Source organism: Schistocerca cancellata, chromosome 5, assembly GCF_023864275.1.
Source record: "Schistocerca cancellata isolate TAMUIC-IGC-003103 chromosome 5, iqSchCanc2.1, whole genome shotgun sequence".
In the NCBI taxonomy this organism is placed as follows: Eukaryota; Metazoa; Arthropoda; class Insecta; order Orthoptera; family Acrididae; genus Schistocerca; species Schistocerca cancellata.
This window is the reverse complement of record NC_064630.1, coordinates 269956048-270100226: the sequence shown is the minus strand read 5'-3', so window position 1 is coordinate 270100226 and position 144179 is coordinate 269956048. Positions and strand designations below refer to the sequence as shown.

At 38.0% G+C, this 144179-nt stretch overlaps 1 protein-coding gene across 2 annotated transcripts; it reads left to right on the top strand.

Annotated features, from left to right (window-relative positions):
* The first annotated feature begins 37289 nt into the window (after positions 1–37289).
* Positions 37290–136386, top strand: LOC126187462 (WW domain-containing adapter protein with coiled-coil homolog). 2 transcript variants are annotated; one of them, XM_049928556.1, is made up of 10 exons: positions 37290–37497; positions 37652–37685; positions 38114–38324; positions 40238–40323; positions 58481–58570; positions 76828–77026; positions 91915–92874; positions 128340–128518; positions 134067–134194; positions 134270–136386. In XM_049928556.1, exons 1-10 carry the CDS (start codon positions 37457–37459, stop codon positions 134346–134348), a joined length of 2007 nt encoding a protein of 668 aa, XP_049784513.1. In that variant the 5' UTR covers positions 37290–37456; the 3' UTR covers positions 134349–136386. The 2 variants fall into 2 exon arrangements, with proteins under 2 accessions (XP_049784513.1, XP_049784514.1); XM_049928557.1 differs by lacking the exon at positions 58481–58570 and having other exon boundaries at positions 37292–37497.
* The last annotated feature ends 7793 nt before the right edge of the window (positions 136387–144179 follow it).

Below are 144179 nucleotides of genomic sequence, written 5' to 3'. Positions count from 1 at the left end.
GATGGTTGAAAGAAGCATCATATTACGTTCATTTGCAGTGAAATCCAAAAAACATAGTCAATAGAGAGTTAATTTTGTCAATGCATCTAAAATATATTCTGCTTTGCCAGAGATATCTGTTTCTGTAGATTTCTGTTTATGGAGACTTTGTAGTTGTGGAATGAAACGTGTAATACATAGTTGCTTGAATGATCTCACTAAAATGCGCGTCATTTATGTTGGCGGCTGAGTTTAGAGGTTCGTTCTGCGCATCTGACGTTACAAAACACAGTCAGCAAATGAACAGAGAACGACGTTGCCAGATCTCGACTGCAGTGCAGAGCACGGACGAGTGTCTCCAGTTTTACTAACGTTCAGTCATAAATAAAGTAATAGAACAAAAGCAATGTCTTGATAGCAGACTTTCTTTTATAGAAAGTTTGGAAAAAATTTCTTTATACCAATTGCTTCATATTCTATTAATTAATTAAACTAAACAAGCAATAAGACTCCTAATTCAGGCGATAGCAAGGAAAGGTGTTTGTATCAGTCTCACGGACCGCTTTTTTGCAATAGAGAACAGCGGTAATTGTTTATTTCCTATTGTACTTCGACGAAACATGAGTAATTCGTAGTCATACCAATAGTGTTTGTCAGTATTTTGCGTGAAATGTTATAGCCCTCATGGACTTCTATTAGCGGACGAGCTTCGTTAGTGTAACGGTTAAGGTGTTGAGCTACTAAACAAAAGATTATGAGTTCAAACCTTGTGCCGTGCATATTAATTTCTTTATTTAAAAACGATATCGAAGTGTCTTACTTCACGAATTTTATTCGTTTGAATGCAGTTTTTTGAAATTTCTAGTGCTTTGTCTCTTCATTAATCCTTTCGCTGCTGCAGACACGTGCTCCCCGCATTCCGCACTGTGCGCGATTTTGTCATCACTGCGCTGCTCGCCTGTGCAGACACATGGTGTTCCCACTGCCTTGACACACTTATCATTCGATTTCACAAAAACTATTTGGCCCAAAAATTTTATTTTTACACATCTTCTTGACTGATACCTTCCCCCCATAAATGACTAAATTTTGTTTCGATGTTCAATGCAGTTACTGTGCAGCATTAAATCTATTAAACCATTGCACGAAATTTTGAAGAGTTTGCAGAGGTAAAAGTCCATAGCGTATACTTTCTGTATGGTCGATTTTAGTTGCCACAATGTTGGGAATGAAATTTCATATAAAATTTACTGTATAACAATATCTCATTTAATTTAAGTACCACATAGGTGTCATACGTAATATTAAGAAATATTCAGTCTATCGCGACTGTAATAAAAGTTTTATTTACACCGGACGCTTTTGGCTTTATTTTAAAGCACTCCAATCAATGAAAGGTATGGCACATACACAATGGTACTCATGTTCTCTTTCTTGTTTTTGTACCACAGTCGCAGTTCTACCAATGGCATTGAAATATTTTCCTCTTCTGCAACTGTAATAAGCGACTTATTTAGACCAGACGCGTTTCTCTCTTTTGAAGCATCTTCAGTGGACAGTCACCCTTCGTAGTTTTGTGCTGCAGTAACACAATATTCAATGTTTGTGTAGGCTGATCAGTGTTTTAGCAAATAAATGCTCTTTGTGTGTGCCACACACAAAAATTATATTTGACATAGCTCAGAGCACTTCACTGATAGACGGTATATTCAAGTCCTAATGTTTTTGTAAGTCCACAGTTCTGTTAAATTATTTTGTCTACTTCCTTTTGATTGATTGAAGTGCCCAGTGTAAATAAAACTTTAATTACAGTCGTGAAAGATGGAATATTTCGTAATATTACACACAACACCTACGTGGTACTTAAATTAAATGAGATATTGTTATACAGTAAATTTTATATGAAATTTAGGTATCTTGTCCACATTTCCTTCTCAACATTGTGGCAACTAAAATCGACCATATGGAAAGTATACTCTATGGACTTTTACCTCTGCAAACTCATCAAAATTTCGTGCAATGGTTTACTATATTTAATGCTGCATAATAACTGCATTGAACATCGAAACAAAATTAAGTCATTTACGGGGGGAAGGGATCAATCAAGAAGATGTGTAAAAATCAAATATTTGGGCCAAATAGTTTTTGTGGAGTCGAATGATAAGAGCGTCAAAGCAGTCAGAACACCATGTGTCTGCACAGGCGAGCAGTGCAGTGACAAAATCGCGCACAGTGCGGAATGCAGGGAGCACGTCTTTGTAGCAGCGAAAGGGTTAATGCGGCCGTGGTGGCTTTACTTCATGATCTGCGCGCTCCCTCCTAAACGTAAGCTTTTGAACTATGCTATACTATGGCGCTGCTTCTCTTGACGCATGCGTCGTGTGTAACTGGCAACGCAGCAATCTCCCGCGTCTGGGCGGGCATGCGCGAGCCGCCAAGATAAAAGAATTGAACTATAATACGCACACTAATTTATGTTTATGATGGACACACACTTAAAGTAAATTTCATCAGTATAAAATAACAAAGTGACTGTTTCAGCAGAAGATGTTAAGGGACGATATTATGGATTTTGGTCCAAAAAATCGATTTTTCAAAAATATTTTTTTCTTGATCTACACAGTTTAATCTATGCTGTGTGTGAATTTTATCGCGATAGCAGCTTTATAAATGCCTTTAAATTGTTAAACTGATTAACTCTGCACTGGCCACTCCCACCTGAAGACCAGTATGGTGTTAGATATACTAAATACCTTGGTGATGGGGACTCCTATTCGTTCAAAGCTGTAACGGATAAAAATTCGTACAATACAACAATAGAAAAGCTGGAATGTGTTGGCCACATCCAAAAGAGGCTTGGTGGTAGGCTTTGCCGCTTGCTGAAGGAGAAGGAAGGTGAAGTACTTGAGGATGGAAAACCACTAGGAGGAAAAGGCAGGCTTACTCTGGAAGGAATTGAATCTCTTCAGTTATTTTTTATGGGAGAGCTATCAGGAAAAACAGACATAATTTAGAGGCAATGAGGCGGACTCTATGGGCAATTTTTTCCATAAACTATCCACTGACTAAACACCAATACACAATTTGTGTCCGAAAGACGATTGGTGTAAATTCAGCAACAGAAATGAGACATATTGAAATAAACACTCATAACCAGAACTTGTTATGAATGCAATTAAGCCCACATTCAGGTTTCTTGCAAACCCTGTGTTATTGAGGAAGTGTCTACGTGGAAAGACACAAAATGCAAATGAAAGCCTCATTATTTTAATATGAATTAGATGCTGTAGACTTGAAGTACTCAAAATGGGCGTCTATGATGCTGTATTATGTTTCAGTAACGGAAATACTGGCAGAATTGAAATGCTGAAGAGAGTTGGTATAGATCTTGGTGTGTTTACAACAAAAGCATTTTACAACATCGACGAGAGCAGGGTCAAGAAAGCTAACAGATCAGTGTCTTAGCTGCAAATACAGGCCAGGCGGATTCGAAGAGGAAAGAAGAGAAACCTGGAGGATGAGGAGTATCAGTACGGAGGATTTTAAAATTAAAGTAAGTTTATTACATGTAGAAGTATGACAAGAAAATCTTTGAACTTCGTTTTCTCTGTTTTACATTTTTCATGTCATTAGAAGCCTTTTCTCAAAAAGTATATGCGCTAATGCTAAGAAATTTTCAGGAACTGTTTGCAATGTGTTGCTGTCTCCCTGGAACTAAAAAATACGATATCCTGCAATTATATTCTGATTTTTAGATGGTTGTATGTAGAAAAAAAGTTAATTTTGGTTGTGAAAACTTAAAAACTCAGTTAACGACTCAATATGAAGTTAATAACTGTAGTTCAGTGGTCTTATAACCTTCTCAGGACACTACAATAAAATGTTCAGATTAATTGTATAATTAGAATTTAAGTTATGGCTTTTTATAAAAAGATAATAAAAAATTAAAAATTCAGATTTCTGGAAAATATTAATCCTGCATATTTTGTTATATTTTTCCGTTAAAACACACCTCTTTTGCTTTACACATGCAAAATTTTAGATTTGTACATTAATAGATATGGCTGTAATGACTTTTTAAACAAATGTTTGCATTTTCCGTTACGTCCCCCCTTAAAGAACCAAAAATACACGAGTTTTGTGACTATTGAACTAACATCGATGTTTATGTGCACATTCTTCGTATTTTTGTTAACCATATGCTTGTTTTTTTAGCCAGAAAGATATTTATTTCAAGCTGCTAAATTGGAAGCATTGCTCCAGGCAGATGTCTCCTAACTTTGTTAGTTTTATTGTAGAGTTGTCACGAAAAGTGGTAAAGAGGAACCTAAATTCTTCCAAGACGCTTGGTGAGTAAATTAATTATGTTCTAGAAGTAATATGGGATTCTGAAGAAAGGAGAGGTACAAAGATAGGATGCTGTTGTATACAAACATTTAAATATGGATTTACACTTGATGAAACGTCACCATACGCCCATCACGTCAAAAGATTCTCCTCGATAGTTCAAATGGTGGGATTGACACACGCCGCCAGTGTAACGTAATCGACATGTTATGTCACGTCAGCATCACGTCAATATTTCTCAGGAAGAATGTTTCGATGGGCCATTGACGGAGTGACATGACATTTTGTTTAACTCAGCATAACGGCCCATGTAGACATACCTTAGGCAAACCATCAGCTTCTGCTGTAGTGATACCAGACACCTAAATCTTGATTTTCTCTTTGTAATTGTTATTTGTATCTTGCTTAACAGGTAAAAAACGGTTGTCTCGACAGTATGAAATATTCATAGTTCCTCTAATATGTTTATTATGAACCAGCTATAACGGAACAACGTTCTTTCGGCGTTGATGTGCCATGTAGTATGGATGCTCAGGAATTCCTCTGATCGTCGATACTCAAAAACGTGACGGTTACGTCATGGTGACGTTCTGACAAGTGTTAATCCACTTTAAATTGGGATAAAATGGGACACCAGAAGAAATTGTGTAAATAATTGTACTCCGTGGAATAATACAATTCCACAAAACTGTAACAACAGTTGAAATTTGTTTCCTTTTTTGTTGTCTCCTAGAAGTAAGCTGACATAATTCTCATTTCTTTTCTCCATTACGAGTCATGAGAACTGTTGTGACTGTATGTTTGTGGGAGAGTGTGAACCACAATGGAGCATCTGCAGGTCATAAAGGAATTCATAAAGTGAAGCAGTGAGTGTGAATTACAACTATTCCTGGGATGCATAGATTTAGTGGATCGTTTTGACGCAATTCCAATGAAGTCTATGCTAACAGGTTTTGAGGTACAAGGTTTTGACGCTTCCTAAGTGAACATAGTGAAGGACATTACATTACATCAGTACAGCAGCTTCTATCAGGGTTTCTTGGATTGGGAAGGGGGGCAATTAAGAATAAGAAAAAAAGGAGAACTATGGCAAGGAGATTCCATATCAGCAAAACTATTCTTAGCATTCTTACACAAAGTCTTACCAAGTGAGGTGGTCAGTTGTATGACACTGGTCTTACATTCAGGAACACAGTGATTGAAATTCCAGCCTGGCATTATCATTTTGGTTTTACATGATTTTCCGAAACAGCAGAAGGAAAATGGTGGAATGTATCCTTTGAAAAGTCAAGGACAGTTTCCTTCCTTACATTTCCCAAATATGAACTTGTCATACATCTCTAATGATTTTGTCATCAATGGAACACTAAACCATAATCTTCCTTTCTTTTCAGATGAAGTCTCCATATGCTCAGTGTGGGAAATAGAGGAATGAATGTGTTTTAATAGAACATTGCAATACAAAGTGAAACTGGGTGCCTATATCTTGTAAATTAAATTAATTATCCAGTAGCTGTAAATGTGTATGACATATCCAGTATTGGCCTAAACATCGATCAAAGGATGAATGAATGATGAATAGATAAATAAAATGTACTTAAACTATTTACATTTCACAGATAACAACAAAATTTGTTCTTTCTAGTGAAAACAAATTTCTACGAGTAAAGAATAATCTTAACAGAGAAAGCTGAAAGCAATGAACACAGTGAGAACTAAATAGTACAAATTAACAATGCAGACATAGAACCAGTACACTAACAAGCTCCTCTTGTAACTGAAATAGAAATTTTACACTTGTGTATATTATTGTATTAAAAAATGGTTCAAATGGCTCTGAGCACTATGGGACTTAACTTCTAAGGTCATCAGTCCCTTAGAACTTACTACTACTTAAACCTAACTAACCTAAGGACATCACACACATCCATGCCTGAGGCAAGATTCGAACCTGTGACCGTAGCGGTCGCTCGGTTCCAGAGTGTAGCGCCTAGAACAGCTCGGACACCCTGGTCAGCTATTGTATTCACTTACAGCTGTAGAATATAGGCTTTAAATTCGATAACAATTCAAAAATAGACTGTAGCTCACCAAGAAATGGAGAGAAGTATTATAGTAACAACAAAAGTGACAGAAAAATGAACAACAGAACAGAAAACAAACTGGAATGGAAGACCTAACTTTCATGAAAATTAAATGTAGATAAAAAATAAATATGTAGCCAGGCAAATGGATGATAAAGAAAGATGAATGGATGATAAATAAAGAAATTCCTCGAGGTAAGGAAAGCCTGGTGCAGTGATTTAATGGAACATGGGTAGGTGGCATTAGAAAACATGTAGGAGCAACATGGGTGCATGAGAATGAAGATTATATCTCATGGAAAAGTCTAGAGAAGCCTTTTTCAAAAAGTCGAAATTAAATGGTAGCAACTGTTTCTGATGATGTGACACCATGCTTCCATATGGAAGGTATCCTTTTAATAACGATACACAGTATTTTCAGGACATAACTATTAGTTGTGTGATTTTATGCTCATTTAATATAAAATAGCTCTATTTAAGGACACAAGTTTAACAGGAAAAGTTTGAGTGTGTAAGCATAAGAAAAGTTTGATCTTTTTCTTGTTAAATTTATTTAGTCACTGTACTAGACGAAGATATCCATACATCACAATCTATATGGCGCCACATTTAAAATGTCACATATAGAATTATGGCTGCAGTTTGTGGGAAGAGTAATTATTGCAGTGAAGTGGTGGTGATGATATTTTTGCATTAGCTTCAAGTCACATTGGAAAATTGGCTTAAGCAATCCATTTGATAAGGTTTTACGTCATATACTCGTCCATCTACATCTACATCATACTCCGTAAACCATCTAATGGTGTGTGTCGGAGGGTACTTTCGGTACCACTATCTGATCCCTCCAATTCTGTACCACTCGCGAATAGTGCTTGGGAAGAATGATTGTCGGTAACTGTCTGTATTGGTTCTAATTTCTCGAATTTTCTTCTCGTGATCAATACGCGAGATGTTTGTGGGGGGAAGTAATATGTTGTCTGACTCCTCCTGAAAGGTGTTGTCTCGAAATTTCATTAGTAGATCTCTCCATGATACACAACGCCTCTCTTGTAACGTCTGCCAGTGGAGTTTGTTTAGCATCTGTGTAACGCTCTCTCGCCAGCTAAACGATCCCATGACGAAACGCGCCGCTCTTCGTTGGATTTCTCTATCTCCTCTATCAGTCCTACCTGATAGGGATCCCAGATAGATGAACAATACTCAAGAATCGGGTGAACAAGCGCCTTATAAGCCACTTCTTCCATGGATGAGGTACATTTCCTTAAGATTCTTCCGATGAATTTCAGTCTTGTGTCTGCTTTTCCCTCTATTTGTTTTATACGGTCATTCCACTTAAGGTCACTCTTGATAGTTACGCCTAGATATTTTACGCCAGTCGCTGTCTCCAGCTGTGTCTCATCAATAGTGTAGCTGTACAGTGGTGGATTTCTTTTCCTATGTATACGCAATATGTCACATATATTTACGTTCAGGGTCAACTGCCAGAGCCAGCACCATTTATCAATTCTCTGCAGGTCGTTCTGCAAATTCTTACTATCTTCTGACGTTGCTGCTTTGGTATAAACAACTGCTTCATCTGAAAATAGCCTTAAAGAGCATCAGACGCTTTCTACTAATCATTTATATATATTGCGAACAGCAACGGTCTTATCACACTTCCCTGTGGTACTTCGGATATTACCTTTACCTCTGTCGATTTAGTTCCGTTAAGAGCGACGTGTTGAGTTCTATCTGCAAGCAAGTCTTGAACTAATCGCAGGTCTGCTCCGATACTCCGTAAGCTCGTATTTTTTCATTAAACGGCAATGCGGGACGATGTCAAATGCCTTTCTGAAGTCAAGGAACACGGCATGTGCGCCGTTGTCCACTGCGCTGTGGATCTCATACAGGAACATAGCGAGTTTAGTTTCGCAGAATCTCTGTTCACGGAATTCATGTTAATTTTTGTAGAGGAGTTGTTTATTTTCCAAAAACGTCATAATTCTTTAGCATAAAACATGTTCCATAATTCTACAACAGATTGACGTCGACGATATAGGTCTATAGTTGTGTGGATCTTTTTTACGGCCTTTCTTAAAAACGGGAAAGACCTTAGCTTTTTCCAGTCGTTAGGTACCTTTCGTTGCTCAAGCGATCTACGATAAAATACTGCTAGAAAGGGAGGAAGTTCTTTGCATAATCTTTATAGAATCTTATAGGTATCTCATTCGGTCCTGAGACCTTTCCACTACTAAGCGATTGTAGCTGCTTTTCAATTCCGCGATCGGTTATCTCAATATCTGCCATTTCGATGTTTGCACGACGATTGAAAGGAGGGATAATTCCGCGGTTAAACAACTTCGGAAGACTGAATTCAGTATTTCGGCTTTCTCTCTGTTATGTTCTGTTTCGGTGCCGGTGCGGTCGCTGAGAGAATGAATAGATGATTTTGACCCACTTACTGATTTTACATACGACCAAAATCTCTTAGGATTTTTACACAGGTCGGTTGACAACGTCTTACTTTCGAAATCATTGAACGCTTCTCACATTGCTCTCCATACGCTCATTTCCGCTTCGTTCAGCTTTTATTTATCGGCTAGGTTTTTACTTCTCTTGAATCTGAGATGAAGTGCTCTTTGTTTACGTACCGCTTTTCTAACACGGCTACTAAACCATGGTGGCTCTTTCCCATCCCATGAAACTTTACTCGGAACATATTTGTCTAGGGCATGTTGAACGACGCCTTTGAATTTTTTCCACTTGTTCTCCACATCTTCGTCCTCATCACCGAATATTTGATGCTGTCTGCTAAGATATTCTGAAATTCGCCCTGTCACCCTTGCTGAGCAAATACGAGTATATCTTACTATCTTTCTTAACATTCCTTGTAGGACCCGTCGTCATAGATGCTATCACAGCCTTAAGATCGCTGATACCTTCCTCTACGTTAACTGATTCGAGAAGTTCAGGTCTGTTTGTTGCCAGGAGGTCTAAGACGTTACCCTCACGCGTTGGTTCTCTAACCATCTGCTCAAGGTAATTTTCCGACAAGACATCCAGAACAATGCCACATGATTCCCTGTCTCTGGCACCAAGTTTGATGGCATAACACCCCCAATCTACAGACCTGGCAAGTTGAAGTCACCCCCTGTTACAATGGAATGATGAAAATTACTAATGATATTCTGCAAGCTCTGTCTGAAGCCCTCTACAACTACAGATCCTGATCCAGGTGGTCTATGAAAGCATTCGATCACCATTTTTGATCGTTCTTTGATACTCAGCTTCACCCAGATTAATTCACATTCAGAATCCGTGATAACCTTGTTAGATTTTATCGAGTTCTTTACTGCAATAAACACGCCGCCACCATTGGCGACTAACCTATCCTTACGATAAACATTTCAGTCGGAACTTAGGATTTCATTGTAATTGACGTCTGGCTTCAACCAGCTTTTTGTTCCCAATACTATCTGTGCATTATAAGCTTCAATAAGCGATACTAATTCTGGGACCTTTCCTGCAGTTTACTAAAATCATCTTTTCTATCTCTGACATGCGGGGAACAAGATTCTCTGGGTCTCTGTGGCTGATTTAACAGGCAAATAGTGTTTACTCCCAAGGGAGGGGTCCTCTAACCTAAAAAAGCCCCGTGTGCACGCCACACGTACTCTGATACCCTAATAGCCACTTCCTGCGTGTAGTGCTCGCCTGACCTGTTAAGGGGAACCCTACAATTCAGCGCCCGATAGCAGAGGTCGAGAAATTCGCATCCGATATCGTCGCAGAGCCGTCTGACGCTCTGGTTTGGACCTTCCTCTCTGCTCCAAACCAGAGGACCGTGATCAACCCTGGGTACGATGCTACAGATAGACAGCTTAGCCTGCACCCCACGTGCTTTGCTGGTTGCCTTCACCAAATCAGCCAGCCGCCGAAAGGAGCCAAGGATGGTCTCAGAACCCAAGCGGCAGGCGTCATTCGTGCCGACACATGCCGCTACATGCAGCCGGTTGCACCCAGTGCACTCGATAGCTGCTGGCAGGGCCTCCTCCGCATCCCAGATGACACCTCTCGGCAAATATACCGAATACACACTGGAATTCTTTCTCGCCTTGCCTGCTATCTCCTGAGCAGCTCCATCATTGGAGCTCCTCATGACTAGCATACCCACCCTCTGTACTTGTCCGGAATGGGCTGGAAAATAGATCGCTGGTCCAACAGGAGAGGCATCCCGTGCAGGCTCAGAGCTATCATCAACATTGGGAAGCACCTCGTACCTGTTCCTAAGACATAGGGAGCCGGCCACACGGCCTGCTCCCTCTTTCGCTGTCTTCCACCCACTCTGGAGTGAGGACGGACCAGTCAGATGTTACGTATCGGAATCCGCAGTGACGTGTGGGTCCCCAGGGGATTCCAGTGACACCTTTGATGTCACAGGTCTCGTCATTGCCCCTGATGTCATCGCAACTTCGAGCATTAGCTAGAATCTTGTCAATGGAAGCCAACGCAGCTTCCAGCTGTTTACAGACAGTACCCAACTCTACTTGTGTCTGCTCACTGCACGCACTGTCCCTAGCCATATCTTATTGTGTATAAAATAGATATAAGGTCTCAAATGGCGCTGCTTCATTGTAATGTTATGATACAAATATCAGTGAACTGTCAACAATTATAGAACTCAGGTGCTCACTGATAGTTTCAAATTGAATGCACTATCATTCACAGAAGTATTCCTACAATCTTCCATTTTATGATTATTATCCTTTATGCTTTGTATGAAATGTTCACAGTTCTCTCATCTGTAAATGCACAGTAGGTGCAATTTTTATAACGTTTTCGGGAATCTGAGACCAAATTAGCAAAGAAAACGATATAGACAATGGTACAAGTTACCCCTTTGACTCTGCAATGTGAAACTCATATTAAACAGTTGCACAAATGCACCTTTTTTTTCTTCCTTATGAACCCCAATGAAAATGTTAGCAAATAAATTATGTTAGACTTCCGGAAATATGCTTTGATCTCAGTGTGGATTGTTTCCTCTGTGCCATGGACTGGGAATGATCCAATGATACGCAGACACACAGAACCTCAACATATAGCATTTATTTTATACATCACGATACAGGAATGTCTTACAATCGTCATCGCCTGGTGCAAACTAACTGTTTCAGAAGTAGACATTTCACTCTGCACTGCTATCACTGGATTGTGATAGTCTTTTGTGCACTGTTCCCACAGACAAGTAATAAAATTGGTGATTAATATTTTAACAACTGTTGCTTAATGACAAATAAAGGTATTAAATGTTTGCAATCTTTTCATCTGACTTCCAGAAAACAAAATGTGTAATTTTGTTTGTGGCATTTGTAGAAACTCAGTCTGTTTTGCAATTTCCCTAAACAGTTAACACTGTAGATCTTGTTACTTTAATAAATAAAAGCGTCCAGTAATTTTTATAAGTAATCCTGCAAAAAAAAAAGCTTAACATTATGCTTCTTCATTAAAACTGTAGAAGTCAGTAATGGAAACCAAAATAATCGAAATGTTAAAAATTTGCCAAGCATTCCATGAAGTTCCATTGCCAGGAGCTAGTCCATTTAATTATTTCGTTTCATTCGTCACATTCTTTTAATTGTATGTTTCAAATTTATAAAAACTGCAGTGTTTAGACTTTTACATTTCACTTGGTTTGGATTTTTATGCAGGACAGGAAAGGGGTGAAAGAGTCTTTCAACTAGAAGGTCTTTCAGGTGTTCAGTACAAATTTATAGTTAGAAAAATGAAATGAAAATTCTGTAATTTGAATGTCCATTTATTATTTTTGAAGTAGTTAAATGATTCAGAAATCTCCATAAATTTTTATTTTATTGTGGATAAGATTGTTCAACCAACGTTTTTGGGTTTTCTCAGTCCAACAGAGCAGTATCTCCATCAAAATTTATCCATATCTTAAGTCACAACAGAATAGTTCCCATTCTTCGAGAAGATGAAAACAATTTGATATAAGAAAATAGATCAAGGTGATGTTTTTGTGGAATGTACTTCATTTTTGTAACTTCTGCCAGTGTTAGACTATTTATTTCTAATCTTCATGTAAAGTGACTGTATTGGTGTTGTAAGACATTGTAGTTTTATTATCACCACCATTGCACACTAGCAGCTGATCATTAGAGCAAGACAAAGTGATGTAGTGCAGTGGTTAGCACACTGCACTCACTTTCATGAGGAAGACAATTCAAATCTATCTCTGGCCATCCAGAATTAGGTTTTTCGTGATTTCCGTAAATCACTCCAGAACACTGCTGGGAGGGTCGTTTGAAAGGGTGTGGCTGATCCCTTCCCCATCCTGGAAACAGTCTGAGCTTTTGTTACATCTTTAATGACCTCACTGTCGACAGGACATTAATTCCTAATATTTCTTTTTCCTTTCATATGTGCGAGCAAAGTATCTTACTGGATCTTTGTCTGCTCCACTAATTCAATTTTCAGGTACTACAGTGAAAAGCGTATTATTAGCATTTATGTTCACAAATATCTGCCAAAAGTGAGTTGAAACAATTATTATATGCATATCCGGTCTCGTTGGGATCATGATATTTGAGTGCATATGAAATACACCCCCCGCCCCCATGAACCATGGACCTTGCCATTGGTGGGGAGGCTTGCATGCCTCAGCGATACAGATGGCCGTACCGTAGGTGCAACCACAACGGAGGGGTGTCTGTTGAGAGGCCAGATAAACTTGTGGTTCCTGAAGAGGGGCAGCAGCCTTTTCAGTAGTTGCAGGGGCAACAGTCTGGATGATTGACTGGTCTGGCCTTGTAACACTAACCAAAACGGCCTTGCTGTGCTGGTACTGCGAACGGCTGACAGCAAGGGGAAACTACAGCCGTAATTTTTCCCGAGGGCATGCAGCTTTACTGTATGGTTAAATGATGATGGCGTCCTCTTGGGTAGAATATTCTGGAGGTAAAATAGTCCCCCATTCGGATCTCCGGGCGGGGACTACTCAAGAGGACATCGTTATCAGGAGAAAGAAAACTGCCGTTCTACGGATCGCAGTGTGAAATGTCAGATACCTTAATCGGGCAGGTAGGTTAGAAAATTTAAAAAGGGAAATGTATAGGTTAAAGTTAGATATAGTGGGAATTAGTGAAGTTCGGTGGAAGGAGGAACAAGACTTTTGGTCAGGTGAATACAGGGTTATAAATAGAAAATCAAATAGAGGTAATGCAGGAGTAGATTTAATAATGAGTAAAAAAATAGGAGTGCAGGTAAGCTACTACAAACAGCATAGTGCACGCATTATTGTGGCTAAGATAGATACGAAGCCCATGAATACTACAGTAGTACAAGTTTATATGCCAACTAGCTCCGTAGAGGATGAAGAAATTGATTAAATGTATGATGAGATAAAAGAAATTATTCACGTAGTGAAGGGAGACGAAAATTTAATAGTCATGGGTGACTGAAATTCGAGAGTAGGAAAAGGGAGAGAAGGAAACAGTAGGTGAATATGGATTGGGGTTAAGAAATGAAAGAGGAAGCCGCCTGGTAGAATTTTGCGCAGAGCATAACTTAATCATAGCTAACACTTGGTTCAAGAATCATAAAAGAAGGTTGTATACATGGAAGAATCCTGGAGATACTAGTAGGTGTCAGATAGATTATATAATGGTAAGGGAAAGATTTAGGAGCCAGATTTTAAATTGTAAGACATTTCCAGGGGCAGATGTGGACTCTGACCACAATCTATTGGTTATGAACTGTAGATTAAAACTGAAGAAACTGCAAAAAGGTGCGAATTTAAGGAGATGTGACCTGGATAAACTGACTAAACCCGAGGTTGTACAGAGTTTCAGGGAGAGCATAAGGGAACAATTGATAGGAATGGGGGAAAGAAATCCAGTAGAAGAAGAATGGGTAGCTCTGAGGGATGAAGTAGTGAAGGCAGCAGAGGATGAAGTAGGCAAAAAGACGAGGGCTAGTAGAAATCCTTGGGTAACAGAAGAAATATTGAATTTAATTGATGAAAGGAGAAAATATAAAAATGCATTAAATGAAACAGGCAAAAAGGAATACAAACGTCTCAAAAATGAGATCGACAGGAAGTGCAAAATGGCTAAGCAGGCATGGCTAGAGGACAAATGTAGGGATGTTTAGGCTTATCTCACTAGGGGCAAGATAGATACTGCCTACAGGAAAATTAAAGAGACCGTTGGAGAAAAGAGAGTCACTTGTATGAATATCAAGAGCTCAGATGGGAGCCCAGTTTTAAGCAAAGAAGCGAAAGCAGAAAGATGGAAGGAGTATATATAGAGTATATACATGGGCGATGTACTTGAGGACAATATTATAGAAATGGGAGAGGATGTAGATGAAGATGAAATGGGAGATATGATACTGCGTGAAGAATTTGACAGAGCACTGAAAAACCTGAGTCGAAACAAGGCCTCGGTAGTAGACAACATTCCATTAGAACTACTGACGGCCTTGGGAAAGCCAGTCCTGACAAAACTCTACTGTCTGGTGAGCAAGATGTATGAGACAGGCGAAATACCCTCAGACTTCAAGAAAAATACAATAATTCCAATCCCAAAGAAAGCAGGTGTTGACAGATGCGAAAATTACCGAACTATCAGTTTAATAAGTCACAGCTGCAAAATACTAACGCGAATTCTTTACAGACAAATGAAACAACTGGTAGAAGCCAGCCTCAGAGAAGATCAGTTTGGACTCCGTAGAAATGTTGGAACACTTGAGGCAATACTGACCTTATGACTTATCTTAGAAGAAGTATTACGCAAAGGCAAACCTACGTTTGTAGCATTTGTAGACTTAGAGAAAGCTTTTGACAATGTTGACTGGACTATTCACTTTCAAATTCTAACGGTGGCAGGGGTAAAATACAGGGAGCGAAAGGCTATTTACAATTTGTACAGAAACCAGATGGCAGTTATAAGAGTCGATGGGCACAAAAGGGAAGCAGTGGTTGGGAAGGGAGTGAGACAGGGTTGTAGCCCCTCCCTGATGTTATTTAATCTGTATATTGATCAAGCATTAAAGTAAACAAAAGTTCAGAGTAGGCATTAAAATCCATGGAGAAGAAATAAAAACTTTGAGGTTCGCCGATGACTTGTAATTCTGTCAGAGACAGCAAAGGACTTGGAAGAGCAGTTGAACGGAATGGACAGTGTCTCGAAAGGAGGATACAAGATGAACATCAACAAATGCAAAACGAGGATAATGGAATGTAGTCGAATTAAAATGGGTGATGCTGAAGGAATTACATTAGGAAATGAGACGCTTTAATTGTAATTGAGTTTTGCTATTTGAGGAGCAAAATCACTGATGATGGTTGAAGTAGAGAGAATATAAAATGTAGACTGGCAATGGCAAGAAATGCGTTTCTGAAGAAGAGAAATTTGTTAACATCGAGTATAGATTTAAGTGTCAGGAAGTCATTTCTGAAAGTATTAGTATGAAGTGTAGCCATGCATGGAAATAAAACATGGACAGTAAATAGTTTGGACAAGAAGAGAATAGAAGCTTTCGGAATGTGGTGCTACAGAAGAATGCTAAAGATTAGATGGGTAGATCACATAACTAATGAGGAGGTATTGAATAGAATTGGGGAGAAGAGGAGTTTGTGGCATAACTTGACTAGAAGAAGGGATCGGTTGGTAGGACATGTTCTGAGGCACCAAGGGATCACAAATTTAGCACTGGAGGGCAGTGTGGAGGGTAAAAATCTTAGAGGGAGACCAAGAGATGAATACACTAAGCAGATTCAGAAGGATGTAGGTTGCAGTAAGTTCTGGGAGATGAAGAAGCTGGCACAGGATAGAGTAGCATGGAGAGCTGAATCAAACCAATCTCAGGACTGAAGACCACAACAACAACAACATGAAATACATGTAGAGGAACAACAATATTCTAGGGAACTAAAAGCGACAATGACCCTTAAAATCGTGATATAAGCTAATACATTATTTCAGTATTTAACATAACAATTCTTTGTTTGAGGTATTTGTACCTACTATCTATGATGATGAGATAGTGAAGTCCAGTGGTAGAGATTACTGGTGACATCACCGTCTAAAATATGGACTGTGATTCTATAGTGCAGTGATCTCCATAGGGCAGTTGAAGAAGTTGTGTCAAATGTTGGAGGTAAGCAGAGAATAGTGCCCCCTCTCTGTTGAATTTTCTTTTAGTGGAACACAGCAAGACGAAAAAGCCCATAAGATAAGTAGTGTAAACGATACTATAGCTTCTTGCCAAATGTTCTCCCTGAAAGGAATAACAATTTCGAGATAAAAATTTACTTCCCAAACATTGAAGGAGTAAAAAATAAAGAATTTTTGGTGAACAATTTTGGACTAAAAAATTAATTTTATATTTTTGTTTGAGTGAACATGGGGACAGAGAGTGAACTTACAGTCGTCAACCTTAATGGTTATGATATAGCAAATGGTTACTGTAGAAAATTGCATATAAGAGGTGGTGTAGCAATCTGTATTAACCAGTCACTCAGTTGCTCCATTAATAGGATAGATCGAGAGTACTTGTGTAACAAACAGAATTTTGAAGTTACTGGTGTAGTTATTGACAGCTTTGAATTAGTTATAATATTCTTGTACAGGTCACCTTAAGATATCACCAGTGTATTTCTAGAAAAACTGCTCAAAATGTTACATGTATTTAGAGAGACAAAATCGCTGCACATGACACACAAATGTAGTGTCATTGAACTAAAAAATCTTGAAAGAGACCACAATTTGCACTTTATCAAAAGTAGACACTCAAGAGATGAAGCATGTCCTGACAACTTTTTGTCAATTTTAAAAGTACAGGAGAATCTGGTGATATGACAATATTTCCATTTTCAGATCATGATTCTGTATCTTTAAATTATATAATTAGATTCTCTGCTGATAACAGTAATACTGCAAGGCCTGTCCCAAAAGTTGTAGTCACAGGATCTGACACAAATGATAATATTATCTGGTTTAGTAATTCCCATGCTGACAGAGACTGGTTTGGCCAATGTTATGGTGACACACATTATAAGTCATGTAATAATTTGTCAGCGAAGCTAATATTTGAAAAAGCTTTAAAGAATTTTTGACACAATTTAATGAGAACTTTTCCATAAAGAAATGCGAAATAATTGACAAAGACTTCAAAAGTAAGGTTGCAAATATACAAAATCCATGGTATACCGAAAAAAAAGCTGAAAAACCGTGTTATGCTATTGTACAATGTTTGTAAAAGACTGAGGACTGACCTTGCCAGATTAGTCTACGTTAAATATTGGAACTAGTGTGAAAAAGCCATTGTGGATGCCAAAAATGCACACAATCTCAGCAGTATTGAGAATTCCACCAATAATTGCAAAGCCACATGGAAACTAATATATAGTAAAGGTAAAAATAAAGAAAGAAGAATTTAGTATACCTTTCCAAAAATTCTATGGTTTTTTATTAAACAAGCTGAAGAAGCAGAGAATGCTATTGTCAAACCTGATAATATAGTTCATCAGAGATTCTTCAAAAAATGTTTGTAAATCACCTGGTAACGTTAACATGTCTGGCTTCTCCGAGGTCTCGCCTAGTCTCGTCCTCAGAGTAGCAAAACACCTAAAACCATCAGACAGTTTAGATATATGTGACACATCTTGCAACATGTTAATGAAAGTAATACATTGTATTGTATATTCTTTAACATAAACAAGTGTATACCTGATGGATATTTTCCAGGTGAGCTAGAAGTGTGTAGGATAATTCCACTACATAAAAAAGGTAGAGGCCGATTTCTGCAGTCTAGGCTTTTCAAGTACTGGAACAGGTAATTTATTAACAGTTATCTGTCTACTTTGAAAATCTGGGAATAATTAGTGAATCACAGTATGGTTTTAAGTAAAAAGGCTTTGCTTAAGTCAGTTTTTGTGATCTGAGTAAAGCTTTTGACTGTGCAGAGCACACACCACTTCTGGAAAAAAGGAATTCTATGGCATTTAGGGTAACAGCCTTGAACTATTAAAACCATGTCTACAGAACAGTAGGAAATTTGTCTGTATTGGCAAGGAAATATTGAGTGTAGAACAAGGTAAGGCACATGTTTCACAAGGATCTGTACTGGGCCCTTCTAATCCTAATAACGATTAATGATCTGCCTGTAAAGACAATGGATCAAGCATGCAAACTTTTTAGAGCAAATTACATCTTACTGAATAATAAGGAAACACAGCACATGGTTTTTAAACTGAAAGGCAAATTCAAATCAAATGATCCTAGTTATTTTAAGTTTTTGGGGATATATGTAGATGATAAATTATCTTGGGATCATCATGTACAATACATTAGTGGTAAGCTGTAAAGAGTAACCTATATAAGAAGGTAACTTATGGATTGTGTACCCAAAAATATGTTAGAACATCCTATTTTTCTTTGTTCCAAAGCACAGTAACATATCGTATTATTTTATGGGAACAGCTAGTTGTGTGCAGAACATCTTAATACTGAAGAAGAAAGCTATTAGGGTGATTACTGGTTCTTCTTATAAGGCATACTGTAAACTATTGTTTTGTGAGCGAAAGATTATGACTGTAATAAATATATACATATACTATGTTTTAATTTACACAAAATAGACATTACTAGAAACAAAACGTGGAGAAAATGTACATTTTTACAATACAAGAGGGAAAAGTTGCATTTATACTCTATACTACAGACTGTGAAAATCACCAAACGGTTATGGACTCACGGGGCACAAATTATTAGAAGGATTCCACAACCTGTACAAGAATTACTTGAACAAGCCTCCAAATAAATACTGTATGACTGATTAGTTACCCACCCATTCTACGACATAAATGAATGTTTCAACTCTAATATAATATTATGACACTAACAATAAGCCTGTTATTTCTATTAAATTATCAGTTGTGTTGTATTATATGTGTCACTTCTATTGCTGTAATGGCCAAATGACAATAAAATTATTATTATCTGGACGTCGAAAACCAGCTGTCTGCAAGTGCCAGCCAAAGATGTTTGTATTTCGTTTCTTATATAATTACAATATGGCTGCCACAAACTGTCATGAGAGCACAAAATGAAAATACATTTCGAATCTGCTCCCAGATCAGTCTGATACATCACATTGTGATCTAAAGTTCAAAGCTAGAAATGGGTAAAGACTCTTCATCACATACAGACTGTTGGTAATTATTACCTAATGGCAACATGGCGGTCTATGGAGATGACAAGAATCTGCAGGAATGGAGAAGCTCCATCATCTGAGACCAGAAATCTACATCTAGGTAGGATAGAGGTCACTGAGGGCTGTTCGTAAAATCTCGGGATAAAAGGGGGGTAGCTAACTGAACGATAGGCTAACCATGAGTTAACTTGGATTGCATGTTGTACGACACCATTTTATACATTGGTTAGTTATTCATGAAATAGTGTTCATCTCCAGTTAAATTGGCAACAAATGAAGAGCACTCTGGGTGGTTTCACATACATCATTTCATATTTACTTTGTCGTCAGAAATAGCGCGTCAGGTATGAGTAGTAAGTGTTCTGTATTGCAAAACTATTCACTTGTGGGTACTTTGAGACTGGTAGATATTGCAAATACGTTCAGTAGCGTAGTATAAAACTAAAAAACTACTGTAGTCTCATTCAATGAAAATATTAGTGTAAAACATTTAACTAAATTGGTAGGGTACTTATACGAGGGTTGGAACTTTAATAGTGGCAACTATTTATTTACGGGTCGTGTTCAAAGTTTTACCAACCTTCAAAGTAGTCACCAGCATTATGTGTAACCCATTGCCATTGATGTGGAAGTCATAGGATATTCTTAGCAGTGCCAGTTAAGTGTTTCCTTCAGTTTAGAAATTGTGTTAACTCACGAGGGCTTAAGTCAGGGGAGTGCAGCAGGTGATATAGCACTTAGCAGCCCCAGCTGTCAAACAAATCAGTAACAGCTTGCACTGTACGTGCTTGAGCATTTTCCTACAAAATGATGGTCAGGTCCTGCAGAAAGTGTCATCACTTCTGTCTCTAAGCTGGTCATAGCTTGTGTTCCAAAAATGAGCAGCATAGAGACAGAAGTGATGACACTTTCTGCAGGACCTGACCATCATTTTGCAGGAAAATGCTTAAGCACGTACAGTGCAAGCTGTTACTGATTTGTCTGACTGATGGGGCTGCTAAGTGCTACACCACGTACTGTACTCCCATGACTTAAGCCCTCGTGAGCTCAACTCGATTTCTAAACTGAAGGAAACACTTCACGGCATTCACTTCAGAACTGCTACAAATTCGTCAGGCAATAGACATCGCCGCTCGAACTGTCAGTACAACTGGCACTGCTAAGAGTATCCTACGACTTCCACATTGCTAGCAACGGGTTATACACTATTCTGGTGATTACTTTGAAGGTCAGTAAAACTTTGAAACACGTATCTATTTGTCTGAGCTGTAAATAAATAGTTGCCACTATTAAAGTTCCAGACCTAGTATGTATCATTATATTATGATATATCTTGAAATTAGTTAAAGATTAAGTATTAATTGTTTGACCGGTAAGAGATCTTCCTAGGATTCTGAATAAACCATGGGAAAAATATGCAACATTTTCGTTCACAAGTAACTTCCCATAGATCGACAGAGCAGCTACTACAGATGCATGATTTTTTATTTTAATTTTTTTAAAGAAAGAAACACTTAAATATAATCTCCAGAAAAGGTAGCGGAGACTACAAACTGGTCACGCCCCTCACAGGGATTGTAAGTTCCAAATTGTGTACAATCAAATACACTATTTGATAAAGTTGTCAACAGAAGGATGCCACAGTTAGTTCGATTCCTGATGCAACATTTCAGCACATGTCAGTATTCCATTAGATGTAGCTATATGGTAGATGGTGAATTGTAGGTAGACATGTAATACAGAAGCAACTGTGAACTGTGATCCACTTTGTAAAATACTTTTCTTTGCAGTCCATCCAACAGACTGTGACAAACAGACATAATAGAGATTCATTTGACTGAAAATTTTGAGAGGTGTTACTGGCTAGTTTGTTGTTGTAGTTATGTCTTAGAATGATTAATTCATTACAGTGACAGTGGATGTTCTACAGAACATACTTTTGTTGAGTTATTGAACAATATTTGTGCATCCATTTTCCAGTTCTTGGGCATATATAAATTGTCACACAAGAACAGTACAAGAAATTTAAATTTAAATTATCAACAAGCTACAGTTGACATAAAGGACGACACGAAAATAACTTGATATTAAAGGATGTTAAAAACGGCATTCCAGGCACTCCTTCCACATGTTACAGCTACTGAAGATTTAGTAAGTCAACTCCTGTTCTGCTTTTATAATATGCATTTATAGCTATTATTTTATGATAAGTATGGGTGGGCTTGTGTGGAAAATACAGATAATTGAGAAACACAACAGCTACATTCTATAGCTGGGGAAGCAGCACAATTAAAAAAAAAGAAGGGTCACTTTCCTCTTAATCTTACAGTGTTGAACTTAGGCTGAGGAAGCACAAATAGTTCACAGGCTTCAGTGAATAATGAGAGGAGGGAGTATTAGTGTGCCTGTGATCCTAATATTTTTACTGTAAGGCGGAAATTGTTCTGACACGGCTGTGGTGTTCACAAAAAGCGGCAGTCCCAATAGAAAACAGAGTGAAAAATATTTTATGCTATTGACGTAATGTGGCTGAGTGAAACTGGGACACTACAGTTTTGTCAAAACTTTTGCAAGGCGAAAAACTGATGTTTTGTTTAAAACAGAAAATCTGTTAATACGAATAGTACACATAACTGATGTGTTTTTTCGATTTGGTTAAGTCTATAATGGCACTGTCTGCTAAATAAAACGAAGCAGTCCTTTCCACTACTGTAGCAATGGTGACACACTCTAGAGAAATGAGACTCTTGTTGCACGAATCGCTATTTTAAGGTGCCTAATTTACATAAATAACACGACACAATTTCCGAAGGACTGAAATCAAATGCATATTACCACAAATAAACAGTATTATTTAAGAAAACAGAGAATAGTCCAACCTAACCCTCATATGCTCCACTAACTCACATAAAGGATTGAAAAGACGAAGTACAGCTTCCTTTGATAAGCAAAAAGTTGATAATAAGATTACATCACTGCGCAAAGCCGACGATTCGTATCGAACATTCCTCTTGTCCTTGCACACTAACATGGCAATTAATACTCAGCTAATTTGTGAGAGGTGTAGTGTATTATGTGAGAATTTGCAACCTAGCGTTTTATTCTTAGATACAGTTAGACTATCAGAAAATGTGTTGGACTTCATTACTGAGAAAGGGCATAATGCATCCTTGTTGACAGAATGATGTTCATACAAATTTATTGTGTTTCACGTAAACTGCTAATAACTGTTACCTGTTACAATTACATGCATAGTGAGAGGGTATGAATTTACCATATTACTATCGATTTAAGTTGTGGATATTCAAGAGTCTACAACAGGCTTCATTTGCAAAAATCAATCAAAAACCATGTTTCTCTAGTTGGAGACAAATAGGCATGTATGTGCCTTATATAACTTCATAAAATATGAATTTGCTTTCATATTTGCCACCCATGAGTTGATACTAACACAATCTTCAGGGTGTAGCACACCATCATAATTTAAATTAAACAACTGAATGACACTGTGCAAATCCTTTTTTATCTTTAAGTTTTATGCTTTCGATATGGTCACCAGCTGTTGGCTGTGTGCTTGTGGAAAGGCCAGAAGAAGTGTACATGAATAGAGGAACTGTATAAGAGAGGACAACTTGTAATGAAAGTTTGTGGTGTGGTTTGAGGATGTGTGAGCCAAATGATTGTCAGAATTTTCTGAAATTCTTCATTTAATTTACATTTAAATGGTTCGGCAAACATTCCAAAGACAAAATTCGTGCAACACAGTGTCCTCCTGCAATTCGTGCTTAGTGAATTTAACTTGTTTACTAAAGGCCAATTATCACTTGCTGTCATGTCACGTCATGTCCCATCCCACCAAAGCATTCTGTAGTGCATTTCAAATGATGGCATCCACAGTGTCCATCCCGTCACGTCACATTGCGTCAGGGCAGCATCAAGGTTTCTGTGGAGGAAAGTTTTGACAAGCAACATTGTCCATCCATTGCTGATCATGTAACCCACAAGCTCATTTCCTCCAGATACACAGCCCTGAGCAGATCTCCATATTTCGTTTTGTTGTTCTTTTCGTAGTTGAAATCAGCTGTTTGTTGTTCGTTATTTGCTACAAATTGTTTCATTTCGTTATGCCTTTTGTTAAAATTTAAAATAAATACTGCAGATTAATTGCATTAGAGTGACAGCAGTCTGAATTTTATGATATGAGGGTACTAAATTACTTGGCATCTACTTCATTAATAAAGTGGATTTCTATACATACTGGTACCGTATTTACTATTTTATAGTGAAATGGATTGCATTCTGGCTGCTACTCCCAGTGAAAATAGTATTGTGGGTAGAATCAAATTGATTATTAGGCAGAATGTATCTTTATTTTGTTAGGTATTTGTAGTGTTTCATAAATAAATAAACTGAAATCATCTGACATTGCAATATTTTCGTTTAAATATGTGTTTGTGGCGGGGTTACTTACTATTAAGAAGCTCTTTGGAGTGTGTATAAAATAGTTTTGAAAGTATCAGTGCTCAATATATATTTGGCTTCACCAGCTAATCCCAGTACAAATTAGGCACTCGGACTATTAAAAGCCAAATACAAGATGTAAAAAAAACCTATAAATCTTAAAGGGAAAGGTATTGAGGGAGATATGACCATTGCACTAAAATTGGCACTGGACCAGCAACTAAACTTAACCTTACATAAACCAGTTTTTCACAGGATGTGATGGCAGCTTATAACACTGTGTTCCTTTCAGTAATTATGGTTGCCAGTTGATGTAAGAAATGAAAAACTGATGCTTTGACTTTCTAAAATATAAAATGCAGATTACCCTTCCTCGAGCTCATTGTATAGTGTGTGAAATTCCCCTTCTATACAAGATTCTGACATTTCTCAGGGCCAGACTCTTTATTGTGTTGACTTCCTTCTCTAATATACGAGCTATCCCTTTAGGCTGCAAATCATTTGAGTCCAATAAATGTTATTTTTCTACAAATGTAGCTTCCACACATATAAGCTACCACATTATGTATGTATACTTCGCCTGTAAAAATGGTTGGAAATCATCTTGAGAAGATCGCAAGTTCCTGAAAAGGGCAGTTGCAGACAGCAGTGCGAGTTGAGATCATATGACTTGATGTGTTGTAACGTGATGAACTTGTGAATACATCTTGATGTGATGACATCTGATGCGTTGGTGCCCTGACAGACAGTGTGAATTGACCTTAATTGACACTTACCTGCTTTTGGACAAATTTCTCTATATTTGAAAAAAAAAACTGTTTGTATTGCACAGTTTTCTTCTGGCTGTTACTGTTTTCATTAAATTTTACGCACTATGAAGCTGTTAAGTCCCTATAGATTTACAATAATTATAAATGAAGGTACATTCTTTTGAATTATATGCCAAATTCCACAGTTCAGTTTCTACAACACAAGAAATCGTTCAAAATAAGAAATTTGGCATATGGGACTGAGATGACAGAGATATAAAATGTTAACAAGAGCCTGTACAGTCTAGCCAACTTGTCCAATAAAAATCTAATTTCAGTAAATCTGTCGATATCTTATACAATATATTGCATACCCTTCAATCTAGATGATCAATAATATTGCACAATACAAAATATTGCACACTATAATTGACAATCTAGCACTACTTTAAACACGAATTTCCGCAAAATTATGAATACTATTAGTCGCTGTTATTTGCATCCAACATAACAACCTAGAACAGCATTATCTGATTTATAGGTAATATAAATGTGAAAATATAAATGATGATACTCAACTCCAATGGACATTAAAGGTTAATTTATATCAATAGAAATGAATATCAAGATTATAATATATTTATTATCACACATAAATGGCTAAATGGTGTACAACCAAAGTCAAATAAAAAATTTAAAAGAAACGCCATCTTTCCAAAAGCTTTACAACTTTTGTCATACAAAGCTGGACTTTCAGGCTAGCAAAGAAACTAAGAAGAACTGTTCCATCTATGGAATTGGGTTTTAAAAGGTGGCTGACTGGACGAGTCATTCTGTCCAGTCAAGAGAACATACTTGTAAAAATAATGAACATGAGATTTTTATACAAAAACATGAAGCATAAGAATTAAAATGGCCAGTTGTTTATTCAAATGACTCATGGATTCAAACACATTACACCCTGAATAAATATTGCAAAGTGACAGTATACCAAGACTATTGTCAAACAATACACTAGGTAATGTCTTATAGTTCTGAATTCAATGTTTCATTTGTTTTTCACTACAGCTCTGCGACTATAATAGGAGAAATTCAGACTACTATGCAAAAATGGATGGAAAAACTTAAAAATACATGGAGACAACTAATTCTGACCTTTTGGTATTAATTAAGGAGCACCAACCTTCTCTTCTCTATTCCACTGACTAAGTTTTTGAAGAAAACAGTTTCTTTTCTACTAGCACCATGTCGTCTAGACCTAAATCTTGCAGAATTGGTCTGTCACCTTGGAAAGAACAAGATGCATAGTCATAATACGTCAAGAAACTTGATTTCTGTCCCAAAAAATAATGGGTGACACTTTCGTTGCTAATAAATAAACAACATGTATCATCTAGCATTGTGCAAGCGATTCGACATTGTTACTTTGGCGACTTGTTCATCAATTTCGCTGATTTAATATTTAAGCATATTTTCAGTTGGTGTCACAATGCTGAGTGGATCTCCTTCGAAACCTCCTTACCACAGAAAAATATGAGGTACCCCTAGGAATAAAAGCTGAGACCTTGGTGACACTAGCAAAGAACGTTAGCATTAGACGATTTACTTTGCAGACAAAGTGAAGTAGTCACTTTTTTATTAATTAGACTGTATAGATAAGAAATTATTCATGAAATGCAGAACTTGTCATGTAATAAAATAAAATAAAAACCTAGTCAGTTTGCTCTTACTGCGGTGATATTGGTTTTTACTTTCATGTTATTAGATGACTAAAAAGACTAAATATCACAACAAAATAGTCTATTATGTCCAGTGGAGGAAAGATACTTTGATGAATGAAGAGTCTGGCGATATAATAAAATCAGTCAGTACAGATTTGAACAAGAAATCAGCATTATCATCTGCTGCTGAAAGAGCAGACAATGCATTAACAGAGGCAACTGTGGGATATAATCATGTAACTGAGAAAGGTAGTTTTATGGATGCTGCCTGCCAACTACTGTCAGCAGTGAAGGTGACTTCCACCACATATAATACTTCCATTCTTGTTCAAAATGGCCTCTTCCTTCATTGGCATGTAGTAACAGTGCTCCACTTGCAAGAGTACTGGAACTGGAGTATACACTGTCACTGTCTTCTCTCTCTGCTTTTACTGCATATACATGGTGCTGCTGACACTCTGGCCAAGAAACCAGTTCACTTCGCTGGGTAATAGTTTGTGTTTGTTTGCTAGTCTGTTGTGACCACAGAGGCAATAGGAATATTTAGTATATGAGCATTTTTTGAGATGATTGGTTAGCTTGTTTACAAATATATGTATACAAAAATATCATCATATACCATACATAAACCCTTTATCTGTAAAATATGGCATAATGTATGAATTAATTGAGTTTTCAATTATTTTTCTTTGTATTTATGTGACTTATCAAATATCACTGCATGGCATATCTATGGAAAAATAAACTAACTGAGGACAGAAACATTGGTTAGAATGTTCCTTTCAGCACTGTTGAACCTCATTCAGAGCAGTTATTGGACCCTTCGATAAACCCCCAGAATGGTGCTTCCTGGCTTTGTTGAAAAGATAGTTATTTTAGTATATGAAATCAAATCATTTTATCTATCTTTAAACATTTTACAGAAATACAGTAGATACAGTACATACAAACAAATACACAGGAAATATATGGAAATTTTATAAAAAGAATATCAGCTGCAGTGTGTTGGTTAAAATATTTGCAAACCAGCACTACAGGACTTAAACAATCTCACAGGTAAGAGAGTCAGTAAATAATATCATCTTTACATGATGTATAATACTCTTCTAGTGCATAAAGAGCTTTATTGTAATGTAAGCATAAATTTTACAGCTAACGAATATTGCTTGGTCACTGATAATTGAATAAGTGGAAAAAAGATAAATGATCTTCCTAACATTTAATAAAACATTTACATAACATGGAAAGCTTAGATGGAATATAATATCGGGTTAGCTTGGTGAGAAGTAATTTGATGACTGTCACTGATCGGAAGACTGGTAGATCTTAGAACATACATCACATCATTAAGGCTTCACATTTTTCTTGAGAATAGCAAGAATAAGTTGATGGTCTTCATTATCAGAAATGCCTCCAAAGATCAGAGTTTTCCCCATTTGTATCTGAAGTGCTATGGAAGATGACATGAACATTATTTCTTCTTGAAAATAATACTGCTATACGATTAGAAAAGACTGTTATTTGGTGCAAAAGGGAATGTGTTTGCTTCTCGTGGCTACAAAGGGCGAAACACGTCTGCAGAGAGATAAATTTGCATATTATGGGATTCTAATTATGTAGTAGCAAGTTGAAAGCATGGAAACTGAATCTACTGTAGACATACACATTTACAAGTGTTCATCACAGCTGGTGCTCTATGTGTTCATTGATCCTATGAATCATTTTATGAGTGATATAATCTGTGACAACATACACTACAGTATTAATTCTTTTGAAATGCTAAGTTATTATTTCCCACTATGCACTCCATATCAAGCAAGGTGGTGCAATAAATAGGGACTATTGCATAACAAGTAAAAATAAAGTGAAGGGCAAGAGATAGGGATATGCTGAATGAAACATGTTTAGATGTCAAGAGGGAAAGGCATTAAGCCTTCAGTGACTATCATAGTAAAACACTTTTGCAGGATCTCTCAAAAAACTCAAAGAAATGCTAGTCATATGTGAAGCCTGATAGGTGTACCCAAGAGCGGAAACTCATGGACGAGGCAGGAAAGGAAACTGACGGTACCAAAGCAAAAGCAGAAATGCTGAACTTGGTCTTCAAATGTTGTTTTATAAATGGAAATCTAATGCTCACACCACTGTGAAGATGAATGAGATAAATATTAATGTCAATAGAATTGAGGGACAGCTGAAATCGGTAAAACTGAACAAAGCTCCAGGGCTCAGTGTAATCACTATCAGATTCTATACAGAAGTGGTTGGTTAGTTAATTCAAGGGAGGTGACCAGATAGCGAGGCCATCGGTCCGATTGGATTAGGGAAGGATGGGGAAGGAAGTCAACTGTGCCATTTAAAAGGAACCATCCCAGCCTTTGCCTGAAACCATTTAAAGAAATCACAGAAAACCTAAATCATGATGCCTGGGTTTGGGTTTGAACCAGTATCCTTGTGGATGTGAGTCCATTGTGCTAACCACTGTGCCATCTTGTTCAGTATATAGAATTTGCAGCTGAGTTAACCCACCTACCGTGCACGGTAGTTAGATGAAAGCACTGGACACAGCTGTATATGAAGAGGGTAGAGGGAATGATCCACAAAACCACTGTCTGGTATCTTTGACATATATTTGTTGTAGAATCTATAATATATCCTTAGTTCAAGTGTGCTGAGGTATCTCAAACAGAATAGCCTCCTCCTTTCGAACTGCATGGATTCTAAATACACTCATGTGAAACTCGTTTTGCAGTTTTCTCACATGACATCCTGAAAGTCGTGGGAAAGGCGTTCAGGTAGCTGCAGTAGTTCTCGATTCCAGGCAGCATTTGATTGAATACTGGATCTACGCTTATTATCAAAAGAGTGAGTGTTTTGGGTATCACGCGAAATTTGTGACAGGATTTATGATTGTTTGGCAGAGAGGATGCAGAATGTTATTTTCGATGGAGAATTATCGACAGAATTAGAAGAAACTTCAGGTGCGCCCCAGAGAAGTGTGTTGGGGTCCTTGCTGTTCATATTCGATATTCATTAACAGACAGCGGTGCCTGCATCGGGTGGGGGTGGGGGGAGCAATAAGGGGAGTTGACCTTAGTGAGACTCTGTTTATTTTACGAATATGAGAAAAGACTTGTAACTGTGGGGCCCAGATTGCAATGACCTTGAAATACTTTGAAAATTGTAACTAAAATGCCCTTCAAATATCCATACAATGAGGTAAAAATGACATAAAATATATATAAAGTAAGTTATAAAATAAACTACAGTAATGGAAAACATTAGAGATTAGAACTGAAAATACAAAAAGGGTAATTATATTAACATCACCATGCTTTTACTTTCTTTGAAGATGTGCGAAATTTTATGTCTCCATCGTGGAGTTACACAGTGTATGACAGTGAGCAGACATTCTCGAAAGTGAGGGAACGTCAATTGCTGGACAACACAAGCTTGTATCCGAAAATCTTTCAACATTTGCTGAAACAACTGGAGAGAGCACTTTGATAATTTCCTTTAGTTTCCAAAAAGAATCTAAAAAACTGACACATGAATATCGAAGTTTCCTAAATATAGATTACATTTGATGCAATATCGATACAAAATATTGATAATTTTTTCATTACAGATATGTGGAACAAGTGATGTGACAATGACAATTAGCAGATAAACTATCATCTTGCAAGGGTGTGCAAAACTTACAGGACAAAAGTAAACTTCGCATGAAGCCACACTGCCCAGTAACATAGCTCGATGAAACTAGGACAATACTGTACATAGAAGGTTCAGCTACAGTTTAGTACAATGGGTAACTAGTAGAAATATGCAGGGAGACAAACAGATATAAAACGTATTGCTGATATTTGATTTATGGAATTTATGGGAATAAGGCTTGAAAAGAAAATCCAAAGGCTCAATCTAGATATAGTAGAGGTCAGGAAAGTGAAATGGAAAGAAGACAAGGATTTCTGGTCAGATGAGTACAGAGTAATATCAACAGTAGCAGAAAAGGATATAAAGGGAGTAGGATTCATTATCAGTATGAAGATTGAGCAGAGAGTGTGGTACTCTAAATAGTTCAGTGATAGGGTTGTTCTTATCAGAATCGACAGTGAACGAACACCAACAGGTATACATGGCGATGTCACAAGCTGAAGATGAAGATGTAGAGAAAGTATATGGGGATATTGAAAGGGTAATATAGTATGTAAAGGAAGAGGAAAATCTAATAGTCATGGAGGACCAGAATGCAGTTGTAGAGGAAGGAGTAGAAGAAAGGTTACAGGAAACAAGGATTGAGAGAGGAAAAAGAATAACTGAGTTCCATAATAAATATCAGCTAGTAATAGCCAATACTCTATCCAAGAATCAGAAGAGGAGGAGGTATACTTGGAAAAGGCAGGGTATTACAGAAAGATTTTAGTTAGATTACATCATTGTCAGATACAGATTCCAAACCTGATGTTGGATTGTAAGGCATACCCAGGAGCAGATATAGACTCAGATCACAATGTAATAGTGTTGAAGAGTAGGCTGAACTTTAAGAGATTAGTCAGGAAGAATCAGTACACAAAGCAGTGGGACGAGGAAATACTAAAGAATGCCATGATATGCTTGAAGTTCTCTAATGTTATAGATACAGAAATAAGGAATAGCTCAGTAGGCAGTACAGTTGAAGAGGAATGGACATCTCTAAAAATGACAACTACAGAAGTTGGAAAGAAAAACATAAGTACAAAGAAGGTAACTGCCACGAATCTGTGGATAACAGAAGAAATGCTCAGCTGATCAATGAAAGAAGAAAGTACAAGAATATTCAGGGAAATCCAGGAATGCAGAAATACAAGCCGCTGAGGAATGAAATAAATAAGAACTGCAGCGAAGCTAAGACGAAATGGCTGCATGAAAAATATGGAGAAATCGAAAAAGAAATGATTGTCAGGAGGACTGACCCAGCATATAGGAAAGTCAAAATAACCTTTGCTTAAATTAAAAGCAAAGGTGTTAACATGAGGACTGTAACGAGAATTCCACAGCAGAGAGAGCAGATAGGTGGAAAGAGTACCTTGAAGACCTCCATGAGGGCGAAGATTTGACTGATGTGATAGTAGAAGAAACAAGAGTCGAATTTGAAGAGATATGGGATCTAGTATTAGAATCAGAATTTAAGAGAGCTTTGGAGGACTTGAGGTCAATTAAGGCAGAAGGGATAGATAACATTCCATCAAAATTTCTAAAATCATTGGGAGAAGTGGCAACAAAAGGGCTATTCACATTGGTGTGTAGAATGTATGAGTCTGGCTACATACCATCTTACTTTAGGAAAAATATCGTCCACACAATTCTGAAGGCTGCAAGAGCTGACAAGTGCGAGACTTATCGCATAATTAGCTTAACAACTCATGCAATGAAGTTGCTGACAAGAATAATATACAGAAGGATGGAAAAGAAAATTGAGGATGTGTTAGGTGGTGGCCAGTTTGGCTTTAGGAAAGATAAAGGTATCAGAGAGGCAATTCTGACATTGCAGTTGATAATAGAAATAAGACTAAAGAAAAATCAAGACACATTCATAAGGTTTGTCGACCTGGAGAAAGCGCTCAACAGTGAAAAATGGTGGAAGGTATTCGAAATTCTGAGAAAAATAGGGGTAAGTTATAGAGAGGTGGGTTATAAACAACAAGTACAAGAGCCAAGGGGGAAAAATAAGAGTGGATTACCAAGAACAATATGCTCAGATAAAAAATTGGGTAAGTCAGGGATGTAGTCTTTCGCCCCTACTACTCTACTTGCACATAGAAGAAGAAATGATGAAAATAAAGTAAAGGTTCAGAAAAGGAATTAAAATTCAGAGTGAAAGGATATCAATGAGAACATGCACTGATGATATTGCTATCCTGAGCTAAAGTGAAGAAGAATTACATGATCTATTGAATGGAATGAATAGTCTATTGAGTAAAGAATATGGATTGAGAATAAATCGAAAAACGACAAAAGTAATAAAAAGTAGCAGAAATGAGAACAGCAAGAAACTTATCAGGCTTGATGATCACAAAGTAGGTGAACTTAAGCAATTCTACTACCCAGGCAACAAAATAACCACTGACAGACAAAGCAAGAAGGACATAAAATCTACTAGTGTCAAATATAGGCCTTAATTTGATGAGAATGTTCGTTTGGGGCACAGGAGTGTACTGTAGTGAAACATGGACTGTGGGAAAACAGGGACAGAAGAGAATCGAAACTTTTGAAATGTGGTGCTACAGACGAATGTTGAAAATTAGGTGGGCTAATAACATAAGGAACGAGGAGGTTCTGCACAGAACTGGAGAGGAAAGGAAAATGTGGAAAACACTAAAAAGGAGAAGGGACAGGATGACATGACATTTGTTAAGATATCAGGGAATGATTATACTACAGGGAGCTGTAGATGGCAAAAACTTTAAAGGAAGAGCGAGATTGGAATACAGCCAGCAAATAATTGAGAATGTAGGTTGCAAGTGCTACTCTGAAATGCAGAGGTTGGTACAGGAGAGGAATTCGTGGTGGGCCACATCAAACCAGTCAGAAGACTGATGACTCAAAAAGATAAAATAAAAATGCCGTGGTCTAAGGCATAATTTTCTCCCTGATGTATCGTCTTACACTGTGGAGATACCATCAGAGGTTTTAATGACCCAGAAGGCGGTTAAGGCCAATGCACACTGGCTGTCACATCACATTACATCCCATCAAAATAATCTGTAATGCATTTCAAATGGCGGAATCCACACCAGCCATCCTGTCCCATCGTGGCATATCTCAGCACCATCAAGGTTTCTTGGGAAAGAAGTTTAGCTGGCTTACATCAGTTGTGGATAATGTGACACCCGAGCACATTTCCTCCTGATACATGGCCATGTGCAAGTTGGTTGTTGGTTGTTTTTGTTATTTTTATAAATTGTTTTGTTTCGTCGTTTTTTCGTTAAAGTCTATGATTTTTTAATAAATGACGAAAGATTAATTCAAGTAGTGAAGCAGTGGTCTGAATTATACAACTTCAGTCTACAAAACTGCTTGCCATCTACTACCCTTTTAATATGGAGTTTTTTACAAACTGCACAATTTTTATCATTTTTCAATGAAATGAACTTCAAAATGGCTATGACTTGAAGTGAATAGAGTACTGTGGGTAGAATCAGATTGATTAGTAAGTGGAATTTATTTGTATGTTGTCAGGCATTTATTATTAAATGAAACCTTCAGGCACTGCAACACTAGGTAAATGTTTTTTGTGAAGTTTACATCAGGTAATGTGTTAGATGTGTTTGTTTGGATATGTGTTTGTGGCAAGTTTATTTATTGTTAAATAGGTCTCTGGATTGTGTGTGAAACAACTTGAAAAAACTCAGTGGTCAACATTTATGTGGTTTCACTACTGAACCTCAGTACGGGTGAGGCAGTGGAACTATTGAAATCCAAATACAAAACGTATAAATCCTGAAGTGAAAGGTACTGAGGCAGATACGACTGTTCCACAAAAATTTGCACTGGACTGGCAACTAAATTTAAGTTTAAGTTTAAACAAATCAGTTTTTCAAGGGATGTGATTGCAGCTTGTAGCATCATGTTCCTTTTAATAATTCTGGGTCCAATTTGACATAAGAAATGAAAAAAGAACTCATGCTTCGACTTTCTAAAACACTTATGAAATGAAGATTCGTCTTCCTCGAGCAGGTTGCATAGTGTGTGAAATTCCCCTTCTGTGCCACATGACGACGTTTTACAGACCCACACTTTTTTGCATGGTTTTGCACTTCTGTCTTCCTTCTCTAATATGCAAGCTATCCTTGCAAGCTGCGAACCGTTTGAGTGCAAAAAATGTTATTTTCGCACAAATTTGGACTCCATCTTCCATGTATATAAGCTACCTTGTTGGATATGTGACCTTCACGCACAGAAGAAATTGAAAATCATCTTTCGAGGATCGCAATTACTGCTTAAAAAAAAAAAAGTCGATGTCGGCCATGCGAGTTGAGATCATATGACTTAAATTGTCTTGACATGCAGTAATGTATCAAACAGTATGAATACACCTTGACGTGATGATGCCGTGGCATGATGGTGCCACGAAGGTCAGTGTGAAATGGCCTTTACACACTCAAACAAGCTCAGAAATCCCAACTGTTTATATGCATCTACGCAATGGTCGATTCGTAACGCTATCAGACCACTGCCTAAAATCGTGGAGATGTAGCGACATACGTTGTGGTGCTTGTAGTAGGGAACAGTTGGCGCTGTTTGTTTTATTTAGCGCTAAGGCCCACAAGTCGTCTAAATTCAGTGCTCCTTTTTGTTGAAATTTTTTGTGTTCATTTGAATCTCCTTGGCATAGCTGCATACCCTAACGTAGTAATTATTAGATCTTGCTGAAACCACAGTGTCAGAGAAACAAATGTGGTTGTTTCCAGGTTCTAGTGAATGATCTTCTACTGCTTATTTATCCGTTTTTCCCCCCTTAGTAGCCACAACGGCAGCCTGAGGTTCCAGGCATCGTTCTTGTCGTACGTCCTTGGGATCCAGATGTGATGGTTTCGATCCATACCACAGAAAAGACAAAAATTGTTTGCCAGCGTCTTGTATCACTGGAGGAATGCTTAATGAATGTTTCGCGGGCAACTCAGCGACCCTAATGAAGTGAGGGCGTGTAACGGTCGCCGCAAGGATGATTTCTGCAGCACTTGCAGCTTCTGTATCTTGTCTGAAGCAGTACAGGCCCATTCGAAACATGCATACCGTACGCCAAAATGGGGCGATATCATTTGAAACAATCATCTGCTGTTACTACACAACATACTTGTAGAACACTATTGTTAGGTGCATTCGACAGAGCTTCCACTGCAATGAAAGTAAACTTGACCAACTTTACTGAGTTGAATGTAATGTCCTGTTTCTTTTTTTTTTCTTTGCGAACCGATAATTTGATTCCAATTGCATTCATTGCATAAGCGACGTATATTATGCAAAATAAGCATAGTTTTTTTCATGTGCTCAAACAGTTTTCAGTGGCATGGTAACGATTTATTGATAAAATAGCACTTATGGGACCAGCACAAAATAATGTAAATGGCGGAATACTACTGACATGAACATCTTCGTGGGACCCTACAGACAGACAATACTAACAGTAATCCCCGAAGTTTCGCAGATGATGCAGTTTCTGTAATGAAGTACTCTCTGGAAATTGGTACACAAACATTCAGTCAGATCTAAAATGATTTGGAAATCGTGCAAAAACTGGCAACATGCTTTAAACGTTCAAAAATGTACAATTGTGCATTTGCAAAAAGTTACAACGTCGTATCCTGACTGCAATATCATCGAGTCGCAGTTGAAATCGGTCAACTCATCCAAATGTCTGGGTGTAACACTATCGGGATATGAATTGCGAGTAGAACCACCATTATGTTCAGTCCTAGGTAAAGCAGATGGCAGACTTCAATGTAGTGGTAGAATACAAGGGAAATACAATCTATGTAGAAAGGAGAGTGTTCTGCTTACAAATCATCCATCCTAGAGTACTGTTCGAGAGTGTGGGAGCCGTACCTAATTAGAGTAGTAGGGGATATTGAATGTAGGGCAGCACGATGGTCAAGGATTTGCTTGACCCGTGGGAGAGTCTCACAGAATTGCTGAAGAAACTGAACTGGCAGACACTTGAAGATAGACACAGACCACCCTTAGGAAGTCTTCTTTCAAAGTTTCATTAGCCGGCTCTATATGATGAGACTAGGAATGTTGCCCTACTACAACCCTCTACGTACAGCTCCCATAAGTGCTGTGAGAACAAGATTAGATTAACTATAGACGCAGAGAGGTATTGAAACATTCATCCCGCGCTCGATACGTGAACAGAAGGAGAATAACTCGCTCAATAGGAAGTAGCTTCTTTCGCGCAGTTCACAATGGATTGCCGATATGGCTTTAGTTGTAGATAAACAGAAGAAACATTGCACATTCTCAGATTACCAGCTCCACTGATATAGCAAAGCTTAGATAAAAAATAGCAAGGCTAAATGGGCATTTTACTAAAACTATGGACCCATATTTAAACATTAGCATAATTTGATCATACTGACAAAGGGCAATTAAAAAACGCTCCAGGGCCCCAGGCTGACGAGCAAGTTGGAATTTAGAAGTTGGTGTTCTTGACATTCAAAAATGTTTGTAGCAATAAGTTATCTTATACGAAATTTGTTCCCTCGAAACATGTTTGTGTAGGAGTTGAAGTTGTCAATGGCAACAGAAATTGAGTTTTTCAGAAACAAATAGATTACAGTATTTGTCTGTGAATAACAATATTGGGTTAAAAAACATCGAAAAATACTTGTGTATGTTTGTTACATATCTTCCTGTTACGAAGGTGTTGTTAAAAGAATAGTTCATTTTTATTACCTGTCAGTTACGACAATAGTGCGAAATCAAAAAAGAAAACAATCTTTGGTTTGTTTTTCCTACAGAACTGGAGAACGGCAACTGTCATGAGAGAGATAAACAGAATGACAAACAAGAAAAGCTCATGTAGAAGATGTTAAGGATATACATTCATGTTAGAAACATTTAATACGTGATGACAGAAAACATCTTATGACCTGCCCCGCAGTAGGTTAACTTTTTGAGTGGAAAACTGTCCACCATTTTGGCTCTTCGCTCTGGCGGTGCCTTCCTACACTACTCCGAACATTTCGTCCAATTAGGTTGCGAGCTCTCGACCTATCAGCCGGAGCTCACGTCTCCGAATGTGACATGGCGCCTGAGAAGGAAGTTTGTAGTTAAATAAATGTTGATGTTATTTTTATGACAGTAAATCAGCAACAGGGCTGCAATTGGAGCCACACATATTTCATAGATACTTGCATTGATGGTAATGCATGCAAGGAAACCTCAGAGGATTTCCGATGGGTACGCACCAACCTGTCAATATAAATCTGAATTCGTCTGACACAACCTCTCGCCATATTCAGTTAATTTGGATGTGCTAAGCAACAAAATTTCTCTTTGTTTAGTTTTAAATTTTGGTTTGTACGTACTGATATTATTCTTTGTTTCATTTTAGGTACTTTGAAAAACACCAAGCCCATCCCTATCAGGTAAACAAAGTACTAGTTACAAATTGAACGATCGGTTTTGGGTCCGCGACAGATGACAATCGGAGTCGTGTTGTATGATAAACTAATAAATATCATTATTTTTTGAGGTGTAAGGGTAAAAACAGTATAATGGTACGAGAATCCTGATCGATGAATTCACAGCAATTATATTCGTGGCAGTAACTATTTTTTTTCAACGAGACTCAGAAGGTCGCTTTGGTTATGCCGTAATCTTTCACAGGCAGCCAAAATAAATATTATATGTAATTACTGGTGCATATAAAGTGAAGACGTCGGCATGTATTGTTCCGATGTACTTCATAGTTTAGTCTGTTCCGTTACTTTTTATTGATAACATTATTGTATAAGTGCAGGTTGTGGTGAGTGGTGGAATGAGTTAGTGGTTTTCATAGAAATATGTTTTTCAGAATTCGAAGTACAGCAGCTCTAAAAGCTATGATGGACGATATAACCACGAGAGAGTGCGAGATTCACCCAACGGGAACTCATATCGTTCAGATAGCCCAGATTCACAAAGTCCAAGAGATAGGAATTACCAAGCAAAAAATTCATACTTACAGAAAATTCGTGAGAAGGAGAGAGAAAACAGAGACTACAAATCAAGAGACAAATATTCCGGTAAGTAACAGTGTCTTTGTTTCATTCTGTGTCAGTTGTTGGATATCCCTAATTTCAGAGCTCTAATGAAGGTTAATGGTCTATAAACACTTCGTGGTATCATACTTCTAGATTTATCTTACATACCAAACTTTTAGTGTGAGAAGTTTAGTGCCTGGACCTAATGTGTGAAATAATACAATATTAAGCGTTTTGTGATATTTTTGTAGATGAGATTTCATTAGCAGTTAAGTTTTTGTGGTTTGTATCGGGTAGTAAATTACAGTGTCCTTTCAAGCAGAGTCGACACATGGATAAGCAAAACAGTCATTGGTAGTGTGCACGGTCAGTGAAACAAACAATTCAGAGTGAATTCTATTACCTTAAGATATTTGAGGTGAATTTTATAGGTACTGCCTTTAGATATATGAAAGCTGTCCATCACGCCACAGTATTTTGCAGTGCACTGAGTAAGTGTTTGGTGTGAGTAGTTCCGTTGAATATGTGCATCAAGTTTACGTGGGTCTAACTGTTGGCTATCAACTTCAGCTTTGCAAAGGAAAATATTTGATGGACACCTTCTGTGTGAACTCTTAAACTACAAACTAGACATTATTTCACTCATTGCTATGGGTTAAGTTTGCATGATTGTAAAGTCCACTTTTTAGTTTGATATATACTGGTATAAATAAAGTAATTGTAATGTTAGATATATCTTAAGTTAACAATGTGGTATTGTTGTGTTTAGAAGTATTAACAGTAGCCTAATAATTATTGGTGTAGTTAGTTTCAATGATGTGTTGGTGAAGGAATCTATAAACTAGAAAATTGTGCTTATTAATTAAATAAGCATCATGTTACAGAGCATTTCGTGCTAAACAGTTTACCTTTCAATGGCTCCCGTCAACCATTTACAAAGTTTTAGGTTATTCAATCTGAAATGAATGCATGTGGCATAAAGTAATAACAAAATGTGTTAGCAGTAAGAGAACTTGTGATTTCTCAATCTTATGGAGGTTGTTGATCCGACTTCTTAGTAACATGGGATGTGTTTATGCTAAAAGAGATCACGTATTTTCTATCTAATTTTACCAGATTCCTACTGAGTTTTTGTTGGAATCTCTCTCTCTCTCTCTCTCTCTCTCTCTCTCTCTCTCTCTGTGTGTGTGTGTGTGTGTGTGTGTGTGTGTGTGTGTGTGTGTGTGTGTGTTGAGGGAGGTACTTTTCTGTTTCCGTTTTTAGTTCGATTTTAACTATGTTTCAAAATGTGGTTCAGTTGTAATTCCTGTTAAGGCTTGATGGCTGTCAGCCAGTTGCACAATCAACCTTCTTTCTTCTCCTTCACCTTTTGTATTGTAACTGAGTGGCATCATTAATATTCATATGAGAAACTGTTGAAAGTACATGCTGGGAAGAAGCAAAATTTCATCAGTGGTGTTGTTTCCTTTGTAGCGCTTCTGAAAGTTATTTTTGAGTGGGACATCCTACTGACTAATAAATACATTCTCTTTTCAACAAGGAGAGCAATGCAAGGGCTGCTCTAAAAGTGACATTGTACCACTGTTGCACTATCTAAGAACACACATTATTTGCAATATTTGATCTATTGTAACAGTATCAGCATGCCTCTTTGAAGTGATAGTTTCTGATCAGTTTCATAAAGTAGCTGTCTGCCATAGAGGCAGGATGAAAGTATTGATAGAGTAATTTCACACATTCAGTTGCTGTGATTGCTATTTAGAAAGGTGCATGAGTTTTGTAGATTTCTCTGCTGTCTTATATGGCTTGGCGAAGGAAAATGTTGACACCTTAAGTGCACTGGATTACTTTCTTAAAATTTTGCATTTTTATTGCAGAAAAAAACTGTATTGACTGAGAGTGAGTCTAATTATTGCTGAATAATGTTTACATCTTACATGTGTAATACATTACAGACTGTGCCAGGTCTCCAAAAGATAAAAGGAGCAGGGAGAGCCGTGATTCAGAACACAGGACTAATCATGACAGGAGCAGTACAGAGGTAAGAACCAACACTTTGTGTTGTTTGTTTACATTGTTTTTGATGGTGGAGGGGAAAAGGACATCAGTATAAATTTTGCATTAGACCATACTTTCTTTCCCAGTTACTTATAGATATGCTATACCACACACTCCTGAAACTGTGTTGCATTGTACATTTTAACAGGCTATGCACAGTTTTCAGTAGATTGCTGACGTTTGGTTGGGAGTGGATGTCATAGTGCAGTAGAATGGCATTTCTTATTAGCTGTTTATTCGGTTGATAGTTGTTTTCTGGTCAGGTCTAAGTTTCTTGGTTTTGACTTTTATCATAAGTGGAATTTGAGAAGGCATGTGAGAAATAAAATAACTAAACAAAAAATAGTGTAACATACAGATTCACTTGCCTGTTGTGGCTGACTTTTGAGATAAGTAATTTGTGAATTGGAAATTATGAAGTGCATGCAGATTTTACAGTTTTTAGTTGAAACAGAATTATGTAATTTGGTGTACAATAAGTGTGTAATTTTTATTCACCCAAGTAATGGCAGGACATACTTCTATCTGTCAGTGAAATATGCTGCACTTTCATTGTCTTTAACGTGCACACATTTGGTGCATTGAATTAATGAAGAATAATGCTTTCTTGTCTTGGTTGGTGTAACATACACCAAAGTTCATTTTATGTTGTTCGTGACATGAAGTAATCATCTTACAGGTGTAAAACAGGTGCTTTTGAGTGTGTGTCAGTTCAAGGGAGATTGATTAGAATACCTTCATGGACCATCAGTTGGATAAAAGGCTTAGCTGTGATAGGAGGACACTAGGATTTGTGAATGACAACAACTCTGAAGAACTGAAAACTTGTTACATGTTGTCATATTGTGGTGTCGCGGATTGAGTGCTGTCACTGTATGAGATACAGAGACAATGCTGAAACAAGATGGGAATTGATGCCAGTGTAGAGAAAATTGTGGTCGTTTCTTGAGACAATTACAGTGTATTGTTGTTTCCAAGACCACATCCGTGACTACTGCAATTTTTATTGATGTTGCTTGCAGCATTGCAGAACAGAAAAGAACTGCAGGGATGCTGTTTCATTAAGGCAGTCCCTTTGAACAGAGTTCTCTGTAAGAACTTACGTTTAACACCACGCAAACTGATGAATAGGAATCACCCATACCAAAATTACTTACTAAAGAGTTAACTTTACAGGACAAAATCAAACAAGCAGTAATTACACTAGAGAATAGAGCAGAATACAGAAAGAGAATATACAACAAAAAGGTAAAACGAGTTACACATTTTATCGAAGGGCAACAAGTCCTCATTAGAACACATCCCAAATCGACAAAGATCGGTAAGTTGAACAAAAAATAGCAATTACTATACTCTGGGGCCTATATTATTGCAAAAATACCAATGGAAGATAAAGAAAGAAAGAAGAAAAAAATTGAAGTGGTGTTTGTGCTTCCTACCCCCTGCCATTGCTTCTTGCGAATTTCAGATTTTTCAGCAGTTAATAGCTGCTTGTCTGCTGGCCTAGTTTGTAGTGCATAAATTTTCATGCGATACACTGGACTCCTTCCTAAATGTTTAAGGCACCTTGCTAAGCATAGTTGCAATTTTGTGTGAAAAATAAATTTAGTTGCGAGGAGAATGCTCACTAGTGTTTACTTTTACTCTGCTGCTAATGCAATATGGTAGGGTAGGAGATTAGAATGTTGTCTAGTTAATTCGTGATGCTGATGAGGTTCCTTTGTGAGTAGCCACGTGAATGTGACATGGACTTCTGCTTTACTGCTTCTTTCATGCCAGTGGTCTCAGGGACTGCGCCCGAGACTTTGTTATGGATTCAGCAGCAAGTTCTCTGTCTACTGTTCATGTTTAACGGAGTCTGACTTTGAGGATACTGTTTTAAAATGGTTTGGGGTCAGTTTAGGAAGTGATGTTGGATCAGATAGTGAACATAATACAATACAGGAATAGTGCGAAGGTGCTAATTTATTTTGGCACATGAGATTTTCTTCTGTGAAACAAATATCGCTGCTCATAGAAGCGTATTCCAGTGATGGCCAGTGGCATTATTTTTCTGCATTTTGGACATAAGTGGGGGACTAGGCCTGTACAATTCCTGCAAGGACAGTACTCAGGTGAACCACTTTAATTTTTGAAGAAGATTGTAAACTTGTTGGTGACACCACAATAAATTTAAGTAGATCAACAAGTGTCACATACCCTGTGATCTTTATGCACCCTTCACCTTGTTTTGGGTTAGTAGAACCAAGAGTAGAAGTCATTGTAGAACAGTTGGGAAAATGCAAAACATGCTCCATCTGTGACTCGAAAAAGAAGAGACTTCTTATATTTGCCATTGTTGCATGAAGCCAATCTGACTTGAAATCACTACAAAAGTTTCCAGTAGGTGCAGCATTAACATTATCATGTAATATTATGTTCATTTTTTTGTAGTTTTCTATTAAATGCTTTTGTGTGAAAGTAATTTTCAAAATATACACAAAAATATATTTTTTGTGTGGTTTTAATGTAATCTTTAACATAAAATCTGAACTGTTCCCTGAAATTGTGGAATGCAATTTTTATGGCTATTTAAATGTAGTGTTGACGTAGACTGCACCAGGGACTGTGTGTGAACAAAAATGACCTGGGAAGCTAAAGTTAAAATAGTGTCAGAAAGATAAGTCGTTAGTGATGGAACTGTGATGTCTGGATTAGGGCCTCAGTTACTTACCTTTTAACATTGATTACTTTGTTTTTAGCATGTCAGGTGTTTCAGAACCTTCCATCTGTACAATGTGATGAATCAGAATTTTCACTCCAGTCTTTCATTTGTGAAAGGAAGACTACATTGTCAGTGTAACCCCAAAGTGGTGGTGTATTGAAGACATTACTGTTATAAAGATCAATTTAGTTATGTTCAGTGACTTGGTAACTAAAATAAGAATGGCTAGAAATACTAAGAAAACACGTGCAGCAATATTTTGAATTTTGTTTGTTCATCTATTTGTCTGTTTAACATAGTAATCACAAAATAATGAAAATTAGTTTCCTAAATATAATCATTTAACTAACCAATAATTACATTACAGATATCAATGTGAAATCAAATAACTTTCAAGTGAATCAGGCAATAATCATTCCCAGTAAACCTTTCAACTCCTTTTGCCGATAAGCTCTGTTTTCGAGCTAAGTTTTATGTCATTTCCAGATTTTCATTTCTTGAGATGCCAAACACGTTCTAGTGTGCAACATTTGAAGTTCTGTGGTTCACAGTTGTTGAAGTTCACCAAAGCAAACCAACAGCAAAAGTACGTTTTTGTTGACTGTCAAGATTGTCACTGTTAGAAAATAATAATGTTGAGTATGCATCCCTGTGACTAGAATGTTTTTTGTGCTGTGATAGTTTCCTGACATTCCATTGGAGGCTGTCTCTGGATCACATGGTCCCGGGTTCAATTTTCGGCCGGGTTGGGGATTTTCTCTGCCCAGGGCCTGGGTGTTTCTGTTGTTGTCCTCCTCCTCCTCCTACTCTTCTTCTTCATCATCATCATCATTATTATTATCATCATTGGAGGCAGCATTTTCTCATACTTTCCTCTTTCCATTGGCACCATAATCTAGATAATAAAGTGCTGGAACCATGTTTGAGTATTACATGTTGCAGTTTTGTGGGCTAAACGTTTCAGTTCAGAAGATGACAAATTAACACCCATAGAAGTAATAGCAGTATGTAATATCGAAATTGACTTTGCACATTAATTTATTTAACTACCTCATTAAAAGTATGGAGATCATATTTACTATTTCTTACTTGCACTGTAAATGAAAAACTTAGCTGCTAAAGGAAAAATGATATTGTTTGTTGAGAGTGAGTCACATTCCCTCATTTCTTATTGGCATTCATTTTTGTATTTAAACGCCATGAACACTCGAAATTGACATCCAGCATAATGCTTCGACAATCAACTACAGTTGATACTAAGCTTTTAAATAATCACTCCATCTGAATTTCTCTCTGTTGCCCTCTACTATCTGTCATACTACGCAAACAGAAAGATTCGTGGCACTGTATTGGCTTTCTACATCGACATGGATACTCTACAAATCACATTTAAGTGCCTGGCAGAGGGTTTGATATGTAATTTGGCTTCATTGTGGAACCTTATACACTTAAATTGTACTCTTTCAGAATTTCCAGTCCACAGTTATTTTAATGCTGAATACAGGGCAATTTTGTCTTATCCACAATTTCATATGTTAATAATCTTCGCCGCTTCTTGATCGTATTTGTGGCTGCATAGAAATATTTATGAAAATAATGAAAGTGTAAAGGTATAATGTTTAAAAAAAATTCTGAATTATGTTTGTCTAGATGTTGAACTTATTTTTTGTGTGTGACTCAATCTTCTAACATGCATTCCACAATCTGTACTGTCCCTTCCCAACATATTAGCAAATGTTGGTTGTTTTGTTTAAAGTAAACCATTCATTAATTCAAAGGTTAGGATACGAACACGTTAACACTTTACTAGGTAAGGTCCCATTAGAAGCCAGTGTTTTCTAAGTCTAATGTACAGACTAATCCAGGCAGTTATTAGGCATTCCCTGTTTTATGTGGAACTTGAACTTCAATGAAGACTGGCATTTGTTGTATACAAAACAGTGCAAGTAATGACAATCAGATAGGAGCGTGAAGCTGACACAGATGCACTGGAGGTTGCTATAAAAATGGTGAAAATAACATCCATATTTACCCATATAAGATGAGGTTTTATCCCCAAATACATCATTCAAAAAATACAGGGGCTTTTTATATTTGCAGATTAAACTGTTGCTGCTGTCAGCATTTTTACAATGTTTGGTAGAGTATAAATGCACATTCAAACATTTAAAGGTTTCTTCTTACATTTAGAGATGAAGTTGTGGTTATTGAAGTCACTTGCAGATTTATTTTGAAGAATACTGAAAGTCAGTGCTCGGCAGAAGTACTCACGTTCCAACAGGCTCGAGACTTCCGTAAACATAGAAGCACTTGATACAGCTGTAAATATTGCTCGATTAGTCATGCGGCATTGAATCGCTTGGTGCAAGAGCCGGTATGAACTAGCCACTACGACAAATTAGTGCTCTGATTAAAATCTGACTATTTTCTGAAACACAGGAGGAAATAGCGTTAAGTTCTATCATCTTACAAACTCTTGTGTTTGAACAGGTTTGCAATAAATGTTCACATACATATATGGATACTATATATAAACATTAATGCTGCTTCTTAAATAAAGGTAACATTCAAAAACAGAAATGTCCATCAGAACACATTAGATGATTCAGAACCCAGACCAATTTCTATTTGATTATGAGAGACTAATGATTTACTGAGTGGATTGCAAATGATAAATTGGTCACTGTTCACCTATTAGAATACCAGGTAAAAATTTTACCTGCTTTTAATCCGCTTTAAATGTTCATGGTGAAATTCATTTAAAACAAGAAGGAAAATTAATCCAAAATGAAATGTCTAGCAAAGAAAATAAATAATATTAAACTGACTGTAACTGTTACTGCAAGAATAAATTACAGCTGCAAGTCCCATTGTGGAGATACAGGGTGTTTCAAAAATGACCGGTATATTTGAAACGGTAATAAAAACTAAACGAGCAGCGATAGAAATACACCGTTTGTTGCAATATGCTTGGGACAACAGTACATTTTCAGGCAGACAAACTTTCGAAATTACAGTAGTTACAATTGTCAACAACAGATGGCGCTGCGGTCTGGGAAACTCATAGTATGATATTTTCCACATATCCACCATGCGTAGCAATAATATGGCGTAGTCTCTGAATGAAATTACTCGAAACATTTGACAACGTGTCTGGCGGAATGGCTTCACATGCAGATGAGATGTACTGCTTCAGCTGTTCAATTGTTTCTGGATTCTGGCGGTACACCTGGTCTTTCAAGTGTCTCCACAGAAAGAAGTCAAAGGGTTTCATGTCAGGCGAATAGGGAGGCCAATCCACGCCACCTCCTGTATGTTTCGGATAGCCCAAAGCAATCACACGATCATCGAAATATTCATTCAGGAAATTAAAGACGTCGGCCGTGCGATGTGGCCGGGCACCATCTTGCATAAACCACGAGGTGTTCGCAGTGTTGTCTAAGGCAGTTTGTACCGCCACAAATTCACGAAGAATGTCCAGATAGTGTGATGCAGTAATCATTTCGGATCTGAAAAATGGGCCAATGATTCCTTTGGAAGAAATGTCGGCCTAGACCAGTACTTTTTGAGGATTCAGGGACGATGGGACTGCAATATGGGGCTTTTCGGTTCCCCATATGCGCCAGTTCTGTTTATTGACGAAGCCATCCAGGTAAAAATAAGCTTCGTCAGTAAACGAAATTCTGCCCACATGCATATCGCCGTCATCAATCCTGTGCACTATATCGTTAGCGAATGTCTCTCGTGCAGCAATGGTAGCGGCGCTGAGGAGTTGCCGCATTTGAATTTTGTATGGATAGAGGTGTAAACTCTGGCGCATGAGACGATACGTGGACGTTGGCGTCATTTGGACCGCAGCTGCAACACTGCAAACGGAAACCCGAGGCCGCTGTTGGATCACCTGCTGCACTAGCTGCGCGTTGCCCTTTGTGGTTGCCGTACGCGGTCGCCCTACCTTTCCAGCACGTTCATCCGTCACGTTCCCAGTCCGTTGCAATTTTTGAAACAGATCCTTTATTGTATCGCTTTTCGGTCCTTTGGTTACATCAAACCTCCGTTGAAAACTTTGTCTTGTTGCAACAACACTGTGTTCTAGGCGGTGGAATTCCAACACCAGAAAAATCCTCTGTTCTAAGGAATAAACCATGTTGTCCACAGCACACTTGCACGTTGTGAACAGCACATGCTTACAGCAGAAAGACGACGTACAGAATGTCGCACCCACAGACTGCGTTGTCTTCTATATCTTTCACATCACTTGCAGCGCCATCTGTTGTTGAAAATTGTAACTACTGTAATTTCGAAAGTTTGTCCGCCTGAAAATGTACTGTTGTCCCAAGCATATTGCAACAAATGGTGTATTTCTATCGCTGCTCATTTAGTTTTTATTGCCGTTTCAAATATACCGGTCATTTTTGAAACACCCTGTAGTACCAACAGATGGCAATAGGTTGCCGGACGAGCGAAAGTTTGAGAATAGGACTGAATCATAATTGCGATCTTTTATTTGTATATTACTTAATGTTGTTACATACGACAGCAGTACGTAATAATAAAACCAAATTTTCACATTAAATTGATTAACTACCTAATTGAAAGTATGGATATTAATTTACCATCTCTTACTTGCAGTGTGAATGGAAAACTTAGCTCTAAAGAAAATATTTCAGTCTGTTTATCACAGTTGCTCCAGCTTGGCACTAAGAGAAGGTTGGAAAGGGAACAGTGACACCAACTTGGCTGAGAGCTAAGATGTTTGTGGAGAGGGGAGTGGTGAATGAGCAACAAATTTTGTCATGTTGCCAACCATGGGAATCTATAACATGTACTCTGGCTTTTTACGTATTTGCACCACGTTTCAACTGCTGTTTGCCTGAATCCACTTGTAGTCTGAATCGAGTGACTTTAAAATATTGAACAGTAGTATCCATTTCTGCAGGAAGTGGTAAAAGTGTAGATGGGGAAAGTGGTGTACTTATGTTTCGTGCAGCAATATTGTCAATTCTCACCTTGAGGTGTGTCAGCTGCTGATTCTATGCAGCCAAAGAGCAGCAGGCGGACCTGTTTGTGTAAGCAGAAACTCATTCTGACATCAGTATAGATATGAAATCTGCCTATGTACTTGCATGAAACAGCTATGTTCTTACCCACCATGACCATAACCATGGAAATTGCAACAAAATGGGAAGAAACAACTAAATATTTGTGACAACCAAAATTGTGAATTTTATTGCTGCTAGAATATAGAAATACTTTCTCTTTTTTCACTTTTAGTGGTCAGGTGAAACTGTCATCCCAGTGATGGTTGTTAAAAATAGTGATACCACAGATGACTTGGTTAGATAGTAAGCAAAATGCAGTGAATCAATAAATGACATAAGTTTAGAATAGATATAATCTCTTTCTTAGGCAGATATTTCATATCAATAAAACATTTCGTAATTTTATTAGGAATATGTTAAAATAAAATTTTCTTGATGAGCCTCTTAAAAGTGGGGTCATCTTATTTCAGGGTGGTCTTGTACGTGGGTTAACACAGTAACTGTATTTATTCAGATATGTTCTTTAATTTTATAACTTTTTGGCATGTTTTATGGTATCTGCTGTGCAAAGTAATTGGCGCAAATATTTTTTTCTGTACTAAATACACAACAGACAAACGGCAGAGATAATCAATTTTCTGAAAGAACCATTTAAGGAGAAATGTTACATTGTATGAGAAGGAATGATTTACTGATATTTATTTGGATGAAGTGTGAGGCTTTTAGTTAAGTTCCCTACTGAATGCCACAGAAGTTTACAATAAACATGAATATATTTTTCGGAAGTTGCCAGTTGTGTCCTGATTAAGTTCTGAGTGCCAGATGGCTCGGAATTGCATTAGTGACGTGATCCTTCCCTGAAGCAAACACATACATACACATTTAAATATTATCCAAAGATACTTCACGATGATGGCAGTAACATGCTTAGCCCGTTGAAAAGAAAGAATGACGACTTCAGTTTTTGGGTTTTCTCTAACTGATAGACCACTTACTCTAAACACATTAGTTCAGATTTATCACACACAGTCCGATATTAAAGTGCAAATGCTCATTAAGTTAAGTGACAAAATGCCTGTCATCACTTCTACACATGGGGTACTTTACAGGTGATACACCTGCGGGGCATATTATGTGGATCAGAGGAATGAATTAACTGTTCCATTGCTGCTTGGTGTAATGTATGCACCCAATGGCATGTTTGTCTCTCTCTCACTGCCTTAGATGTGTACTGTTCTGTTGTTCTATGCAGTACGTGGTTCATATGCAGGTCCCACCTTTCATCAGTACACATGTGATTGGAAATGGTACCAATAGCTTTCAAAACACAATACACACAAACTGGATTTTTCTGTGGCTCGTATTCCAGGTTCTGTTGGTGATAGATGGGTAGGGTCAAGTGTTTTGGATAGCCCTTGTGGTAAGGACCATTTGTTTGCCCAGTAGAAGAATCGTGTTACTTTAACTATCCTACTGCACAGGGTCAAAGTTTGAATACCACAAACTTCCTCCAACAAATGGAGCAAATTGGTTGTTTTTTTTCCCCCATTAGATGTGGTCTACAGTGTACCTTAAGGGGCTTATGGAGGCACCATTTAGGTCATGAGTGGTTCGTGAGAAAACTTGAGAAAGGAATTTTTCTCCATCCCCCCCCCCCCCCCCCCTCCCCACAGACAACAGTGAATATATAAATAAATTGCCACAGCAAGTTGCTCAAATTATAATGGTATATTCTTTAGGCATTTATCTACAGGGTCTATACACGCTGGGACAGCTGGGAAAAATCCGGGAATTTTTATAGGAATTCTGAGAATTTTTCATTGTTAAAGTTTTCAGTTAAATTTTTGTAATTTGGACTAGTAAGAACTGATACTCTAACAAAGAATATTACTGTATATCATTACTGCAGAAAAATACTGCAGCAATACAACATAAACAAGAGGGGGAAAAAAATGAAACTTTAGTTGCCAAGGGAATGCACCATTTACAATAACAAAACACTGTGCGCACACAAACGTCTGCCAACAGCAAAGTGTGTCAAAGGCCTTTGTATGAAGACTATGCAATACTTAGTTACAGTAAAATGGTTTCTATGAGTGTGACATCAGAACTGTATACATTAGGGTCTTTTCAGCAGTTGCCGGCGGGCTCATGCACATATGCATTGAGTTGCGTGTGAACAGTACCGTCTCCTGCTTCCGGCTACTTGAAGTTGTGACTGTTAGCTGTATTGACAGCAGCAGCAAGCAACCAGATGCTAACAAGAAAATTTTTTCTGGCATGCCCTATCTGCCAGATTTGTGCATGTGCAGAATTGTCAGAGTTGAAGTGGGGAGAGGGGTAGGCTCCACTTGATCTGTGTTTATGTTCAGTGATTTCGCTGTTTTCTCTTAGTTTACGGCTCCCACGTCAAATAATAACAAAATGGATTTCTGTGATCAGGAGCTATCAGGTGAATTAAAATACATTCACATAATTATGGAATGCAAAAATATATTACTATTTTCAGTTTTCTGATTTTCTTTCCACATTTTTGGCAGTCAAGCATTAATTACCCTGCAGAATAAAGAAAGTTTTCTTTTTTTTTTCTGAAGAAATTTGGCTTTTACTAGTCTTTTCCACTGAGGCAGTCAATTTATTTGAAATTGTTTCATTCCACAGTATTGGCTAGTTCCAATTGTTCGCTGAATTTCAGTTGCACATTTTCATCTTCTGACACGTATGGCATTATGCCATAGTAAAAAACCAAGCACAAGATAAGTGCAGTACTGGTACTCCAAGAAAATTTACATCCCGAAAACCACACAGAAAAGCTTAATATAAGGTGAGGCCTACTTCATTGTGAATCTGGACAAACCGATGTGCACTTAAAGCTCAATTATGTACTTTATTGTAGATTACGAAATTCCGATGCCGTTGGCATATTCTATGATGTCCTGTTCCTTTTATGACATAATGTAAGATCTCTTAATGCTTTGTACGTACGGGCTTCCTATATCGTTACAACTGTGCATGCACAATAATGCCTTTTTTCTGGCGCTCTCTGGTAACTGCTAAAACGAACCTGTTTTTCGGGAAAATATTGCAGATGGTGGTTTGGAAAGTGTGACTTTTAAACTAAATTTCCTTTTATGCAAGATGAATTATGTTACATGTGAGAATGTGCAATTAATTTCTTAAATCATAGTGTGTTTGACTCTCCTTTAAAACTTAACACTTTGAGGACCAGCCACTTAGAAAAATTTTGAGTTCAGAAGACAGACAATTATGTCATTATTTTAAATTTTACTGGCAGATTTGTATGATGTATCTTAAAGTGTAACACGCGCAAAAAAAAAGACAAATATTACTTGTGAAAGCTTCGCTTCTTTTGTTGCTTACTAATCTTAGAGACCAATATTATACTTGGAAGCTTAGCTTTTCTTGTAGCTACACTATGTATATTAATGTAAACCATTAACTTTTCCTTTTTGTGTGTTCACACTACTTAACACTGTTATTGCTATTGGCTGACTGTATCGCTTGTCCTATGCTCTTAATATCTGCTGTCATCGGCTGGTGAGATCACGTGGCATTAGCTATGATTGGCTTATGAATGGGCATCACAATCTTGATTTCTATGCTCCAGAAACTAATGTGCTGTGTTTGGTGGAATTCGAATTTATGCTTTCGTAATATGAAAATAGGCAGCGTATATGTTGCTGCACATCCATTTCCAAGAAACAGAGGTGCCAAGTTACTGTACTTGTGCACGTAAAATATGCATGTGAAAATCCTGTGTAAGGTTGAAACATGGAGAAATAGGCTATAAAGTGTGTGTGTCATCATCATAGGGGTTCTGGGAACTCCGTGTTGCAGTACTGAAGCACATGAAAAATTTTTGTGCACATAAAATCCAGTCTGAGGTTTAAAATTAATTTTGCCTTGTTTCAATTTCACACAAATAAACTAAAATTTTACTGATCCAATGACGTTCTTTTTATATGAGTAAAATGCAATGCTCTGGCATGGAAGAGAAGGGAATTGGAAGAAAAATGCTGCTATTGGAGCACAAAAAAGGCAGTTATGTCCATATTTAAAAGACTGACTGAAAAGTAAGGTACCAGTTACCTATTCTACTTTCCTCAGCATCTTAAAACTTTCTGCAAAAAATTTGGTATGCGAACATATTCAGTTTTTTTATGCTGAAGGAAGAGGAGACAGTGGCAGTGGGAAAGAGATCAAAAAGTAATAAATACCGGAAGATAGACAGTGGTTGTAGTATAGAAAGAATGAATGTTGCAGTGTCGTTTGGGGGGGGGGGGGGGGTTGAGAAGAGGTGCGAGTGAGAAGAAATAGCAGCAGTGGAGAAAAATAAATGAGATAATAGCAGTTGGAGAGACCAAGGAGGAGACAATGACAGTCAAAATATGAGAGGAAACAGTAGTAGTTGGACAGAATGAAAGAGATGTTGCTGTGAGACAGGAGACAGTGGCAGTTAGGGAGACAGAGATGATAATGAGCTGGGTTGAACGATTGAGAGAGAATGGGGAAGGGGACTAGATGTGTATGAGTGATGTACAGTGATGGACTAGTGGGTGTGAGTGAGTTATAGTTCAGCAAGCTTGTGGGAGTGAGAGGTGAGTTCGGTGTTAAAAGGAACACGCGTATGTTTGCATGCCAAAATTTTTCGGAAAAATATTATAGGTACTGAGGAAGGTCAAATAAAGCAGCAGGTATGAGACTTTTCAGTCAGTCCTTGAAACAGGAGTGTAGTTGCCTTTTTTGTGCTACAATAGGAGCATTTTTCTGCTTGTTTCTACATCTTTCAACAGAATGCCAAAATCTCCTTTACCAGAACTCAGGAACACCTCTCTCTCTCTCTCTCTCTCTCTCTCTCTCTCTCTCTCTATCACATCATTTGGTTTCAAAACAAGGCAATATTTCAGTTCAGATTTCTTCTTGTAACACACAAAGATGGCTTTTCATATGGTAACATACTGACTCTATCTTTCGTCATACTCTTACATTGCCAGTGATGGGTTACTGTTCCCTTCTTCTGTCTGTGATGGTATTCAGTGCCGAGTCTCAGTAATTTTGTGTCGTTTACCACCAGCACACTGAAATTTCCAGTGGCGGCTTCTGGTATCTGGTGAATGGGGCTGCAAACACTGACGTTTGTTATCACAACGAATCTCTCCCTTGGGTGATGCCAATTGTGTGTGTGCTTTTCGGAGAAAACGTTCTTGGTAAGTCCTCAACCCTTTGCCAAAATGAATTACCCAGTGAAACCCACATTCTGTGAAGCTTCCTTTTACATGAGCAAAATTCTTTTCTTAGTTAGCTATTCGTGGGAAGTGTGTGTAGTGCACCATCCTCACTGAAATATTCCTTTACTGAGTCTCATTTGTCATGTTTGGTTGTTACTGTGTATAAATTGGAATATTTGTTGAGTGCTGTCACTTGTGCAGCTTGCCATCTATAGTTTAGGTTTAAGGATGATTCAGTTGTGCATCTACAGAATGACATTGTCAGATGATGGTGTGTTCACATAAACTAAACATCGGTAGAATAGTGACGCTTCGCCCAGTATTCAGATAAATGAGGTAACATCCTTTTTACAAAAAGTTAAAGTAAAGTAACAACATTAAGGAAGTAGCAATGATGGTATTTTTTTAAATGACCAAAGCAAAATTCATAGAGGATGTTCTTGAAGGTCATGTAGTAAGTTCTCCATACTGCTGATAACTATTACAATGGAAAAATGCCATGCAAACATTTCAGAATTTATTTATTCACTTGAAGAAATATGTGCAAACACACCAAACAATATTTAGAAGGCAGTGCATACTGTCTTTTGACTTTTGTTCTTTGGGCCTTATTTTCTTTTCAGGTGTCAAATAACTTCAAAAAATATTCCTCCTCCTTCAGTACAGTTGACTTTTACACTCTTGAAATAATTTTTGTTAAAACATGTTCTTTATGTTCTTATTTGTAAATAGTAAAGGCACTTCTTTGTTCAGGTATTGTAAAAAAAAACAACTTTTGCTTTTAGATATTTGGTCTCCTTTGTGGAAAAACACTCACAGGAAAAATGAATCCTCATACAACCACTGCAGAGTTATAAAAACAAACTAACAATAAAATAAAATTTAAGAAAGCACAAAACTGCGGCAAGAATTGGTTGACTTGAGTGTTTGCAGACAATATTACCACACTCTACTTTTGTTTCTACACATACGCAGTCTTCAGAATTCTCAGGATTTTAAAACTAAACACTTTGTACAATTAATATTCATTGACACCCACAACATGGTTCGTGACTGATTTACATGATGGTGCATGTCACGTGTCACAAGTATTTGATTTAGACAAACATGTCAGCTGTATAAAACAGTGGAAAATCTGGGATGCAATAATTACTATTATGGAAAGGATAGACAGCTACTAACCATAAGCAGAGATGCTGAGTTGCAAATAGGCACAACAATTTGACAGTCTTTTTATTGTGCCTATCTGCGGCTCAGCATTTCTACTACATGCTGGGTAAGTAATTTGTTCTTTTCATAGTATTGTCATAGTTGCATAAAACAGGTATTAATAACAGATGAAACTGTCAGGCTGACACTATTGGTTATTGCATAATGTGGTGCACTTCTTTAGTAGCTTTCAAAATAGTTGCTTTGAATCATTACATTGTATCAGTGGAGACAGGGTTTAAGAATCTTGTCGTGGTAGTTTGGGTACTTCTAATGCTCACAAGGTGCTTTCCTTTTGAGAACAGGTTTGATGTTCGGGTACAAAAACAAGCTGTAAAGGGGGAAGGGGTTGGCAATGGGTTAAGCTGTGGAGAGAATGGGAAAATAGGAATGTACTTCATACCCAAAACACACACATTGTTGATGCATCATAGTTTGACATTTTGTCATGGTGAAGAATCCAGAAATGCCAGATGTTTGACTGATAATGTGACAATTGTGTTGTGCTACAAGACAGATAAGTAGTTTTAACAGAGTGTAGTTACAGTCCGTCAGCCCATGTGGAATTGAGACAAAAATGTTCTTTAGATTGTTGGTCAAAACTTTGGGAACAAGATTACCACAATTTTTGTGTATAAGTTGTCATAAGGAATTTACTGATAGTGCAGTGTGATATCAGTCTAAATGAAAACACACACACACACACACACACACACACACACACACACACACACACAAAATTACCTTTGGACCCATTTTTCACATAAGGGGCATTCATCTGTTATTTGCTGGTCTTGTTGAGCATCGGAGGCTTTATCTGTCCGGAAACTTGACTTAAGAACAAGATTCTTTTCAGCAGACATGTGGTTTTTTTTTTTTTTTTTTTTTTTCTTCCCCAAGACTAAGTTACAAAAAGTTATAATGGATGAACTTACTCAGTTATCTTCAGTGAAACAACATCTCCCCTATTTTATACTTCATGAAAGCTGCATTGACAGAGTGACTTGTCTGGCTGTCCTGGTGAGGAGACTACAAAAATTTCTCTCTCTCTCTCTCTCTCTCTCTCTCTCTCTGTCTCACACACACATACACACACACACACACACACACACACACACATACACACACACAGGGTGTTACAAAAAGGTACGACCAAACTTTCAGGAAACATTCCTCACACACAAATAAAGAAAAGATGTTATGTGGACATGTGTCCAGAAATGCTTAATTTCCTTGTTAGAGCTCATTTTAGTTTCGTCAGTATGTACTGTACTTCCTCGATTCACCGCCAGTTGGCCCAATTGAAGGAATGTAATGTTGACTTCGGTGCTTGTGTTGACATGCGACTCATTGCTTTACAGTACATAGCATCAACAGGTCAGTGTTCATCATGAATGTGGTTTTGCAGTCAGTGCAATGTTTACAAATGCGGAGTTGGCAGATGCCCATTTGATGTATGGATTAGCACGGGGCAATAGCCGTGGCGTGGTACGCTTGTATCGAGACAGATTTCCAGAACGAAGGTGTTCTGACAGGAAGACGTTCGAAGCAATTGATGGGCGTCTTCGGGAGCACGGAACATTCCAGCCTATGGCTCGCGACTGGGGAAGACCTAGAATGATGAGGACACCTGCAATGGGCGTGGCAATTCTTCGTGCAGTTGACGATAACCCTAATGTCAGCATCAGAGAAGTTCCTGCCGTACAAGGTAACGTTGACCATGTCACTGTATGGAGTGTGCTAAGGGAGAACCAGTTGTTTCCGTACCATGTACAGTGTGTGCAGGCACTATCAGCAGCCGATTGGCCTCCACGGGTACACTTCTGCGAATGGTTCATCCAACAATGTGTCAATCCTCAGTTCAGTGCAAATGTTCTCTTTACAGATGAGGCTTCATTCCAACGTGATCAAATTGTAAATTTTCACAATCAACATGTGTGGGCTGACGAGAATCCGCACACAGTTGTTCAATCACGTCATCAACACAGATTTTCTGTGAACGTTTGGGCAGGCATTGTTGGTGATGTCTCGATTGGGCCCCATGTTCTCCCACCTACGCTCAATGGAGCACGTTATCATGATTTCATACGGGATACCCTACCTGTGCTGCTAGAACATGTGCCTTTACAAGTACGACACAACATGTGGTTCATGTGCGATGGAGCTCCTGCACATTTCAGTCGAAGTGTTCGGACGCTTCTCAACAACAGATTCGGTGACCGATGGCTTAGTAGAGGCGGACCAATTCCATGGATTCCACGCTCTCCTGACCTCAACCCTCTTGACTTTCATTTATGGGGGCATTTGAAAGCTCTTGTCTACATAACCCCAGTACCAAATGTAGAGACTCTTCGTGCTCATATTGTGGATGGCTGTGATACAGTACGCCATTCTCCAGGGCTGCATCAGCGCATCAGGGATTCAATGCGACGGAGGGTGGATGCATGTGACCTCGCTAACGGAGGACATTTTGAACATTTCCTGTAACAAAGTGTTTGAAGTCACGCTGGTATGTTCTGTTGCTGTGTGTTTCCATTCCATGATTAATGTGATTTGAAGAGAAGTAATAAAATGAGCTCTAACATGGAAAGTAAGCATTTCCGGATACATGTCCACATAACATATTTTCTTTCTTTGTGTGTGAGGAATGTTTCCTGAAAATTTGGCCGTGCCTTTTTGTAACACCATGTATATATATTCTAGTACAGTGTAAATGTAGATGTATTGAAATTTTAGTATCAGAATATTGATCTCACAAATAGTTTCCATGAAATGTATATGCAGTTGTGAATGTGGACTGCAGTTAGCTGCATAATGGAACGGTGACAATGAAAATTTGTCAGACCGGGATTCAAAACCACATTTTCCTCTTATCGCGAGCAGTTGCCTTACAATTAGGCTATCCAAGCACGACTCACAGCCAAACCCAAACTTTAATGTGTCATGCATGCATGCCCGAAGGAACTTTGCATCGTAATTTTGATTAATACAGACACTGCAATATCGAATAAATAGTTTGTTTGCAACCAGTAGTTTACTAAGTATATAGGTGAGTCCTGAACTTTTCAGTAATGTCAAATTGAAATGATTAACAGCATGGAAACCCTTGACATGTTGCAGGGATGTTCCATATTTCATACAGTTGTGTAATTTTAGTTCAGTAAGTGTATTTTATGGGAACTACTACCTTCTGTAACACTTGACAGCCACACATTAAACATAATGCTCTTGTCAAATAAATTGGAATACATTTTAATTGGTATATCAAAAAGTATACATGGCATTGGCAGCAAGTAGTTATAATTACTGTTTATTTTAATAAAAAACATTCCAGATTGCAATGCATTTTTTATTTTTAGTTCTGGTCACTGGTTTTGGTGTAAAAGACCATCCTCATACCAAGGCTCCAGGTGACATGAGGAGCTGGAGCACAGAGATGTGTAGTACTGACTAGTGAAACAGTTAATGACAGGTACCAGTCGGTACTGGCTGCTTGTGACATCAGGAGCCTTGGTCTGAGAATGGCCATATAGTCCAAAACATGTAACCAGAATAAAAAGTAAAAAAATGTATTGCTGTCTAGACTGCTCTTTATTAAAATATTAAGTATAGTCTCTGTTGTTCCATAATGTGGAATGTAACTCCAGAATTAAGGGGAGTAATTAGATTTTTTCAATAATAAAACAGCAGTTAAAGCTCTGTGTCATACAGATTCATTGTTTACCTTTTAATACTGACTCACATTATTACCTTCTTAGTCAATGGACTTCATTTGTCATGATTAAGCCACCACCACCTTACATGTTTGGTATGTTAGGTACATTGCTGCTCAAATTCCCTTGAAATTAGTTGATTCAGTTTCTGATTAGACTGGGATTTCTTATAGTAGAACATGTTATCTCAAATTTAAGCAGTGTATTTTTAAAAAATTTTCAGAAAATTATACTACATCCGATTAAACTAGCAACACAGAATTCAACCTCACGAGATTCATCACAGCGCAAACTTCCTCATAATTCCTGTCAGGTGAGTGACACGGCAGCTGAATGCATCAGTACATTAATTTCAGGCATGCCGTGTCCTCCTAGGTTTGTAAACCTATGGCATGTGAATTTAGTTATGTTGTAAATGTAGGGCATGCTAAAATACGTGTTCCTCTTGTCTGCATAAAGGTGTCGTGGAGGTTTATGACTTGAGGGATGCACATCTTTTTAATTAATACCATGGACGGTTAGCATCATTTCTTCTGATGCAGTTACAACAGCAGTTATTATCAATCTTCTGTTGTAATTTAAAATCTTACTGTAGAGTGTTAAAGCTCAAATTTCAAAAATGTTTATTCATGTACATCTCTTTTTATTCAATTTGTTGCTGTTCGTAACATTCTGAAGAACCACTGAATTGCCCCAATTCTTGTTTTTGATTATTGTAGTTTTTAGCACGTTGCTTTTAATTTCATGGTAAAATGACACTATTTTCTCTGTGGTTGCTTGCTTTTGATTCATCACTAATTTTTCAAGGTCTCTAATAGGAAAAAAATAGCCTTGCACAGAAATGAACACACCTCGTTACAATGAGTAAAGGTTGAGAAACTTTGCATTTTTCCTTATTGTGTAAATTTGATTTTACATTCAGTCAGATGATGTCATATAATTAGCCATTAAAATTCTACTTACTTTGACCCTTTACACAGGTATCGTAATGTAGATTCAGTGTAATTATTATTTCAGTAGCCAACAATTCCGTTGAATGTGACACAAATAGAGTAGTTTGGTTTTTATTTCTAACTCTGTGGGAATAACATGATACATATATTGCATGTAACATGCTTAAGTTAATGCTATACATTACAGTTTTTGTGGAAACACATTTCATTGAATTTCCTTTATTTTTTCTTTTTGACAGTGTAAATGTAATTTTTTTAAGAAAGTTAGCTGTACTTTGACCAGGGCTGGTGACAAGTCATTGTTTGGGACACCATGCTGAGAGGGGCACTCAAGTGTAAGATAATTAGCAGAAACTGACATGGGTGAAAGCATAAGAGTGGAAAGGGAGGAAGGGAGGGGGCACCAAATTTTAAGATGCTTGTGTGGAGAAATGTTTTCAAGCTGGCCCTGACTGTGACTGTACAGTGTAACACTGGGCAAAATAACTATTTTGAAAATGCCCAGAGTTGTGGTAATCCAGTTACTCTTCATTTATTGCACTACAGTGTCATTTTCTGCACTGCTCGCCATGCTCTGTGTCGTTTTGGTTTTGGCTACGCTCTGTGTCGTTTTGTTTTTTGGCCAAGTTCAGTGTCGTTATGTGGGAAATGACTCCCAGTTTGATTATATGCAAACCTCAACCTGCTTTTTACAGCTAAATTACAAATTTTGTGATATTGAAAAAATAGCCCATTAAACATTGTTTCACGTTATTCTTTGTGCAATATTTTTCTGTCCCTAGTGAGGTAGCCTTACACTTGAACTTCAATAGACTTTACATGTTTCAAATGAAAAAGAAAAAAATTGCCTATTCATCAGTTTGACAGAATTTTTTGAACATTTTATATTAGATAAATACCTGATTGTTGGGAAAACAGGATAATTTGTAATAAGCATGATGCCTACATCAGAGAAATGTGGGTAGTGAAGACATTTTAAAATGTGAACAAACAAGTAGTAAGCATAGTTTGAGACACCTTTTGTGATTCCGAAAATATTTTGCACAGATTTGCTGCAGGTAGCATATTGCTAGAAATATTTGAAGACAGTAAAACATTGACAGCAGCCAAAATCACTGAAAATTCTTCATTAGGGTCAGGTGATTGCTGAAGAGTTGCAATTTAGTAATTGTAACCTGTTCTGAGAAGATATTTGTGACAGGCAAGGGAGTGGTAATCAGATCACTGATCAGAATGGATACTTTGATTTCCTTGTACAGAATAGGTCATAAGATCTCTCTCTCTCTCTCTCTCTCTCTCTCTCTCTCTCTCTCTCTCTCTCTCTGTGTGTGTGTGTGTGTGTGTGTGTGTGTGTGTGTGTGTAGTGACATTGGATGCCACTGCTGGTACTTCTAAAATTCACTGACAGTTGTCTTTTACTGAACAAATTCTGCATATGTCTAACTTTGAGAACCTGCATTTTCTCTTTTATAATTATTTCACGAAGCATGTGCAGTGAAATTACAGTTTGTATGTAATAATCTTGCCTTCATTTGGAAAAAAAAGGCGCAAAAAATGGTCTGTCACCTGACATTTTTCACGGAAATTAGGAGTAGGAAATAAATGTCAGTCTGCAATTCTTATGTACTAAAAACTAATAATTGTGTGGCGTATTGGAGTGCCAGTCTCAAAATTATCTTGTAAATGTCTTAATGACTCCTGACAGAAATAATGTTACGGGAAGAAATGATCTGGTCTTCAGACATGCTGTTTACTGAAAGACTGTTTAAACATTAAAACCATTTGATCAGTTTGCTTGTGAGCATAACAAAGTTAGGTCAAATTACCAAAAATTTGAAACACAAAATTTTTGTGGAATTGTTCTGGTTACCGTATTTGCTCGAATCTAAGCCACACCTGAAATTTGAGACTCAAAATTCAAGGGGAGAGAAAAGTTTTAGATCGCCCCTCCAAATAGAAACAAAGTTGGTCCATTGCAACATGAGACACAATTGAGGTTGAAGATAGAGCTGCAGTAGTGTGGTTCGAGTCGTAAGCTTAACAATTAATCTTTACCAAGTAGCCATTGCTGTGTGTCAGGTGCTCCGTCCGTATTTATAAGGGTACCATTCCTTTTTCAAGTGCTTCGTCTGGTTTGAATCAATTGCTTATTTTGCTTTGATCTGATAAGTGCTGTTCTCTTTGTTGTAGGTGTTTGTCACTCTAAGCTGAAAACGCATTATTGTACTGTGGCATGCATTGTTTGTCGCATTCTGATAATGAGTTCACTGCTCGCGGCATGGCTTGCTTTTGTGCGCGCTACCACGGCTTACAATAAAAAAAGAGAGAGAGAGGGGGGGGGGGGGGGGAGAGAGAGAGAGAGAGAGAGAGAGAGAGAGAGAGAGAGAGAGAGAGAGAGGAATTGTCTCATAACCGAAACAATGGCAAGTGACTGCTATTTGTTGTTACTTACGCAGCTTTGATAATGATCAACAAGAACCAAATAATAGACTGCGTATGATAGAATTTATTCCGAACGAGAGTTTAGTGAAAAATTTTTCTCCGTTTGAAAATCTTTGCGGACGCCTTTTGAGTACTTTACATTCTGCACAGAAACTAGACTCATCTTAGATCCGTGCTTCATTTCTGACTGTATCACTATTCAGCATAAGAATAATATGAATATAAACATGACTTATATGTATATTCTTCCACATTTGCTGTTGTCTCACTCTAGTTTCGTAATTTATTAGGCAGACAGAATTTAAATGAGATAGCAGCAAACACAAAAGAATACATGGCATAATGTTTACAGTCTTCTACCTTTTCTTTTAATTTATTTACTGACGCATAGGTTTTGGCGCATAGGTTTTGGCGCCAGTATTTATCTTGGTGCGTGCAAAGCATGCCTGTGTAGTGCTACATATATTAGATGGCAGAAGCTAGTTGTGGCAGCACCTACCAACATTTTTCAGAACTTTCGTTTACTTTGCACTCGATTCTAAGCCGCACGCGTTTTTTTTTTTATTACAAAAACCGGAAAAAAAGTGCGGCTTAGATTTGAGTAAATACGGTAATCATAGACGGATTCCAACTGCAGATTTGCTTCTCATTTCATGTATAGACTAAGACTTTGCATTTGGAATACTGTGGTGTAGTGAGGGGTAAATATAATTTATACATTGGAACGGTTTTTAGGGGAAAATGAGAACACTTGTATATTACTTTTAAATAAATTTCGCTAGTGTATGATTTTCCTCACTTCATAGTTGATTTTGAGCAACAGTGATCTCAAGTCAGTTTACACTCCTTCTTTCAAAAAGTGACCTCCAATTTGTTTGCTATTACTTGTTCCTTTGTACAATTGTTGGTAGGAACAGCTGATTCTTAGCTCCATTCCACATGAAGTGGACCAGTTTTAGGAATCAGCCCTAGCTGACCATCTCTCATTTAAGCCGGACATGGCACATGCATTCCTTACACAATGAAACTAAGCTACTTCTGGCAAATTATGCAGTCACAATGTGACAGATGCCTATGCACCTATGTCATTCAACTCTGTTCCACTACCAGCAATTTAGACTGTTTGTGCATTGCCCAAAATTGGGATCCGACTCTATATTCTACTGAAGAACTCCCAACAGCTTCCGTTAGTCTGTGTTCTTAGAGTTTCCTTTCAATATCCCCTGTGGGCTGTACCTTGTCCGGGCTGGACATGTTCTGTGGCCCCTAGAAGGATGCTGACCCTACCCTTCCCTGACCCCCACTTGTTTCAATCCTCTCAAGATTATTCCAATTCGATATGCGTCTACACATATGGATTGAAAGTAGACAACAGGGTCAGTTATGCTTTTGCATATGCAAGGGGACACTAGAAGCACTCTCAGCCAAGTGCCTGCAGTGTATGCAATGCAGAGTTGGTTGCCATCTCTCGAGCTTTGCGATATCTCAGAAAGTGGAAATGGCAGGGTGAGTGTCTTAGCAGCACCTGGAAGAAGGGAAATGTTCTTTATGGTGACACAAAATAGGGTTTTAGCTTTCTTAGATGAAGACAAATGTAGCTTATTGTGCCTTGGTGAAAAGGATACTGTTGCAGTTCTAATGGAAGATGAAAATGCACTGAGTTGACAAGTCATGGGATAGCTCCAAATATCGTGTTTGACCCCTTTCTACCTGATGTTGTGCAGCAACTCAATCTAGCATGGTCTCGACAAGTTGTTGGAAGTCCCCGGCAGAAATATTGAGCCATGCTACATCTATAGCTGTCCATAATTGCAAAAGTATTAGCAGTGCAGGATTTCATGCGCAAACTGACCTATTGATTATGTCCCATAAATATTCAATGGGATTCATGTTGGGTGGTCTGGGAGGCCAAATCACTCGCTCGAATTATCCAGAATGTTCTTCATATCAGTTGCGAACAATTGTAGCCCAGTGACATGAAAGAGTGACACTGTGAATCTTGGAATATTGAGTTCTCTAATGATTTCTGAAGAAGAGAAATTCGTTAACATCGAGTATAGATTTAAGTGTCAGGAAGTCATTTCTGAAAGTATTTGTATGGAGTGTAGCCATGTATGGAAGTGAAACATGGACGGTAAATAGTTTGGACAAGAAGAGAATAGAAGCTTTCGAAATGTGGTGCTACAGAAGAATGCTGAAGATTAGATGGGTAGATCACATAACTAATGAGGAAGTATTGAATAGGAATGGGGAGAAGAGAAGTTTGTGGCACAACTTGACCAGAAGAAGGGATCGATTGGTAGGACATGTTCTGAGGCATCAAGGGATCACCAATTGAGTATTGGTGGGCAGCGTGGAGGGTAAAAATCGTAGGGGGAGACCAAGAGATGAATACACTAAGCAGATTCAGAAGGATGTAGGTTGCAGTAGGTACTGGGAGATGAAGAAACTTGCACAGGATAGAGTAGCATGGAGAGCTGCATCAAACCAGTCTCAGGACTGAAGACCACAACAACAACAATGATTTCTGTAATGGAATATCCCATACATCTAGCTCCAACTACCATTCTGTGTTCAAAGGCTGTTAACTTGTGTGGTACAGCCATAATCATGTCGGAAACCTTTTAACATCAATCATCAGAGTAGAAATGACAGCTCCACCAATCTGCTGCCCTTATATACTGTGGGAATGCGATACTGCCGCTTTCTGTGTATATGCATATTGCTGTCCCATGATTTTTGTAACCTGTGTAGTGCCAAACAAAAATGCTTTTTCAGTAATTTGTGCGAAAAGCAAGTTGTGTACTGTCAGTATTCATGGCCAAGATGTGTGGGCTTTAAAATTCTCTGCCGTTCAGTCAGAATACTATGTGGTTGGCTCACCTGGCTTTCACTCTGTGTCTGCTTTGCTCATCAAAATGTAGAACTTGATCTGTCCAAAAGTATTACTGATACCTACAAAATGTATTTTGATGAGCAGAATAATTTGTGATGTTTAAAGCGTTGTATGCTTAAGTTTCACAGATGTGTCAAATCTCCTGGATAAATTGTCAGATGTGTACAGTGGTGTTGTCATTGAGGAAATGATAGCATTTAAACAGTGAGTGCAAATGTATTAAACTACACTGCATACTCAACAAATGCTGGTTAAAGCTTGTCTAAAACACTTGGCATCAAAAATTTTTAGCTTTCAGTCCATTACTTTGTATCGAAGTACAAGGCACAGTGTTTGAAACTGTCAAAGAAAACTTGAAAGCTGGTGAAATTGTTGTTTGTGTATTTTGCAGAGTATTGCTCTTGTGGTTTGGAATGCTCTGCAGGATTTGCATTGGGAGAATAGTCAGGCAACATTATGCGAATTTCTTGTTGATTTTCACGGCAGTTAATTGCATTAGTGTATCATAGATAGTTCACAAAATGACACTCTTACAGTGCATGTATTCACAAAAAAGTTGCACATTTGTGCCATCACAAACAGGATTTTGGATTTACTGCTCCGCCCCCCCCCCCCCCCCCCTTTCTCCCGCCATGGTAAATCGTCTTGCGTTGTTGGTTGGGTACCTTTACTAGTCTATCTCTCTCTCTCACACACACAGTGATACATCAGTTTGTTACAGGAGATTTGTTCCATCTTTGTGATCAAAACATATAAAAACAGCATTTATTCACTAAAAAAAAAAAAATTGATTGAATCTGAAGCTGACCTAGAAGAAAGGATTCAAAAAGACTTGGAATCTTGTCTGAACATAAGAACCGATTTGTTCCTCATGATCTGTATAAAGATTAGAGTTTCAAAAGACTGTTTAGAATTTCTCCATTTAGTTTGTGGCCAAAGTTGGACAAGATATTGAACCAGATAATCCCTGTTTGGGTAAACAATAAAACCTGATACCTGGCCAGTATGTTGCTTGTGTGTATGACAATGAACGGTGTTCTGGAAATATTTGTTATCTTGGAAGAGCCGCAAGATGCAAAAATTGCCTAAAATGGAAAGTTGCCACTCACCATACAGTGGAGCGCCAAGTTGCAGATAGGCACAACAAAAAGACTGTCACAAATAATAGCTTTCAGCCAGCAAGGCCTTCATCAGAATTAGATGGCAAACACACACATACACATGCAAATGCAACTTGCAAGTTGGTAATCAGTGCAAGAGGTAATCATTGCAAAGGTCTCTTCTTTTTATATTTACAAGGGGCTGGAAGTTATTGCTGGGTCCTTAAAAAATGTTAAATGAATTTGTAATGGAACACTTGTACTTGAAACTGCTATGCCAAATCAAGTATCTAAGCTTCTGAAATGCAAGAATTTTGTGACTACCCTGTTGTGGCTGAGTTGTGTAACACTCTTAGCTTGTGCAAGAGCATGGTTACCTGCTCCAATATAATGGAGGCGAACCCTGTAGAGTTATGTGAAGAAAGGAAAAATATGGATGACATGGAAGTGCAGAACTGAATGAGGAGATTCACTGGCACATTAGAGAAAACTGCAACATTTATTCTCATGTTCAACACACCGGAGTTACCTGAATATATTCTTGTAGGCTGTATCTGTCTGAAGGTTTGACCATTTGTTACTGACCCAAAGTGATGCTTCAAATGTCAAAGATTTGGTCATACTACTAGGGCATGTAATGGGAGGGCTACGTGAGGCAATTGCTGAGGCTCAACTCGCGAATCTGGCGATTCTGGTACACTTCCTCCAAAATGCATAAATGTTGAAAGGACACACACACACACACACACACACACACACACACACACACACACACACACACACACACCCTGTGGTGAAGCTAAAGCAGCTTTCAAAGCCATGCAACTTCTGGTGTTCGCTACTTCTTTTGCATTGGCCTTTAAGAAGTCAGTCACCAAATGTGATGCCTCTTCACAGAGCCAGACCACAGATTCAAGTAAGACTATGTGCGCTCGTTAGTGTAACTGTGGGGGAAAACTGCACTTGAACCCAGAATCATTTGGAAGCCGTCAAAGACAGACTTGGTATCTCAGTGACATACCATTGCACCCAGTCAGAAGCCCACTAAGCCAGCCTCGCCACCCTTGCAAGCAGCTCCTCACAAAAGTAAGGAAAAGTTGTTCAGAATTGTAGAAAGCGGCATAAAAATCATCAGATCTGTGAGCACTCTGCCTTTCATATGGTTTTTGTACTTTAGAGGTTATTGGTAGTTTTGTGGAGAAACCAAACAGCTGGGAACTGCGACCTCTCAAGTAAATCACCACCGCCAAAGTGTGATGACAAGGATAACCTTCACTAATCAGTGTCTCCCATTGCTGCAGTAGAACTTAAACGGATGCCAATCACATTTGGAAGAGCTGAAGCTCCTGGCTCAGAGAAGACTGCTCTGCATCTGCTTTCGAGAAACTCACTTTAATGTCACTGACACACCTGAATTGCTGGGCTACCACCCACACAGGAAATACATGTTGCTGGAGACAGCTAGGGTTGGAATGGCTGTTTTCATCAATGACAATTGCCAGACTTCTCTTATCACAGCCATAAAAGCAGTTGCAGTGCAGGTTCTCATACCAGTTAAAATTAGTGTTATCTTTCTTGAAGAAATCTCCTGGACACTCCCCCACCCATTCGTCCTTGGTTTGGGGGGGGGGGGGGGAGGGACTTAAGTGCACACAATGTGCTGTGGGACTCAGCTACCACTTGTCCCAGGGATTGACTACTACTTGTTCCAGGGATTTAATTATCAAGTACCTCATTCATTCAGAGAACATCAGCCTTTTGAACTCTGGTCAAATAACATGGTTTTCCACAGCTATTGGGTCATCTCCAGCTATTGACTTTGGTTTTTGCTCCCCGGTTATTACAGAGTTAGTGGGAAGTGGCCACAGATTTGCATTCCAGTGTGGATTCGTCTGCTGACTTGCTGACAGGAGACCACAAAGACAGCTGGTTCAAAGGGCAAATTGGTTAAGATAGAATCAACAAGCCATCTTCGAACAATAGCATTGTGCCCAGGAGATGGTGGACCATATCATCTTGGAGAGGCAATGAGCCGCTGTAGATTTCATTTCTAAGTCTAGCAACCACCTCAGATGATGGCCTGTCCCTAGGTGGAGTGACATATGTAACTCTGCAGTGCCAGGTACACAGCTTTGAGGAAGTTCAAAAACTGAGTACAGAAAACCTTTGTGCCTTGAGATCGGCAAGAGTACAAGCCAGGTGAGTGATAGAAAAGGAACTTCTGAAGGAAATTCATGACTTCCATTAATTGGTCGTGTTCCACTGTGCTAGTTTGTGACTCAGCCAGATTTTAGGCAAGGGCAGTACACCTCCCCTTATGGCTGTGTTGAGAAATGGGCTCTTGGTGTATGTGTCTAAAGACGTGGCTCAAATTTTAGCTGAACACATTTTTACTGTCACTGTGTCACCCAGACAAGCTCCTGGATTCCAGCTCTTTTATAGGACTGGAGACAAAGAGATGCTACTTCTCGTGTAATGAATACTTCTAGTCATCTGTTCTCCATGTGGGAATTGGAATCAGCTCTGTCCATGGTCAGACACACTGCTCCAGGAGCAGATTAGATTCATTATGCCATGCTCACTCGTCTTGTCCTTGGAGCCAAAGGTGAGCCCCTATCATGTTTCAATCGGCTGTGGTTTGATGGACTGTACCCATGATTTGGAATGACGCAATACTAATTCCATAAGGGAAACCAGGCAAGGATCATACTGACCCTAAAAGTTACCGGAGTGTTGTAGTCCGTACCAGATGTGTGAGAAACACTCTCAAGCACATGGTTAACTGCCACCTTGTCTGTCTCCTTGAATCCCGAGGTCACCCGTGCCTCTCTCGATGTGGTTTTAGGTGCTACCATTCTGTCCTTGACAACTTAATTTTATTAGAGATGGCTATATGTGATTCCTTTTTACAGTGAAACGATTTGGTTGGTATGTTTTTTGACCTGTGTTTTGATCTGTTAAATGCTCTTTGTTTGTGAATGAGTTCCCAATCTCCATCTCTTCCTCCAATCGTACAAAAATGACGAGGCAACTACAGCTGACAATCAGGACGCCGGAAGCTAGGACCAGTAATACTCTTTTTTAAGGTCTCACCCACAAAGACTACGTGTGTCAGTTCTATCCTTGCTAGTTGAAGTTTTAACCCATCGGAGCTCAAAATGAGGAGCAATATTCTACATTTTAAGGACACTGTGTGTTTTTTAGGCCTGCTGTTTGACTTGAAATTAACCTGGCAACTGCATCTGAAAGACCTGGAAAAAAAGTGTTTCATATCAGTGAATATTTTGAAATACCTCACTGGAAAGCAATAGGACTGACAGGCTCTGCCTGTTGCAGTTGTACAGGGCACCACAGTTAGATTATGGAGATGTGTTTTATGGATAAGTTTGTATTTCCTATCCCAGGATGTTAGATGCTGTCCACCATGAGAGCATTTAGGTATTGACTGGATCATATCAGACCAACCCAGTTTAGTATGTGTGCAGAAGTTCGTGAACCACCTCTCTGGATTAGACTGTCACCTACTGGCTCGGCAGGACCTTAAAATCTCAGTGTTGCCCCAATCATTGCATTTAGTGTAGCAATTCACTTTAACTTTGAGCAGCTGTTCAGGAATTGGCCCCTTGCGACCAACACATTTGGGATACATGCTGCTGATTGTCTCAAGCATCTGGATATATCAGGCCTCCAAATACATAACCAGGGATGGAATGAATTGCTGTCTTGGCATCATCAGAGGCCCAAAGTGATTTGAAGTTTGAAGCAGTATAAGAAAACTTGTAAGCCAGATTACATTTTTACAACTCTGTTTTCATCAGTTTTGTGTGTGTTCCACAGTTTCATCATTGCTTATATGGATGGAACAAGAGAATACCCTCAGTTGTTCAGCTGTTTCCTCTGATAAGATTTTCAAAGTGTGCCCTCCAGAACAGTTTACAAATTATGACGTGGAGTTGTATGGCATTAATGACTGCACAGGAGTGGATTGGCAGGCATCACAGTGCAAGGTTTCTCATCTGTTCTGACTCATTAGTGCACTACAACTGGTCCACCAAGTGTACGTGGTAGACAAGTTGATTCAGCTCATGGTTCAGCACGTCAGGATGGGGTGTTCATTGATGTGCCATCCCCTTGCGCACCATCCTGTCATTATCTGAGAGACGAATCGCATTGGTGGGAAACAGAATGTTTGGAAGTGGCAGAAAATGAATTGCTGTCACTTAAATCACACAGATATGGTGGACTTCATGCCGGCCTTACCATTGGCAAGAGTTTTGCCACCCACACTGCATGTAGGACATAGCCCTGAACTCATGGTTTCCTCCTCTAGCAGGGAGGATCCACCACTAAGGTTGTGTGTGCCACTTTCGATTCAGTATATTTTAGATCTGTGTGTCATAATACTGACATCACTGTAGCCCTTGATTTGGTTGGAGATATGTCATCCATCCTCGCCAACACACACACACACACACACACACACACACACACACACACACATATATACATACACACACACAAATGTTGCATGGGTCCTGAAATTTTGTGAACTGCTGGACCTCATCCCGAAAGTGCTGGGGAGGGAGGTGGACTTCAATGCATTACAACATACTCTGCATCTGGGAATAGCCTTCGTCCCCCCCCCCCCCCCCCACATGATTGGCATGCTGACTTTTTGTTAGTGTGCTGATGACAATAGTGTTGAGTGCCCCACATACAAAATCATCATGATGCACAGATCTTCCCACTGTTAGCAGATATCTTTAAAAAGTACGACTTGGAAGTGTTAATTTTCAGTATGTACTGATTGTGGTATTTGCTGTCAACTTGCCTAAATAGAGGGTGGTCAGAAACAGTGTGAAAAACTTGTAAAGATGCTGAAGGGTAGGTTGTGCTAGGAAATAATTGTTAAGAAAAAGATTCAATGTGATGTACCATTTTAGAGTTAATTATCATCAAACTTGGCCAATCAAACGGTTCTGCAAGCAAATTCAAGTGTCCTTCTGAATAGAATTAGTGTCAGTGTTCTTATTGGGAAGATATTAGCATACGAGACTGCACAGTCTTTAGTCTGTGTTCGATCCTTACCTCTCTCCGATGTCCATTTATTGTATTGCTCTCTTGTTCAGTTTTAGGAAACCAAATGAAGAATATGTTTGGTGATTCTCTCTCTCTCTCTCTCTCTCTCTCTCTCTCTCTCTCTCTCTCTCTCTCTCTCTCTCTCTACAGGTCACTTGAATCCACACACTCAATGGCCTGATTCGATAACTTCAATGCTAATTAAATTGGAAACGGCACAACCTTTTGAACTTTTTTCGTAACTGTTACAGCACATCTTACACTGCAGCACCCTTACAAGCTTTTCAGACTGTTTCTGACCACCCTGTAGACTGTTTTCAATCTCATTTCTTATTCTGATCTGTTTAGTTTCCATTAACTCTTAGCAAATCAAAAATACAACCTACTCACTGTTGTAGTCATCTAGCATTTATGAAAAACAATTTTCTTGCGAACTTCAGTTGAGATTTTTTTCTGTGCATTTATTTCTGCATACTGACAGTGGCATACTCTTCAGAGCTGACACAGCAATCTCCTGTCTTGTCGTATATTCTTACTGTGTTTTGCGCAGATTCTGCTCAAGCCCCCACCCCCGCCCCTCCAAACAATTTCTGTCTCACTTTGAATTTATTCTGCAGATCAGTGTCCTTACTGTTTCGGTCAGTTACAATTTCTGTGTGAAAATTGTTACATTCTATAATATCTTGGGCTAGTTGTAGAAAGCATTTGACCTGAAATTAATCCAGAAAATGACCTCAGATGAAGCTTAACTTGGAAATCTGTGTTGTATAAACATTAATCGCAGGTTATATTGGGGTGAAGCAGGATCAGCTTTGACTGACGAAAATTCACGGATCAAAGTCAGGTTCAAATGTAATTGTCAGTTTACAGTGTAGTGACATTACAAAAAGTTTTTTTGCACAAATACAAATTGAAATAACAAAGAAGTTTTTATTAACACGTAAGTATGTAACTATGCCACTTCCACACCACTGAAGCTTAAAATTACTTCTTCTTCATTGCCCCCCCCCCCCCCCCCTCCCTATGATCTATAAGGTTAGGTTAAGTGGGCTGGTCTGTGAATACCAGGGGAAACTGTGAAAAAATTGTCAGTTTTCTTAACAGTGTAACTCAAACAATAAGATTTGTAAGCCCATATAATGCTTACCATCTTTTAAGACACCTGTTGGGAACATTTTTTGTCTGAATCACTCATTTTGCTTGCACTTTTTTGATTGTATTTTTTTGTTGCAAGTGAATAAACCATGCTAATTATTTATGTACATCATAGCACATATTACTCAAAATACAAAAAGGTAGGTTTATTTTTTCCTGTAAGTTCTTTACACTATTATCTTTAAAGCAGACTATTGAAAAGAAGGTGCTGATTTAAATTTTTGTACTAAAGTTCTAAGTATGACTATCAAAAATTTTGGAAATGAATTCGGGTGGTTTTTTTTTTTTCTTTTCAAAAAGTATTTTGTTTTCAAAGTTAAGTCACAAGAGTAGTCTGCTTGTTAGTTAAGCATGTTTTAAGACAGTATACAGAATTCCAGCTCTCTATCTTTAATAGTTTTTAGCCAAAGTGTACCAGAATGCGAAATAATTTAACTTTTGGAAATTCAAGTTAAAGTTAAAACTAGCTTTTTATATTAAACTTGGATGGCACTAATACATACTAGGTCCATAATCAATTTGTTTCTTGTGTTGTTCTTCCTCCAGTCTCTTTTTCACACTTTTTATTCTTGCTTCTTTGGTGGCTTCCAACACTGATTTTTCTGCTTCAAAAAGTCTCCTTCGGACAATAGGTAGTAGTTCTATGCATATTTAGTCCATGAGGCACTCCCATCAGTTCCATAACATTAAGCCTTGACACTGCACAATCATTGGAATGTAGAACAGCCTGTAGCACACATATTTTCAAAGTATTTAGTCCTATTAGAACAGTTTTTGGTATTTGTTCTCATATACAGTTGTTGAAATTTTCATTTGGGTTGGGAGAAGTTCAAAGATTGGTTATTATTTGGTTTACTTACCTCCAGCTTCATAACATGACACTTTTGAGAATAAATACTGTGTGTTTAGGATATATGATTAATTCTGTGTTCAAAATGTGATGATTGTGACGAGAGCCGAATTCTGCTGTTAGTGGATCCAAGTTCAGTGCTATGCAATGCAGCGGAGTTATAAACAGAGTTCAGTTTCTGACCTAACGTCAGAATTGACCACCAGGCAGCAATGTTTATACAGTTGGCCCTTTGTGTGTTAAAGGCAGTTTCACTTAAAGATAATGCTTGTCACTTCTTTGTAATGTTGAAACTTCTACACTCAGCAGGTAATTATCAAGATTTGAGGCATGGAAGTAATTTGTAATTAATATAAAGAAATGGAGCATACTGCATAATTTCTTTGTTGAGTAAGACTAACACTGACAAGTATCCCTTCTGGTGTTCAGTCTGTTCTTGGTCTTATGCACACACTTTGCACTAGAATGTAAATGGCTTACTAAATGCTCAGCATTGTATTCATGAGATTGGGACATGTCCTGTTCTTCATTTATCATATTTTTCGAATATTCCACTAAACCACTGATTGAGGACACACACACACACACACACACACACACACACACACACAGAGAGAGAGAGAGAGAGAGAGAGAGAGAGAGAGAGAGAGAGAGAGAGAGAGAGCTAAAAATATACAACTAATTGAAAAAATAACTAACTTTTTACTTGTTTCACAAAAATTTTATTTTTAAGATTGTAAAATGTTGCAAAGGATAACTGAAGCATTTGAAAAGTTCGGAAAATGCAAATAATATAATCATTGTCCTATTGACATGACCACGTAGACCTCTCTCCTCTTGCAGTTGAAAGTCTTTTTCTCAAAATCTCTAATATCACAGAGCTGTAACATAGATACTGTTCGTTTGTATTTTCACATTGTGCCTGAAGGACGAAAGAATCACTTCAATCATATTTATGTATGCATATAACCTTAGTTGTGAAATTAAGACAAATGTTGAATGTTATATGCCTTTAATGTTTGCAAGTATGTTACGCAAATTGCACCTCACATGCAAGTGGACTTTGGTTTTATTGTTTAGCTTACATAGGCTTCACAGCCATTTATTTTTGTCTTGTTAGGACGTTTTGTAGCATTTTCATTTCTTCCCACACGAGACGTATCATTTATCTCCATTTCATTTTCACATGATGGTCAACTTTGTGATGTCTAACATTTGAATATTCTAACTTGTGTATATATTATTAACACTGGCATTGTATTAGTTTCATATTGAAAAAGATTTAAAATATTGAAATCAAAATGTAATGCTACAAACATTTTAGTATTGAAGATGTAGTGCAGAATTGATAAGTTTAAAATGTCTGTCTGTTGTCAGCAAATCTCTTCTACAATCAACTCATCTTTAGTTGTGGAGTAACACCACTTGGCACTAATATTACAGCTTAAAATGGGTGCCTTCTTGTAGATGAAAAGATGACTACAAGATTTTAATACTTAGATTTTGATGTATTTGGACACATTACTTGTTAATCTTTTTTCCCTCTCAAATCTGTGGGATATCACTATCCTAACACCAGGCCCATCAATTTTGGCCAGTAATAAAAATGTTCCATCACCAGAATAATTCCAGTTTTTTACTCACCGTATTTTAAGTTCTGTTAGCATGCTTTGCTTCCGTGACTAGTTTTCCTGTGTGTTACTGGGTTAATTTTTGGCCTTCCAGTATTCGCAGCATCTACTAATGTTCAGATCTTCTTCTTCAGGTCTCTAATTATTATGTCTGGTTTGTTGGCCAAAATACGTGTGTCTGTATCTGCTGACTGAAAAGGATCCTGGTTTCATTGATGGTGGTAACAATCTTTGGCTATTGTCTGTACCACTGTCCTGACACTGGTAAGCCCACTTCTCAACAGAGATAATTTGCAGAAATTACGTCTTACATATGGCTGTTTTGCAAATTGAATTCATCCGGAGATAGGATGAATTATGTTTCAGATTAAAAATGGCATGGTATGCATTTGTGGTCGTAGGAGATAAATTTCATGATTTCTTCCGATAGTGTGGTCATGTACCACAACAAACAATACTCTGCTGTCTGTCTTTGAGTAGCATTTTGTCTGCTCTATACCTTTTGTGTTACTAATTATATTGGTGTTTATTCTTTTAAATGCTTATTTTGTGTCCCTTTTGGATTCAGTCCTCCCCCTCAATTAGTCCTTTATTAAACCTCCAACATTTATAAATTGTTCTTCCTCAGCTGCAACTGCCCTGTTGAAATGTATGGAGAGGACTAAATTGAATGATTATCTTCTACATTTTCCGTGTGCTTGGTTGCCCCTACTATGTCAGATATGATCATTTCCTTTTTGCTTAGTATTGAAGCCCTGGATGGTTCTCATTTTTTCTGATGATGTGTTTCATTGTAATATAAATATGAGTGTACTTGATGCAATTAATTGATTTTTTACTCTGTAGATTTTCATGTATTGCTGAGTCAGATCTCAGGTCAAGGACCTATTCCTTGTAATGAGTGTTTGCTACCAGTGTGGTAGTGGAATGATCTTCAGGAGGTTAAATCCCTGTCCGGTTATCTTGATTTGCATTTCTAAATTAAGACAAATGACACAACAGTTTCTTTGAAAATCGTGTAACTCATTTGGTCCTCCTGCCCTTCCTCCCTCCTCATCCTATCAGAGCTTATGCTCAGTCTCCAGTGACTTTTAATCAACTTAAAATAGTGTTGATATTGAGTCACTAGAAACATGGTACCGAAGTACTTACACCACTGAAGAACAGTCGCAGATTTGGAATGAATAAATGTTGTTGGAAAGAATTATTAGAATTTTCTTCTGTAGATCGTAGTAACAAACTATTAATCTGCTTTAGTATACTTGTGTATAGAAATGCTCCAAGTAAAATTGCTTCTGTTAGCAAAAAAGACTATACTCTTTTAAAAGGTTTCCTTATTAAGAAGTTACTGGTTTCCTGATTATGTCAAGTTGCTTCTGTTAGTTTGCTATTTGTTCACACATTTAGACTGTTAAATGTCAAAGCATAACCATTATCTACATTCTGTAATAATGTGTCTGTTCACATTGAAAGTATTTTTTATGCTCCTAACAGACATTTTCAACTCCTGAATCTCGGTAGTTTTATTCAGTGTGTGCTTGATACATTTTTAATTTTATTTTGGATTTTCTAAGTATCCATCTTCATAATTTGCCCACTAGCAGCTTTGAAGTTCTTCACACCACAATATAGAACCCTAGTATTAACCTTAGACAAGAATATTGTGTGTAAAACACAATTAATTCATAACATTCCATTATTATCATAAGGAAGTAAAGATTCAGTATATTCATAAAATTACAATCATTTTCAATTTTACTGGAAGGAAAGAAAAAGCTTTCTTATAGCTGCATTACTCCAGAAGATAGTTTCATTGGAGGGGGGGGGGGGGGGGGGTGAAAGTATGCAAGATAAGTTAGTGTGCTTGTTTTTTTATGCAACACTGTGAAATACTGCATAAGACACACACTACTGCATAACACACTGTACTATGCCATTATCCCTGTAATGCAGTTGGTACTTATTATAGATATCTTCATTATTACATTCAGTTAGATTTTCTGATGTGTTTCCAAAAGTTTTACACCTTGAAAATGTACGGTTTCCATTTCTGCTCAGTTCAGCTATTCTCCATACTACTCAGCCTCCCCCAGTTACTTTTGTAACTACTGCGATACGTTCTTTCTTTGTTCATAGCTATGAATTAATTAGTAGAGTCCTACCAAGTCAAAATTTCCCATCACATGAAGTTTGTGCCCTTCTTGGAAAATGTCATTGAACTCTGGCTGGCCATATTGAATGATCAACCTGAAGAATTAAATAATAAAATATACACCTGGATTTAGGATTATGAAAACATGTAATGACTCTTTAATAAAAATATCCTCTTCTGCTGATAACCTGTCTCCAGATAATGAATTAAAAAGTAGAGCTTCAGTTGGAACAGTGGTATTTCTTGCTTTGTGATGTATTTAAAATAATCTGTTCACAGAGAGGAAGTATATAAAAGAAATTGTTATTTCAGGATAAACGTGAAGAGAGAGAGAGAATTGCACGTGTTGGTGATTGGTCAGAGCACATCAGCTCTTCTGGGAAGAAATATTATTACAATTGCAAGACAGAAGTTTCGCAATGGGAAAAACCTCGTGAATGGATTGAACGAGAGAGGTGTCGTGAGAAGACAAGGGAGTCAGATCGCAGCTACAGCAGTACCAGCCGATCATGTGAATATTTTTATGATTTCTATTATGTCTTATGACCTCCTGTCTTTAGTAATAGCCATGCTCAAAATAAATCAAGCATTTGTTTGTGATTTCTTTTATTGTGTACTTAACTACGAATTTGCACAATCTGCATATTAGTGCTGAGATAATTGTTGTCAAAATGCGATTTCCTACAGGAAATATATCCATTGTTGGACATAGTAGATAGTGTAGAGTGCACTTTTAATTCAGGGAAACAAAATGTTCTTCATACATTTTTTTTGAATTGGGCAAAATTTTGATCCTCGAGTCATTATTTTGTTAAATAGAACATGATTATGTGGTTAAAGCAGGAATAAGAAACGAAAACTAATAGTTTAATCAGATGGGGGGTTGGCTTACATGTATGGCATGTGGAGTGTTGCTACAGACTGCAGTAAATAAAATTGCATTGCTTCTGAAGGATGGTCACACCACATTTTGGTGGAGAGCATTTATTGTCATCCAGTCCTGGTTACGGCAAGGCATCCCAAGGAAGACTAAACTTCATTGGACGTTGAGATGGGATGAGGATGAGCAGAATTCTTCAAAACTGCCAATGTGATGTGCACTATAGGCGAGTTGGTGCTCCTGAGTTCCAATCGAACAATAGTTGGACATTTATTCATTCAGAAGAGGGCCATTCCACACCAAGTGGTCTAATTTCGAATAAAGTTCCTGTATGACCATAAGGGATTTTGCTGAAATTTTTTGTGAACATTCATATATGGTCCAACATTGATAAAGGTTCACATCATTAATTCAATACTTAGGGAGTTGTAGTCTTTTGTTTCACCACATAGTGGAGCTATCAGCAGTGCTTCCATGAGTTTTGGCAGCTTTGAGACATAATATTGTGGTGTTTCCCTTGTGTGTGTGTGTGTGTGTGTGTGTGTGTGTGTGTGTGTGTGTGTGTGTTTTTGGCAACTTGATTGTAACACCATGAAAAGGGAACACTGCGTGGCAGATCTGTCAGTGTAATGTGGTCGTAGTTACTTTTTTACTGTTCTGCAAGTACAGTCACCTTTTTATTTTGCTCTCATGGTCCAGCTACTCTGTAAATGGCTGTGTGTGAATTTATGCTTCCTAATTTTTTCTCCAGGTGGAGTGATGCTGTAGGAGAGTGTCTGTTTTCAGCTGCTGAATGATGAACACATCTTCAACGATAATCTCTGTGTTGCTTTAACTATGCATAGTAATTGTGAAGACAGATCCAATTATCAATAACTTATAGCTTCAAATACATCATTCAGTATATCTGACTACCGAACTCAATGTAAGATCTTAGATTTACAGTTCTTCATCTGTCTCTAATATTTACATTGTAGTATTTCCATATTTTGCTGAGATGTTCATAAGAGCCCTAAGGGATGTCACCAAGGCACAAATGTCCTTGTGCAGGAAGTGCTACTGTGCTCACCATTCCACACCTTGCTCCTGCTGTTATGCTACTACATATGCACCATCTGCACAGATCGCAGATTGTGGTGTGCACAGTATATTTTTCACACTACGTAAAATATTTATAAAAGAATCATCATCTTTCATCAACACGAGCGCCTTCAATGGAACATACGCCATTCTCACCAATAACCCATGCTACCGTACAATATCTGTGACGATATTTTCTTAAAAGAAACAAAACTAGACCATCTTGTACAACTTTTTGCACTTTCTTAACTGAAATAAGAATAATAAAAGATTTCCTGACATAATTAGATGTGGATAATTTGAAGCAAAGTCAACCGAAAAAATGTGAAGTTTAGCTTTTTATATCTCTGGAAGTAATTGTGGGATGCACCTGAAACTTAGCACATATAAACTTAGCAATACAAGGTCTTGGAATATATAATTTCATCCTCATATTGCTCCCCAACAGTTGTCAAATTGTGGGCAAAGTTGACGATTTTTGTAAATACTCACTTTTACAAAAAGGTCTTCAGTAAACCAATAGTTTTCATTAGAAAGACCACATTATAAACCACATAAAAAGCTGTATTTGTTTTCACAGTGTGAGCATTTAAGGCAATAAAAAGATGGCAAGATAGAGGTACATTGAAAATGGAGCAATATTCCACTAGTTCTCAAATTAAATCTGACGTATAGGGTGTAGAAAAAATTCTACTACCAGTCACAGAAAAAGGTTATTTATTTGTCACACGACAGTTTCGGGCTTGTGCCCATCCTCAGGTGTTTATACATTCATGTACATGTTTATACATCTACATCTACATCTATACTCCGCGAGCCACCTTACGGTGTGTGGCGGAGGGTACTTATTGTACCACTATCTGATCCCCCCTTCCCTGTTCCATTCACGAATTGTGCGTGGGAAGAACGACTGCTTGTAAGCCTCCGTATTTGCTCTAATTTCTCGGATCTTTTCGTTGTGATCATTACGCGAGATATATGTGGGCGGTAGTAATATGTTGCCCATCTCTTCCCGGAATGTGCTCTCTCGTAATTTCGATAATAAACCTCTCCGTATTGCGTAACTCCTTTCTTGAAGTGTCCGCCACTGGAGCTTGTTCAGCATCTCCGTAACGCTCTCGCGCTGACTAAATGTCCCCATGACGAATCGCGCTGCTTTTCGCTGGATCATGTCTATCTCTTCTATTAATCCAACCTGGTAAGGGTCCCATACTGATGAGCAATACTCAAGAATCGAACGAACAAGCGTTTTGTAAGCTACTTCTTTCGTCGATGAGTCACATTTTCTTAGAATTCTTCCTATGAATCTCAACCTGGCGCCTGCTTTTCCCACTATTTGTTTTATGTGATCATTCCACTTCAGATCGCTCCGGATAGTAACTCCTAAGTATTTTACGGTCGTTACCGCTTCCAATGATTTACCACCTATGGCATAATCGTACTGGAATGGATTTCTGCCCCTATGTATGCGCATTATATTACATTTATCTACGGTTAGGGAAAGCTGCCAGCTGTCGCACCATGCATTAATCCTCTGCAGGTCTTCCTGGAGTACGTACGAGTCTTCTGATGTTGCTACTTTCTTGTAGACAACCGTGTCATCTGCAAATAGCCTCACGGAGCTACCGATGTTGTCAACTAAGTCATTTATGTATATTGTAAACAATAAAGGTCCTATCACGCTTCCTTGCGGTACTCCCGAAATTACCTCTACATCTGCAGATTTTGAACCGTTAAGAATGACATGTTGTGTTCTTTCTTCTAGGAAATCCTGAATCCAATCACAAACCTGGTCCGATATTCCGTAAGCTCGTATTTTTTTCACTAAACGTAAGTGCGGAACCGTATCAAATGCCTTCCTGAAGTCCAGGAATACGGCATCAATCTGCTCGCCAGTGTCTACGGCACTGTGAATTTCTTGGGCAAATAGGGCGAGCTGAGTTTCACATGATCTCTGTTTGCGGAATCCATGTTGGTTATGATGAAGGAGATTTGTATTATCTAAGAACGTCATAATACGAGAACACAAAACATGTTCCATTATTCTACAACAGATTGACGTAAGCGAAATAGGCCTATAATTATTCGCATCTGATTTATGACCCTTCTTGAAAATGGGAACGACCTGCGCTTTCTTCCAGTCGCTAGGTACTTTACGTTCTTCCAGCGATCTACGATAAATTGCTGATAGAAAGGGGGCAAGTTCTTTAGCATAATCACTGTAGAATCTTAAGGGTATCTCGTCTGGTCCGGATGCTTTTCCGCTACTAAGTGATAGCAGTTGTTTTTCAATTCCGATATCGTTTATTTCAATATTTTCCATTTTGGCGTCCGTGCGACGGCTGAAGTCAGGGACCGTGTTACGATTTTCCGCAGTGAAACAGTTTCGGAACACTGAATTCAGTATTTCTGCCTTTCTTCGGTCGTCCTCTGTTTCGGTGCCATCGTGGTCAACGAGTGACTGAATAGGGGATTTAGATCCGCTTACCGATTTTACATATGACCAAAACTTTTTAGGGTTCTTGTTTAGATTGTTTGCCAATGTTTTATGTTCGAATTCGTTGAATGCTTCTCTCATTGCTCTCTTTACGCTCTTTTTCGCTTCGTTCAGCTTTTCCTTATCAGCTATGATTCGACTACTCTTAAACCTATGATGAAGCTTTCTTTGTTTCCGTAGTACCTTTCGTACATGATTGTTATACCACGGTGGATCTTTCCCCTCGCTTTGGACCTTAGTCGGTACGAACTTATCTAAGGCGTACTGGACAATGTTTCTGAATTTTTTCCATTTTTGTTCCACATCCTCTTCCTCAGAAAAGAACGTTTGATGGTGGTCACTCAGATATTCTGCGATTTGTGCCCTATCACTCTTGTTAAGCAAATATATTTTCCTTCCTTTCTTGGCATTTCTTATTACACTTGTAGTCATTGATGCAACCACTGACTTATGATCACTGATACCCTCTTCTACATTCACGGAGTCGAAAAGTTCCGGTCTATTTGTTGCTACGAGGTCTAAAACGTTAGCTTCACGAGTTGGTTCTCTAACTATCTGCTCGAAGTAATTCTCGGACAAGGCAGTCAGGATAATGTCACAAGAGTCTCTGTCCCTGGCTCCAGTTCTGATTGTGTGACTATCCCATTCTATACCTGGTAGATTGAAGTCTCCCCCTATTACAATAGTATGATCACGAAACTTCTTCACGACGTTCTGCAGGTTCTCTCTGAGGCGCTCAACTACTACGGTTGCTGATGCAGGTGGTCTATAGAAGCATCCGACTATCATATCTGACCCACCTTTGATACTTAGCTTAACCCAGATTATTTCACATTCGCATTCGCTAATAACTTCACTGGATATTATTGAATTCTTTACTGCTATAAATACTCCTCCACCATTGGCGTTTATCCTATCCTTGCGGTATATATTCCATTCTGTGTCTAGGATTTCGTTACTGTTCACTTCCGGTTTTAACCAACTTTCCGCTCCTAATACTATATGCGCACTATTTCCTTCAATAAGAGATACTAATTCAGGAACCTTGCCCTGGATACTCCTGCAGTTTACCAATATTACGTTAACTTTTCCTGTTTTTGGTCTCTGAGGACGAACGTTCTTTATCAACGATGATAATGTCCTCTCTGGTAAGCCGTCAGGTATTTTATCGTTTCGCCCAAGGGGGGGTCCCTCTAACCTAAAAAACCCCCGTGTGCACGCCACACGTACTCTGCTACCCTAGTAGCTGCTTCCGGTGTGTAGTGCACGCCTGACCTGTCTAGGGGGGCCCTACAGTTCTCCACCCAATAACGGAGGTCGATGAATTTGCAACCATTATAGTCGCAGAGTCGTCTGAGCCTCTGGTTTAGACCCTCCACACGGCTCCAAACCAGAGGACCGCGATCGACTCTGGGCACTATGCTGCAGATATTAAGCTCAGCTTGCACTCCGCGTGCGATGCTGGTTGTCTTCACCAAATCAGCCAGCCGCCGGAAGGAACCAAGGATGGCCTCAGAACCCAAGCGGCAGGCGTCATTCGTTCCGACATGTGCTACTATCTGCAGCCGGTCACACCCAGTGCATTCAATAGCTGCCGGAAGGGCCTCCTCCACATTACGGACGAGACCCCCCGGCAAGCACACCGAGTGCACACTGGCATTCTTCCCCGACCTACCCGCTATTTTCCTGAGGGGCTCCATAACCCGCCTAACGTTGGAGCTCCCTATAACTAATAGGCCCGCCCTCTGTGACTGTCGGGACCTTGCCGGAGAATCGGCCACTGGCCCAACAGGCGAGGCATCCTGTGGTGGCTCGGAAACGGTCATCACCACTAGGAAGCACCCCGTACCTGTTGGAAAGGGGTAAGGCAGCTGCCACGCGGCCAGATCCCACCTTCGCCTTTCGGCCAGGCACGCGCGAGCCCACCACTGTCCGCCATTCACCCTGGAGTGATGGCTGACCGGTAAGATGCTCACTGCCGGAAGACGCAGCGACATCAGGGGCTCCGTGTGATTCCAAGGCCACCGAAGTAGGCATAGGTCTCACCACAGTTGCCCCAACGCCACTACGAGCCGACGCCTGCGCCTCGAGCTCGATGAGCCTAACAGACAAAGCCTCCACCTGCCCCCGAAGAGTGGCCAATTCTCCTTGCGTCCGCTCACAACAACCACAGTCCCTACACATGACTATGTTTACCCTACCCTATACGGTGACAAATTCCCAAGATAATCTTCTGATGAGCTACTCTGATAATCAAGAAACACTCACTGAAATACGAGACGCGAAAACTACGCTAGGTTTTCCCAGAAAAACTATTTAAAAGCTAAGCGCAGCAAATAAGTACAAAAACGCTTTATACAAACACTACTCGCTGCTGCTGGTGCTCTCGCTCTGGCTGTCACAAGACAACTGCTGGAGATCACTGTATAAATAAAAAATATATATATATATATATATTTGCTGATGACTAAACAGATACAAGTGGGACAATTGTAAGTGCCAATGCAGAATTTGTCGAAAATATATCTGCACTTATATAGAGATGAAGCATCACTATTATAGTTACGCTGTGGTGACAGTTTTTCCGCTTAGTTACACACTTATCATTTTCATGTCCATAATTCGGTTTTATAAATTTTAGCTGCATATTTCACTTTCACAACGTGCACTCATGAAATACAGTGTTACACATGTCCTATATGCCCCATGATCAACTCAGGAAACGGTCCAGCATATTTTATTAGCTAGAAACTTAAACACCCTTTGTAACTTTTATACCTTTGAAAGCAATTTCTCAGTTAAGAATAGCTGTGAACTTATTGAGCATATCAAAGACTTGCCAACACCAGATGATGCCAAATTTGCTTCAGTGGACATAATAAACCTTTACATCAACATTCCTATACATGACACCATTCAGATAATTAAAAACAACCTATCTAAACACAAAAAGCTACCCAAGGCTGAGATGTGTGATCTCATTGACCTGCTAGAACTAGTCCTATCACACAATTATTTTACATTTAATAACAAAAGTTATTAACAAGAAGATGGTCTTGCAATGGTCAGAAAATAAAATTTTCAGATCAGACAGGTCACTTGAAAATAAAAACATACACTACAAAAGGTATGTGGATGATACTATTATCTTGTACAATGGTACAACTGAATGGATTGAGAAACTAGCTAAAGGCCTTGGCAGCATGCACAACAACATCAACTTCACTGTAGAACATAAAGTAGATAAAGGCATCAATTTTCTTGACCTTCCCATATCTAATGTAAACAACAAACATGCCTTCAAGATTTGCAGAAAACCCACCATTAGTGATGTCATTAACAACTCCTCATGTCATCCAGTACAACACAAAATGGCATTTTTCAGATCCACACTTAATCGTATACATAAAATCCCACTCAGCCCCCATGGTGAACGAAAAGAAATTAACATTATTAGGGAAATTGCACATAGAAAGGGATAAAACCCAGATGTAATTGATAAACTTAACAACAAAATCAAAAAGAAACAATGCTCACCTCAGATCCACAAGAAGGAAAAAACACATTTGCCCACATAACCTTCATAGGTAAAATTTCATTTCATACCAAATTGCCAACCTCTTTCGGAAAACTGGTATTCAAATTTCTTTCAGCACTAACAACAAGCTACAACAGCACATCATCCACAACAGTAAGACAAATAACCAATGCCACCACAAACCAGGTATTTACAAACTTTTATGTGACAATTGCTCACAGTTCTACATAGGCCAAACTGGAAGAAGTTTCACTATAAGATACTGTGAGCATATGGATGCCTTCCGGCTAAATAACTTTCATAAATCCACCTTTGCAATGCATCTGCAAGACCATGATCACTTAGTCACAGCCATTACAGACAACTTACAAATACTGCGTACTGTCAAAGGAAAGAAAATGAATCTTCTTGAAGAGCTAGAAATTTATATCCACTGCTCTAACTCACCGGACCTTATTCTCAACAAACAAATGGAGCTTGTTAACAAATCCTCTTCATATATTTCATGAAATATTCAAAAACAAATACTAATTATTCGCTGATATAATAACAAAGTAATATTCTATGGAAATTCGATGTAACAGTTATACAACAGTTAAAGCGACATTATCGTAATTTGTGAAAGTCATATTGTAAACACAAGCTGTAACTGTCATTTTCATGATTTGTTACAGCTTTCAAAATTTCATGTACGTAATATCATTGTACTTCCTAGATCTAAGTTCTGACAAAAATGTGAATAAAAAAATTTTATAATGTGTGTAAAAAAAACTTTGCAGCCTATAATAGCTTTTCAAGTTTCTATATATGAAACATCCTTGCACTTTCTGTGGCTAAGTTCTTTGACCAGAACGTAACGTTTCTGTATGAGTGACATCTTTACACCTGCTACATTTAAGTTCTTTGACCACAGCCCACGTTTGTGTGTAAACACAGTGTATTTCAGGAATGCACATTGTAATAGTGAAATCCGCAGGTAAACTTTATAGAACTGAAATATGGACGTGAAAATGATAAGTGCAACTAAATGGCAAAACTGTCACCACAGTGTAACTATAATAATGATACCAGAATGAGATTTTCACTCTGCAGCGGAGTGTGCGCTGATATGCCAGGAAGTTTCATAATAATGATACTTCATTTGTATGTAGATACAGATATATTTTTGACAAATGCTGCATTGTCACTTACAATTGTCCTGTTTGTAGCTGTGTAGTCACCAGCAAATATTTTTTTTTATATTTATACGTGGATATCCAGCAATATAAACATTTACATGAATGTATAAACACTGAGGATGGGCACATGCCCGAAACCGGTCGTGTGACAGATTAAATACCCTTTTATTGTGACAGGTAGCAGAAATTTTTCTGCTCTCTGTAAAGAAACAGTCACGGAGTTCAACAGCACACACTGTAGATAAAATTCATTTAAATCTGACATCTTTTATAATGTTCTACAAGTGTTTAGTACTGTCTGTGGAAGATAATATCAAAAGTTCCAAGCTTGAATCAGAACCCAATGTAAAAAACAGTTTTCTCTTTTTTGTGACCATAATAATTTACCTAATCACATTTGAAAAGTGTAATTTTTGTGTTCTGCCTCGTCAGAATTTCTTCCCAATCAGTGCCATCACTGGCATCAACTGTCCGGCAGTGTACTTTACCTAATGACATTCTATATCAGATAATGAAATGTGTAGAAAATTCAAGTAGCTCAAAGTAAACATAACCTCAGGATCCTAAAAGAGACCTCTACTAGTTTTGGCCTCTGACAAACAAAAATTTATCTTCGAGATCCTCTGTAAAGAACTTCTTATCTGGTTTGGAAACCTGAGGTAAAGAAACTCATCAGAGTCTGCTGTTGCACAGCTATTGGGCGTGGCCCCTATTAATTATGAGGATACTGGTTTTCTCACTTTAAAAGGAACCAGTGGTCGTTAAGCAGACTTGCCAAGTATTGAGATTGGTACATAATTATCAAGATTTATGGCCTAAAATTATGGTCTCACAGGAGCCTCTGCTAAAAGTATGGAATTGGCCATTTCATTTATTTTAGTGGTTTGACAGTTCAGTGTTTTTCGTTGAATTGTTTTGTGAACCAGTGTTGCTTCAGTACACAATACCCTTTTATCATCTGTTTAGCACAATTTTCTACTACAGTGACACCTTGGTGATGTCACTTCTGAGGGTGCATAAACTTGTAGTAATGTTGTGAATTGGCATACTGATGTTCACAATGTGACATTGCTGTCAAGTGTAAACCAATTGAGTAGCATTTAAGTGACCTCTTGCAATTTTATTAGTTTCTTTCAGACATAGGTAAAGGAAAGTAAAATTTAATATAATTATTTCTTTTTAAAGTCACATATACTCTGCCACAGTGTTTTCTTTATTAGGTGTCTTCCTTGTCTCTTCACAGTTACATTGCAAGTATTTTGAACACATCATTAGCAACTGTGGGCACAGTTCCCAAGTGGCTAGTGACATCAGTGTTCTATTCTGTGTTTGTGAGCATTATAATTTTTATCCTGTATGAAGTATATTCATTTGGTTGCGTGTAAGTAACAATAGTTTAAAGTCTTTGATTGTGCTTTCTGGTTATGCAATTTTTTTTTTTTTTTTGTCCTTAGAAAATTGATCTTACTTCACACTCCTCTAACATTTGGCTTTAAAAAAGCATTTGTATTTTACATTTTGAAAAACATAACGTTGAGATCTGATTTTTAAATTTCCAACACCCCTCCTGTCCTCCTTATGAGGGAATAAGGCCTAAATTTTTACTTTCAGGAGTTATAATTAAACTTAAAGTTGGATTTTTTACTGTCAGTTTTTTGAAAAATTCTGGGGCAGGCCTCCAGGATCTCCCCCCCCCCCCCCCCCCCTCCCCCCAATTCTCTTGTTCCTATTATTGATACTTCTTTTGAGCTTGGCATATCTGGTTAAGCCGCCATGCACCATACCAACACATAAATACAATTTTTCGTGTGTACACTAATGTTCTGCAAACTATGCTAACCGTTGTTGCTCTATACCTTAAACCAGAATTAATAGCATATCAATAGCAGTACACAATAAAAATACATACTAATCATTATCTGTAACATAAATACATTTCAAAAAATGTTAGGAAGACTGCTGTGTATGTCACCAAACTTTACACATTGTGACAGTGATGTAAAATTTGCAGCTAATTTACACAGTGTGAGCTGCAGTTGTTATGCAACAATTTTACTGTCTTGATCTCCACTGCCTAGGTAATGCACATTTTGATTGTGAATTTTATAACCAGTTTTATTCTGTACTAATGCAGAAAAACAGACTCCAATAGTCGTTGTACTGCCTTTCTCAGAGGGTACTAAACAATTGTAGAACATAGATGTTGTCAGACTTGACTACCAGCAGAATATGGGTCCATTTTCAGTGCACCTCCACCTTGTTGGTCTTTTCTGGGGCCTTTATGCTTGCATTGTGAAACCAAATACAGTTTTTTAGGTTGTTTACAACTTAGTCTTTCTAATGCATATGGTGCAAGAGTTTGCATAAGACTTTTTTGTAAAAGTGGACCAAACGTAGCTATTTTTTACATTTTTAGAGAAAGTGCTATTTTTTTGCCCTCAGATTGTAAGTTATTGGAAAGCAGTAGGAGTGTGAAATTTTGTATTTGAAGTTCTTGTATTAGTAAGTTGTTGTGTGTATTGTTTCAGGGTTATCCTGCAGTTATTTTCGGAGATATAAAAAACCAAACTTCACATTTTTGTCGCGAGTCTATTTTTTAAGTGGGCTTTGCTCCAAGTTATTTCTGCAAATCTCACAGGAAATTTTTTATTATTATTTTGCTCAAGAAAGACTCAATGTCAAATTTTGTTTTGTTTCAAGAAAATATTGCCGGAAATATTATGCCTCGAAGCTGCCGACAACTCACTGATGCACTGTTGATAGCTGTGCCATAGGGTCAAACAAATGACTATATCTCCAGAAGTATTAAATTAATGATAATGGAACTTTACTGAAGTTCATTGGGAACATGGACAATTGTCCATACAAATTTTAATCAAAATTCGTGATGGTCATGTGGGAACCTCTAGATGACTTGGCATGGAATGACCCAACCCTGCCATAATAAATCAGTTTTCCCACTCTCCTCTGTTATTTCAAATATATTCTGGTAATTACATGAAGTATGTGTAATTCAACTGAAAGAATTCGGTGATAACTTGTCAAGTAGGCAATGTTGCACATTGGCAATCTGAGATGGAAACAGTGATAAATCAGGAACTTTTGCTACAGTTAGTCCATAGTGAGTTAAATTTAATGTTGTTGAAGATTTTAAAAATATATGCAGGGCAAACGTAAATAGTGCTGAATCTGAGATGAGAAACTCACATGCAGTCATAATTCTCAAGTTCAGTTCTGGAATCAAAGAATAGTGCCAGAAAATACTTGAAATGGAGTTTTGGGGCACAGACTTCCATGGCTTTCACATTTTGTTTTGGTGTTCATTCCAAAGACTGGTTTGATGCAGCTCTCGACACTATTCTGTGCAGGCTTTTTCATCTTTCACATAGCTTTTATGTACATACTGCACTGCGTGTCTGCTAAATGAATGTGTTCCATACATTATAAAGAAGGATGAAGGGGAAGATATTAGTGACAAATTGGAAAGCTCTCACTGCTGCCCCTGCTCCCCTGTATAAAGGGAGCTACATCACACATTCAAAATATGTCATAGTCTGTAAGAATATTTGTCAAACCATTGTGCTTTACTACACATAAAATTTAGGGAGGTTAATTCTTGAACACCAGATCAGTTTTTTTCGCATATATATGCTAGTGCCTTCACAAGGAGAATGTTTCATTAACTGATAGTTCTGACAAAATACAAATCAAACAGCATAAAGACTGCTATGAAATATATTGGATAGAAAAATAAATATATGTTTCATCCTGTGCAAAATCAGTCAACAGAAAACATCGTAAATTAGGTAATTAATGAAATAAATGATGGAAAAAATGAAGGCTGAATCTGTTTTCCAAAATTTTCAGAGAATGTTCGATTATACGAGGGTAATCCCAAAAGTAAGGTCTCCTATTTTTTTTATAAGTACATAGACCTGTTTATTTCTACAATGGTTTACATCAGTTTACAGCTTGAACATTTAGCTATTTTTTGACATAATCACCATTTCTGTCAATACATTTTTGTAGACTCTGTGGCAGTTTTTATATGCCCATGTCATACCAGCTCATCACCATGCTGTTCGTTGTGAATTTCGGTCCAACCAGCTGCAAACTCTCTACACAACTTACAAACATTTTTGAGATCCATGCTTGACTCACCATACACTTCCATCAATTGGGGATAGATTTCAATTAGCGCAGTGCCCTTTGCATTCAAAAACTGAGTAACTGCACGCAGTTTGCACTTGGCGGTAACATCCAGTGGGAGTTCCATTCTCAACGGTTGCCAAACCAAGACAGCCCCTCAGTGCGACGTGCACATGTTTACTCACAATGTGTGAAGCACTTTTCACAAGTGTGACCAACTGCCACACAAACAGAGTTCTGTACTTATAAAAAAAGGGAGACCTTACTTTTGGGATTACCCTCGTAGTTCATGCTTTTGATCTTTGCTTTGAAGCAAAAATGTTAGAAGAGATGGCAGAGGTCAAGCACAACTGATGTTGATAAAAGCGAGGCAATTGGACCTGTTGTCATACAATAGATCCAACCATGTTACTTAGCAAAAACAGGACCATCTCCCATCAACTGAAATGTAGGAAGCTGTAGACAGAGCTGCTCAGATTGATGATGATGCTTTCTTGACAGTAAAGCATTTGACACACTGTGAGTGACTAATGAAAGACTGTGCTTTGCAAATAGCATATCCAATGTGGACTGGATGAGGAATAGTCATCTGAACAGAACCCAGTATGCTGTTGCCAGAGGTAGATATTGGACATAAGTTTTGTTGAGTTTGCTTAGAGAGTGTTGTCAAAGATTACTATTCATGGCACATGTAAGTTTGCAACTCTTAGAAATTCTTTGCTGGTGTTGAAATCTAATATTTATGGTTCAAATGGCTCTAAGCACTGTGGGACTTGACATCTGAGGTCATCAGTCCCCTAGACTTAGAACTACTTAAACCTAACTAACCTAAGAACATCACACACATCCATGCCCCAGGCAGGATTCGAACCTGCGACCATAGCAGCAGCACGGTTCCGGACTGAAGTGCCTAGAACCACTCGGCCACAGGGGCCGGCTAATGTGTAATAAAATTTATTTGAAGAATGCATGGAATATCTTTCAGTGGTATGGGATATTGAAAAAATGCATTAGATCTACTGCTGTGATAAATCATGTGCATTATGGATCTAAGAAGTGGAATTTTCTGTGACAGAATGAGCATTATGGCTTTATCAAACACTCTCACTGTGCAGAACATCCAATGCTAGTTGAGAACAGCAGCGGTAGTTGTGGGTCAAAGGAATGATGATTTGGGCACCAAATACTGAAATTAAACACAATACTCGGAGAATTGTTTGTAAATCAATGTTCATCAGGCACTTTGTATTGGTGTATCAGTGATTGAAGACTGTAACATGAACATAATGTTAACCGTAATAAAGGTATATTACAAATATTAAGATCTCGGACCTTGACCTGGACCATAACTTTGTGTTTCATTTCTGCCTCTTCTTCCATTTTTATAATAAACACTTTGTTTTGTGTAAAAATTTTATTGAATTTTTAGATTCTGTCAACTTTTTAAGGAACTTACTTCATATCTGGGTCCTTAGTATGAATTCTTTCAATCACTTTGACATACTATGTTTCTGTCAGTCACTTTGTTCCACAACTACTTTTTTCCTCATTTTGTGATGTAATTGTTTGATATTGCCAGTTACAGTTATTTATGACACTTCTGTTTATACTTTTGCGTACCATGTAGTTTAATCTTTTTAATCTTAAATATTTTATTTGGCAGTGCTCTTACTGACTGAGCCGTCTAAGTGGGGTTCACAACTTGCTTTCCTTTCATGAGTCATGGTGAGACTCCTTTATTGGAAAAGCAAGGGTAAAGTGTCAAGATCTGGTTGGACACACTATTTTAATACTTCATTTTATGAAAATTTTTTTGAGTTTAATTAGCAAAAATGCCACTAAAATAAAAGGAAGGTTACATAATTTCTAAATTGTCTGTGATATTTTAAACATAGGTTGCCTAGGATTTTAACTGAAAGATGTACAGAAATGATTTCATTTATACTTGTTTATTAGGTATAAAAACTTGAAATTATGAAGCATTATCCTTCAGATAATTATGTAAAATATTATTTAAATTAGACTTTGTAGTGCAGTATGCATGTATATATAATGGGATCACTTTTTCTCCCACCAGCTCATGATAAACATTCCAACTCACGAAGCACTTCACTGAGTAACTCACGGGACAGCAGTTCCAAAAGACAGCCGGAGAAGCGTGATTCCTACTGGGCTAGCCAGCAGCAGCAACAGCAGCAGCCACAACAGCAACAGTCACAACAGCAGCAGTTGCAGGTTCCTCCAACTATCGTGGTTGATGGTGATGATCGTGCACTGCGAAAGCAACCTGTGCCTCAGAGCCAGTCTCAGCAACAGGTGCAACAGCAGCAGCAACCACCTCACCATCACCACCACCACCATCACCACCACCAGCATCACCACCACCATCACCAGCAGCAGCAGCAACAGCAGTCACAGCAACAGGTTGCACAACAAGTGCAGCAGCAAGTAACACCACCACAGCAGCAACAGCAGCAGCAGCAACAATCACAGCAACAGCAGGCACAACAGTCACAACAACAACCGCAGCAGCAAACATCACAAGTGCAAGATGGTGATGGGCAGCAGGCTGCACAGGATATGGACATATCTCCTGGTGATAGCACACCCACATCTGAGGCATCCTATGGTCATACACCAGATGCGGGATCTGCCAGTGCTGCTGCGAGCTCGACACCTTCTCATTCACAGGGTCCTGTACTGTTAGCTGCAGTCCTACCTAGGTTGTCATCACAACCACCTGCAGTAGTACCTCCACCACAGGCCCCAACCCCAACCTGCAATGTTCCTGGCCCACCTAGCAACCTCGTTAGTCTACCACGAATACTGTCGCAGATTGCAGGTGGCAAGGCTCTTGAACAGTCAGATGTCTTGCAGCAGAAAACCTTGCAGAGCTTGCAGAATGTGCTGCTTCTCACAAATCAGCGTAGTGCTACAGAGCCACTGAAAGTGGACACTAGTGGCCCTGCCAGCATGGGAGAGGGACCTCCCACTCCGACACACTCGGAGAGCCAGGACTGTGTGGATGCTAGAAAATGTGAGTATTTAACACATTTTGCACTTGTGTTTGTAGTTAAGACTGCATGCATGTAGTTAACAGATCTTACCGCCATTAAATTACTTGTCCTGTTTCCTCCTCCATGCTGAACAGAACAGCCTGGGTGAGGAGTTTCGTGCAAAACCTGCAGTTCTCGGGGGAAATTAATTTTACCTACACAATTTTAGGAAAATTCTTGAAGATTAAGGGATTTTGAAGAAAACTGGTAATTTTGACTATTTTAGTAGTGAAGTCATCACATAAGGGAAGACAAAGCAATGCCTAGATTTGTTGCTCATTCGGGCTGACTTATTCTTATTAACGTTCTTCCATATTACCAATGGGCTCTTGGGCTGCCAAGTCCATTGCTTGATTAACAGTGCAATGTGCATGTGAGAATTTGTCATGTTTTTGTTGTTTCCACCTTTAGACAAAAGTGGAGGTGGGTTTTTAATTATAATTTTTCTTAAATATCTAAGTACTGATATGTTTGAATGCACCTTTTACTTATCAGCAGAGTATGCAGTGGTAGTTTTCTTACTTTCCAGTACAAACTAGTACTTCATAACTTTAGCACAGTATCATGTATCAAAGACTGATGATAGTGCAGTCACTTTTAATTTTGAAACGTGATACACTGTATAAAATTATGTGATTAGCACATTTCAGTGAATACAGTTCGAAACACATTTCGGCTAGCAATCTTCGTATGTTTAAGGCCGTTCAACAAAACCCTAACAAGGCATGAGGCAGTGACCTGAAAATAATAATGGACTTTCCAAGGCCAGTGGTAGAAACAAGAGCTTATGATGTTCAGAATTTTCGGTAATACTGTAAATATATATCGTTTTGGTTTTATACTTTTGGTATGTAGCTAGCAGTAGTTACGAAATTCTTTGAGAGTACTCGCAAAAAGTAAATGTTCCAGATCTTTCTGCTTTGTCCCAGTACTTCTATCAGTTTAATACAGAAATAAAAACAGTGAGTTAGGAGTAACATTTCTAATGCAATGTTTGCCATTGGTGCTGCATATCTTTATGTACATATGTCCAAGGATAGTCTGGTGTCTGAATGCTCTCAACAATCTGTTCAAAGGTGTATTAGTAAAAAGATCTCTTAACTACTGTAGACATTGTAGCACAGACTTTTGTCCTGTAAGTTTTGTTCTGTTAGATGGTTGTTGAATTGAAATGTTTGAGAAGAATTCATTCCCTGCATAGCATGTTTTTTTGGAATTTGAAGTCAACAAACAGAAGAACTGTTGTTGAAGTTACTTCTTTTTGAATTTCCATAAGGTTGTAATCCTGACCTTGTAATAAAAAATTGCCAGTTCTTACGGCATAACAGAGCTGTGTAAATAATTTTGTCACGCAGCAGATGTCACAAGCAGTGCTACGGTGTTCGTTAACGTAGGCATGTTGTGGAATTCACCGTGCTGTCATTTTCTTTACTAAAGTGTTGCATGTGGGAGAGGTTTCTTGTCAATCAGCAGTGGTAGGGTGTAGTACTGTATGCCAAGCAGGTTTGTCTGACAGCTGACTCTACCCTATGATTGGTAACAATTTATTTCTGCAGTTTTTCAGTCAATGGATACACATTATCTCCTGTAATTCTAATTTTTTTTTCCACTCTTGGGATACTTCTTATAATTATATTTGGGATAAATAAATGATGATACCTAAAAGAAACATAGTGCTTCTAACCAATTCTTGTGTGTTAGTATTTGATTGCAGTGTGTTTTGAAGTAGACATAAAAGCTTTGTGATAAGCCCTGGATTTATGCGATTGCATACCGTATTTACTCGAATCTAAGCCACACTTTTTTCCGATTTTTTGTAATCCAAAAAACCGCCTGCGGCTTAGAATTGAGTGCAAAGTAAGCGGAAGTTCTGAAAAATGTTGGTAGGTGCCGCCACAACTAATTTTTGCCGTCGAATATATGTAGCGCTACACAGGCGTGCTTTGCAGGCACAAAGATGGATACTGGCGCCAAAACCTCTGCGTCAGTAAATAAATTTAAAAAAAGGTGGAAGACGAGCTTTTTTCTCCGCCCCGAGTTTCGATCACTGCATTTTTATACATTATCCAACGAAGTGAATACGAATTCCGTATTGTTCATCTTCGAATGTAGCAGCATTTCAATGTACTACGAAAATCCGACTGGCAAGACTGTTTGGGATGTTTGTCAATATGGGCAACTCTACGTTCTGAATTTTTTCCTACCTGTGAGAAGAGATGGTTGCTAATAGGAACTTTTATGAACTGTGAATCACATGCAGTATTCTCTTCACCATAAGAATAATACAAATATAAACATTTTGCTATGTATTGTTTCGTGTTTGTTAGTATCTCATTTAAATCCTGTCTGCCTAATACACTAGGAAACTAGAGTGAGACAACAGCAAACCCGGAAGAATATACATATGTCATGTTTATATTCGTATTATTCTTATGCCTAATAGTGATACAGTCAGAAATGAAACACGGCAATTGACTAGATTTTTAAATCTAAGATGACTCTAATTTCTGTGCAGAATGTTATGTACTAAAGAGGCGTCTGCAAAGATTTTCAAACGGAGAAAAATTTTCACTAAACTCTCGTTCAGAACTTCTATTATACACAGTATATTATTTGGTTCTTGTTGATCATTATCAAAGAAAGCAACAGTGTAAGTAACAACAAATAGCAGTCTCTTGCCATTTTTTCGCCAATGAGACGGTTCCCCTCTCCCTCTCCCTCTCCCTCTCCCTCTCTCTCTCTCTCTCTCTCTCTCTCTCTCTCTCTCTCTCTCTTTCTCTCTCTCTTTTATTTTATTTTTTTATTTTATTATTTTTTTTTTCTCCCAATTGTAAGCGGCAGTAGCGTGCCCAAAAGCAAGCCATGCCGCGAGTGGCGACAGGCCATAAACACTCATTATCAGAATGCGACAAACAGTGCATGACAGTACAGTAATGCATTTTCAGCTTAGAGTGACGTAAACACCTATAACAAAGAGAACGGCGCTTATCAGATCAAAGAAAAATAAATAAACAATTCAAACCAGACGAAGCATGTGAAAAAGGAAGAATACCCGCATAAATACGGACGGAGCGTGTGACGCATAGCAATGGCTACCTGGTAAAGCTTAACTGCTAAGCTTACGACTCGAAGCATACTACTGTAGCTGTATCGTCATTCATTCAACCTAAATTGTGTCTCGTATTACAATGGACCAACTTTGTTTCGATTTGGAGGTGCGGCCTAAAACTATTCTCTCCCCTTGAATTTCGAGTCTCAAATTTCAGGTGCGGCTTAGATTTGGGAAATTTTTTTTTCCTTGATTTCAAGTCTCATTTTCTAGGTGCGGCTTAGATTCGAGTAAATACGGTAGTTACCATTTTCATTATCGACCTCCATGCCATGTGCTTACTCGATGTTCTGTTGCTTGTTCAAGATAATTATGGGGCAAATTGTTTATTAACCTTTCTTCATATTCATTTTAGGTTTGGTTGCAGGTATAAGAGTAAAAAACTTCCATATTATTATCTTCTTTGAATCTAATCAATTAATTTACTGACGTGTATTAAACACACATGCATCTACACAACTCAAAGGAAACACCAGTTAACTGCAAGAAGAGGATTGTCTTAAAGTTGGAAGTCCTTTAGAAAATTTTACTAAAGGTGACAATGATTAATAGCTCTTCTATTTTCTGACTTAGCTCTTTTATGGTTATTAATCACCTGTCAGTAAGATCATAGACTCTCTGATTCCTGCTTATGAGTCATTAGCAACAGTAGATACACTTGCCTTGTGAACTTCCGTGTTAGACTCTTGGTGTGCTCCAAGACGGGCCCCCATTACTCTTCTTTTTACTGCCCAATTTCTGCATTTGAATGCTCCTGCCTGATCTCAAAATTAACATAATAAAACACAGAGACTTCACTTCGTCACATCCAAAACTTGTCTAACCTGTAACAGATGCAGAAGGCTCATTGCAACCACTGATCAAGTAAATAATTTTAGTCTAGCTCCTTTAATAAATAAATCTCTGGTAGCAATGGGCATTATGTTGGAACACTATGGGCATAGCCTTTCATAATGCAAATAGTATATTTGGGGATTAGGGGAATAATAACAGCATATGTTTCATTTCATCTGAGACAGTGAACAAGCCTGAGAAGAATACTTGCTCCCTTTGAAAGCATTTGTGTAGGCCTCCTTAGCCACAATCACATTTTGAATACAACTAAAATTTGTTCTTCAGTCTGTATGCTGGTAACTAAAAAACTTGAGAGCCTCTTCAATATGATGTCAAGACTTCTACATCCGTCACAAACAATACCATTTTTCTCAGATTTAACATACTAATTTCTTTCAGTTAAAATGGGAAGAGTGATGAAGGAAAGACAACGAAATATATTAATGGAATGTAAGAAATATATTTCATGATTTTAAACATGGCTGCGGCAGCAACTGTTAAAATTCTTCACAATAAAGGATGACAGCCAAAAACAGTTGCAGGATAAAATTTTTTTTTAAATTCTTGACCAAGGTTTCGGTACATATAAATGTACCTTCATCAGAAGTAAAACTTCCTGAACAGAAAGACACATTCATTAGAAAAGCCATATCAACGAAAGTGAGAAACAGAAGCTTAAGTAAAAGTGAAATTACTACATTAATGTAGGCACAAAATCATTAGTACTTACTAACTACGTTACGCGAGACTCTCGCGCATTACACTAGTGCCCTCTCTCGTCAGATGTTCCAAGCGCAAGCTTTATCCGTTTGACACTAGGATACAGATAAATTGGTTCTATATTTCTATTTTACATAAATGTCTTTAATTGGCCTTATACGTTTTACTTATTAAGACAGAGTTTGAATTAACACAACCTTTAATAATTTGTTGATGCGCTCATGTATGTATTTATGGATTTTAATATGCGCGAGTCTGGCACATGCAAGTGCCCTCTCTCGGTGAAACCATCTGCCCTAGTGATTTCATAGTCGTGTCTCAATAGTTCATAAGTGAAGTAATGCTGCTAATACTGTTCGCTTTGACCCTGTGCCCATTACACAGGTTGTACAAATGGAGATGATGTTTTAATTATTGACGACGCCTTTGGCATGATTAATTTTATTATTCTCCATTGCATGATGTAATTTTTAGTAAGTACTAATGATTTTGTGCCTACATTAATGTAGTAATTTCACTTTTACTTAAGCTTCTGTTTCTCACTTTCGTTGATATGGCTTTTCTAATGAATGTGTCTTTCTGTTCAGGAAGTTTTACTTCTGATGAAGGTACATTTATATGTACCGAAACCTTGGTCAAGAATTTTAATAATAATAATAATAATAATAATATAAAAAAATTTATCCTGCAACTGTTTTTGGCTGTCATCCTTTATTGTAAGAAATATATTTTATTTGGCACATAAGTTCAATACAAATGAACTACACACACTGAAGTGCCAAAGAAACTGGTGTAGGCATGCATATTCAAATACAGAGATACGTAAACAGGAAGAATACGGCACTGAGGTCTGCAACGCCTACATAAGACAAGATTATGGTGCAGTTGTTTGATCAGTTACTGCTGCTACAATGGCAGGTTATCAAGATTTTAAGTGAGTTTGAATGTGGTTTTACAGTCTGCGCACAAGCAATTTGACACAGTATCTGCAAGGTAGCGATGAAGTAGGGATTTTCCCATACGACCTTTCATGAGTGTGTATCAGGAATCCAGTGAAACATCAAATCTCTGACATTGCTGCAGCTGGAAAGAGATTCTGCAAGAATAGGACCAAAGAAGACTGAAGAGAATCGTTTGGTGTGACAGACGTGCAGCCCTTCCGCAAACTGCTGCAGGTTTCAATGCTGGGCCATCAGCAAGTGTCAGTGTGTGAACCGTTCAATGAATCATCATCGATATGGGCTTTTGAAGCCGAAGGCACACGTGTGTACCCTTGATGACAACACAACACAAAGCATTATGTTTCGTCTGGTCCCGTCAACACCAACTTTAGACTGTTGATGATAGGAAACATGTTGCATGGTCAGACAAGTCTTGTTTCAAATTCTATCCAGCAGACGGACGTGTATGGGTATGGAGACAACCTCGTGAATCCATAAAACCTGCGTGTCAGCAGGGGGCTGTTAAAGCTGGTGGAGGCTCTATAATGGTATGGGGTTTGTGAAATTGTAGTGACATGGACCCCTGGTACATCTGGTGACACATACATACATACATACACATACATAAGCATCCTGTCTGATCACCTGCATCCATTCATATCTATTGTACATTCCGACAGATATGGGCAATTCCAGCAGGACAGTGCGACGCTACGCACGTCCAGAATTGCTACAGAGTGGCTCCAGAAACACCTCTCTGAGTTTTAAACACTTGTGCTGTCTACCAAACTCCCCAGACTTGAACATTATTGAGCATATCTGGGATGCCTTGCAACGTGCTGTTCAGAAGAGTTCTCCACCCTCTTGTACTCTTATGGATTTAAGAACAGCCCTGCAGGATTCATGGTGTCTGTTCCCTCCAGCACTACTTCAGAAATTAGTAGAGTCCATGCCACATTGTATTGTGGCACTTCTGCATGCGTGCAGGGACTCTACACAATATTAGGCAGGTGTAGCAGTTTTTTTGGCTCTACAGTGTATTTTTGAGTACTTTGTGTCTGAACTTGTCTTGTCTTTGAACATTTTCTTGCAATTATTATACAGTTCACATTAAGCAAGAAGAGTTGTTCTCCACACTCGTCATCCACCAGTGAAACTGTGAGTATTTGAAGCTGTTAAGAACCCTCAACTTTACATTTTTCTTATAAAATACCATATTTACCTGATAGCGGAGATGCTGAGCCATGATAGGCGCAATAAAAAGATTCACACAATCATAGCTTTTGGTCATTAAGGCCTTTGCCAGCAGTACACACACACACACACACACACACACACACACACACACACACACACACAAGCACAACTTGTAGGCTCATCTGCAGTCTCAGAGAGCTGAAACTACACTGTTACATTCCATCCTGTTTACGTTGTTTGATGTTGGTACTTGATAATTAGTCCAGTCTTTCCTCCTCATTCTGTCCAGCAAGTCTCTCCAGATGCGGGGCTCTGGGTAACTTTTCTGAACTCTAAACCTTTTCCTAAACATCTCCCATTGTTTTCCTTCATCTCTCTTCCCTCCCCTTCAGCCCTACTGCTGGGGAGCCACTGGCTCCAAAAGATTGCAGATGTAAAATCCTCTTTTCATGTGTGTTCTCATGCTGCCGCTTGACTAATAGCTGAAGTTTTTTCCGAAATTCATCATTCGAAAAATACAGGGTCATCTTATATTCAGATTATAAAATATTGCTATTGAGGTAAACTTTTTACATTGTTTAATAGATTAATATAGAGGTTGCCTTATGTTTACAGGTGAAGCTTTGTATGTTGAGGTTTCATACAAATGTAGTTTGAAGGATTCCGAAGGGTAGGGCATTGCAAACAATACTTGCATTTGAACAGGCTTGAGATTTCCTGATACACTGAAGAGCTTGATATTTTAACGACCTTGCTTGAATAAACAGGTGACATTTGACTCGCCTTGCTAGTGCAAGGGATACGCGAGAAACTATGAACTGACCATTACAACATTCTAATGCTCTGCTTCAAAATTTGCGATTTTATTTTAATACAGGAGGCAATAGAATTAAATTCTCTCAAGTTACAAACCTTTGTTGTATTTGTATGGCTTGCCATGAAAAGTTCTCATATGTTTATGGATACCGTGTACACACATTTATGTTGCTTTTGAAGTAAAGGTAACACTAAAATGCAAAAAACCTGTACTTTAAAAACTGTTGCTTGATTCTGAACCCAAGTCAAGATTTTATTTGGTTATGAGAAACTGTAATCATTCCCCAAGTGGGTTACGAACGAGAAATTTGATGTTGATTTATTAAAATACCAGGGAAAATTGTTACCAGCATTAAATTAGTTTTAGAACGAGATGGTGATATACAGATGAAACGGAAAAGAAAATTATTCTGGAATTAAATGTCTAACAAATGAAATAAATCACATGAAACTGGCTGCAAGTGTTATCGTAACAATGGCGTCACTATTGTGTGACGGCAAAAAGTTTGAGTGTTGGACTGAATCATGATTGTGAGCTTTTACTTATGTATTAATTGTCTTGTTACATATGACCTGTACCCTAAAAGATATTGCTGTCTCTGTTTCACCGTGAGATATTCCGGAAATGATAGAGGGTGTGTCAGCTGCTGGTTCTACACAGCCAATGAGAAAGTGACCGGCAAATGATATATTTGGAAGCAAGAGACATTCTAACCTTCTCACGTCAGTATAGAAGTGAAATCCAGTATGTATTGTGGCAAAGAAGCTGTATTCTCAGGTCTCACCATCACCGCCACCTCAGAAATCTCAATATATTCAGAACAAAACAGCCAAACATTTGTGACAACGAAGATGTAAGTTTCACAGCTGTCCTATTACAGCAGTGACAATGATGATTAAAAACAGTGATACCACAGACGACAGGCAAAGCAAACAGAAAAGGAATTTCTCCTTGTGTTATCAAAATGTAGACAATCAGGAAATGGCATAAGTTTAGAATAGGTGTAATGTTAACTGTTCAGGCAGATTCCTTACATCATGAAAAGTTTGTAATTTTGAATAGTCAGATTATGTTAAAAAATAACTTTTCCTGAAGAAGCCACATTGGGGTTCGTCTTACATTCAGTGTTGCTTTATACTCCTCTAAATATGGTAACTGTACAACATACAACTTGTGCCTGCAAAATGATATGCAGTACCATTTACCATGTAATGGAGAAATAATTCTCTTGTCTTGGAGCTCTTTGTTAGATGAAGCAATGAAAATTCTGGATCCAATAATGAGCTAAGTAGCCAGCAAAAATGCTACTGTACACTACTTAATAGAAGTATCTTTCTGAGATGAAGAAAGATGCTCTAAATCACAGCATTTGTAATTTCCACATTTTCAGGCTCCTCAAACAGCCATGTCTCATCTTTCATTTTCAACTAACAATTGTTTAGAAAGAACATCTGATAACTTTGTTTTTTTTTGTTCACAATTTCAAGGGAGTTAATAGTACATATTTGGAACAAGCCCCCACTGTTTTTTGATTCAACTTGCTGCTCAGTAAAAATTTAGTTCTAACAGTTTCTTCCTCAACACGATACTGATCAGTAGCATTAACAGTATCAGTCCAATAATACACGGAGTTGTTATTTTGCCTGTCTTTTTATTATATATTGTAGCATCATAAAACTGATTTTACCATTTCTAATGTTTCCTCTACTATTCAGAATGTCAGTTGTAGATAAAGTATTTAAAACTGTGGTTTTGCTGTATCATGCTGCAGTTTTTTCGTTCTTATATACATTCTAACAACTGCAGTAACAGAGTAGCTAAGGAAGTGAACTACAATTTTCATATTCATTTTTTTGAAATGAATGTGGTTACAAATCACTGTTGGTTAGTATTACCTACATTCTGCATCTTCCTATTGTTCCTAACAATGTTGTATGCCTTCCTTGTGTCTTTAAATTAATTAAGACCTTGCTGGAAGAGAAGTAAGTACCAAACATATTTTGGTACATGTTTTTGAACAAATATGTGAAATCGTAAACAGCTAACACTCTCTGTTCCATTTAAATTGAAATACACACCCGTAAATAATTAGTTCACATAAAAAGAGTGTTCCAAAAAATTTCATTTTACTCCTGAATTTGACAAAGTGTGAAGTGGGCAGTTTCTAATTACTGTCAATGCCTCTAATCGTAAACATAAGTTCACAATTACAGGATGTTTTTTCCTTCTTCTGTCACCTATGTCCTCTAAATGTTTTACTATCTCATGGTCTTCAGAATGTTCCAGATGCTGGATGATTGACTTCTCAGCAAAAGTATTACACATGCTCTTCCTAAAGATGTTTGTGACACGAATTACTTGCTAAGTTGATTGAAGAGAGTTTTGTTCAAGCTTGGTAGAAATTTCTTAACATCATTTCATTGCCTAATCAAAGACGACACTGGTCATATGGTACCTAGTTTTCGTAAAAAATAAAATAAATGCTGCTAGGGATTCATAAAACATTAGAAATAGTTTTTTCTCAACAGAGATCCACTTGGGGGTGTTTTAATGTGCTTGGAATAGACAAAAATTGCTGAACATATGAGTAATATTGTTTGAGCATTCTACAATGCAACAGTCTACCTACCTTTTATTTTTGACAAACTGGTAGTTTGGTTTTTTAAAGCTCTGTTCATATTCTGAGTTTCCTGTCTTTGTTTCTTTGTGGCATCATCATCATCCAGTTTTTCCTCTTAATTTGTCTTGCAGACATTTCTAAGACTTCTTTCAGGCCTGGAAATGCTTCACACTTACATTTTGTTGGTTTGGTTTCTGCCAGTACATGACTAATTGCACTGTTTATTCTTCTTTGTTTTCTGACTTGGAATTTTGGTGATTAAAAATTTAAGTTTGTTCATCCAATGGTGGTTTGATACCTCAGGTAAAAAAGCAAGAAAAAACTTCTTGTTTCATAAACAACTCACTGCTCAACATGGTCTCCTTTGAGGGGATATACTTGGTTCAGTGATCTTCCAGCTTTTCCATCCCATTGGCAAAATAGGTTGTCATTTGCTGAAAATTTCTTCCCAGCTAGCCAAAGCTTCAAGTTAGTGAACAAGAACTTCGTGCTAAGTCTGGTAAATGGGGTTAAGTCTGATGCATAGGGTGGATGAGAAACCAACTCAGAACCCAATTCAAGCACTTTCACCATTGTTATCACTGATGTGTGGGATGGTGCATTATCCTGGTGAAAGAACCTATTTGTGCATGCCAACCTTGGTCTTTTTTTCAGCCAATGCAAGTTGCAAAATGATCCAACAGTGAAGCATAAAGTGTCCAGTTATGGCTCTGCCTTTTTCCAAGTAATCCATGAGGCATCCTTAGGAATTCCAAAAAATAGTTGACAAATGGGTTTTGCATTCTTTGGTGCACTTTCACCACTGTTGTCCATTGTTTTGACTGCCGTTTTGACTCATTACTGATGGCTCCAGGTTTCATAAAGTGTCACAAATTGATGCAAAAAGTCTTGCAGATTGCAATTAAACATCACCTGCCATTGTGTTGAAATGTTGTCAGAAGCACTTTTGATAAAGTATGAGCAGTCACAGCACCCACTTCGCACACAGTTTGTTCATTCCCAATTCTCCGTGCAGAATGTTATGCGCTCATTCTGTTGAGGTGCCTACAGTCTCACAAATTTTTATTTAGTAGTTATATATTACCAAATCATGAATTTTGTCAGTGTTTTTGCTTTAGTGGTGATCTCAGTTGGACAGCCGGATTGCGCTTCACCTTCGGTACTTGTCTGACTAGATTTAAATTTATTAATCCAAAAGTAAATGGTCTTCAGTGATGGTGCAGAGTCCATGTGAAATTCATACAGATCTGTTTTGATTTATGCGGCATTCCGGTCCTTCAAATGAAAATGTTTAATAACAGCACTGAATTCAGTGTTCTCCATTTTCAGTTGCAGTTGACACACTGACCAATTCAGGTGGCTATCAATGAACTGTATGCTGTTGAAATTCTTAGTGATTTCCTTGGAATGCTAAAGCTTACCAACCATGAAGGTGCAACAAAAATATTTCAATCTTTAATGGAAATTTGCCAGCCTTATTAAACCATCTTGTATGTCATCATTAGATCCCTCATGTTGTGGGGTGTATGTTGTTGTTTCTTGATGTTAATAAAAGTTGTCTGTGCAATGAATATCACACAGTGATGTGTTGTGCTGCTCGTCTGTATACCATCTAGAAATTTGGTGTTATCTCTAAAAATAACTGTCAGACAAATGTATTAAATAATTCATTAATAAATTTACTAACTTAATCTGCAAAAGCTTCATAAAAGGGAATCTGTCATTAAATATTTATTAATAGTTTGTTTTCAAGCTTTGAGGACATTTAGTATTTTGATACTCAGCTAATGTGGTTAAAATGGGTGTCATTTATTCAGTAATGGAATTAGATGTTCATACAATTAACATCAGATATCTCAACAAGGGACCGATGACCTCACTGTTTGGTCCTCTCCATCAAATCAGTCAACAAACAACCAGCCAACCAACCAACCAAATCTCAACAATAGGGAAAAGATATATTGATTCACCACATAGGGGAGACATTGGGCTGCAGTCAGTCACAGTGGAAAAGAAGCTACGCATACTCAGCTTTCAGACTAAGTCCTTTCTCAGAAGTAGAAAATTCACACAAATTAACATACATTCATTCATGTGCAAGTGTCACATGCATGGCAACTGTCGTCTCCAGGCTTTAAGTCCTGACTCAAACATCTGAAGTCTGTCACTTGTATAGAAAATCAGGTGTGGTGTAGAAAAAATGGGATGATGAATACACTGTTCAGTGTGTATACAGTAGGGTCTAAACACATCTTTGTGTCATTTTGCTGAGTCATATAGACCTACAATTGTATCAGTGTCAGTAGGCAACGAAATGCAGTGCACACTCAAAGGAATGCTCTGATTACATTTCATACTCTAAGGTCTGGGAATATAGACTATACTGCAAGGATATTTTAAGCCCGATTAATGTTGAGCCAACATACATCAGTGAAAACAGCATTGTCTTGTATGTAAACAGTAGGTGAGTGTGAGCAAACAGCTCATTTTACACGATGTCTCTGATGATACTTCGAATGTTCAGACACAGAAATTTTATGTCATCTTCTTCTGTATGACTGTATTTGCTTCACAACTGAAACAAATCATGGCTGTACACACTTGTGTTGTCTGATTTTTAGTGCTTAGCATTTTCAAAGTGAAAAACAGTGCAGTAATACACGCATACTCCATAAATGTTCAAAAGTGTTTGCACGATGAGATGCTCATTCTATTGTGGTACCTTCCATTCAGTTCAGTGTAAATGCAGAAAGAACAAATGAATTGTTCACTTGTGTTTGCTCTACGCTTTAGAACACACAAATGAAGCATATGATTTTGTGCAGGAAGTGCAGGTGCTCCATAATATCAGCATGTAAGGTGGACAAAATTTAGATGGTATTGTTTACTGAAAGCTTTGAATTGAAAATCCAGTTCCATAATCTCCATCTTTGACAGGAAATCTAAACAATTTTAGGTGAGGACATGGCAGTCATCTTCCACATTTGATGTAGTTGCAGACACACTGTATAACAACTCCATGTACTAACGACAATATAACAGTAACAACTTACTTCAGACACAAGACAGTGGAAAGTCACTTGGAGCTGTGTGTGCTCTGGCAAGATTGCCATAAATTTTGCCAAAAGGAGTGCCATCTGGTTGTTGTCAACAAAAGTGAGGGTGTGACACTTGGACACCTGGTAGTTGTTGCTGCACAAAGGTTCCCTGCCAGAGCAATAGTTGATAAGTCTGGTTCTTACTTGACCCGAGATTGTTTAGCATCCCTCAGAAATTGGCTATGCAGAATATTTCTCAGATCTCCAGTGACATAACTGTTGAGAGGATCTACAGGTAGTGGTGATTCCAGCCTAATTCAGGCTGTTCCACAAATAACTGGAAACCACCTTACAGTACATAGCACACTAGTTAACCTGTCTGGGAAGATAATTTTTTATTGACAGAAGAGAGATCTTCATCATTTTGCTTAGCAAGTCGCATTACTTACAGTCTGAAACAAAACATACATAATGAAGGACATAAAATTTTTTAAATATGTAGCCTCTTTAATATAAAAAAATTTAAATATGTAGCCTCTTTAATATGTTACAGAAAAGTGTAAAAATAAACAAAGTTCACTAAGAATATGTAATGCAAAAGGATCATGATTGGAAAGATACTAATGCAAAAGTACTGGAAGATCAGTTTTATGTTGCATAGAATTGGCTCCTGAGCAGTGATGCATCACCGTTGTTAATTTAATGTCAAATTATGTTAAAAAATTTCCTCAAATAGTTCTTGGAGAATGTTTATTGCTAAACCCAAGGGAAAACTTCGTAAACAAAACAGGAAACTAAAAACGGGGAGGGGGGAATTATTGAGACAAATTTGCCACTTTATTTTATTGTGAAACATTTCTCCTAATTCTGAAATTAAAGCCAATCATTCATTCTGTCGTAGAATTGGAAATATCTTTCACCACACCCCCTTCCCGGCTCTCTCTTCAAAAACTATCATTTCTACATGCTCAGTGTTGACAGATGTAGGATGGCTATGTTCTGCAAGTACCTCGATACTCAGAATAACATTTTTGTGGCTACATTTTGAACTTTAATTAATTTTATTTATCTTTATTCATCCAGGGATAGTCTCACAATGATATAAGATTTGTCAAGGTAACACAGTGCAAAATGATAGGTCAAAAAATACAACACATTGTATACATAACATGCTTTGAGTATAGGATAGGTAGCCTATGGGGATCAGCTGTGTGAAACATTGCTGTATTTACATGTGATAATATGCCTCCTGTTGCTGCACTTCCATCAGATTTGGCTGTAAAGTGGTTGTATAAAGTAGGCTATTTTAAATGATGTGGTCCACACAAAATTTTCAGTCCAAATACTACAGTTAGCCTTTATTGTTGAATAACCTACAGTGTATGACAAGATCGAGATGCATTGACTATAATTTATGCACAGATGAACAACTAGCCACATACTGCACATGATAGACGTCCTATATCGTGTTTGTAAGAGTGCAGTAACCTAATGCTGAAAGTGACACACAAGTTTTCATGTCCCAATTAAACCATTAATAAATTTTCTAATTATATTGCCCTTCTAAGTATATAGTTGCATGACAATGAAAGTGATGTCCACAGTATGCATAATTCAAATATAACATAGTTCATTACTAATGTCATAGTTCAGAGTACGTTATTTATTGTCTAATCCAATGCGTTATCCACTGTCTAAACAAAAACCCACAAAGATTTTTACAAAGTAGTTATGTATACAGATCCAATATTTTTTTACTACCCAAACTGGGCACAAACTTATAATACAAAGAATTACAAGCTATTAAAAATTCATTCAAATAAAGAATCATATACCATATAATAAAAAATGTATTTCAATACCAGAATGCTTGTCCCTGAAAATCAGAAGTTATGTAGCAAGAAGAGAAAAAAAATTCGAAATGTAACACTTTCTTCATTTTACAAAAGGAGTGAATTCCTCATCTTCCACTCATTTCAGTGATTTCTTCTTACACAATTAAGTTTCACTGTTTAACTTAACTGAGGTTGGGTCCATGCCTTTTACAGGTCGAAATGGTTGTCCCATGCCCTCCATTTTCACCAGTATCCTGGTAGGTGGTTACCCTCCATCATTGTATATGAAAAGCAAAACAAAATATCCTACTTTAGGGTATACAGAAATGTTTCAGTTTTCAAAGATGTATTTGTTACGTAATCTTACATAAATATACAATGTATTCCTCAATATGTCACAATAGTTTACTTATAAAGATAATATAAATTGAATGGAATCTGTTCAGTGTACTTTTGTACTTTGACTCAAATAATTATCTACAATATTGGAAAAGACAGATTGCTACTTAACATAAAGAAGGCATGTTAAGTTGCAGACAGGCACAATTAAGACACTGACATAAAGCTTTTGGCCACAGCCTTCATCAGTAATAGAGAGCGCACAACAATTTACGCACGCAAGCAAGCGCACCTTATGCACACATGACCACAATCTCCAGCATCTTGGGCTGGAATGCAAGCAACAATCTGGAGGGATTCCATCTGCGCAGTTCAGAAAAGCTGGTGGTGGAGGGAAGAATCCAAACGGCTTGGGTGATGAAGCAGCCACTGAAATAAAGTGTGTTGTGTTTAGCTGGATGTTGTGCCAAAGGGTGGTCCACTTTGCTCTTGGACACAGTTTGGCGGTGGCTGTTCGTCCTGGTGGTCAGCTGGTTGGTAGTCATACCAATATAAAAAGCCGTGCAGTGGTTGCAGCAGAGCTGGTAAATGAGATGGCTGCTTCCACAGGTGGGATAGGATAAGCCTGTGATAGGGCTAGAGTAGGAAGTGTTGAGTGGGTGGATTGGGCAGGTTTTGCACTTGTGTCTTCCATACCTGGGTATGATCCATGTGGCAAGGGGTCGGGATTGGGAGTGGCGTAAGAAAGGACTAGGATGTTGTAGAGGTTGGGCGGGTGATGGAACACCGCTTCAGGAGTCGTTGGAAGGAGTGGTGGGAAGTATCTTGGGGATGATGTCCCTCATTTCAGGGCATGATGATAGATAATAAAAGCCCTGGCAAAGAAAGTGGTTCAGTTTTTCCAGTTCGGGGTGGTACAGGATAACAAAGGGGACACTACTTTGTAGTATCTCAAATCTTTGAACTCAAAATTAATGTTTTCAGTTTCTATTTCAAATGATCAAGCCCTTGTTTTATGTATTACAAAGAGAACAAAACCATGATCACAATGCCAGTACATAATTACTAGTCAAATCAAATTACATTACTTCATGTAAATTAGATTACTACCTTCACTTACTAGTTAATGAGCAAAAATATTTTCCCTTATTGTATCATTACCTTAAGCCAGTCACTACCCAGAATACAAATCGCCATTTCCAACAGCATGTGAAACCAAATAGGTAGCAGTATATAATTAATACTTTATCCAAATACTTCTTTTTCAACCAGCTTCCTTTTTCAGTGTCATGAATTACACATACAAATATTATGAATTTTTGCCGATGTCAAACACATTTTCATTATAACAAAACTACATCTATCTGTATATAGTGAGCATTACATTATCATTTGTGTCTGTTAATTCCATCATAGCCTACTAGTTCTAATTTTGTTATCTATAGGATTGCATTCTCAAAAATTACTCTATTGCAAAGACAGGCTTCTCACCCATCAATACCCTAACACATTCCTCATTACGATCATTACTTAATTACTTTTGTGATGCACCATTGTACTCCATTATTACCTCATTACTCAGTTATTTAAGAAATAAACACCTGATTTGCTCCTCAGATACAAAAAAAAAAAAATGTACAGAACTGCACTCCACAGTAACAGATTCTAGTATTATACATGCAAACATTACTCTCATAACATAACAGACATGTCAGTTGCTAAAATATTTATGTCACTGTATTCTATCATATTACTTTAATTGAGGCCAGAACTGGGCAATATGGATACAAATTTTGCTTTTCCTTTCCACATGCATTACTGTAGATAACCATATTTCAGCTTCAGTTTTACTTACTGGTGCCGGAAGTGTTGTAGCATGACACATTTTCACACAGATGGACAAATATATCCATAACTAACTCCACTGAGCACAAACTTTGTTAACACAAAATAGTACTAAACCATGTATTCAAGATTTACTCTTTTGCTGCGGCACAAATTCCTACCAACTCCGCACATTAGCTGATCCTTCAGATCTTAAGGGGAGTTGGAATGCCCTATCTCGCCAATGTTAAATTTGCTAACTTTGTGTACCTTTTTCTTTGGAACTATTATCTTCAGAACTTTGAAATTCTGGCAGAGGTTTTCAGCATATATTGTGAGCCCACTGAACTAGAACCAATGTTTTCTTTTTGTTGGTATAGTATTTATGAATTTTTTACCATTAAGCCATTTTTTATTGGAAAAAGTATAACATAAACTTCCCTAGTTCAGAGAATAAGCCAGTTCTTGTCATGATTCTAGTTCAGTGGCCTCTTTGAACTGTTTTGCAGCATTTCTGAAAATTTGAATGTTGTTGGTTGAGTGGTTTATGAGATAAAGGTACATGTAACACTAAAAATGTCAAATGCCAGAAAATGCGATTAAAGTAATTTATTATGAAAATTCACAAATACCTTTTATTCTATTATCAAAAGTGTCCAGCAGAGTAATCAGGGTCATCTTCTAGTTCTTCTTCTTCACCTAGAAGCTTTCTTCTCCTTGCTGCCCTTGCTTTTTTTGTATTAAATTCAGCTGCATACTGAGCCTTCCTTACTCGCACGCTGTCCAGAAGCTGAAGACCTCTGATGGTGTTGATACCAGGAGCAATGCCGAGCCTTGCCATGACCTTTAGCCTACCCATATGACCATCATTGAATGAAATAACAGCATCACTGACTCCCCATTTCAATGTTTTTATCCCAACAAATACATTCTTAGGTACACGAGTCCAAATGAGGTTGTTGAACGACTCGTTTTGATTCTGGGTACAACCATGAAGACATTTTCGCAGAAGATCAGGATGCCCCAAGTCTCTATATATTGGTTTAATTACTTCCATAACAGCCAATGGAATATAATTTTTATGGTGATAAGGATCCCCAGTAGCTTGAGATTTTCTATAATTGCACCATGACTGAGGACCATCTGGACAAGCAAAATGTTGAGGATTATCATCAGTTGATGATCGATGTAAATATGTGGCCCATACAGCTTGTCTCATTTCCTGCAAATTATTTGCATTATTTCTTATTGCCATACCATAGTATTGTTGTAATTCATTTATAATTTTATCTGACAGGCGACCTCTAATGGTTTTACCATCTGACAAAATTTTGTCCTTCAGATTCTGTTTCAGTTTCCTTAGACGAGTGCCCATTCGTTTCTGAACATGACCGACACATTCTAGTTTAGTTATTGTCTTATTGACATATGGCATGGATTCTGTAACACTTTTGTATGCCTTGGAGTCCCCATCTCCAAGGAATTTTGTGTAAAATACTCCCCGTTCTTTTTCTGATCTGCTAAACATTTTCACAGCAGCGGCAGCCTCCATGCCTCCACTCGTACCTTCATAATTCTTGCTACATATGTGAGCTGCTTCTATCTTACCAGATGCACAATGGTAACAATGTTTAGTGAGCACTTCATAGTCCAAAACTTTACCGCTGTCCACACTAGTAACAGTAGCAACAGCATTTTTGGATGTGTGACCCCTTTTCTGCCAGGTTCCATCAAAAGCAACAGGGATATCTGGGTTTCCTTCATTTATATATTTTGCTTCACTGGCAGCAGCTTTCATTGATAAATCTGCTACAGACTGAACAGCATCTCCTATCACTTCAGTGTAATTGTCAATTTTAGCAGGTGGAGGTGGAAGATTCATTATGGCACAAAATGTTTGAGCAGCAGTATGTCCTTTACCAATTGCTCTCATTGCATACATTAGCCTGATATTACTCTCAAACAAATTGCTACTGCATGTTTTAGAGCTCCAAAAACAGGTCTCATTTTCACAACTGGCACAAACTATAGCAATTTTGCAGGAAAGTCCTATAGATTTTGTTATGTTCATATCAAAAGAACCTCCACAAAGATTACAACACAAACATTTCTTCATAAACTCAGTAAAAACAGGAAAGTCGACTAAAACATATTGTTCATTAGAAGCTTCATCTGTAATTTCACTTGCACAGTTTGATAACTTCTTTTTTGATGCACTGGTGGGCGTGTCTCCTTCACACATCTCAGCTGTACAAACGTCAGAACTTTCACCAGCATCAACAGGTGCTGAAGCAGAATCACTTGAACAAACGTTATTTGTAAATCTATTACCGCGAAACTTTCGCTTTTTAAATAATGATGCACTCCTAGGCATCGTAGAAACTACGCACTCACCACTGAAAGTCAAAACAAGACAGATAACAAACTCCAAATGAGCGACAAACTAAACTCGAGGCTCAAAACAAACACTCACAGATCAAAAACTGAACAATAAACACAGCTAGTCGTAAAAACAATGGTACCTATGGAAGGATCAAAGATTCTACAACTGAAGAGTGAAATCCACAGCCTTCTATATGTAATGTTTTCGGAAATGCGAAGATTTAAATGTGTACAAATCACAAGATGGGTAACTTTGCTGGGCGCACATGTAATTTTGAAAAATTAAATAAAAATACTTCCAATTGGAATTTCTTAACAAATTTTGCACCATTTTAAGCAGAAAATTTCAAATTAAGTTATAAGGTTAAAAACTGAAAATGTGAATTTTTTCCATTTTCCGGCATTCCAACTCCCCTTAAATACGATTTTCAGATATTTGAACTTTTTTTCACTTTCCATTCGGCCTACTTTTTGGCTGGCAAATTTATTAATGCTGAAACGAAATTCTCCCTATGACTTCTAAAATTAAAATGAATACAACACCTCATCAAATTTACCAAGTACCATACGCTGTGTATATTGTCCTCACTTCCATATTCTTATAGTTCCATCACTTCTGATAATTAAGCCAATATAAACTAGCAGTACAGAAGAAACTGAAATGTCACCATACCAAAGCTCATGCAACAGTCGAGGGCCATTACTGATCCATTTACAAGCTACTGATAGGATGGTAGAAGAGGTTGAGTGGCTCAGGAACAAGGAAGAATAACACTCAACTTGGGGAAATATTATTGCCACACAGTGAATTGAATACAGAACACTGAACCCTCTACTTCCTTCTAGGTTCACAGTGAGACCCCCTGCTCTCTCATCTAATTTTTCACTACTGATGTCGGGCCAACAACTGTCTCTGAGGCTGTACTAGACCATTAAAGAACACCATAAATTCTTTGATCATCCACCCCCAGCAGATACAAATACACTGCCCATCATATTTATATTGAAATTTCTTTCTTTGACATTTGCATTCAAAATTGTTCTTGATGCATTTGCTTTGAAAATCAATTCCTGATTCTTATCCCTACAAATTGCTTGCTGTACACCTTCACTAAAAACTTTCCAAATACTACTTTTTGTAAGCTGTTCACTTCCTTATGTCTCTAACTTGAGAACCGGTTTCTTTGATTTGATGACTTGTCTCCTGTCAGTTAACCCATGCTTATGTACCTTGAATTTACTAATTGCATATCACTTACCTTATTACTAATTATCAAAGCTGTACATTCTTTACCAACAAGATCATTAACTTTATCAACACTTCAATTTACCACCTTTTCCACACCAAAAAACATCAAATTTACACCAGTGTTCTGATTGACCTGCAGATCCTGAAAAGTAACATGTACAACCCACAACCAATTCGTTATCATAATTGCCACCACCACCACGTATAACAGTATTTATGTCCATCTTTATCTGTACTACCCCCAAATCAACTACTACTTCGTCAACCTTCCCACTTACTGTCAGCACGTATTCTGTTTCAACATCACCAAATGTCACATCATTCACATAAACATTCTCTTTACTTATCTATGGTTAAAAGAAGTTTGGTTCTGCTTTGGTTAAGTCAGCCAAAATCGATTTCTTCCATTCCTTAATTACAGTTGTTTTCAATCACATTTTATTTTTCTCCATCAAACAACTTTGCACTGAAACTACGTAATTATTTATACTTTCAATACTGTTGTCCAGTTCTGGATGCAGAACTGTCAAAACACACTCTGATGCTACTTCTAATATCACTATAAATTTTTTCTGTATTTGTGTTTAAACTAACCATGTTTGAATTTGCTTAACTCTCTCTCAAATATTTAAACAAAGTCTGATCCCTGTCACTCCCCTCACATAAAACACTGTCTTCAGTTTCACTGTAATTCATTTTTACAGATAATTACAATATGAATTTACCTTAATTATTTTCCACACAAATTGCAACTGCCATTGCGTTGCTGCTAGTAACCTCCACATTGGTTCAGCTCCCATATTGTTTACATCCACTCCACCTTGGGTCGTTAGATTGTCATGCTGTGGACTGTGATGTCAGTTGCATGGTGCTTAGCAGCTGTCCAATACAGTTAGAGGTTTTTTGATTATTTTGCGGGAAACGTAAAGCCAAGCTGACTCTTTTTCCACGATTATGTATAGATTTATTAGTGCAGTAATTAATTAAATTTCTGCTAATGAAATGACACAATTTTGGATACTTCACTGGTCTCTCACAGATATGGGTTTATCACAAAATCATTGTTATATTTCCCTGATATGCACCACAGATTGGTAGATGTACTCACCAGGTGCAGTAAGAATGCCCAGTTTTTTAAATAGCTCTTTATAATGAGCCCAACTACTACTTCCAGTTATTATTCTTATGACAGTTTTCTACAGTTCAAAAATCATATCCATTTTATGACTTTGAACTCCAGGAAAGAATCTTGTAGCTAAGAACTTTCTGTGTAGGCATAATATATTGGCACAAGACATTGGCTTTTACAGACTGATGCTAAAATCATAAAAGTGTAACATGCTGATGATGTCCTTCTTGCATGTATCTTGGTATTTTCATTTCATGTTAGTTGACAATCATTGTTCATCCCTAAAACTTGGTGTTTGCTACACAATCTATAGATTTATCATCTGTTTTTGAAGTTAGAGTTGCTTCTACTCTTTATGCACAAATACTGTTAGTTTTCTTTATGTTCAAAATTAATTTATTGCATACTGCACGATTCTAAACATCTTTGAATGTTTAATTTGCTTTCTCTAATAAGAGTTCTGATATTTCATCAATGACTGTGATGATGCAGTCATTGTCAAAGGGAACTTTTACTCCTTGTCCTATACTATCTGGAACGTCAGTTACATATACTAAGAACAGAACTGGACCCAGTACACTACTCTGAGGAACACCTGTGTTTAGTTCTTATCTGATATTGTTTTTCTAAAAGTTTATACATGTCTGCTGATAATGAATTATTTCCAGCTTTTGCACCCTCTTTCCAGGAAAGGACTGAAACCATTCTTTTGCTGTTCGCCTTATACTTATGAGGGGACCTCCCCATCATACACCTGTCAGATTTAGTGGTAAAATGGCACATTGGATAGCCCATCAGAAACTGAACGCAGATCAAGCATGCAAACAGGAAGGGGGTGTGCTGAACTATGAAAAAAAGGGAAAACAGAAACAGTGAACGGTCCAAGCTTAATAAGTAAAACATCAAATTAATTGGCAGAGCCACAGTGTCGTGGTTAATTGGTACGATGTTTGATTTGTAAGGTGGGTGAGCCAGGTTCATAACTCCCCCATACCACTTATTTTTAATTTTAATTTTTTTCCCACAACATTATGAACTGTCCAACTGGTCATTGAAATGTTCGTTGTCTTTCTGTAGTCTTGGCAGTTGTCATACTGTACAGTGATATAGAATATGAGTTATGGGGTAAGGACACATTGCTATCGCAAGTAAATGTGATGAATAGTGAGAGCAGGCGAGGTACCACATAGTTGTCTTACAGAAATGAAAACAAATAAATAGATGGATGTGAACTTTGTTACAACAAAGGAATTAGTGTGTCAAAACTTCCAAAATGGAATGCAACTCCAAAAATGTTGAAAATGTGTTTTGACAGAGCACAGAGAAACTGTGTGATTGTGTAACTGTTGCATTCATTTGTTGCAGCTTACGTGACAAACTATTATGTTTTCATTATTTCCTTGGGAGTGATCACATTCACATTCGTAAGAACACCCAAATCGGGCCCGGAGGCATCACTCACTCACTCACCAGGTGTACAAATTAGGTGTGTTGATACAAGATTCCTATCACGTGACACATCTACTGTCACTAATGCCACATATGAGACACCAGATGTGTTTTCCGGAGGAGGACTCCATTGATTTGTCATCTTGTCATCAAAGTTTCAGTTCTCATTCGAAAGCCACTTCCTTTCAGCTGCTAATATAGTAGTTGTGCAGAATCATCTTTCATTGTAGGGCCCTTTTTTACACCTCGTTTCTGCAGGTCTGCATGGATGGATCGAAAGTAAGTTAAAGTTGGTTATTTGCACACAGAAAGGCATGAGGCATGAGAAGTTTCCTCTACAGAGTGCCTGCATTGTATTCATTGTAGAGTTGGTCATCGTATTGTGGGCTCTGCAGTACATTCAATTTTTCAAAACAAAGGAATTCCTGGTTTGTAGAGCAACCTCGGGAGTTACTGTCTCAGTGCTCACTGAAAAGCCTTTACTTTGCTAACAACAAAGACCTGTTAGTTGGCCACCTCAACTGTGGAATGACAGTAACTTTAATCTGGACACTAAGACACATGATTAATTTGTGAAATGAACTCATTGACAAGTTAACTACAAAATCACCTACAGGAGACATAGTTGAACCCGCAGTCTAAAATGACACTCAACAAGCTGAGAGCAATCAAGGGGAGCACCAATATGTGGCATACATCTGCTCAGGCCTCTCTGAAAGATGCCATCTTTCTGTGGTGACTGCATATTGGCCACACCATACTTAACGCACCTTGGGGCTCCTTTCATTGCAGTTAGGGCGGTCATTTTACCATCATCCATAGTCTAGCATATTCCAGCGGAACTAGCTGCTGGCATATCTAAGAGGAGCCATTGACCTGTCTACCTCACTACCTCGGATACTTGTGAATGATCCGTTAGCAGCTACCTAAGTCCTACACTTCCTGAGTGGAAAGCTGGTTTTATATTAAAAAAAAAAAAAAAATACACCTCAATATTCAGTGTCAGAGGGGTTGTGAAGGTAGTACCTCACACTATAGCTTATGTTCAGAGCGACTTCAGGTTACTTTCTCCCACGACACTGTCGTGCATTTTTAAACTTTTATGTATGTGTTTCATTTATGTAGCTGTTTAAGCTAATTAATTCTGAAGTCCACACAGTCTGCATTTTCTCACCCCATTTTAGTTGTACTGACTATGAAGACCTGCCTTCGGTGACCAGCAACAGTTTTTAGGTGCCTGGATTTTCTCTCACTTTCAGCTATCTGGTTAAAGCTACTGTCGCACACATTTTCAACGATGATATAGTCACAGATGCTGAAGCTGACTGTTCTTTTCCAATTTCTTTTTGTTGTACGCCATTTTCATGTGAATTGAGGGCCTGATAACCAGTTAATTTAAGCCCCATTTAAACCCATAATCTTAATCATCATTGTTGATTGTCCAATCTAACCATCATTCTTCTTTAACATCACATTTCAAAAACTTATTGTTTAAACTGTTCATCCACATTTCAGTTTCATACAAGGCTACACTCTTGACAAACATTTTGATAAAATACTTCCTAACATTCAAATTTATTTTCAGAAAGATTTTCGTGCTTTAACCATTCTGCATTTTATAACTTCAGTTGTATTGCTGAGCAAATAGCAAATCTCATCTACTACTTTAGCGTTTCATTTTCTAATTCCTAATCTAATTCCCTCGGTAGGTTTCCTATTTCTCAATCTATCTTCTGTTTTTGTGTTGGTATTGTATCATGTGTTCCTGCATTTGCCCAGAGCCCAATTTGATTTTCCATGAGGTCAGCTTGAACCAGTTTCTCCATTTTTCTTTAAGTAATTTGTGTCAGTATTTTGCAGTGATGACTTAGTAAACTAGTAGTTTGGTAATATTCCCAATTATCTGCACCAGCCTTCTTTGGAATTGGAATTATTACCTTTGTCTTTAAGTCTTGGGGGTATTTAGCCTGTCATGTAAACATAACATGTCAGGTGGAATAGTTGTGTCATGGTTGGCTCTCTTAAAGGATCTGAACAATTCTGTGGAAATGACATCTGCTCCAGGGGCCTAGTTTCAACTGTGGTCTTTATGTTCTGTGAAATGCTTGTTGTAGTGCCGTATCTTCCTTATCATGATCTACTTCCTCTTCTTTTACTATAATATTATTATTTTGAAGTTCATTTCCCATGTACAACCCACCTAGATATTTATTTCAGCATTTTCTTTTTTGCCTAGTACTGGCTAGCCATATGAGCTTTTTGCATCTATGCAGCTGCTTATCTTTTCTCAAAAGATTTCTTGAATTTTCCTATAGGTGCCATCTATCTTTCCCCTAGCCATGCATGCTTGTACAGTCTTGCATATCCAAGGGGTTCTACAGGGCTCTATTTTTGTTTGCCTGTTTTATTGTGTTGCCTTCACTGTTTCATCTCTCAATATTACCCATTTGTGTTTTATTGCATTACTTCCCCTTTTTCAGCCAGTTGTTGCCCAGTGCCTCTTTTGATGCTCTAAACAATCTTTGGTTCATTAAATTCATCCAGTCCCAGTTCCTTATTTTCCAACTTTTCTGCAGTTTGTTCAGTTTTAATCTGCTGTCCACAATGAATAAACTAGGGTCAGTCCACATCTGCCCTCAGAAATATTTTGCAGTTTATCATCTGGTCCTGGCATTTGCTGTATCCTTACGTAATAAGACTGAAACCTTCTCGTATCTCCATGTTTCTTCTATGTATACAACTTTCTTAAATGATTCTCAAACAATGTGTTAGAAATGATTTAATTACATTCTGTGAAAAATTCTGGCAAGCAAACAGTGAGGTGGCATAGTGGTTAGCACACTGGACTTGTATTCAGGAAGATGGCATTTCAAACCCACATCTAGCCATCCTGATGTAGGTTTTCCATGATTTCCCTAAATTGCTTCAGGAAAATACCAGGATGGTTCTTTTGGAAGGGGCATGGCAGACTTCCTTCCCCATCCTTTCGTAATCTGTTGGGACCGATGACCTCACTGTTTGGTCTCCTCCCCCCAAATCAACCAACCAATCACTCTGCCAAGCAACTTCCCCTTTCTCTTCTTTAATCTAGTATATATTCTTCTGTTTTTTCTTCCCTTTTGTTTCCTATTGTTGAATTTGTCTACTGCCAGTTAAATTTTCATCTCCCTTAACTAACTGAATAGTTTGTTTGGTGCCATCATAGATTCTTTTAATTTCTTCATCTGTGGAGCTTGTAGGCAAATAAACATATACTGCTGTGGAAGGAGTTGGCTTTTTGCCTATCTTGACTACACTAAGGCATCCAAACACTGCACATGGTATGTTACCCACATTCCTATTTTCTTATTCATTTTAACTTGCTCATGGACTATATCAATTTGATTTTATATTGATAAAGTTGAGCTTGCCTCACCAGTAATCCTGTTCATGCTGCCACCACACTCCATTAATCCCCACTGTGTCTTACTTCAACTGATCCAGTTCCATTTTTGAATTCTCTGACCAACATACCAGATTAAAGGATTTGACATTCTTCACTCCTCTCATAGAGCCCCTAGATTTGTTTTTCGTAATGTCATCCCTGTGATTACTTCTTGTGCAGAGATCTGAATGAGCAATATTTTAACTTCAATGTAATTTTTATTGTTGTTGTTGTTGTTGTTGTTGTTGTTGTCGTTGTCTTCTGTCCAGAGACTGGTTTGATGCACCTCTCCTTGCTTAATCTATCATGTGCAAGCTTCTTCATCTCCCAGTACCTACTGCAACCTACAGCCTTCTGTATCAGTTTAGTGTATTCATCTCTTAGTCTCCCTCTATGATTTTTACCCTTCGTGCTGCCCTCCAATACTAAATTGGTGATCCCTTGATGCCTCAGAACATGTCCTACCAACTGGTCCCTTCTTCTAGTCAAGTTGTGCCACAAATTTCTCTTCTCCCCAATTCTATTCAATACCTCCTCATTAGTTATGTGATCTACCCATCTAACCTTCAGCATCCTTCTGTAGTGCCATATTTCAAAAGCTTATATTCTCTTTTTGACCAAACTATTTATTGTCCATGTTTCACTTCTGTACATGGCTACACTCCATACAAATACTTTCAGAAACAACTTCCTGACACTTAAATCTATACCCGATGTTAACAAATTTCTCTTCTTCAGAAACGCTATTCTTGTCATTGCCAGTATACATTTTATATCCTCTCTACTTGGACCATCATCAGTTACTTTGCTCCCCAAATAGCAAAACTTATTTACTACCTTAAGCGTCTCATTTCCTGATCTAATTCCCTCGGCATTACCCAATTTAATTCGACTACATTCCATTATCCTTGTTTTGCATGTGTTGATGTTCATCTTACATCCGCCTTTCAAGACACTGTCCATTCCATTCAGCTGCTCTTCCAGGTCCTTTGCTGTCTCTGACGGAATTACAATGTCATCGGCGAACCTCAAATTTTTTACTTCTTCTCCATGGATTTTAATTCCTACTTCGAATTTTTCTTTTGTTTCCTTTACTGCATGCTCAATATACAGATTGAATAACATTGGGAATAGGCTACAACCCTGTCTCACTCCCTTCCCAACCACTGTTTCCCTTTCATGCCCCTCGACTCTTATAACTGCCATCTGGTTTCTGTACAAATTGTAAATAGACTTTCGCTCCCTGTATTTGACCCCTGCCACCTTCAGAATTTGAAAGAGTATTCCAGTCAACATTGTCAAAAGCTTTCTCTAAGTCTACAAATGCTGGAAACGTAGGTTTGCCTTTTCTTAATCTTTCTTAAAGATAAATCCTAGGGTCAGTATTGCCTCACGTGTTCCAACATTTCTGCGGAATCCAAACTGATCTTCTCTGAGGTTGGCTTCTACCAGTTTTTCCATTTGTCCCTTAAGAATTCGTGTTAGTATTTTGCAGCTGTGGCTTATTAAACTGATAGTTCGGTAATTTTCACATCGGTCAACACCTACTTTCTTTGGGATTGGAATTGTTATATTCTTCTTGAAGTCTGAGGATATTTCGCCTGTCTCATACATCTTGCTCACCAGATGGTAGAGTTTTGTCAGGACTGGCTCTCCCAAGGCTGCCAGTAGTTCTAATGGAATGTTGTCTACTCCCGGGGCATTTTTTCCACTTTGGTCTTTCAGTGCTCTGTCAAACTCTTCATGCAGTATCGTATCTCCCATTTCATCTTCATCTACTTCCTCTTCCATTTCCACAATATTGTCCTCAAGAACATCACCCTTGTATAGACCCTCTATATACTCCTTCCATATTTCTGCTTTCCCTTCTTTGCTTAGAACTGAGTTTCCATCTGAGCTCTTGATATTCATACAATTGGTTCTCTTTCCTCCAAAGGTCTCTTTAATTTTCCTGTAGGCAGTATCTATCTTATCCCTAGTGATATACACCTCTACAACCTTGCATTCGTGCTCTAGCCACCCCTGCTTAGCCATTTTGCACTTCTTGTTGATTTCATTTTTGAGACGTTTGTATTCCTTTTTGCCTGCTTCATTTACTGCATTTTTATATTTTTCTCCTTTGATCAATTAAATTCAGTATTTCTTCTGTTACCCAAGGATTTCTATAAGCCCTCGTATTTTTACCTACTTGATCCTCTGCTGCCTTTACTATTTCATCTCTCAAAGCTACCCATTCTTCTTCTTCTGTATTTCTTTCCCCCATTCTTGTCAATTGTTCCCTAGTGCTCTCTCTGAAACTTTCTACAACCTCTGGTTCTTTCAGTTTATCCAGGTCCCATCTCCTTAAATTCCCACCTTTTTGCAGTTTCTTCAGTCTTAATCTACAGTTCATACCCAATAGATTGTGGTCAGAGTCCACATCTGCCCCTGGAAATGTCTTACAATTTAAAACCTGGTTCCTAAATCTCTGTCTTACCATTATATAATCTATCTGAAACCTTTTAGTTTCTCCAGGGTTCTTCCATGTATACAACCTTCTTTCATGATTCTTGAACCAAGTGTTGGCTATGATTAAGTTATGCTCTGTGCAAAATTCTACCAGGCGGCTTCCTCTTTCATTCCTTACCCCCATTCCATATTCACCTACTACGTTTCGTTCTCCTTCTTTTCCTACTGTCGAATTCCAGTCACCTGTGACTATTAAATTTTCGTCTCCCTTCACTAACAACAATAATTCAATTACGGATGCCATCATCGTTCAGCCATAGAGGGGAGCTGCATGTCTTTTTGAAACACATTGGCTTTAGTTTCCTTTTGTATTAAACCGTTTGCTGTGCCAACACAGCAGGTCCATCTAGGCTAATTTTGAAAGTCCAGATCAGTTACTCATCCAGACAGTTGCACCTGCAACTAATGGAAAGATGTCTGCCTGTCTTCAGGATCTACAGATTTGCTTTGCCTCTCTAAGTGCCACTTCATTATGGTTGCATCTGTGGTGTGGCTGCCTATGTTGCTCAGGCACACAAGCCATCCCACTTTGGCAGGTAAAATTGACCCACATACAGTTTTCGTTCATAATGCACAGATGTAACCCTGGCTTCAGACTAGTAATGCATTTCTATTACAGGTGGACAGGTAGCATTGGGTTTCGAGGAGTGCGCTTGCTCTTTCTTTGTCGACCCTTCTTTAACTGTGACTGCCTGACAATGAGTTGCACAGTGCATACCGTCCTTGTGGTTACCTGTATTTTTGTGCCTACTCAGCAACAATGCTCATTAAAATACATTAGCCTAAGTAACAGTACTTTACAAGTTTTACAACACTGGCTGTTGTATGTACTGTGGTTGGTTGTGTAGTAACATCCTTACTGTAGGGAACCCACTTGGGTCACATTCATATTAAAGTGTTCTATGTATGTACAGTGTACTGTACAAATGTAACTGTGTGTTTCTTAATGTTTTAATTCATACATTACAATGAGTGAGTGGTAGACGCAAGAGAGAATTTGTGCATTTGAATGTGAAACTGGAGACTGAAAAGACAGGACAGAAGAGAAACAGTGAAAAAACTTGCTGTTGAGTTTGGAGTTGGTGAAGTGATATTTGGATATTGGCGTAGAAACAGAGAGATAATTGAAAATTTTCATCAAGCAAATGTTCTATTTTGTTATTTCAAAAGAAGTTTGTGAAGAAATCGGAGTGTGAAAAAACATGTGAAGCTTTGTTTGTTTCTTTTACTCAGCAAAGATAAAAAGGAAATCAAATTTCAGGGCTTATTCAGCAAGAAAAAGCTGTATTTTTTATAAATGAGTTAAAGGAAGCTGAGAAAGACTTTACTGCAAGTTCAGGATAGTTGGATAGATGGAAGAAGCAACATGGCACAAGACAGAGTGAAATTTGCGTTGGGAAAACTTTCTGCAGATTCTCAGACTGTTACACGGTTTTGGGAGAAATTAAGAAAACTTACACTGGAAGAAAAGCGTATTTCTGATAACCTGTGTAACTGTGATGAAACATGGCTGAATTTTAAAATGCTTTCATCCAAAACTTTAGTCTCAAAAGAAGAAAATGCTGCCCGGGCTACAGAAAATGTAAAGAGAGGTTAACAGTTCTTGCTGCATTGAATGCAAGTGGAGACCATAAACTGAAGCTGCTGGTAATGAGGAAGTCTGCTAAGCTCAGGGCTTCAAAAAATATCACTGCTTCTGCACTGCTTGTTACACAAGTCCACCAAAAATCTGCTTGGATGGACAAAAAATTTTTTCCGAAGTGGCTAAATTGTCCACATATGTATGTGATTGCTGCATTTGCTAATGACCATCTCTCTGTTTGCAAGTGCATTAGGTATTAATATTACATACATGGTGTTTCCGTAAGAGCATGCAAAAAATGTAACGGGACATAGAGAATGAATGATTCATTGAACAATTTGAAGTAGGCAACGTGGGCTTGGAGAAGCAAACTTAGAGAATGGAAGTAAACTTCTGTACTGCTTTGTGTAGCATTACTGTTTTCCACCTTATTCATAACTAACATGGGCACAAGTTTGCACATACTGTGCTGTTTATTTATATGGAACATTCTCTATTTCCTGCAAGGAAACAGACGATGAGCCTGATTTCTGGGAAGTCATGATGCAGGGTTTTGTGTACTTTACTTGTCCATAAGGTGGCTCTGTTATATTGTATTTACATTGTCCAATGACAGAAAGTGCTATGAAAGAATGACAGACTCATTCATTATTCAGTGCTATTCAGAGAGGTACTGTAAAATACAATTGAGCAGTACCAGTACAGTTTTGCAGAACTCACAGGGGAAGTATGTTGTAATTGTCTTGCTGCTGAAAGGCTGTACAGGGAACGATTTTCTAATGGGCGTTATCCATTATGACGAGTGTTTATTTCTCTCGATCGACAAATGCGGGACACTCGTTCATTGGAAAGAAGAAACGAGGAACCTGACAACGTGAAGACCTCTTGCACACCCAATTTTGAAGAGGTGGTGCTGGAACGTGTTGCAGCGGACCCTACTAGACGTACTCACCATAATGCACATGGAATGGGTGCTGCACATACTAGCGTGTGACAAGTACTCCACAAACAATAATTACACTTATATCACCCACAATGAGTCCATGCAGTGCTTGTGTCTGACCTTGCACCGAGTGTCACAATGTGTCAGTGGTTGCCCCAACAATGGATTGAACAACGAGATTTCCTCCAGATCTTGCTGTTTACTAATGAGGCATCATTTGGCCATAGCGGTATTTCGAACAGTGGGAATAGCCGTGTGTGGAATGAGGAAAACCTTGACGCTGTGGTAGATTCATTCCATCAAGTATATTTTGCTGTAACATTTGGCTGATATTGTAGGCAACAATCTCATTGGACCATATCTTCTACCTGGCAGTCTGAATGGCCATCTGTACTTGAAGTTTGTGCAGAGAGTTCTTTGTGATCTGCTGGTGAATATACCCTTGGCTGTTCGTGAGAGGATGTGGATACAGCATGATGGTGCGCCGCCTACTTCAATGTGGATGTCCACAATTATCTCATTGCAGTATTTCCTGGATACTGGATTGAAAGGGGAGATCATGTTCCATGGCCTGCAAGGTCACCTGACCTGAATACCCTTGATTATTTCCTATGGAGATGTCTAAAGTCACTTTTGTATGAGACCCCAGTAGATACAGAGATGGAATTAGTTGCCAGAATTGTAGCTGCCTGTGATGTTACTCAAAGTGCCCCAGGGATAGTTGTCATGGTGCATTAGAATCTTTTGTGCAGATGTCATTTTGGCATTGAGGTTGATGGCTGTCAGTTTCAGCACTTTTTGTAAGATACAGTATGAATGATACGTTCATTGTGTCAGTGATTGTATTTGCAGTTAACTGTAACTGATGCAAATAAAAAAGTACATAGTAACGAGATTGTATTCCTATTATCTCCTTAAGCTGGCTTCTGTAGCCCCAGGTTCCCTACCTCAAATTGTTCAGTGGAGTATCCTCTATGTCGTGTTAAATTTTTGCCTGCTCTTACATAAACACCCTGTATAAACAGGAGTACATCCTAGGCTTTCCTTTTCAATACAATTTCTTCTCATTAACTTTAAGTTAAGTATTACTGTATGATGTGTGACAGAGTGGGTAAATAGTATATTAAACTCATTTGCCTATTTAATTTACATATGGTTTTTGGGCAGAAAGATTCTTGAAACTCTTCTGCACGAACCCGAATATGTTTAATTTTCCCAGGGTAATCACTATGAGAGTTGGTGTTGGGATTTAAGGGGCTCTTGACTACTTTTGGAATTCGAATTCTTAGATTTGCTTTGTTATAATTCCAGTCTTGGATAACAATGTTCATTTGTAACCAGGTTATTAATTTCGATAGTCATTACCAATCTTCAGCCCTGAGTAAAAACGTGTTGCATTACGCATATCATGTAATTACATGTGATGGTGCAGTCAACACAATTAGCTATTACAGCTTCATCAAACGAATAAATTCATGGTATGTAGAGAGCACCATTGAAATGTATGTACTGCACGTGAAGAGAGATTTTTATACTGAGAGTTTTTCTTCATGTGCAGTATGTACACTACAGTGGTACACTTTACATACTATGATTTAATTTGTTTGCAAAGCAAAATGGCTAATGATGTTGATTGCACAATCACATGTTGTAGTGTGATATGTAGCAAGGCTTTACTTAAGTCTGAAGATGGTCATTACCAACTAAAATTAATAACCTGATTACAAATAAACAAAATAAACATTGTAATACATGGCTGGAATTATAATAAAGCAAATGTTTTGTTGGCTCTCTGGAATTGTTTTAGTGACTATTACAAAACTTTTAAAAAGGGGCTTTTAGAATTTTGTGAACCATGCTGTCTGTGATTAGGGCATACCCAAAGATGGCATCACACATGCAAAACACAATCATAATACACTTTTTGTTTAAAAAAAAGTCTTGTCCATCTACTGTATTAATCCTACATGATCTGGATCCCTGACCAACAAGCAGGAATCAAGAACTTATATAACAAGTAATCTGTGAAACATTTTCCTTAGGGCTCTTCTGAAGAATCTGTACAACATCCAGATTTCCTACAACTAGTTTTATGTTATCATTCCACCTTGTTAATCTTGATGCATATTACTGTGTATTTGATAGTTACTGTTTCCAGTGATTGTTAGTTATGTAATCAAACAATAAAGGGTGTTTCATCCCATTATTCAAAGGTGTTTCATTTCCTTATGTACGTGCATTAAGTGATAACCTCTTTGCTGACTGTAGTTTGGCTGATTGTGCCAATACATGAAAAATACTTTCTGGAATTTGAAGTAGATGTGTGAGCAACATTGTTGGTAACTCTGCCTTTGAAGTTCTGTGTAGACGGGGCTTGAGATCCCTTTTTATTTATGTCATATTATTGGAATGTTTCATGGTGTTGGAAGCTTCACATAATCAATGAAAAAAGTTATATTGTTTGTGAGTGACAAATTGTAATATGAAGTGCAATAGGCATTTAGTTGTCATCCAATATTTTCCAAACATTTTTCACATATGTTAAGCTAGCACCTCTGCGATTATCCACGATGGATGTGCTAGAAATGGGTGATAAATGATGATCTGTGAGCTAAGAACTGGGACACAAGTCTAGTGATGTGGGTGGGGCAAATGCCCAGTGGGCAGGACATTTATTAATGGGCATTTGCCTGAAAATTTGTCCAAAGCAATTTTAAATGCCCAAAATCTGGAAAGAACTTTAAGGTTTGACTACTAGAATGTATAATTTACCAATTATAATAAGTGATTAGACAAAACTCCCATTATTAAAATTTAGTAAATGTTTACACCTAAACATATGTATGTCATTTATTGCCTTTGAAACTATGAACAAAGGGAAAGAAGAGAGAAGCAATTTAATTTTTGTTTTTATTTTTGCTAGTGTTCAAACTTGCTGTATCAAGGAACCAGTTTTCTCTCTCTCTCTCTCTCTCTCTCTCTCTCTCTCTCTCTCTCTCTCTCTCTCACTCACTCACTCACACACACATATATATAATGTCTGGTTGTGTCTGTGTATGTGCGGTTGGGTATGGGTGTGTGTGCGAGTGTATACCTGTCCTTTTTTCCCCTAAGGTAAGTCTTTCCGCTCCCGGGATTGGAATGACTCCTTACCCTCTACCTTAAAACCCACATCCTTTCGTCTCTCCCTCTCCTTCCCTCTTTCCTGATGAAGCAACTGTTGGTTGCGAAAGCTTGAATTTTGTGTGTATGTTTGTGTGTCTATCAGCCTGCCAGCACTTTCGTTTGGTAAGTCACATCATCTTTGTTTTTAGATATAGTACTTTTTCTTCAGTAAGATGAAAGTGTTGTGCTTATTTTTTTTCAGTCAATTTAATTTTAACTGTTTGAATGGCTTTGTTGTTTGTTGTTGTACCAATATGTAGGAAAATTGTGAGATGCTGATGGTACAGTTTAGTGTGTCAAATTGCAGCACACATTGTATGTTCACAATATTTTTGTTTCAGTGGCAAGTCCGCCCAGTAACCTGAGCTCCTTGCAGAATTTGGGCACAGTAGGCAGTTGCAGTTCTTTACATGCACTGCGTCCACAAGGGACCCATTTGACACCAAGTCTGTTGAACCATTATCGTGATGACTTGGTCAATCATGTACGTGGCTGGCCTGCTGATGCTTTAGAAAAGCAGGTAAGGTGTTAGTGTGTGATGGAGTTGTTCAACACCATTATTAGGATAGGTTACAGACATAATCGGACTAAACAGCTCAGGAGTGTGGTTAATTATCAGGTTGTTCACCATTTTAACATTAAAAATGTTCAGCTGCCATGGCTTGCAGCAGCAGAACTCATTCTTTGAATTAATTGTAAGAGACAAACCCCAAAGACATGGACAAATTAGCTGCATTCAGTAGTAAAGTTTAAATGGCCCCCATCTAGAAAATTGTTACTGAAATTATTGTGGAAAGAAATTAGAAGCAGCACCCCTTCTGCAAAAATTGATTGAAAATTTTTGTGTGCATGTATATAGTAGAGAAAGCAGTGCAGTAATATCTTGGAGATCTCATAGAATGAATATATAGGGGAGGAAAATTTCAATTTTTTTCACTCTCTGATTTTTTTTCATTCGCCAGAATAAAGAAGAGGTTAAGAAACGGTGCACACCCAAGCACAGAAAGTAAGGAAAAAAAAACTAGTTTTCGGATCGATATTCACTTACAACCCACGAATTATGCGCCAAAACTCCTCGAAATGTGCAGTTAAATATGCTCTTCCTGCCAATATATACCTTTAAATATGCAGCTAAAATTCTTTAATTATGCATTTCTTGTAGATAAATTCTTTAAAATATGCATCTTATTTGGGAAAATTAAAGAATAACCATCAAATATTTTCAATAATGGCTGTAATTCAATGAGTAAGGTGAAGTATAACATATGTACTTACACAATAAGTTTGGTAAATTCTAAGAATTTGTTTGTTTGAACTATCAATATATTTTCCCTATTCTGTACAAGAAAATTTTTGTTATGGTCTGATAACATTTTCAATCTTGAAAATGATCGTTCAACATCACGTGACACTACAGGTAAAAATTTAAGAGCAGAGAAATCAGACGACACGAAATATCTAGATTCTTGGAGTGTTTATCTCCTTCCAGTAACTGAGCGATCTTCCGAATTGTAGGCCAACCAGGGTTTCTATGAAGAACTGCATCCAATTTTCTTGTAAGTCTCTCACTGATCGGAACTGGCCAACTCTTTGCTTTGTGTCCTGAGTCCTTCGACGAGAGCCATTGCCTTCATAACTTCAATGCTATGAGTCTCAGGTTTCTCAATTAGGTCTGGAAGGCCACCCAAGTGCACTTGGATGAAAGATAGGCTGTGTAACATGCTGGAATTCTTCAAGGCATCCTTGGCTTTTGGTATGACTAAATTTTCGCTGTCTTCAAAGCCCTTTAGGACGTGGAACAAGGAAATAATAATCTAGTGAATGTCTGTTACAAGATGAAAACTGCTGTACAGACATATAAGCTTAATATTGGAATTCTATGTTGTGTTCGTTTTCTTTGCTTATTCAATTTATCCTGAACTACATAGGCATCAATACCTCTGCAACTTTTCTGTGGTTGTCTCCATAATAGTTTGCAGCTGAAAACCACGTTCCCCACCTTGTCAAGACTGGTTCAGGTGGCAGAGGACAGTCTGGGTGAGCAGTCTGGAAAGCTCTCGCTAGGCTTGGTGCCTTGATGAAAACCTTTGCCGAAGATACAAGGCTGTTGACCTCTGACAATGTGGCTCTGACCTCTTCAGCGACTCGATGGTTGCCATGAGACATACATGAGAGGTGAATAATTTTAGGGTAAAACACCTGAAAACTCTCTGCGCCTTTCAGCATATATGCGGCACTATCCGTCACAATGACCAAAACCTTTTTCTCCCCACGTTTCTCATCTTTACTTCTCCATAGCATGCCTGAAAGAAAATCAAAGGATTTTACAATTTTTTTAATTATTTTATTATTGGCTTGGGACATAACATGAAAAACTAATTATTGGCTCGCGATATGATGTGAAAAACTGCAGTCTTATGTTACCTATAATTTATTTTAAAGTATCCAATATTGGCAAAACTTACACAATGCTTCCTGCACTGTGCATGCAATCATGATGTGTGTCATTCGTTCCACTGCTTTGCACAGTATAGGTGTCCTCGACCAGCCTCATTGTCAGAGTGTTTTCCAACTATGACGTGTACCATATACTGACCACAAGAATCAGTGGTTTCATCAACAGATAGCCAGACTGGAGACTCGCCAATGGCTTTCCTAATATTCTCCAATGTCTGTAATAGAGAAACTAAATTAAAAAATACACATAAACATGTGGACACTACGTGAATGAAAACAAACTATATCCATTTTAGAACCTGCCTATATTTTGACTATTTTCTTATGCATATACATTGACCAAAATAATAATTGTTTAATTTGCAAAAAAAAAAAAATGTATATATATTCTTTAAAAATAAATTTACTTTCTTTTTTGCAGTCAACGTTTAGAGACAGACTGTCTCCTCCTCAAGTCCTTTCTTCATTTGTCTTTTCCTTTCTTGAAAAACTTCACTCACTTTAAATTTAGTTTCTTTTTACATCCACGCAACAGTGTTCATTTTACAAAAATAAACATTCAAACATAATTTAGTTTTAGAGCTTTGGTAACTATTACTTCGGCCCATATATATACCAAATTATATCCATTGACTTTCATATATGTACATTCATAAAAACTACCGAAAAACCTTTCACTTTCATACAATGGGTCCACATAGTTCTTTCTGAGCGTTGACTCACGAGGAATATCTTTTCCTGTGTACTTTTTTCAAGAAGGTCATTAATCCTTCATTCTCCAGCTTATTCAAGGGGGTGTTTGCTTTTATTAAAGCCTCACAAAGATCTTCATTGAACTCGTTTTTTTTCGTCCATAAGCTTCGAAAATGAGGAGATCAATGGTTGCTGTGAAGTTTTTAACCGTATCTTGGTTGCGTTGTTCTGGTGCTGAGATGATGTTTTATGCTAATGCAGTTGAAATCAACCTTGATCTAAAGCATTGGAGAAATGAATAAATATCAATAAGTACAATTGTACAAATGAACTTAATAACTCTTTTAATTTCTTGGAAAAACTACCAAAAAATAAAATTAAACTTGCCTCTTTTTCACATAGTTGGCAGAATATTATTTTTCTGTCTGTTGTGAAAGCACATCACTCCTGATAAATTTCCGTAAATTATTGGTTTTTAGTCGGGGCATATTTGTAATTTGAAGAAGGTAGCAAGAGTTGATGTGAACAGTGTGGAAACACACACAAGAATGATTCATATTCCGAAATGCCAACAGGAACTAGAAGGGCATTGTTGGCGCACTGCAAGGATTTGGTGAGCGACCTGAACACGCATTAACTGCGGGCAATAAATACCAAAGCATGTTTCTACTCTGATAATCAATCTTGCAACAATGAACCATCAAAAGTCTTTAGCTTCCTTATCCGAGAGACTACCTAAGTGGAAAAACAAGAATATCTCCTTCCATAAGCTACTGACATTTACCTGAAAGACTTTTATTCTGATGGCTCGTCCCCTATTATCTCGTTTTGGAAATTTATTGGCCTAACATTCTGGGGTTCTTGGATTGTCAGGGATCAAAATGAACCTCAATATGACGTCTAAATGTCAAAAATGTGCATCTTTATGGCCATTTCCTCTAAATATGACAATAATATGCTCAAACGTCAAAAATATGCAGATATATACAATTTAAATTTGAATTTAAAGTAGCCTAGTACCTCCAAAGTATAATAATTTGTAAAGATACGACACCAGGTACCGTAAAAAAATGATATGCAAAATCTGAACTCTAATCATTACATATGCTTAACAATCCATAGAGGACTGTTCACCAAAGGTAAATGGGGAGTCCAAACCATGGCTTGGTTCGCCACTTTTACGTGTAGTCAAGAAGAAGCAGCAGCAGGAGGGGGGGGGGGGGGGGGAGAATATTAACATACAGCTAAATGACTTGCATTCTTTCACTCTGTAAATGGTGGTCCCTGTAACTGACACACTTCCATTTTTCTTTTGTTGGTGTTCAGAAACTACTTAAGTTTGGGAAAATTTTCATTTTTATACCACTTTGGCAAATTTTATGTGGTATAAATTCCCCCTCTTTGCTGCAATCTGTGGTTTGTTCTGTGAAGCAGAAGCATACATATTCAGTCAGTGTCTTTTAGAAGCATTTCAGTTGTCTACACTATTTTCAAAGATAAAAAACAAATTAATATAGAGATAGCTAGAGTAGAGAAGCTTAAAAGAGTAGGGAGGCCTTAAGGAAGATGTATTGTGTTCACAAGGATATAATTGGTATGTTTGATTCCAGATCAGTGAAATACTTCGGTGTAACACACAAATCGTTATGCATATTTAGATTTACATGAGACGACCACCACACTCACTGTAGGCATCACAACATCTAACAAATTCTAGTATGCTCACTGTAATATTCTTAGCCATTTGAGAAGACAATCAAATATTGCAAGAACTGTATGGTCTCTCTGATCATGTCTGATATGCTCTACACTTCTTAAACATCTACCTGTGTTTCTAGATAATAAGACATCTGTAGCCTTAATGAACAGTTAATGTAGTCTCCATATAGGTCCTCACATTTTAATTAGAGAGGAAAATAAAATTTGACTATGGGAGCATTGATTCCATTAAGTTAAATATTTGCCTTCTTATTGATGATTGAAGAGTGTGTGTGTGTGTGTGTGTGTGTGTGTGTGTGTGTGTGTGTGTGTTGGGGACGGGGGTTGCTGCTTCAGTTTCTCACATTTGTATTCATGTATTTAGTTGATATCTCCTTCTCTTAGTCCTTGAAATTATTATTATTATTATCATCATCATCATCATCATCATCTAAAGTAAATGTGCAATGGAGATACTGAATGATTTGTTTGACTCACCGTGAATCAACAGAAAAGTCAGAAAGTATTCAGAGAGTGGAGTGAGCTTCATCACAGTTTTAAGTAAAGCCAAAACTATTCTGAGAATTAAAAACTGGTTGGAGATAAAAGAGGGTAAATAAAGTTCTGTGAGAATTTGAAAACGATAGATTAACAATTGAGGAGATAAGATATTCAGTCATGTGTATGGTCACTTAAACTCAGTAGATTGAAATTGCTTATCCAGTGAATTGTTGATACAACTGGTAACAAAACAAATTATAACAAAAGCCAAAACTATAGTGATCCTTTGAAGGTGATTCACTGGAAGTCATTCCTGCACAGCTGCTCCTTTCAGTGATATATACAGAGAATGGTGCTAACAGAAAAGAAAAGCAACTAAAATCACTCAGTAGCAGGAACACTGCTGTGCTTGTTGGTGTATGTGCTATGTTCTGTAAACAATTGTGTGGGTAAACTACCACTCCATTTTCCTTTGGATGATTCCAAAGGTTGAGGTGGTTAGCTGTATCAGATCCACAAAAGTGAATAAATTGCCCTAACAATGGAACACACCAAAAGCTGATAGCTGTTTTTTGACTATGAAAATCCGTTGTGCAGATAGTCTGGACCTGTGGCTCTGTTCTAGCAGCATCTGACCCACATCTTTGTTGAGATTTAATATTCAGTATTAAATTTCATAAAAGTAGAAAATTTATGTATTTTTTATTGTTTTTAACCAGGCTCAAAAATTAAGTGAAGAAGGTTATACAATGGGAAGCCTGCAGTGTACACGAGTATCGGCAGAACTGAAAACTGCAAGGTCTATTGTTCGACTTACTGAAATCCAAGCGACGCTGCAAGAGCAAAGGTATCACATTTATAAGATTCTTAATTGGATTTCATTTTTTCATTTCTGTATTTAATTTGAAATTTCTTGTTGCAGGATATTGTTCTTGCGTCAACAAATCGAGACTTTGGAACAATTGAAATCTCAGAATTCCTTTATGTCTGATGATTCGTAGTGCAGTATGTGGAAGTGTGTGTGTGTGTGATATCACCGCACAATAGGGAAGTGGTTGCTCTTGCAGGGAAACTTTCTCCATTATTGTTCCTGCTGGCTACAGGTGCATTCTTGCTCTGTGTTGCTATGTTGGATTGGCAGATTTTGAGTGAACCAGCATTTATCTTGTATCTCATTTATAAAATGGCTGTCATGTAATTTTCCCTTTTTTTTATTGTAGATGGAGACTAAGTGGACTTCTTTTATGTAAAGGTTATATATTTCTTGGATTGCATGTATGCTGGGAAGATTACTGAAATTAGCTTTCCTGTGCTGTTGAGCTGCTTCAAGTAGTACTACATATGCACTGAAATTCAGATGCTAGATGAGTCGTAAATTATTTAATACCGTTGCAACCTGTATTAATTTTTTGACACTGACATTCTGTATGTGTGGCTGCTTGCAAGCTAGGTTTGGTTGGAGGACAAAGCCCTGCAGACAACTTGAAATGGTCAGGCGACCTAATGATTTAAGTTAGCTTTTTGTACATAACAATAAAATGAAATAGTTGTATGGACTTCTCAAGTTTCTCTTGCACTTCATATGTGTATATAGTTATGAAATGTGTGAGGTACGATGACTGTGTTACAAATTCCTGCTTATGAAGCAAAGCAACTTGTATATGTTGTTAATGTGGAATCATCCTCCATGGTTACTAAAAAAAATGTTGATTCTTCTTGTCTGCAGTTCTTGAGGAGTCCATGATTTTTCAGTTAGTGACGTCATATTGTTGATACAATAAAGGAAAAAATCTGAAAAAGAAATTCGGAGATACTTTCAATTGCCTCTGTAAGTGTAGTAGTCTAAAATTTCTTGTTACCAGAGTTTTCCCCAGTATCGAAATTTTTATCTACTTGTCTGTACATAAAATTAAATGCTCCTGGCTTTTAAAAATGATTTGAATGTTAGAATATTTTACCTCTTGTTCTGTGCAGAGACAGTAAACAATGGTATGCGAAAAAGTGTACACACATTTCTGTATAAATCTTGATCAAGGAGACTGTAAAATAAATATACAATCTTATATGAACAGTCTTTAAGCATGCTGTACAGAGATTTTAGTGTCATTTGTTTCCATTGGAAACATTTTGTGAAGACTGCTGTTGCCGTTGGCACCAAGAATTGAAATAATATTGAAGTCATTAAGCAATCCTGGGTATTTAATAACACAATTCCTATTGTTACTATTGTTGTCATTATTGTTGCTGTATCAGTGTGGTATCCACTTCGACAATGTTTTCTTTCCAGAGGTGAGAATTTATTGTTCTACTTGGGAGTTTCATAAAGTTTGGTTAAATGTGATCATTGGTAACAGTGTACATATCTGAAAGGTCTTTAAAGTTGACTGTTTGTTTTGAAAGTTTTTTTTGGATTCTGACATAATTATTTGTAGTTTGTTGATGAGCAAGATTATTAGCATTTGAATGTTTGGAATTTTTGCTTTGTGGAGGTAGATTTAGTTCTAGCATTATTTGATGGGACAAGTAGAAAAAATTAAACCATTTGTGTAATTTACACAAATCTTTTTGCTACAGTCACTGTTGAGAAATAGCTACATGATATGTCAGAATTCTTTTCCAAGAATAATTATTTATACTCTGTATGCAGATAGCAGTTTTTTATTGACTGTTATCATTTGTCAAAGACTTTTTTTTTCTCCTCTGCAGTAAATAGACTGTTTTATTGCATTTAATCTAAGAGTAAATGTTAGGTACCTGGGCCACAGCCTGTGGTGTTTAGAAGGAATAATTTTAATTAAACAATCTGTTTGTTGTTCTCCAATTATACCTTTATTAATGCCTATAAAGCAGAAAACCTGTCATGGAAATAGAAAGGACTATTCCTGTGCTCTGTCCTTAGTGTTGTTCCTATTGATCCCAACCATCTGCAAAGTACCTCCTTTGTTAGTTCCTGCATAAGCTTCTGGATTTGGAAAAGTCGTCATAAAAATAATTTGTCCTATATTGATAACATATCAAAATAATACCTGTGGAAAATGATTTCTCAAGGTCACTCTTCACTATTCATATTGTCCACCATCTGCCCTCCAGAATTAACTTTAATGTTTATTCAATTTGATGCACCAGCAACAAAAATGTTTCCATGAAAATATTCTGATACACTGTGTGAACTGAAAGACATGATGCATTCACAAACAGGATATATGATAAAGGAAATACTGCTAACATCCCGTAATTCAGGCATTGAGAAATTATACATCACTGTGTAACAGGCTCAGTTTCTTTGGTAAATTTCGAAGTATAGCTTCAAACCAAGTACTGGATGTGTATTTTTCCAGTATCTATCTCTTTAGAAAGTTTTGGATTGTCTTGAATGCATTCAAGTTCTGTCCCATCGTTAATAACTGTTCAGTGTTGTTTTCATTCATAAAGTGACAATGGTATTTTAACAATTTATTCAGTAACTGCAAATGTTAGGAACAAAGCTTAAGAAGAGAATGCACATTGATTCTAATTTATTAGAACTTTATGATAAATGTTAATTTTTGATTATCTTCAGTATATCACAAGAACAGCAGTACTTTCCTCTTAATTTCTCATAGGTTTGGAGGAGGCTGAACTGCACAATAACCCTGCGTTCGGTGTGGGGCGGCAGTGGGGGGTGGCTGCTGTGACCTGTTGTGGGGTTGTGAGCCACTGAGGGCTATGGCAGGACGAACCCTCTCCGTCATTCTAGGTCCCCGGTCTAATACACAATGAAAAGGATAGTTGCTCGCCATGTAGTGGAGATGCTGAGCTGCAGAGGCACAACAAAGAGACTGTCACAAAATAAGCTTTCCCAGCCTCCTACTTACCCCCACTCGGTTGCCTCTCCCATCATGCCCTGCTACTCGTAGTTGTATTCAGCTGCCAGAGACTGATTGCGCATGTGAGTATGTGTGTTGTCAGGCGTTATTGGCCGAAGGCTTATTTTGTGACAGTCTTTTTGTTCTGCCTATCTGCGACTTAGCATCTCTGCTGTATATTATAGGAGTGATAGCTGTCACAAAACTGTTGCTACCACTAGTTGATTTGGTTCTACTTTAATCTTGACACACCGTATGTGCTTGCTTCAGAAAAAATGTCAAATCATATTTTTTACTTGAAAATTAACTTGAAGCTTCTGTGTGAACCGAATTTGGTTAACTGGTAAGAAATTTGCAGAGGAGACAACAGAAAGAAGAAATTAACATTTGTGGGGAAAAAGGCAGTTGTTTATCATATCATCAACTAAAAAGATAATGAAACTAATCAAATAATAAGATATTAAATAACACAGAGGAAGATGGAATGCCTTCTACGTAGTCATAAAAAGGAAGTTTGCACTACAACTTTTAAGATACATTGGAGAAACTTGAATCCTGAAGGAAAGGCCACATTTTGGATCATGTCCCTTCTTGGCTGGACTCAGATGAAGAAATCAGACATGTAGATAAGGGTGGCAGATTACTAGCAACAAAGGAAATATTCTCTCTTCACCATCACCTATCTTTCATAACACCTCTCTTCTTTCTCTACTGTCACTTTGAAGAAACCTGTAAAACTAAACCATGAATATGATTTGCAAAACATTTACACTTCGAGAAAACAAATCATCTTTTCACAAGTGGTCCAGCTAATTTAATATGAAGTATTGCATAATTTGTCATGGAAATCGTGTAGAAACAATTAGTTATTATGCAGGATCCATGCTAAATTATTGTGCAGGAGCCATGCAAAGGAATAAAGCAAAGAGTATTCACACACCAAGGAACACAACAAGTAGTTGTAGGTACATGCCACTAGACTAGCGAGCAAATGGTGACAGTGAATTATGTGCAACTGAATAGAATTATATACAATTGAATAGAAAAAAAAACACACACAAGGTGAAAGATGTTGAAAACAGAAACAAAGATAAATAAAATTGTAAAAATGTGCAAACAAGACAATGTTCCAAGAAAATGAGTGGAGAAGGTGATTACAATGGATACTACTTACTTTTTAAAACAAATAATGTACCAGGACTCAAATCCAGATTAGTTTTTCCTTTTGTGGCCAAAACAATGTCAGGTAAGCCATTTGAATATTACCCATTGTCCAACTGAAAATTCGAGCATGTAAGAACTCTGCCACATTTCCTAACTATACAGATCATCTCGAGGATACTGCACTAGATTGACAACTCTAACAGAGATAATGTGGTGAAATTGACAGTCATAGTGAGGGAGAAATGTATTATTATTATTATTAGTGTTAGTATTGTTATACTTGAAGTAGTGAAGTATTTGGTACCTGTCGCACCCAAATAAACATTTATCAAACAGGACACATGCTGGGTGGAATATAATTATTTATCAGTTAAATGTGGACCAATGGAAATTTGCTTGTTTTACAAACAATGCTGGCAGAGGAACATCCGCAACTGAGCATTATAGCAGAGGTTGAAAATACCGCTTCAGTTGTGAAGCTTTGTAAAGCTCTAGTTGAAACATGACCAGTTTTGATCTCTTAGATGCCCGTTATCAGGTGTTATAACTTTGTGCTGCAGCCCTGAGTGCCACGGTGGACGAGCACAGGACTTGATACACCAGTGTCCTATACTGGTCCATCACAGGGCTCGAGGTCACAGTACAAAGTTATAACACCTGATGATGGGCATGTATGGTCCTGAAACCGGTCATATTGTAAATAAAAAAAAATGTTACAACTGAAGCAGTGTTTTCAACCTCTGCTTGCTTGGTTCAGATTCAGATGGAGATAACAGTATATTAAACAGTGGATGCACAGGTCTCAATAAATTGCATACGGCACTCTTACTGTTGTATTGGATTATGGGACAGACATTAATACTAAATGGTTTCCCAGCAGTATTGAAATCTCTGCACCCTCCCCTCCCTCCCCCCCCCCCCCCCCCCCTCTGAGGAGGATTGCTTTCCTTCTTCACTGATTACACCAGTTAAGTTCTTTAGCCTCTCTAGCACATTTTTTTTGCATGCTGTATTTTTAAAATTAATTGGTCACAAAGTTTGCTTTTGAGTTCCATCGAAATACGTAGCTATTTATTAAATCTGTCAATAAAATCTGTTATCCAGCATAAGACAATGTTCTGAATAGAGATTTTTTACTTTTACTAAATTTCTAATGAGAGAACGAAACAGCACAGAATGGAAAATACATAGTTAAAACAATAGTAAGTAACGCATGTTCCTTCTGTTGCACCTGGGAAATATGGTTTACACAACATTTCAAAGATGAACCTAAAACAGTGAGAAGCAGCTATTGTTCACCTAGACATAGAGGCAAGAAAAAGCAGAAAGATTCAGAGAAATGACAAATAGTCGAAAACTACTGAGATAAGTAAGAAACATGTCTAGCATTCTCATTGCATTTGGCCTTCTAACAAACACACACATTTTCCACATTAAAGAAACAGCTTCAGGTTGTGTAAGATTTCAGAGTTAATGGTTTTATTATGTTGGGCATTACACTAACAGTATCACTAATCCCATGGAAGTCTATGTTTTAAGATGGAATGTGTGTATGTTTTATAAGACAAAAAAGTGTCGTAACATTATCTGCACTTAACTGAGGGGAATTTCAGGCCTCTGTAGGTGTTTAGCATCAAGTAACAGAATCTCCAGTGTGAAAACCACTGGATGCTGCCTCTAGCTTTGATGATGACACCAAATCAGTGAAGAAGTGTGTTCACATGTTTCTTCACACATTCCATATGCAGCTGAAGCCACTCATCTATACTACTACATCAAGACAAGTAGTCGTCTTTACCAAAAATCTCGAAAATTATGTGACTGATCTACTTCAGATCTTTACATGATACTGTAATAAATGCCCACACATACATGCACATACCAGGTTTTCTATTAAAACTGACCGAGAAAGAAACTGATGGGCTACACTGAGCTGTGAAATTATAGCAGAGCATTTAAAGTGAGAGAAATTGTTTCTTTCTCATGTATTTTTTTCTCCTTATATATAAACAGACATTTTATACACAACTATATGCTGTTTTGCCGGCGAGGGTGGCCAAGCGGTTCTAGGTGCTACAGTCTGGAACCGCGAGACTGCTACGCTCGCAGGTTCGAATCCTGCCTCGGGCATGGATGTGTGTGATGTCCTTAGGTTAGTTCGGTTTAAGTAGTTCTAAGTTCTAGGGGACCGATGACCTCAGAAGTTAAGTCCCATAGTGCTCAGAGCCATTTGAATATATGCTGTTTTTTCTCCCTTGTAGTTGGTTTTAAAAGAAAACAGTAAAGTTGTATTTGTAGCTTATGGATATGTGATTAGAATGCTACTAGGGAATCTGGATTGCCCTTAGCTTTATAATCGTACCCTTTTGCAGATTAAAACTCTGTGGAATACTGTCTTTGAAGTTACTATCCTCACAGTACAATAGCAGGAAAAGTCTCTCATAGCCAATACATGAATAATTCTAACAGATTTATCGATTTATTTTAAGCGACTTTAGTTTCCAATCTAGGTTTTCATTGGCTGTATGTCAGTGAGTGAGGTGAAGAGGAAATGGATGGTGTGTGTGTGTGTGTGTGTGTGTGTGTGTGTGTGTGTGTGCGCGCGTGTGTGTGTGTGTGTGTGTGTGTGTGTGTGTGTGTGTGTGTGTGTGTGTGTTTTTGCCAGGTTTTCTAGTGTGTTCATAATTGCACAGATATCTTAAATGCCTTCAGAGATTAGTAATAAAATTATAAGAATCAGACAAGGCATTACTATTAGGAGCTGATTATAGATCCAATGGCAGATGGGTTTTCAAATCTGAATTGTGTATTATTTTACTTGTTTCCAGATTTGTTTGTTTAGCTACAAATAAAGCATATCAGCTGTGTGTTTCACCCAAATTGGCACATGATTTCATTATTTGGCCATAGTGTGATCAGACTGAAACCTTTTGCCTAACTATTTGTTTATATTTTTCACAGACACATATATAGAATCTGTTGTGTGAAATGGAAGTGTGCGACTCTCATGTTTGTTAAGTTCAGAGACACCATTACATAAAATTTCAAACATCTCACAGTCAACCAAATAAGGTAGTCTACGCTGCAGTATTCAATGATTAATCTCACTTTATGCCCTTAGCACATCAGATCAACTACAAAATGTGAAAATGTATTATTACATAGTTCCAGTTTGTGAACCAATCTAAACCGTTAAGTGGCAGAGTAAGGTCGTGGTGCAAGGATGCAAACATATTTCAAAAATGCAGCTGAGGCCACGTGAGTCAGAATTAAAAACTAAGGTGGCAATCAATTTAGTCAGTATTAAACTCATGGAAAAAATGGTTGAAGTGAAAACCCAATCAGGCCAAAGATGAAAATCAGGAAACAATTAAAAAAGTGTCCTTGCAGGAACAGAAAACCATGAAACACGCATGAAGCCATGTATTCTGGATGGGGGAAGTAAATGAACTCAATATGCACCAGTGGTAAACAGTGTAAATAGGCTGGTGTTAACTGGCATATGCCTCACTAATAAACAAATACTGTAGCCAATAAAATGTGTGTGGAGGTAAAAGTGGAAGTTCATGGGAAGGGTGAGGTGGCAGTTGCAGTCAATATGATTCAATACAGCTACAAAATTGTAAGTATGTAAACCACTATGTTTCACATGCTGTTCCAAATCGACCCAAAGATTTTAGATAAGATTGAGACTAGTTGACGAGGTTGAAGTGCTATACGAAGAAAGAGTCTTTGTTAAACCATGCTTGCTGCACTGTGAATCTTAGAATACTACAGTACTCTCATCATAGTTTAGAAGAAAAGGCAACACTCTCACTAAGGACGTTGAAATAAACATCCTGGTTCATGTTCACAACTGTGAGCAGCATCGTCATCGAGATTTCTTCCCCACTGTGAGTGGTAACTGATAGGAGTTTCCCAACATTTGCATACCTGTGAATCACTTAATTTGCACAAAACATGGTTTTTATATGACAAGATTTATGAGCACTTACATTATTTTGAACATGCATGTTTCGTGGGTGGTCATTGAACATTCAGCCTCTGATTCTTTGACTAATTTGAGTGCAAAGCAGCAATGTTAAGTTTGAGACATGATTCCTCATTCCTGCCAGTCTATGATACTACATTCGAATATCAACAGTTCAAAGCGAGTTCTTAAGGTACGTTTACACTGGGATACATGTATCGCGACATGTCAATTTGACATGTCGCGATACATCATCTCATACAAAAATTCACGGAACTTGTATGCGGACCCTCGAGCTCATACATGTCGCGTGTACATTTTGTATATCGCTTTTTGGCCATATACGCGACATGTATGAGCGACATTTGAACTCTCGCATGCGCAGTACTATCATTTCCTGTCGTCTTGTCGCCTGCCGCTTATTCTGACGATTAGCGCATGCGTAGTACCAGGCTCTTTGGCGGCTGTTTGAGTTTTGGAGGTGCCGACTATCGTTTTGACGTTAATGTATCTGCATGGAACATCAAAAAGTGCCATATGCAACATTATTCTTCGTGTTTGCGAGGCCATTGTGCAAGTTTTATTCCAAGAAGTGAAGGTAAAAGTTTTATATATACACTCCTGGAAATTGAAATAAGAACACTGTGAATTCATTGTCCCAGGAAGGGGAAACTTTATTGACACATTCCTGGGGTCAGATACATCACATGGTCATACTGACAGAACCACAGGCACATAGACACAGGCAACAGAGCATGCACAATGTCGGCACTAGTACAGTGTATATCCACCTTTCGCAGCAATGCAGGCTGCTATTCTCCCATGGAGACGATCGTAGAGATGCTGGATGTAGTCCTGTGGAACGGCTTGCCATGCCATTTCCACCTGGCGCCTCAGTTGGACCAGCGTTCGTGCTGGACGTGCAGACCGCGTGAGACGACGCTTCATCCAGTCCCAAACATGCTCAATGGGGGACAGATCCGGAGATCTTGCTGGCCAGGGTAGTTGACTTACACCTTCTAGAGCACGTTGGGTGGCACGGGATACATGCGGACGTGCATTGTCCTGTTGGAACAGCAAGTTCCCTTGCCGGTCTAGGAATGGTAGAACGATGGGTTCGATGACGGTTTGGATGTACCGTGCACTATTCAGTGTACCCTCGACGATCACCAGTGGTGTACGGCCAGTGTAGGAGATCGCTCCCCACACCATGATGCCGGGTGTTGGCCCTGTGTGCCTCGGTCGTATGCAGTCCTGATTGTGGCGCTCACCTGCACGGCGCCAAACACGCATACGACCATCATTGGCACCAAAGCAGAAGCGACTCTCATCGCTGAAGACGACACGTCTCCATTCGTCCCTCCATTCACGCCTGTCGCGACACCACTGGAGGCGGGCTGCACGATGTTGGGGCGTGAGCGGAAGACGGCCTAACGGTGTGCGGGACCGTAGTCCAGCTTCATGGAGACGGTTGCGAATGGTCCTCGCCGATAGCCCAGGAGCAACAGTGTCCCTAATTTGCTGGGAAGTGGCGGTGCGGTCCCCTACGGCACTGCGTAGGATCCTACGGTCTTGGCGTGCATCCGTGCGTCGCTGCGGTCCGGTCCCAGGTCGACGGGCACGTGCACCTTCCGCCGACCACTGGCGACAACATCGATGTACTGTGGAGACCTCACGCCCCACGTGTTGAGCAATTCGGCGGTACGTCCACCCGGCCTCCCGCATGCCCACTATACGCCCTCGCTCAAAGTCCGTCAACTGCACATACGGTTCACGTCCACGCTGTCGCGGCATGCTACCAGTGTTAAAGACTGCGATGGAGCTCCGTATGCCACGGCAAACTGGCTGACACT

Coding starts and splice junctions, on each gene's coding strand:
- LOC126187462 (XM_049928556.1), top strand. CDS start 37,457: ATGGTAATGCATGCAAGGAAACCTCAGAGGATTTCCGATGG. Junction 37,498..37,651: donor CCTCAGAGGATTTCCGATGG/GTACGCACCAAC, acceptor GTTTCATTTTAG/GTACTTTGAAAAACACCAAG. Junction 128,519..134,066: donor CTGATGCTTTAGAAAAGCAG/GTAAGGTGTTAG, acceptor GTTTTTAACCAG/GCTCAAAAATTAAGTGAAGA.